This window comes from Rhododendron vialii, chromosome 1a (genome assembly GCF_030253575.1).
Source record: "Rhododendron vialii isolate Sample 1 chromosome 1a, ASM3025357v1".
In the NCBI taxonomy this organism is placed as follows: Eukaryota; Viridiplantae; Streptophyta; class Magnoliopsida; order Ericales; family Ericaceae; genus Rhododendron; species Rhododendron vialii.
This window is the reverse complement of record NC_080557.1, coordinates 11,026,859-11,171,037: the sequence shown is the minus strand read 5'-3', so window position 1 is coordinate 11,171,037 and position 144,179 is coordinate 11,026,859. Positions and strand designations below refer to the sequence as shown.

At 38.5% G+C, this 144,179-nt stretch overlaps 4 protein-coding genes across 7 annotated transcripts; 3 read left to right on the top strand and 1 right to left on the bottom strand.

Moving 5' to 3' along the window:
• Nucleotides 1-5,978: 5,978 nt before the first annotated feature.
• Nucleotides 5,979-10,059, top strand: LOC131301352 (receptor-like protein 32). 3 transcript variants are annotated; one of them, XM_058327581.1, is made up of 3 exons: nt 5,979-6,444; nt 6,895-9,257; nt 9,838-10,059. In XM_058327581.1, the coding sequence occupies exons 1-2, from the start codon at nt 6,026-6,028 to the stop codon at nt 9,242-9,244; spliced, it is 2,769 nt and encodes a 922-aa protein (XP_058183564.1). In that variant the 5' UTR covers nt 5,979-6,025; the 3' UTR covers nt 9,245-9,257; nt 9,838-10,059. The 3 variants fall into 3 exon arrangements, with proteins under 3 accessions (XP_058183564.1, XP_058183574.1, XP_058183555.1); XM_058327591.1 differs by lacking the exon at nt 9,838-10,059 and adding an exon at nt 9,628-9,761; XM_058327572.1 differs by lacking the exon at nt 9,838-10,059 and having other exon boundaries at nt 6,895-9,382.
• A 21,946-nt stretch (nt 10,060-32,005) lies between these two features.
• On the top strand, nt 32,006-53,865 carry LOC131301283 (receptor-like protein 7). The gene is made up of 2 exons (XM_058327481.1): nt 32,006-35,359; nt 53,422-53,865. The coding sequence occupies exon 1, from the start codon at nt 32,140-32,142 to the stop codon at nt 35,335-35,337; it is 3,198 nt and encodes a 1,065-aa protein (XP_058183464.1). The 5' UTR covers nt 32,006-32,139; the 3' UTR covers nt 35,338-35,359; nt 53,422-53,865.
• A 30,391-nt stretch (nt 53,866-84,256) lies between these two features.
• Nucleotides 84,257-89,916, bottom strand: LOC131301287 (amidase 1-like). Of its 2 annotated transcripts, XM_058327490.1 has the most exons (9): nt 89,745-89,916; nt 87,705-87,857; nt 87,438-87,562; nt 87,216-87,341; nt 86,358-86,540; nt 85,991-86,138; nt 85,707-85,875; nt 84,956-85,090; nt 84,257-84,643 (listed from the first exon to the last, which is right to left on the bottom strand). In XM_058327490.1, exons 1-9 carry the CDS (start codon nt 89,855-89,857, stop codon nt 84,491-84,493), a joined length of 1,305 nt encoding a protein of 434 aa, XP_058183473.1. In that variant the 5' UTR covers nt 89,858-89,916; the 3' UTR covers nt 84,257-84,490. The 2 variants fall into 2 exon arrangements, with proteins under 2 accessions (XP_058183473.1, XP_058183480.1); XM_058327497.1 differs by lacking the exon at nt 84,956-85,090 and having other exon boundaries at nt 89,745-89,898.
• A 25,110-nt stretch (nt 89,917-115,026) lies between these two features.
• Nucleotides 115,027-120,078, top strand: LOC131328066 (receptor-like protein 9DC3). The gene is made up of 3 exons (XM_058361205.1): nt 115,027-115,939; nt 116,267-118,019; nt 119,980-120,078. Exons 1-2 carry the CDS (start codon nt 115,027-115,029, stop codon nt 118,003-118,005), a joined length of 2,652 nt encoding a protein of 883 aa, XP_058217188.1. The 3' UTR covers nt 118,006-118,019; nt 119,980-120,078.
• Nucleotides 120,079-144,179: the final 24,101 nt, after the last annotated feature.

Genomic DNA, 144,179 nt, shown 5'->3' with positions numbered 1-144,179 from the left:
TTTTAAAAAAAAAGTGTGAGAAATTCAGATAGATATATTGAAAGGTTCATATAAGCTAAAGGACCCTTCAAACGTAAGAAAAAAATCCACTAGTCGTGATCCTCATTTTCATTTAGGCGGATTTCTTTTCCCGGTAGTGCTAGAAACCACCATCATCTCCTCAACTGATTACTATTCTAGCATCACTTGACAAACATAATACTCCAAAAGAAATATTTCACGGAATTTACCATGAATGCGAATAGTACATTTATCGGTAAGCCTTGTTTTATTGCAATACATCACTTTACAAGTCTACGGGACAGTCCAGTACCTCGTTACAACTCAACCTAAAACATAAAACTATATATTTCATTACCGGTTCAATTTACAATACAACGTCTATAAAGGGTGAGTTTGATCACTAATAGCATTACTACCCATTTTTTTTGGCTGGAATCTCATCCAGAACTACAGGCACTTATTCTGCATTACAACCTTTTCCATCGCCCTATATGCCCTTGGATGACTAAAGTTTGTTTCCCTAAACATCAAATCATAGACACCTCTTTCAATGAGTATGCTTGGGATTTTGCTCGCAAGATATTCTAGGAATTTCAAAGCCATGAGGACTGGGTATCAATGTAAAATGGACTTGAAATATATGGGGTGAAGCTATGTTGGAGATCTGTGGCAGTAGTCATCAAGGGAGTGTTGTGTGACCTTTCAGGTACACGTCATCTCTTTTCATGGTCCTGCAAGGACAATTCAGCTGGGCCAATATATCTATAGAGGTTTCAGGCCTTTTCTCCTTGGGTTAGGGACAACTCTAGCGAGTTGTTTTTTTTTTTCTTTTGTGTCGTCCCCTGGCCCAATGGTAGTTCAACTTTAGGGTCCAAAAAAATCGAAAAGTCTGTAAACATGCACTGATTTCAATGTGGGGCTTATTATAGGTCCTACAAAAATGATCTGATCCGTACATTAAATTTAAAACATTTTTTCAGGAGCTCCCGCAAAAAATTAGCTCAATCTGATATCTAAAAGTACCCGATTTTTAATCATCTAATTTTTTATTCAGTTCCCAACTTAAATGAAAAATTAGATGATTAAATTGAGTATTTATAGATATCGGATTGATCTGATTTTTCATAAGGCCTCTTGAAAAAATATTTTAGATTTAATGGACGGATCAGATAGTTTTTGTAGAACCCGTAGTGGGCCCCACATTGAGATAAGTGCACGATTTGTGTATGTTTTATCCGTGTCAATCGCAAAGTTGAAAAAAAATCAAGCTACTTAAAATTTAACTGGGGACCTGCTGTACGATGCATACATGAGCCCCATCTCGAATTCATAATAGCCGTGCCAAAAATCACTCTGATCCGAGATAGGGTAGGGACACGAACGACACATGATTGATTATCTTGATCGAAGTTTTGTCTCAAATGCATAATAGTCTTTAAAAAATTATGAAGACAAACATGGTTCGTTCATGCCTATATCTATGTCTAATTAGTGTGATTTTACACACTTGCGCAACAAAACAAACAAAATGAACGACTTGACTCACTTTTTTAGATCCAGAAGAGGGCCCATTTGTGCTGCTGCTCAGAAATGACCTAGGTCAACTCACAACAACCTAATTCAATAATTCATTGCTTGACTCTCGGGTCAATTCTGGTCGTTCACAGTTGCCTGCTTGAATCCAATCTCTAACAAAGCCAAAAGGTGAAATTCACAAAACAGAGACGTCCAAAAACATATACATGTGAAGGATTTATACAGGGTCCACAGTCCACCCCAAACAACACGGTTAGCATCTCTCTCTTTCCATGAGGGAAAAAAATATCTCTTTCTTGCCGGACTAATTTGTGGTTTCTATTTTCTTATCTTAGAATTTAAATGCATGATATAGAAATTCAATTGTAAAGACTAAGTCCACCCCAAACAACACGGTATGCATTTCTCTCTTTCCATGCATGAGGGGAAAAAAATATACCTCTTTCTTGTCAGACTAATTTGTGGCCTTAATTTTCTTAGAATATATAGTTTCACAATCCATTTTCCTCAATGAAATGGTGTAACATTTTTTACAATATTGATTATTATGAGAATTATTTTGTTGTATTTAATTGTTTGTTTCCTTAAAAAAATATGTTCTCCAAATACTTGGTGGGCGAAAGTTGACTCGAATACCTAATTGTCAATAAAAAGAACAGTTATCCAACAAGCAATATTAGATGGAGGGGGTACAATTTATATTTGTCTGTTCCGCAAAACACATTGCTATGTGATGCATTAAATTTGGTAAGAAACTAAATTGGAACTTTTTTCCGCACGTTAGTAGATAATACGAAGTTCTTTTAAGGGAAATGATATTGGCACTCCAAAAATTGATGCAGACACTCCAAAAAACAAAGGAAAGTGACTTTGGAGTTACACTGATTTTGGAGTGCCTGCATCAATTTTTGGAGTGCCAATATCATTTCCCTCTTTTAATTTGTAGATAAAATTTGAAATCTTTTTTGCCGAAAGTATATTATTTATTAGTCATAAATTTGCTAGTAATAGACATGGACAATCAATTAGACGTACCCCTCCGGAAAAGAACCAAACATGACATGGACAACCACCATACTTTGGATGTACTGTTGGGAAAGACCCTAAACTAGGCATTATATATTGAGTGCTTTTGGAGCAATATTCCACACTAATAATAACAAACTAGATGTCATTTTGTTTCCTAGTTTATCAATATAATAGTTATGGGTATGCAGTATATTACCAATCAAAACACATGTGGCATACCATAGGTAATTGATTCAAGATCAAAATTATGATCCGAACCGTTAATCTTGTAAAATGTAAGATTAAATTTTAGAATATATTGAGCATTCATTTTGCATGACAACTTAGTTTCCATGTGTTTGTGCGTCTATGAACATCAAATCACACTCATTTTGTAAACTCATATATTTTGTGTGTTCTACTAGATGAATAGTTCAGATTATAGTTTTGGGCTCAAGATATGGGTCAAAAATTGAGAGTTGGGAGGAATACGGAGGAATGTAATGTGGAGGGGAGCTGGTCCCTAATGGAAGTGATGAAAATATCTTTTTCTGTGGCCAAGAATTTTCCACATATTGAATTGACTTGAAAGTCTGAGTCAATGAGGGTTAATGCTAGAGTACTTCATTATAAAGAGCAAAGTATTATTATTTTATTAATATTATTATTAAGAAACATGTTTTTTCGTCACAAATAATATGAGCGAAGAAAAATTATTTGTCGACTAAAGGTTGTCAAGGATCCTCACCTTGTGACAAAATTTATTTTCCGTCACCAATAGTGCCTTTTGAATACTAAATATTTCGTCGCAAAAAATGAATAATTGGTGACAAAATTTTTTCCATCAGCTATTAATGTTTTTTGACAATGAATTTTTTGTCACCAATTATTACTTTTGGCGACGAAGCGACGACAAAATTCATCTCCAAAGGTGATCCATCAGTACTGAAAAAAAATTACGTCGCCAACATATGGAATCAGTGACGAATTTTTTCATCATAATAGACATTTTCATATGAGAAAAAAATCCTAGTTTCTTGGTCTTGCTGCGTTTCGAACCTAGGTCAGTGCAAGCTTCGACCAATTGCCAATATTCTATACATCAACAGGAGTTAGCGGAGTGTTAGGTACACACACTTTTCAGTATATATTTCAAATATATATATATATATATATAGAGGAATTTTCAAGTGAGGGATCCCTCATTTTGTTAAAATGAGAGACTTTCATTTCTCGATCAAATTTTAAAAATCCGAACCGTTCAATGTGTGCAGAACGTAATTTTAAGGGTACCCGTGAGAAATCAACAAAAAAAATAACCGGGAAGGGCGTCATCCAAGCAGTTTTTTTTGAACCGTTCAATGAAAACTGCTCAGATGAAGCTCTTTTCGGTAATTTTTTTTGCTGATTTCTCGCGGGGACCCTTAAAATCACGTTCTGATCACTTTGAGCGGCTCGGATCATCGAAATTCAATCGAAAAGGGGAGTCCCGCATTTTAATAAAATGAGGGATCCCTCACCGGAACCTAACTCATAGACAGTCATGATCCTATGAGGGATCCCTTACGGCCTTACCGTAAGGGACTCCCCTTTCCCGATCAAATTGCGACGATCCAAGCCGCTCAATATGTTTAGAACGTGATTTTAAGGGTACACACGAGAAATCGCCCAAAAAATGATCAGAAAGGGCTTGATCCGAGCAGTTTTTCATAAAAACACTATAAATACATTTTATGCAAAACTGTTCGGATCAAGCCATTTCTAGTCATTTTTTTGGGTGATTTATAAAGGGTACCTTTAAAATGACGTTCTAAACATATTGAGCGGCTTGGATCGTCGCAATTTGATCGGGAAAGGGGAGTCCCTTACGGTAAGGCCGTAAGGGATCCCTCATAGGATCCTGAGTGTGTGTGTGTGTGTGTATGTGTGTCTATATGAGTTCCCTCCTTATAAGGACCTCATAGATCCGATCGGATTTCGATAATCTGAGCTGCTTAATGTGATCAGAACATGATTTTAAAAGTCCACACAAGAAATCGTCAAAAAAAAATGACCGGAAAGGGTTTTATCCGAATAATTTCAAACAGTTTTTTATTGAACGGTTTTAAAAAAAACTGCTCAAATCAAGCCATTTCCGGTCTTTTTTTTTTTGACGATTTCTCATAGGGTACTCTTAAAATCACGTTCTGATCACATTGAACGGCTCGGATCATCGAAATCCGATCGGGAAAGGGGAGAAATGGGGAGGTCCGCATATAAGGTCCTTATTTTAAGGTCCTTACTTAAAGATTGCTATGTGTGTGTGTATATATATATATATATATCCATACATACATACGGGGCGGTTCCGGGGACACCCAAAAAAACACCTAAAAAAACACCTCATAGTTTCCGATCAAATTTTGATGATTCGAGCCGCTCAATGTAATCAGAACGTGATTTTAAGGGTACCCGTGAGAATCAACAAAAAAGATGACCGGGAAGGGCTTGATCCGAACAGTTTTGAACAGTTTTTTATTGAACGGTTCAAATAAAACTGCTCAAATCAAGCCTTTTCCGATTATTTTTTTTGTTAATTTCTCACGGACACCCTTAAAATCACATTCTGCACACATTGAACGGTTCGGATCATAAAAATTTGATCGGGAACTATGAGTTTGAGATTTGGGGTATTTTTTTAAGTATTTTTTTGGATGTCCCTTGAACCGTCCCGATATATATATATATTAGAGTTCCTTTCTCCTAAGAACCACATTAACTTAATAAAATAAGGACCTCCCTTCCTGATAGAATTTCGATGATCCAAGCCGCTCAATGTGTTTAGAACGTGATTTTAAAGATACCCACGAGAAATCAACAAAAAAAATGATCGAAAAGGCTTCATCCGAGCAGTTTTTGTTTATATTTTATCAAACGGTTCAAATAAAAACTGCTCGGATGAAGCCCTTCCCGGTCATTTTTTTTGCTAATTCCTTGCGGGTACTCTTAAAATCACATTCTGAACACATTGAGCGGCTCGGATCATTGAAATTCGAACGGAAAATGGGAGAAATGAAGAGGTCCTTATTTTAACTAAAATAAGGACCTCCTCATTTGAAAATGACTGTATATATATATATATATACACAAAGTAACATATACTTTTAACATTAAAATGTATTCCAAACATCATTTTGAGCCTTTAATAAATAAATTAATAGTATAACATATACGTCATTACGGTAGAACGTAGACAATATATCCATAAAGATAGTTTTTTTTTTTTTCCAGACGGAAATTTGCCTTCTCAGCAGCTCCCTTCAAATGAGTGGTGCGGAAGAGTAATTTCAAGTCTTTTAAGTTAAGTCAACTTTGAAAAACCAATTTCAAGGTTTTTTTTTTTTATTGTTTTTGAAAAAGGAAAACACTTATTCAGAAGTACGTCATTATATAAAGCGATCGATGACTTCAATCTAACAATTCCATAACCAAAAACCAAATGGAGAGGTTGATATGGCTCTTCCATTTTCTCTTCCTTTTCTCCCAGTATCAATCTGCTTTTTCATCCGCTCTCTCTTCATCTCCTTCGTCGAATCATTCATGTTCTCTCGATGAGAGATCTTCACTGCTGCAATTTAAGCAAATGTTTACCGTAAACACTTCTGCTTCTTTCTGGTGTGATAGATATGGTTCTCCTTCATACCCGAAGACACTGTCTTGGAACGAGACTATTGATTCCGATTGTTGCTTGTGGAATGGGGTCACGTGCGATGTGTCCACTGGTCACGTGACCGGGCTCGACCTCAGTTGTAGCCAACTCTATGGCACCATCCATCCGAATACCACTCTTTTCCAACTCTCACACCTCCAGCAACTCAATCTTGCCTTCAATCACTTCAACTTCTCCCCCTTTCCACCCTCTTTTAACCGCTTCACGAGCTTATCCCATCTCAACCTATCCTTTTCCTATCTCTCAGGCTCAATCCCATCGGAAATCGCCCACCTATCCAAACTCGTTTCACTCGATCTCACTTCTTACCATGGTGATATGCTAATTCAACCGCACAATTTCAAAATCCTGCTCATGAACCTGACCCGACTAGAAAACCTAAAGCTTACCGGAGTAGACATTTCTTCGGGTCTACCCAATTCCTTGCTGAATTTGTCTTCTTTAGCAACTCTCGACCTTTCTGGAACCGGACTCAACGGAAAACTACCAGATTCAATTGGCTATCTTGGGTTTTTAAATTACTTGGATCTCTCTTTCAACGAATTGTCCGGGCCTCTACCCGAGTCGCTTGGAAACCTCACGAGAATTACTCTACTAAGTTTATCGGAAAATGATTTGAACGGCCAGGTCCCGTCCACTCTCTCCAATCTTGAGCAACTCACCGAATTCAACATTGCTAGCAACAATCTCGACGGTACAATTCCCGAGTTCTTTTCTAAGCTTATAAAGTTGGAGTCCCTTGACTTGGGCTACAATAAACTACATGGTCCCATCCTGCAGTCAATTGGCTATCCTGTGTTTTTAAAGTACCTGGATCTCTCTGGCAACGAACTCTCTGGGCCTCTTCCCGAGTCGCTTGGAAACCTCACGAGGATTACTGTATTACGTTTATCGCAAAACAATTTGAACGGTCAGGTCCCGTCTACTCTTTCAAATCTTGAGCAACTCACCGATTTCAGTGTTACGTACAACAATCTCGACGGTACGATTCCCGAGTTCTTTTCTAAGCTTATAAAGTTGAAGTATTTAATGCTCAACGTTAATAATTTCAGCGGCCCATTTCCACGTTGGGTGGCCAACCTAACACAACTTTTTATTTTAGACATTTCGGATAATCCACTTACGGGGCCTATTCCTAATTACAACATAAGTGGATTTCGAAACCTACACCTCCTCCGCTTATCCAATTGCTCCCTCAATGGAACACTACCGTCGTGGTTATTTACCATTCCCTCATTGCTAAGGTTACACCTTGGAGATAACCAGTTGACTGGACAAATTCCTGAATTCCGAAGTGATTCACAGTTGGAGTGGATTTACTTGAGCAACAATAAATTGCATGGTCCCATTCCGCAGTCAATCTTAGGTCTTGTGAACTTGCGTCAGCTCTACCTTTCATCGAATAATCTGAGTGGTGTCGTGGAGCTACAGAAATTCAGCTCAAACCTTCAAATGCTTTCTCTTTCGGAAAATAATATCTCAGCTTTGAGCATTGGTAATGGTAGTAATGCCAATGCTACCTTGCCCAATCTTTTTGCGGTTTTTTTGTCCTCTTGCAATATAACCGAGTTCCCGGCGGAATTCTTAAAAAGTGTAGAGAACCTCGAAGACCTAGATCTATCCAACAACAAAATTCATGGAGAGATTCCGAAGTGGGTAGAGGGGAACGCTACCTGGCCCAATCTTTCTTCGGTGGATCTTTCCTTTAACTATCTTCAAGGACCACTCCGAGTTCCGTCATCATCATTAATCCGCCGCTTCCTAATCTCCCATAATAACCTAACCGGGGAAATCCCTTCATCAATTTGCAATTTGAGTTCCCTAGAGATTCTTGTTTTGTCGACTAACAACTTAAATGGTGTTATTCCGGACTGTTTGGGAAATGTCAGCAATTATCTCAAGGTGTTAGATCTACGGTCGAATGGCTTCCATGGGGCTATCCCGACAACATTTGCAAATGGAAGTGAACATTTGAGGAGTCTCAATTTAAATGGAAATCATTTGGAAGGACTAGTGCTGCGATCTTTGGCCAATTGTAAAAGAATGGAAGTTCTAGATCTTGGGAACAACAATCTATATGGTGCATTCCCTCACTGGCTGGAGTCTCTTCCAGAGTTGCAAGTTCTTGTCTTGAAATCAAACAGATTTCATGGTCCTATAGGCAGTTTTGGAACTAAAGCTCCTTTCCCTAAGCTTCGAATTTTCGACATTTCTCAAAATAACTTTACTGGGCTTCTACCGGAACGATATTTCCTCAATTTCAAAGCCATGATGAATGTGAATAAATCGAAAATGTCGTTGGAATACATGGGAGATTTCAATTATCGAGATTCTGTAGAGTTGGTTCAGAAGGGGGTTGTAATTGAACTGGAGTATATCCTCACCGTCTTCACAACAATTGACTTGTCGTACAACAATTTCAGAGGAGAGATTCCAAGTGACATTGGAAAGCTACAAGGACTTCGGTTGCTGAATCTATCTCATAATACTCTTTCCGGTTGTCTTCCATCATTGTTACGAAACATTACAATATTGGAGTCATTAGACCTCTCTTCAAACCAACTCACTGGGAAGATTCCAAGGGAGCTAACGAGTCTGACATTTCTTGCAGTCTTAAACTTTTCGAAGAACCATCTAGTTGGTCCCATACCTCACGGAAACCAGTTTGATACGTTTCAGAATGATTCTTACATTGGAAATTCGGGATTATGCGGATTACCATTGTCAAAGAAATGTGGAGATAATGAGGCACCACCACAGCCGATATCCCCATATGATGATGATGACAACGACTTTGCGAGTGGATTTACTTGGAGGATCGTGCTGATGGGGTATGGATGCGGATTGGTAATAGGAGTGACCATGGGATTTGTTATGTTCTTGACTGGAAGACCTAGATGGTTTACGAGAATAGTTGGAGGCGAGAAACCACGCCGGAAGGTGGTAAGAGTAAGCCAGATTGGTTGGAGAAGAAGTCATCGAAATTAGATGCTGTTTTCTGGTAAGTGCTTTGATGTTATGATGATTGTTTTACTAGACTGCAACGTACATATATTGCTTTTTAAATGTTTGTTTGTAATCTCGTTGCTAAGTTATTGTTATTTCAATATATTAGTTGGGTTCAAATCGTTAACGTGCTAGTTACATGATAAGTAACAGGTTCACGACAAACAAATGAGTTTTCGTTAATCATATCCGAACATTTGGTAATACAAAAAGCGACATATTTTACGTTGATAGGAAATATAGTTGGTTGGTGGTACTCTTTTTCTTTGTTCATGCATGCTATAATCAATTTGACAATATAATTGGTTGGTGGTACTCTTTTTCCTAGCAGTTCATGAGACCATCTTTTTTCTGTTTCTTGCTAGATTATTGGATGACTCGATGCTTAATAAGTTGGAAGTTCTTGGTGTTAAGGGTATGGATTTGTTTCACATATTTTTGGCAGAATTGAGATATATATGTGACCAAACGAACCAGTCCAAACCAACAATGGAGAGACAAAGTTGAAAGTACTGATTCTCTAATGGTGTTTAATGGTACTGTTTAACGTTTTTTCTTTTTCTAAAAATTTTCAGGAACAATAAGTGGGATGGCTACAACCAGTACTTCAATAATGTCTCTCGCCGGGCACACTGTGTTAGAAATTCAGTTAGAAGTTGGAAAGGCCTTTTCTCCTTGGGTTATGGCCAACTCTAGTGAGTTTGTGTTTACTGTACCCTGTTCTGGCCCACAGTTGTAGTTCAACTGGGATTGTGTCTCTGTAATTTTTGTTGAAAAAAAATAAATTGTACATGTAATTTAGGACCTGAACAAATTTGAATCTTAACAAATTTCAACATTGGAGAATGATGAATGAAATATCGCCAGTAGAATTTTCAGTAATCCTACAGAAAAATTGCGTCAACGGTTCAGGTGACCTTGCATGCCATCTTCCGGCTCCACCCAAAAAATGCTATAGGCATCGACCGTCATGCAGGGTTCAGTCCAGGTTTTGCACGGATGATCCGAGCCGTTCATTAATTTTGTAAAATAATGTTTTGAAGATCAATTTGATACTTGTAGATGCATAAATTCAATAGAGCATTTACACGTATCGAATTGAGCTGACTTTTCGTGGGCCTTTCACAAATTTTTTTTAAATCATTGAACGGCTCGGATCACCTTTGGTCGGTGCCCATAGAAGGGTTTGGCTCCACCCATGGCCTTATAAATATTCTGCAAACAATTAGGCATATTAAATGCAACCATCTATTTCTTTCAAATAAATTGATAGGACTTAATTGGCATCAACTAACCGGTAAAGTCCGGAATCGTTCTGAAGATGTTCAAAATGACTTGTATCAAAGTCATTTTCAATTAAAAAATAAATAAATAATCTTTTTCGCCTAGTAAGAATTCGGTGTCCAAAAAAAAAAAAAAAAACTACTTAAATTCTAACTAGGGGACCTGTTGTGATGCATAAATGAGCACCATCTCCAATCCGTAATAGCCGTGCCAAAAATCACTCTGATCCGAGATAGGGTAGCGACACGAACGATACATGATTGATTACCTTGAAGTTTTGTCTGAAATATATTCACAATAGTCTTTAAGTTTTTTCAAGACAAACATGGTTGGTTCATGCCTATACTAGTATCTAATTAGTGCGATTTTATACACTTGTGCGACAAACCAAACAAAATGAACCGCTTGAATAACTTTTTCGGATCAAGAATAGGGTACATTTGTGCGTCGCAATAGTGCAGCTACTAAGAAAAGACCCAGGTCCACTCACAAAAACCTAATTTAGTAATTCATTACTTGACTCTGGTCTATTCTAGTTGTTCACAGCTGCTTGGTTGAGTCCAATTTCCAACAAAGTCAAACGGTATTGGGAAAATAATTCACAAAACAGAGACGTCCAAAGAACAAGAAAAAATTCACAAAACAGAGACATCCAAAAAGCTTGTTCATGTGAATGATGCATGCAGTGTCCACAACTTTTTGACTTACGAGGAAGAGACTAGAAGACAGTAATTATTCATTTTTTCGGGAGCAAGCCACATGGTGCTTCGTACAATTTAAGAAGGAGCAAGCCACATGGTGCTTCGTACGATTTAAGAACCATATGTTTTATGTGGGGTTCATACACTTAATCGTTGACTCCATGAAGTGTGTGGTTGTGAAGCACCAAGTGACGGTGCTTCCGGACTACTGACTAACTTTACCTAGAAGACCATCATTTTCAAATTTCTTGATTTCTGAACCAGCAATGGTAATGCAACATGAATTACTTTTGTTACGAATGATGAATTTTATTTGTCAGAAGAAAATTAAATTGTATCAGAGCATAATTGTCCACTTCTCTAATAACAAACTAACGAATTATCTGTGCCTTTGGCTCTCCAAAAAATTAATTCAAACAACGTCAAATAACACATATTATATATGTATCATGTTGCATAATACAACCACTAATTTAGACTATGTTGATCCATGGATCCGGAAAATACAATTGGGAAATTTGAGAAAAGAAGTTGGAAGGGACACAGTTACACGGCTCTTAAAGGGAGCATACGGTATGCACTTTTGTACCTAGAGGCTGGAGCCACAAAATTGATATTTCACCACAAACAAATTATAATCCAACACCATAAAATTCGAGTTAGACAACAAAAAGTAATAAGTTTTGTGCCATTTTTTTTGAGCTATGCCATTTTTTGAACCACAAAATTTGTTAGTTGGACCACTAAAAACTCATAAATTGGACTACAAAAATTGAAAAATGGACCAAAAACATTTGTATGTAAGACCATAAAAGTTCAGATAAATTCATATGTTGAACCACTAAATTTCATATATTGAAGCACCAAAAGAATTCATACATCGGGCGACAAATATTTATATCATGTTGGAATTCCAAAAATATTTAATGAATATTAAATGTTTTTGTTGGTGAATAGGTTTAAACAAAAAGCTGTGTCTATTCAATTCAAATGAACAAATAGTACCAAACCAAATGGAGCGATTCTTAGGGTCAAGTGAATAAAGACGACTAGTGGAATAGACATAACACAATCAATCGGTCTCTCTCACTATAACCTTTTTTCCTTATTCTCATTTTTGCCAGCTTGAAAAGTCCGAAGGTGTTCTGGTTCTTCATTATGGGTGCATAATACAGTTGGACAAATAGTCAATCGGGACTGGGCTTCATTGTATTAATTCTGGAGGCAAATTCGCTGTTAACTCGATGCATGCACACCAAATTCAGTTGAATAGGTCGGAGCGAATATCGTTTTAAGGAAAGCTTTGACGTGCCTTGAAGCGACCATTTATTTCCTCTATTTTTATCCACTTCCATCAAATATACAGAATTTGCACCAAGATACCATACATCCCATATAATGAGTATATTGAAGCATTTTCCAGTGCATAGAAATCATCAAAAAAACCAAGTAGAGGAAATATTGGGTATGAGGTTAAGTGTATATATCGAATAGAGGAAGTATATGGCCTAATTTTTTCCTGACACTTTAAACTTTTTGGTTGTTTTCTTATAATCGGAAAAGTATAATCGAGAAAGGCCGTCAACCTATGAACTTTTGTACTTTTTAAATTCTTCTCTTCGAGGTGAACAATCATTTGATGTAAAAATTGACCAAAATCTAGTAAAAATTAGTCAGACATAACAACAAAAAATAACATGCTAAAAAGTCAGAAAAAAGTTAGAAGTTAAATTGGAAATCTAAAAGTCCAGCCCAAACACCACGGCATGCATTTCTTTTTCTTGATAGGCACGGCAAGCATTTCTCTCCTTCCATGTGGAAAAAAAAATGTACTTCTATCTTTGTCTGACTTTTGTGGCCTTTACTTTTAGAGAATATAAATGCATGATGTAGAAGTTCAATTGTAAGTTCCACTTTACTCCAAACACCACGGTATGCATTTCTCTCCTTCCATGAAAGAAAAAAAATATACTTATTTATTGTCTGACTTTTGTAAGAAAGTGTAACATTGTCTACCATATTTGCTTATTATGAGATTAATTTTGTTGCATTTAATTGCGTGTTTCCTTAAAAAATTAAGTTCTCGAAGAATCTAGTGAGCGAAAGTTGACCCGAATAGATACCTTAATATCAAAAAAGAAGAAGAGTTATCCAACAAGCAATATTGAAGGGATGGAGTACTATTTAGTGTGTCCGCTTCACAGAAAGCATTTCTATATAAAGTATTTTGTCGAAAAATAAATTGAAACTTTTTTCTACGTTTTTGTAGATAATACTGAGTTCTTTCAATTTGTAGATAAAAATTTTGAAATCTTCTTGCCAAAACACAGTATTTTATGGGGCTATTGACGGGCCCGTACCAAAAACAATAGTCCATTGGGCCTCCAGGTCCAACCCAACTTCTGGAATTTCCCACCAAGGCAAGCACGGTAATTCCTACCGAAATTACCCCTGCCAGACTTCCCCTCCTAAATTTCACAGACCCCGCCTCCCAAATCATCGCCGACTCCACCCGCCTTGAGATCACCTCCGCCGGCGCCGCCATCCCCAACAAGCCACCGCCGCTCGAGCCAAGGCCGTTGAGCTAGAACCACCGTTCATTCACCATTCCAGGTGTCCACACAGACAAGGCCGGCGCCCCGAACACGCCTAGCCCTAGTCTGGTTTTCCTCAAAAACCCTAGCTCTGTTTGCCCCTAACACGCCTCTCGCAACCGTCTCTGGTGCGTGTTCTGCGATTCCGACGTTGTTGAGACCTCCAGCTCTTTCGCATGGTACGTCGGTCTCCGCAAATCCTTCCGTTTTGTTGCTCGAAATCGTAGTGAAAAGTGAAGAATTATTGATTATTGAGAATTTTGATATAAATGCAGTTATTGTGCTTTCTTTGTTGAGACTTAGAATAATTGTGTTTGTTTGGGCTGTTTTTCTGTGCAAGAGACTTGTTGAAGCTCAATTTGGTTCCGGAGTAATGTCAATTTAACATAATTAGAGCAACTCTGGTCGTGTTAGCAGAAGTCTTTTTATGATGGTTTACAGTTCCAAATTTCCATTTATTTCAGTACTTCGAAAAAGTGAAATTTTTGAGTTTGAAAGTTAGTGAAATTCACTAGGTAAAATCTACACCCAGTGAAATTTAGTGGAATTTGAAATTCAGCAAAAATATGTAAATTTTGAAAACCAGTAAAATTTGAAATTAGTGGAATTTAGTGAAATTTGAGAAGTAGTGAATTTCAAGAGTCAAGACTAGGTCATAGGTCATATACATGTAATATTTCAAGAGTCAAGACAGAGTAATATTTTTATTCATCGGTATTAAAGCAGTTGGTGAGCAGGGGATGAAGAAAGCAAAAAAGAAAAAAAGATATTCCCAGAGCTGGACATTGTTTCAAAATTAAATGCCTTATTTGTTTTACTTTTTGAAAAGCATTTTTCAAAAAATATCCCTTACTTCCAATCATTTCTCTCTTTATTTCTCTCCACTTATTACCCTTACTATTCTCATAATTTTTTTTTCAAAAACCAATCCAAACAAAGCATTTAGTGTATGGTCGAGAGAGATTGAAAAAGTACAATTATTATTAAAAATAGTGTTTGAAGTTTGAACACAACTTGTAAATAGATGAGAGAAGAAACTTATCTGTATGTCTTTTGGGCAAAAAAATTCGGTCGACGTCATCTAATTCTGGCAATTGTCTGGCGAAATCACGTTTAATTCTCAGTTGAGTTTCTGGTGGTTTTTCAGTTTTGATTGGTGAGGTGGCAATAATGGCTATAGTTCCAAAAATGGCTTCCCATTGGAGCATGAAGTTGTAAGATCCAGTTCAAAATTACAAGTTGTCTTATTCACGGACGTGCACGATCTCAGCCGTCCGTTTCGGAATTGGACGGTTAGGATTGAATTTAAAAAAAACTATTCACTTGAATAGTTTAACTCTTCCCGCGAATAATTTTTTTTTTTTAAATTCGGCCAGTCCAATATGCTTTGGACACACACGAATTGGCTCAGTAAAAATTTATTCACGGAAAGCTCCATAATAAAGTTTCTCTCTCCTAATTATTATTGATATAGAACCAGATTTCTATATTGTGGGAATTGCTCTAAAAGTGCAGCACCAAGTATAGTCTAGCCCAAGCAGCACGGCCTATAAAATTATACATTTTGCTCCATTTCACAAGGGAAAACGTTGTACCTTCTTTCTTTTCTAACTTTTGTGACCTCAGCTGTTAGTCTACCACTAAGAGCACTAGATTTAATTAATTTTTGGTAAATACAATCAGTATTCTATAAACTATTAGTTACCTTTAGGTCTTTTTCAAACTTTTTCCGTCTTTAATTAACCTTTTTCAACTTTGGTCTACATGTGTATACATTTTTCATTTTTCTCTTCGAGCTAGACATAAGTTGGATGCTACAAGAAGTACTGTATTTTCGTCTCACTCTATAGACCACGTGTTTCATAGTATTCAAATAACTTCTTGGATCAGTGAGGCCAATCGGTCAATGATCGCTTGGCAAAGAATGTAACTATAGATCAAGCGAGTTATGTGCATTTACTTCTTCGTCAGCTGCTTTTTTTGACAGATGTTTTGATGCAAAATATCAGGTCCCTAAGCTGCCCCATACTCTTGTCCTGAACAGCATGTAAATTCTTCCCTTAATGCATATATTTTGGATTGTGGTTTCAAAAAGAAAAGTAAAGACCATACCATGAATCTCTTACATTCAGTATTGCACCACGAAAAATCTAACAGAGTACGTGGCTGATTTCACTCTTTTTACCAGGAAAAAAAAATCGTACGTAAGAAATTTAATTAGATATATTGAAAGGTTCGTATGTATAAGCTAATGGCTCAGGTCTAGGTCCACGAAAAAATAACTCTAGTACAGGCCACTTGATGGACGCTTCAAACATAAGAAAAAATTCACTAGCCGCGATCTTCATTTAAGCGGAAATTTTTTTCCCTAGTGGTGCCAGATACCACCGCTTCACAAGCATAATTATATGCATAAAAGTCTTATTCTAAAAAAAAACAAAAAATGCATGAAAGCTAAACCCATTTTTTACTCAAATTAATCAATATATTTCGTGGAATTTAACCATGAATGAGAACAATACATTTTTCGGTAAGCCTTGTTTATTGCAATACACCTCTTTACACGTCTATTAAACTTCGTTATGATTCCACCTAAAACTAAACCTACTTTATTACCGGTTCAAGTTAGAAGACTACATTAATAAAGGATGAGTTAGATCACTAATATCACTACTGCCGGATTTTGGCTGGAAATCTCATACAGAATTACTGGTTCCTATTCTGCATTCCAAGCTTTTCCATTGTCCTATATGCCCTCAGAAGGCTAAATTTCGCTTCCCTAAGCCTCGCATGATAAAACCTCTCTTGTATTGAGTTTTTAATGCGGAACTCAATGCGGTTTTGCCCGAAAGATATATTCTCAGAATTCCCAAGCCATGAGGGACGGGCATTGAAGTAAGTGGACTTGAAATATATGGGGCAAAGCTGTTAGGGAGATTCTGTGGCAGTAGCAGTCGAGGGGGTGATGATTGAATAAATGTATACTCTAAACCTTTTTCACGACAATGTAATGCTTAACTATAATAACTAATAATTTCAAAGCAAACATTCCAAAAAAGAAAACAATCTTCTATGGATGATTCTAAAGGGTTCAATGAATTGTTTTCACTGTAGCTTTTTATCAAACAGGTAGTGGCTAGTGAGGTATTGGACCCCTGTTCAGAAGCAAACACTTCCTCGTTCTTTCGTTAGTACTCATTTTATAACTAATTGCTACTCCAATTATAGAAAATGTAATGTAATGGGGAATATATACTCGCCCATTTTTGCGCACAAAATCTCTAAAAAATGCCCTAAAAATCCTCTGTGAAACCCTTCAATATCGATACAAGGGTTTCTTGTTACCAGATAGCTTTGAGTAGAATCCACTTGGCTGCCAAAACAACTCAGTATCGATACAGGATGAACGCTGTATCGATACCCAAATTTCATTGGCCCATTGGATTCTGCTTTCCAACTGGGTATCGATACAATCTTTGTATCAATACCGCCTTCAAATACTCAAGTTCTTCAGCTTCCGGCCTCTGACTTGGCTCCCAATGGTCTTGGCTTCCCGACGGGTCTTCGACTCTTCGTTCTCGGGCCCCAGTGACTCCATTCTTGATCATCTTTGAGTCTTGGATGCCTCCGGCTCGCTTTAAGTTTTAAAACCCTGATTCACAGTTGGAGTTCATTTAGTTCGTTCACCAAGAATAAACTGCATGGTCCCATTCCGCAGTCAATCTCAGGTCTTGTGAACTTGCGTCACCTCATCCTTTCATGGAATAATTTGAGTGGTGTCGTGGAGCTAGAGAAATTCTCAAACCTTACATCTCTTGATCTTTCGAAAAATAGTATCTCAGTGAGCATTGGTAATAATGCCAACGCTACCTGGCCCAATCTTGAATTCTTGGGTTTGTCCTCTTGCAATATAACCGAGTTCCCGGAATTCTTAAAAAGCGCAGAGAACCTCCGATTCCTAGATTTAGCCAAAATTCATGGAGAGATTCTGAAGTGGGTAGAGGGGGCTTCCTTGTTTTTTTGGGATCTTTCGTATAACTATCTTCAAGGGCCACTCCTAGTTCCATCATCATCATTAATCAACTTCCTAACAATAAACTAATTAACCAAAGAAATCCCTTCACCAATTTGCAATTTGAGTTCCCTCGCGTATGTTCGTTTGTCTCATAACAATTTAACTGGTGTTATTCCCCACTGTTGGGAAATATCAGCAATGATCTCAACGTGTTAGATCTAGGGACGAATGGCTTTTATGGGGCTATCCCAACAACATTTTCAAATGAAAGTTGAGGAGTCTCAATTTAAATGGAAATAATTTGCAAGGACCAGTGCCGCGATCTTTGGCCAATTGTAAAAGCTTGGAAGTTCTAGATCTTGGGAACAACGATCTATATGGTGCATTCCCTCACTGGCTGGAGTCTCTTCCAGAGTTGCAAGTTCTTGTCTTGAAATCAAACAGATTTCATGGTCCTATAGGCACTTCTGGAAATAAAGTTCCTTTCCCTAAGCTTCTAATTTTCGACATTTCTCAAAATAACTTCACTGGGCTTCTACCGGAACGATATTTCCTCAATTTCAAAGTCATGATGAATGTGGATAAATCGAAAACGTTGTTGCGATATGGGAGATAGTATTGGTTATCGATATTCTGTAGAGGTGGTCCTGAAGGGGTCAACTAAACTTATATATATCCTCACCACCTTCACAACAATCGACTTCTCGTGCAACAATTTGAAAGGAGAGATTCCAAACGACATTGGAAAGCCACAAGGACTTCGGTTGCTGAATCAATCTCAGAATAGTCTTTCCGGTCATCTTCCATCACTATTAGGAAATATTACAATGCTGGAATTGTTAGACCTCTCTTCAAACCAACTCACCGTGGAGATTCCAGGGGAACTCACAAGTCTGACATTTCTTGCGGTCTTAAACCTTTTGAAAAACCATATGGTTGGTCCCATACCTCAAGGAAAACAGTTTAATACATTTGAGAATAACTCTTATGTTGGGAATTTGGGATTGTGTGGACTACCATTGTCAAAGAAATGTGGAGATTATGGGCACGACCACAGCCACCACAACCGATATCCCAAGACGATGATGATGATGCTAGTGGATTTACATGGAGGATCGTGCTGATGGGGTATGGATGCAGATTTGTAATATGAGGGACTATCGGATTTGCTATGTTCTTGACTGGAAAACCGAAATGGTATACGAGAATAGTTGGAGGAGATCGACGCAGGAAGGTCGTAAGGATAAACCAAATTGGTTGGACAATAAGTCAGCAAAGTTAGATGCAATTATCCGGGTAAGTGCTTTAATTTGATGTTTTAATGATTGTTTTACTCGAGTACAATGTAGACATTCTTTTCAAATTAATGCTCATCCGTAATCTCATTGCTGAGTTATTCTTATTTCAACATTTTAGGTGGGTTCAGGGTTCATATCATTTACTTGCTAGTTATGGGATAACAGGTTCACAGCAAACAAATGAGTTTATGCAATCAGAATTATGACTATCGTACCTAAAATCCGAACAATGAGTAATGCTAAAAGTGAATACTTCCACTTACTACAATTCAAACCAACACCACAATTCTTTATCGGTTGAAACCAAACATATCTTCAGTGTTCAAAAATAAAAATTAATTTGACAATAGTTAGTTGGTACGTGGTATACTCTCTGTGTGTAAGGTAGATGGACTATGCTATCCCTGAAGGGGATTCGGAGAGATCAACAAGTTCTCGAAGACTCGAGGTAACCGAAGGTGGAGGAAGAGAACCCAAGGCAATCCAAGAGAGAGAGGGCAGTAGTATAAGTGTGGGATTCGTATCAAATCGTAAGAGGGTGTACACTGGTATGATTAACCACTTAGATGGTTTGGTTGTATTATTTATAGGGGCCAGGGGGGGAGTTTTCTCTGTAGGTACGTGGTTGACGGCTGAGGGACGCATGGAAGCCTTTGAATGGCTACCTATCCAGAGGTATATGTGGGGTATCATATCACTCGTCGACCTCGAGAGTCACATGAATGTCAGGTGGCAAGTGATGTCTGGCCCTTTAGTCTTAGGTTTCAGAGGGTTGGCATGATATGGATTCGGATAAAGCTGAGCTCTTGGTCAGGGTATCTCTCTCCTTCTAAGACCAATCTGAAGGTTAGCTCTTGAAGGGAGCTCAAGCCTTCAGACGATCCCTTGGATTCAAACCTCCATGCCACATTCCACCTTCGGTTCCCGAGTCACCTGATCCCTGCCTCACCTCAAGTGTAAGCTTCCGCCCTCAGGAGTGGTCGTCCTTTAAAGAAGTCCTTGAGGCTGTCCTTTTGGCTATGACGACCTTCACACATGAGGTCTCCTTTATCCCTCAACCCTCAGATTTGGGTCATGTACCCGCACTCTCTTCCCTAGTAGCTTGTGAGACCATCTTTATCTTTTTCTTGCTAGATGATTGGATGACTTGATGCTTAAAATGTTGGAACTTGGAAGTTCTTCTAAATAAGGGCCGGGTATGGATTTGTTTAGCATATGTTTTTGTAGCATTGAGATATGTGACCAAACTTTCCAGACCAAATCAAGTTTAATAAACAATGGACAAAGAGAGTTGAAAGTGATTCTCTGATGGTGTTTAATGTTTTTCTTTTTCTGGAATTTTGCAGGAGGAAACAATAACTGCGGTGGCTAGAACGAGTACTACAATAATATCTTCCCATGTAGAATATAAATGTTTCATAGTCTTCAAATAACATCTCGGAACAGTAAGGCCAATCTGTCACCAATCTTTTTGTAGCTACAGATGAAGAGAGATTTGTCCATTTAATTCATCGTCAGCTAATGTTTTTGACAAATATTACGATGCAAAATATCAGGTCCTTGGGCCCCATACTCTTGTCCCAAATAGCATTTGAATTGTTGTCTTAATGCAAACAGGTTTGCTTGTGGTTTCAAAAAGAAAAACAAAGACCAAAAACAGGTATATATTCCTTATATTCAGTATTGCACCACGGAAAATATAACAGAGCGGCTGATTTCACTCTTACCAAGACAAAATTGCTTAAGAAATTCAGTAAGATACCGAAAAAATAACTTTAGGATCACTTGATGAACTCTTCAAAGGTTAGGAAAAGAAAATGCACTAGTCGTGCTTTTCATTCAGGCGGAATTTTTTTCCTTCTAGTGCTAGAAACCACCACCATCTTCTCAACCGATTACTGTTCTAGCACCACTTGACAAACATAATACTCCAATAAGCCTTAAGCTAAACCGATGTTTAACTCAAACAAAAACATTTCATGGAATTTAACCATTAATCGGAATAGTACATTTTTCAGTAAGCCTTGTTTACTGCAATAGTACAACTCTTTACAAGTCTATCAGAACTCGTTAACTCAACCCGAAACTAAAACAACTTTATTACCAGTTCAAGTTACAAACTACTATGAGTTAGATCACTTATACCATTGTCCTATATGCCCTGTTTACCTAAACATCGAATTATAGACCTCTCTCACAATGAGTTCACTAGGCTTTTGCCCGCCTCCAAGATATTCTCTGAATTTCAAGGCCGTGAAGAATGGGCGTGGAAGTGAAATGGACTTGAAATACTCTAAACCTTCTTCATAACAATCTACTTCTCAGAAGTCAGCCACTACAAATGAATTACGAGAAGTACAAGAAGAAGTACAACTCTGTGATGCCTAACTAAACTTGAAGTCAAGCATACCCAAAAAGAAACTGAACTGAATGAAGGTAAAATGAAGTACCAAAGCCTACCTTAGTATTGTCAACTCTGTGTCGACCTTAACATTGTTGAAACTTGTTTTCGTCTTTCCTGATATATAACTCAGGGTGTCCGAGTCCGTCTACACACACCTCAAGAGTAATCTGTTGGACAAAGTCTTGTATGGACTGGGCTCATAAGAATTGATAACACCTGGGAGATTTCAAACCTATGACCTTAGCAGGAAGCATACCTTAAGTCCACGCCAACCCAAGCGGTTGCTAAACTCATTTTTCGCTACTAATGGCAATTACGAACAACGGAGACTGAGAACTGAAAGAGGAGAGTAAACAAGGAGTGATTGCATCTGCTTCTTCTATGGATGATTCTAAAGGGTTCAATGAATTACTTTTTTTCACTGTGGCTTTTTATCAAACAGGTTGTGACTAGTGAGGTATTGGAGGACCCCTGTTTAGAAACTAACACTTCCTCTCTTCCATTAGTACCCATTTTATAACTGCTGTTCAAATTCTTGAAAATTGTGACATACAACTTATACATTCAAATCTCTACTAGCAGAATATTCGAATAAAGCATATTTATACATTCCAATTTCCAGTGTTACCATTTCCCAAACATTAATGCCTTGTTTGGATCATAATTTGAAAAAAAATTCCCCTACTTTTAATCATTTCTCTCATTTTTCTCCTCTCTCCAATCATTATTCTCATTGCTCTCTCTATCTCTCTCCACTCGTTACCCATATCTCCAATCATTATCCTAATTTCTCTCTCCACTCATTACCCAAAAACCAAACTCAAAATTTTTCAAAACCTCATCCAAACAAGGCAAAAGTCTTCTTCTAAATTAGAATTCCCACTGTTGAGATTCAGTCTTCCTTATTAACACAACACTAAGAAGCTCCTCCTTATTCGTTATCACTCTGAATAAGCTATAGATGCACATGCACTCATCCACCTAATGATATAACCCGAAAACCCTTTTTCATTTATTTTTTACCACTCAGGTTTCCGGGAAAAATACTTTCTCATTTACTTGTACAAATCATGGGATCTAGGGACCTTATTACACTACAGGGGAGTAAGCGCCATCTTAGCCGTGCAAATCTGAATCATTGGTCGGAGAGACGGACAGCTTAGACCGTGAGCTACAGGGTCCAGTTTCCGATATCATGAAACTTGATTTTATGCTTTACCCAGGCAAAGGGAATGTGTAATCTGCAGAATAAACAACCATCTTCCTAGTTTGATCCAAGTCATGTTTTCTAACGTCTCCAGTTATGTATAGTGGTGGTGAAGCAAAACAAAGACTACTCGAGCTCGACTTCTTTTTGGGTCGTTGAAAATTCGTCCATGGTCGTTCGTTATCTGAACAAACCATGCTGGAATGCAGTATGAAACACATTAATTTTCTGGCCTCTTGCTTCATAAGCTTAATTATTCCGTGTGAAAAAAAAAATCAAGCTACTTAAAATTTCAACTGGGGACCTGCTATATACGCATGGGTAGGATATTGCAAGCCCTGCTGCGATGCACAAATGAGCTCCATCTCAAATTCATAATAGCCGTGCAAAAAATCACACTGATCAGACATAGGACTGAGACATGAATGAAACACGCTCCATAATTCGTGTACATACCAACACATGCAGTACTAGTTCTTCAGATTTTTCGGGCCCTGCTCCCCTAATCTCACCCATGAGATAGAACCTAAGTGTATCCCATGAGCGGAGGGAGGGTGTGACCTTAATCTTAGATATCACTAATTAACCTTATTCCGCCTTTTTTTTCATTTGATGTTCGTGTTGAAGCCGATTGCCAAAAAGTAAAAATTTGATAGCTCAAAACATTGAGAGTAGGGGAAAAAGATCGAAAGCAAAGCTAGATCACGACTTAGACTTTTGAGATTGCAACCATAGAAAACAGACAAAAATGAGAAAAATGTTTAACTACCATAAATAATTTAACATTTCTCAACAACTTATTCACTATCGAAAAAAGCCCTTAATAGCCAGGTCTTCATTCGTACACTGAGGTATATATCATCCACTAACTTGGCTATGGATAGCCTCTAAACCCCCGTTGACTAACATACTAACACCCCATTAACCCCCACCAATGTATATCATCGGGAAAAAAAAGAAGAAAAACCCCATATCCTTTGTCCCAATTAGCATGTAAATTCATGTCTCAAAGCAAATACTTTTGCTTGTGGTTTCAAAAAAAAAATTTAAGACCAAACCATGTATCCCTTAAAAAGTTCTAACAGAGTGGTTGATTTCACTCTTTTCTACTCCCTCCGTCCCCTTATTATAGTCCAGTATTCCATTTTGGACTGTTCTTTAATAAGTGTCCATTTGGTAAAGTTAGTGGATAAGAATTGGTACATTGTCTATTTTGTCGCTAAAAGTAGATTTCATTTTGAAAAGTTAGTGAGTAAAAAGTGTAATGATGATGGGTAAGTAAGGAAAGTGGAGGAAAAAGTTGATGTGAAAGGTATAATGATGATGTTTTTTTAATAAGTTGGAGTTACAAAGTAGGACATTTAAAAAGAGACGGAGGGAGTAAAAAAAAAAAAAGCATGGGAAATTCAGAATCGAAAGATTCATATAAGCTATTGAAACGTAAGGTTCATTAAATCTAGAACAACTTGATGGACCCTTCAAACGTAAGAAAAAATTCACTAGTCGTGATCCTCATTTAGGAGGGGGGTTTTCGCCAGTAGTGCTTGAAACCACCATCATCTCCTCAACCGATAACTGTTCTAGCACCACTTGACAAACATAATACTCCAAAAGAAATATTTCATGGAATTTATCAGAATTGAGAATATTACATTTATTGGTAAGCCTTGTTTATTGCAATACACAACTTTACAAGTCTACGAGACAGTCCAGTACCTCGTTACGACTCTACCTAAAACTACTTCATTACCGGTTCAATTTACAATACTACATCTATAAATAATGAGTTTGATCATTAATAGCATTACTATCCAATTTTTTGGTTGGAATCTTATCCAGAACTACAGGCACTTATTCTGCGTTACAACCTTTTCCATCGCCCTATATGCTCTCGGATGACTAAAGTTTGCTTCCCTAAACATCGAATCACAGACATCTCTTTCAATGAGTATGCTTGGGATTTTGGTCGCAAGTTATTCTCGAAATTTCAAAGCCATGAGAACTGGGTATCAAAGTAAATGACCTTTCACGTACAGGTCATCTCTTTTTATGGTCCTGCAAGGACAATTCAGTTGTGCTAATATATTTAGAGGTTTCAAGCCTTTTCTCCTTGGGTTAGGGACAACTCTAGTGATTTGTTTTTTTTTTTTTTTGGTGTCATCCTCTGGCCCAATTGTAGTTCAACTTTTGGGTCCAAAAAAATTCGAAAAGTCTGTAAACATGCACTGATCTCAATGTGGGGCCCATTACATGCAGGTCCCACAAAAATGATCCAATCTGTACAATAAATTTAAAATATTTTTTCAGGAGACCCCTCACAAAATTAGCTCAATTCAATATCAAAAAGTACTCGATTTAATCATCTAATTTTTCATTCAGTTCCGAAACAAAATGAAAAATTAGATGGTTAAATCGAGTATATATAGATATCGGATTGATCTGATTTTTCATAAGGCCTCCTGAAAGAATATTTTAAATTTAATGGACGGATCGGATCGTTTGTGAAAGACCCGTAGTGGGCCCCACATCGAGTTCAGTGCACAATCTGTGCATGTTTTATCTGTGTCCATAGCAAAGTTGAAAAAAAATCAAGCTACTTAAATTCTAACTAGGGGACTTGCTGTATGATGCATACATGAGCCCCATCTCGAATTCGTAATAACCGTGCCAAAAATTACTCTGATCCGAGCTAGATAGGGTAGGGACACGAATGGCACATGATTGATTATCTTGATCGAAGTTTTGTCTCAAATGCATAGTAGTCTTTAAAAAATTCTCAAGACAAGCATGGTTCGTTCATGCCTATATTGATGTCTAATCAGTGTGATTTTACACACTTGCACAACAAACCAAACAAAATGAATGACAGCTTGACTCACTTTTTTCAGATGCAGAATATGGCCATTTATACCACTGCTCAAAAAAGACCCACGTCAACTCACAAAAACCTAATTCAATAATTCATTGCTTGATTCTCGGGTTGATTCTGGTCATTCATAGCTGCCTGCTAGAATCCAATCTCCAACAAAGCCAAATGGTACTGGAAAAAAATTCACAAAATCACAAAACAGAGACGTCCAAAAACGTATACATGTGAAGGATTCATACAGGGTCCACAATCCACCCCAAACAGCATAGTATGCATTTCTCTCTTTCCATGAGGGAAAAAAATATCTCTTTCTTGTCAAACTAATTTGTGTTCTCTATTTTCTTATCTTAGAATATAAATGCGTGATATAGAAGTTCAATTGTAAGACTAAGCCCACCCCAAACAACACGGTATGCATTTCTCTCTTTCCAGGAGGGAAAAAAAATATCTCTTTCTTGTTAGACTAATTTATGGTCTCCTATTTCTTATCTTAGAATATAAATGCATGATATAGAAGTTCAATTGTAAGACTAAGTCCACCCCAAACGACAAGGTTTGCATTTCTCTCTTCCATGAGGGAAAAAAATATCTCTTTCTTGTCATACTAATTTGTGGTCTCTATTTTCTTATCTTAGAATATAAATGCATGATATAGAAGTTCAATTGTAAGACTGAGTCCATCCCAAACAACACGGTATGCATTTCTCTCTTTCCATGCAAGAGGGGAAAAAATATACCTTTTTCTTGTCAGACTAATTTGTGGCCTTAATTTTCTTAGAATATATAGCACAATCCATTTTCCTCAATGAAAAAGTGTAACATTTTCAACAATATTGCGTATTATGAGAATAATTTCATTGTATTTAATTGTTTGTTTCCTTAAAAAAATATATTCTCCGAACACTTGGTGGGCAAAAGCTGATTGGAATACTTAATTGTCAATAAAAAGAAGAGTTATCCAACAAGCAAATTGGACAGAAGGGGTACAATTTATACTTGTTTGCTTCGCAAAACGCATTGCTATGTGATGCATTAAGTTTGGTAAGAAACTAAAGTGGAACTTTTTTCCACACGTTAGTAGATAATACCGAGTTCTTTTAATTTGTAGATAAAATTTGAAATCTTTTTTTGCCAAAAGCACATTATTTATTAGTCATAAATTTGCCAATAATAGACATAGACAATCAATTAGACGTACCCCTCGAGAAAAGAACCAATCATGACATGGACAACCACCATACTTTAGATGTACTGTTGGGAAAGACCCTAAACGTAGAGGGATTATATATTGAGTGCTTTGGAAGCAATGTTCCACGCTAATAATAACAAACTAGAAGTCATTTTGTTTCCTAGTTTATCAATATAATAGTTATGGGTATGCAGTATATTATCAATCACAACACATGTGGCATACCACTAGTAATTGCTTCAAGACCAAAATTATGATCCGAACCGTTAATCTTGTAAAATGTAAGGTTAAACTTTAGAATATATTTGCCGTTCATTTTGCATGACAACTTAATTTCCATGTGTTTGTGCGTCTATAAACATCAAATTAAATCACACTCATATGTGGTAAAGTCATATATTTTTGTGTGTTCTACTAGATGAATAGTTCAGATCATAGTTCAGGGCTCAAGATTAGGTCAAAAATAGAGAGTTTTGAGGAATACGGAGCAATGTAGTGTGGAGGGGAGCTAGTCCTTGATGGAAGTGACGAAAATATCTTTTTCCGTGGCCAAGAATTTTCCACATATTGACTTGACTTGGAAGTTTGAGTCAATGAGTGGTAATGCTAGAGCACTTCGTTATAAAGAGCAAAATATTAATATTTTATTAATATTATTAAGAAACATGTTTTTTCGTCACAAATTATATGAGTGAGGAAAAATTATTTATCGACTAAAGGTTGTCAATGATTTCCACCTAGTGACGAAATCTATTTTTTGTCACCAATAGTGGCTTTTGATGACGAAATATTTCATTGCAAAAAATGAATAATTGGTGACGAAATTTTTTCCCTCCCCTATTAATGCTTTTTGACTACGAAATTTTTTGTCACCAATTAATACCTCTAGCCACGACAAAATTCATCGCCAAAGGTGATCCATCGCTGAAAAAATTTATGTTGCCAATATAAGGAATCGGTGACGAATTTTTTCATCATAATAGACATTTTCATATGGGAAAAAAATCCTAGTTTCTAGCTCTTGCTGCATTTCGAACCCAGGTCAATGCAAGCTTCGACCAATTGCCAATATTGTATATACATTAACGAGGATTAGCAGGGTGTTAGCCACACACACTTTTCAGTATATATTTCAAATAGCTAACATATACGTTTAACATTAAAATGTATTCCAAACGTCATTTTGAACCTTTAATATAACATATACGTCATTATGGTAGAACGTAGACAGTATATCCATATAGATAGGGTTCTGACCAAATAAAAAATGGAGAGACCGAGTTGAAATTGATTCTCTAATGCTTTTTTAATATTTTTCTTTCTTCTGAAATTTTGCAGGAAGAAACAACAAGTGGGATGGTTACAACGAGTACTTCTATAATGTCTTGCCCTATAGGACACATGTTTCATAGTCTTCAAATAACTTATCGGTACAGAGGGAGTTCCTCTAGTTCATACGTGTTCGTGATTGTCCTCGTTACGCGTTCTTCTTTTTCGACACACCTCCCTGCATCAGTTTCTAGAAGGAAAATAAAAGTTAATGGCAACTACTACCAAGATCCTTTTCGTTAATCTAAGATGCAACACAATTTTAAAGAAACAGATTTAATGCTTTCACCATGTTCGGCTTGAAACTTCGACCTACGCTCAGGCTTAGCAGTTCCCATATGACTCCTAATTTCCGGTGGTGACCAAGGTTTGAGTCATATGGGGAGCAAGTTTGGGGTTTCAGGGTTATGAATAACTTCTGAACCCCCCGTTGACTAACATACTAACACCCCGCCAACTTCCACCGATGTATATCATCTGGAAAAAAGAAGAAGAAAGAACCCCATATCCTTGTCCCAGTTAGCATGAAAATTCTTGTCTTAATGCAAATACTTTTGCTTCTGGGATTCAAAAAGAAAAATAAAGACCAAATCATGTATCCCTTAAAAAAAATCTAACAGAGTGGCTGATTTCACTCTTTTTTTTAAAAAGGCATGAGAAATTTAGATAGATATATCGAAAGATTCAATAAGCTAATGGCTAAGTCCTTGAAACGTAAGGTTCATTATATCTAGTACCACTTGATGGACCCTTCAAACGTAAGAAAAAATTCACTAGTTGTGATTTTCATTTAGGAGGATTCTGGTCGTTCATAGCTGCCTGCTTGAATCCAATCAAACGATACTGGGAAAAAAATTTACAAAACAGAGACGTCCAAAAATGTATACATGTGAAGGATTCATATAGGGTCCACAATCCACCCCAAACAACATGGTATGCATCCAAGCCGTCCGATATATTTTTTGACGGCTCGGATTGAAACCCTCTCTCTTCTCTCACTCCAACACTCTCTCTCTCTCGTTTTTCTCTCCAAATCTGGGCCATTCAAACACGGATTGGACATCTCAGATGCGCGAGCAGGCACCACGCGGTACCTGCTCGGCACTGAAGGAACGAGAATACACCCTGCAACTCTGTATTAACCTTCAATCTTCATTGCTACTGAACTCTGTTTCTACTTCCTATGTTTCCTTCCAGTGTATTAATCCAGAAGCGTCTTCTTTACGCATACTCCGTCCTAACAATGGGGGGGGGGGGGGGGGGGGGGGGGGGGGGGGGGGGGGGGGGGGGGGGGGGGGGGGGGGGGGGGAGGGGGGGGGGGGGGGGGGGGGGGGGGGGGGGGGGGGGGGGGGGGGGGGGGGGGGGGAGGGGGGGGGGGGGGGGGGGGGGGGGCGGAAAATTTGGAATTTAATGGAACAAAACTAGTAGAGTAGTACCAATTAATATTTGGTTTGTGAATGGAATCAAAATTCAAGAGAAAAGATAAATATACTGCAGAAGACATGTCTTGAATGGTAAATGTCATAATCTGCACTCTGAAGTAATAGCAACAATGAAAGGGGGCTGCCGAGCAAAAACAAAAACAATGAAACTGGGTTTGGAAAGGCATGATTCTAGAAGACCTTCAAATCTAATTACAACTAAAATTTAAAATGAGAAGTGGTCTGCAATTGCAAAACCTTATCTGGCGAGTCAAGCTGCATTTTTTTCACAACGTAATCAACTGTTTAATTGATAGCCCAAAAAGAAAAAAAAACCTGTAATCATTGAAATCTGAATCATTGAAAACTGTAATCATGAAAAAATGGATGGTGTTACAAATATTTAAAATACAAATGATTGTTACATCCATTAAATCTGTAAAGTTTCACAAACAATAACGCAGACTAATGTTGAAACTTTCTATTAGTAGAGTTGACGAGTTCTTTAATTTGTAGACACAATTTGAAATCTTTTTGCCAAAAGTACATTACATGGACAAAACGAAAGAGCCAAAATGCATAGGGATTATTGAGTGCTTTTGGAGCAATGCCATTTTGTTTCCTAGTTTATCAATTCAAAAGTTATGGGTATACAGTATTTACCAATCACAACACATGTGGAGTACCACATGTTAGGAGCAAAATTATGATCTGAACTATTCATCTTGTTAATTGTAAGGTTAAACTGTAGAAAATATTTACCGTTCATTTTGCATGACAATATTTCCATATGTCTGTGCGTCTATAAAACTCAAGCCACACTAATATTTTTTGTAAACTCATATTTTTGCGTGTTCTACTAGATAAATAGTTTAGATCATAGTTTTGGGCTCGAGATATGATTAAAAATTGGAAGTTTAGAGGAGTACGGAGAGATGGAGTACGGAGGGGAGTTGATCCCCGATGGAATTGGCGAAAATATCTTTTCCCGTGGCCAAGAGTTTTGATCAACATATTGACTTGACTTGGAAGTATGAGACAATGACATAATCCCACCAATGCCATAATCCACGAGTGCATCTATGGTATACAAATTTCTTTTCTTATATATCATCAAATTTTTCTATTTTTGTTGCCCTAGCCCAGGGTTGCCCAAGCCCAAGGGCTTACTGGACTCACCCCTGGGCCGGCCCATAATACTAACTTCTAACACTCCCACCAACTCCCGCTGTTATGTACAATATTGACAAAAAAGAAAGAACTCCGTCCCTTAGCCTAGTCAACAGTTTCGGTCAATTTTTACATTACATCATTAGTTTCGATGAGAGAAATTGAAAAGAATAAAAATATGTACCGAAGTTTTAAAAAATCCATATAAAGCCACAGTCTTTTTTTAGTCATTTTCGTCATCTTAAATGAACTTTTTCCTACTTTAGTTATACTTTTTATGCTTTTCTAATTGTTTTCATTGAGGCGAACAATGTGATGTAAATATTCTACCCAATTCTAACAAAAATTAAGAGAAAATAATTTAGGGAAAATTTCAAAAAAGCCCCTGAACTTTCTGACAACTTGCAAAAAAACACCTGGACTTTCACTATTAACAAAAAAACACCTAAACTTAGCATTCCGTTAGCAATTAAACCCCTGCCGTCCAATTCCGTCAATTTTTAACGGATGGAGCTAACGGAATGTGTTAACTTTTTATTTTTTTACTTTTTACATTCAAAAATTACTTTTAACTCTTTCTTTTTTTATTGGTAAATAAATATGCAATTAAGTTCTTTTTTTTCTTATTATTTATCGAAAATTACTTTAACCCTATTTTTTATTTTCAAAATTTACCCTCCGCCCCCCCCCCCCCCCCCCCCCCCCCCCCCCCCTTTTTTTCTTATTAGAATCGACTCCACACCACCATTAACCCCACAACCAACCGCCAAAGCCTTAGCCACAATTTCAGAAATTCAAAAGTTCTTTTAACCTCCTCTTTGTAACCTTTTCTTTTTTTTTTACTACTTTTACTTCCAAAAATTACTTTTAACTCATTCTTTTTTTTAGTCATAAATAAATATGCAATAAATAGTAAAAATGGGTTAAAGTTATTATTATAAATAGTAAAGATTAGAGTTAAAGTAATTTTTGATAAATAGTAAGAAAAAAAAGAACTTTATTGCATATTTATTTACCAATAAAAAAAGAAAGAATTAAAAGTAATTTTTGAATGTAAAAAGTAAAAAAAAAAAAAAAGTTAACGCCTTCCGTTAGCTCCATCCGTTAAAAATTGACGGAATTGGACGGCAGGGGTTTAATTCCTAATGGAATGCTAAGTTTAGGTGTTTTTTTGTTAAAAGTGAAAGTTCAGGTTTTTTTTACAAGTTGTTAGAAAGTCCAGGGGCTTTTTTGAAATTTTCCCAATAATTTAATGAGTGAGTATTTGCTTATGCAATCAGTACTCCGGCCGTTATAAAGGGCAAGCTAGAGAGTACTCCCATAATCACCCAAAGCCCCTTCTCATCTTTTCTCTTTCTTCTCAACCTGTTAGGCGTATTTCTTTTCATTTTAACAAATGATGGGGGCATTAACTTGGCTATTTCAAATCCTTCTCTGTTTCTCGCAATATCAAGTTGCTTTTTCCTCATCGTCTCTCCGGCCTTCTTTTGCTTCTTCTGCAAACTACCCCTTGTGTGGTCATGATCAGAGGTCTGCGCTGCTGCAATTTAAGCATATGTTTACTATAAACAGCAGCAGTGCTTCTTCTTACTATTGTGATTATTTTGGTATTCCTTCACATCCAAAGACCCTGTCTTGGGATGAGAATGCAAGTGATTGTTGCAATTGGAATGGGGTCACGTGCGATGGGTTGACTGGTCACGTGATTGGGCTTGATCTCAGTTGTAGCCAGCTCTATGGTACGATGCATCCCAATAGTAGCCTTTTCCAACTCTCGCACCTGCAACGGCTTAATTTGGCTTACAATGACTTCAATTTCTCTCGCATTTCATATGCATTTGGCAGCTTTGCAAGTTTGACGCACCTCAACCTATCTTGGTCTGCCTTTTCAGGTTCAATCCCTTCTGAACTCTCCCTCCTGTCCAAACTCATTTCACTTGATCTTTCTTCTTATCCGCTGAAACTTGAACCCCTCCATTTCAAAATTCTCGTAAGAAACTTGACCCAGTTACAAGAACTCGTCCTTAATACGGTAAATATATCTTCTAGTTTACCCGAGTCCTTGACGAATTTGTCTTCTTTAAAAGCTCTAGACCTGTCGAGGACTAAATTGTCAGGGAACTTACCTGATAGCATTTTCCACCTTCCAAACTTGCAGAGGCTCTTGTTACGATACAACTATGATCTTATTGTCAATTTACCAAAATCAACTTGGGGTAGTGGTAGTTCTCTGAAGGAGTTGGATCTTTCTTCAACGAATTTGTCCGGAGAACTACCTGATTCAATTGGCAATCTCAAGTCTTTGAAATCCTTGGATCTCCATCAAACGAGTTTATCTGGAAAACTACCTGATTCAATTGGTTTTCTCAAGTCTTTGAATTACTTGAATCTTGCTTTGTGCAAATTACGGGGTTCCATTCCTAAATCTCTGGGGAACCTTACGCAGATCCGTGAACTAGATTTATCGGGAAATGGTTTTGATGGTGAAGTCCTATCTACTCTCTCAAATCTCAAGCAACTCACTCTGTTAGGACTTTCCTCCATCAACCTCGAAGGCAGAATTCCTCTTTTTGCCGAGTTCACAAAGCTGGAGAATTTATATCTAGCGGATAACAATTTGATTGGTGGATTTCCACTCTGGCTTGCGAGCTTGAAACAACTTAGTAATCTAGTTATATCTAGCAATCAACTCACAGGTCCCATCCCTTTCAATTTAAGTGTTTTTCAAAACCTGTGGGCACTCTTCTCATATAATAACTCTTTTAGTGGGGTAATACCTCCATCGTTGTTTACTCTTCCGTCATTGAGATATTTAGAGTTGAGTTCCAATAATTTAACTGGTCAAATTCCTGAGTTCCAGCATCATTTACCAATGGAATCCATTGACTTGAGTGACAATAAACTTCGTGGCCCTATTCCACAGTCAATTTCAACTCTTGTAAATCTGACCTGGCTATCTCTTGCATCAAATGATCTGAGTGGTGTTGTGGATCTGCATATACTAAAAAATGTTGAGTACCTTTATATTTCCAACACTAATCTTTCGGTGGTCGCTGGAAGCAATGTCAACAATACCCTTCCCAACCTTAGGAGTGTCTATATGTCGTCTTGCAACATTGAGGTGTTCCCTGATTTCTTAAGAGCCTCAGAGAATCTTGAAGAACTTGATCTTTCTACCAATAGAATTCATGGGCAGATTTTGAACTGGGTTGCGTTCATTGGTAAGGCTTCACTGCGGTATTTGAATCTTTCTCACAACTATCTCACACACATAAAGCAATTTTCCTGGGAGGGACTAGATACTCTTGATCTTCGTTTTAATTTGCTTCAAGGACCACTTCCCATTCCACCCCCCTCTATAAGTTTCTTTTTCATCTCAAACAATGGTCTTAGTGGAGAGATTCCTTCATTGATTTGCAATGCGAGTTCTCTTGAGATTCTTGATTTGTCTCACAACAATTTGAGCGGTGCGGTTCCACAATGTTTGTCAAATTTTAGTAGTGTTCTCTCGGTTTTGAATCTGCGCTCCAACGGATTTACAGGAACCCTTCCCTTGGCATTTGCAAAGCTCAACCAATTACGAAGTCTCGATTTGAGTGGAAATCATTTTGAAGGACCACTTCCAAGATCTTTGGTAAATTGTAGAAGCTTGGAAGTTCTAAACGTTGGAAACAACAAGGTTAATGATACATTTCCAAATTGGTTGGGGACTCTTTCTGAGTTACAGGTTCTTGTCGTACGATCCAACCGATTTTATGGTCCCATAAACACTGTAATGAGTGAATTTTCCTTTCCTAAGCTTCGAATTGTTGACCTCTCCTATAATGAGTTCACTGGCCATTTGCCAGTGAGGTACTTCGAAAATTTCCAAGCTATGAAGAACACAACTATGCCGAGCAAACAATACATGAGTGTGGGGGGTAGTTATTATCATGATTCTCTTGTAGTGACAATAAAGGGCCTTGAGATCGAACTGGTGAGAATTTTGACTATCTTCATAACAATCGATCTTTCATCCAACAATTTCAGTGGAGAAATTCCAAATGCCGTTGGAAAGCTCTGTTCCCTCAAAGTGCTTAATTTTTCTCATAACAGTCTTACAGGCCATATTACTGAATCTTTGGGAGACTTGACGAGCCTTGAATCATTAGACATCTCTTCTAACCACCTCACTGGCAAAATTCCAAGCCAACTAACAAATTTGACATTTCTCGCGGTCTTGAACCTTTCGTGCAACCGTCTCCATGGACCCATACCCAATGGTCGACAATTTAACACATTTGAGAATGGTTCATATGCTGGGAACTTAGGATTATGTGGATTTCCATTGTCGAAGGAATGTGGAGATAATCAAACAAAAGTACAGCCACCGGTGTTCCAACATGAGGAAGACGATTCAGATTTGGATGGATTTACTTGGAAAATTGTGGTAATAGGGTACGGGTGTGGAATGACACTGGGACTCTTTCTAGGATCTCTCATGTTCTTACTTGGTAGACCAAGATTCTTTGTCAAACTTGCTGAGAGAAAGTTGCCTAAGAAGGTGATACGATTGAGGAGAACGGTTGCAGACACAATGGCTAGAAGAAACTAGCAAACATCGATTGGATTGTCAGGTATGAGCTGCATGTTAACGCTCTTTCATTTCATGACTTCTCAATCAGGAAATCTGTTGCTATCCCATTCCAATATGTGGATTGAACTTGGTTCATCCATTACGCCTTCATATTGATTCAAGTCCACTAAATATTATTGCTTGCTCGTGAAAAACAAGACTTACAGCAGCTTACAAAGAATAAACCGTACTTGTCAACTTATTTTTCACCTGGTAGGTATTATGTCAATAAGACGTTAGATCATGTTTGATTGCTTTGGTTAAAAATTCCTTACACTTCGATCCTGACATGGATTGCTGCAATTGGTAGAGGAATCTAACCCAATCCCACAAAATTTATGTTTACAAAACTAGGACAAGTGGTATTAGCAATTACCCTCATCATAAGCCGGCCCAATCGAATGGGCTCGTCACATGTCATCAGGGTTAACCGGCATTCATACTTATGTGTTTTTTTCACCCTCGTAAATTCCCGTTGCAGGTACAAGCTAGGAAGGAAGCTTTGTCGCTACATGACATATCGTCGGAATATAGGATGGGAAGATATATGGGCAAGAAAATGACGAGTTTGGGCTGCATTTCATGTTATTATTGGAGAACTTCTTGTAGTATAGTGGGTGTTTGTTTAGGTAGGCTAGTGGTTATTCGTGATTTTGTTTGTGCTCTGATGCTGTTTGTGGTTTGTTTTTTCTTTGCATCATTTTCATCTAGTAATGATTTGGTTTCAAACATTTTCTTTGGGTTGTATTTGTTGAAGTGTGTGGATATTGTTGAATATGTGAAAGTGCATTTGAAATGTATGAAAATGTCTACCTAAAAGCGTGTTGAGACTTTAGAAAGCGTAGTCTTATTGAAGTACATAGACAACTCTCAATATCAACTTGTCTTTCTATAAATTAAGAAAATGAGACCTCATCGACATATGGGGATGAAGGTAGAGATGGTGTTGTAAGGTGGGGTGTGGTTGCTGTGGTGATCAAGGTTCCGTTCCGTGGTTTTTGCTGTATCTTGGCCGCCCTTGTGGTAGTGGTGGCAGCGGCAGTGAGGGTCTTGATCGGCGTTTTTGGGAGGATGGACTTAGGTGCGTGGATCTATTGTTTCTTAAAGGTTTTGCTTTTGTTTTTGTTTACTGTTTTTGTTGGCTTTCTTCCCCTGTGTGGGACTTTCTCTCCCTCCTTTTGGGTGTTTTTGTGGTGGATTTTCTACGTCGTTTTGATGGCTTTTCAAGGTCGGAGCCGAGTCTCGTGTGAGATCTTGAATGTTCGTTTATGAGTTTAGGCATCCTTTGTGGTTGCTTTCCTCCTTCCTTGAGGCGGCCACCTTTTATCGATGTATGATTTCGTATCAATGAAAACACCTTTAAGCTTTGACCAAAAAAAAAAACATACAGGGAGACCTATGGTACTCACCAGTTATTAGGTATGGTTGTGAACTGTATGCACCATGATTTTAAACGGTACGTTGGTTTGAAACTGAATAATCCAGTCTATCAATTAACCAATTACCCATCTCTCTCCCTCTCCCTATCAAGCAATTCAGCAAAAACTGACGTCCTTTCATCTGACTCTCTCTCCCTCCCTCTCGCCTCTCTCCCCCCTGCTTGTTCTGGTTCGACGACCTCATTCTGCCGACGACTCACTCCGACGTCCTTGCTAGTGTGACGGTAAGCCTCTTTCTCTTCGAGTTGATTCCATCTTGTTGCGTTTAATTGACTCCATTCAAAGTGAGGCTATATCGTTGGAGGGGAATATCATCTTCACGAATCGTAGTACTTTCAGATTTTGCACCAAGAGAGAGCTTACGAAAAACTCAAAGGAATTTGATAGCATTGACCAGAGTAGGCATTTGCGTAACTGTTGCTTTCTTCTATTTTGCTCTGTTTTTTCTAGAACGAAATAGAAAGCTACATTTTCGAGTACCATTTGAACTGTGTTTGGGCATTTTTTATACCCCACCACGTGTTTTATAAAAGTCAATGCAGTGTGGCACTTTAGCTCAATTGTGTGTTTAAAGTCTCTACAATTCAATAACGGAATGAAATTTCAAAACACCTTTTTTTTTCTTTTTTTTTTAAAGGCACGATGACACAAAAAATTATGTAAGGTTAACGGTCAAGTCTGAGTTGCTTTCTTCTTTTTTTATACCCTGCCACAAGTTTGATGAGAGGTCGATATGAAAATTCTCAAGTGCAGAGCGATTTATAGTTGTGCTTATGTTGAGGTGTTCCAAACTGTTTTGTTACAATAATTTGTGGGCTATATAGCGAACTAAATTTTCCTAAAATGTGAGGCCCCCAATGGACATGCGTTTTGCTCTTCCCAAGCAAACTAAATGAAATAAGGGAACCAACTACCCAACCTTTTTCTCATGAACTTGGCTATTACGAAACGGTTAAAACATCATTTTTTGAATTCCTTAAGGGTTCAATGAATGGTTTCCACTGTGGCTTTTTATCAAACAGGTAGTGGCTAGTGATGTATTGGACCCCCTGTTTAGAGACAAACACTTCCTCGTTCTTTCGCTGGTACTCATTTTATATCGAATTGCTATTCCAATGATAGAAAACTGTGACCTTCCATTCAAATCTGTACTTGCTGAATATTCGAATAACGCATAGGTATACATAGCAAAACAGAATATTTCATTTTCCGAAACAAATACTTAATACACAACGCAGAAGAACTAGTTGACAACTTAATGAATGATCGACATCCATAGGTGTGACTGTTAAGGTCAAGTGAATAAAGACGACCATTGGAATAGATATAACACAATCAATCGGTCTCTTTGACAAAAACTTTTTCCCTTATTCTAGTTCTTGGCATCTTGAAAAATCTAAAGGTGTTCTGGTTCTTCGTCATCAGTGCATAATACAGTTGGACAAATAGTCAATCGGGACTGGGCTTCATTGTATTTGGTTGGTTTCTCTTAATTTTTACTAGACTTAGAATATATAAAATTTTTAGATCTTATTGTTTGTATTGATGAAAGTTATAATCGGAAAAGTCATAATCTAGAAAGGCTGTCTTCCTATATGTCCTTTCAAACTTTTTCAATTCTTCTCTTCGAGACGAAGAGATCATGTGATGTGAAGATTGACCCAAATCTAGTAAAAAATAAGGCATAACAACAAAAAATACCGTGCCAAAAAGTCAGGAAAAAGTTAGCGCAAGGGGCCCTAAATGCATGATATAGAAAAGTTAAATTGGAAGTCTAAGATCATTCGCATCACGATCTCTACATTTTGGACCAAATTACACCTTAAAAAGTCACTTTATTCATTAGCTACTCACTTTTAAAATATCTACTACATTAGACCCATTGCCAGCGATCAAAGAATGCGTCAAAGGCCCGCTGATCAAAGAAGGCCCCTTGCTGGCATCGATCAAAGAAGGCTCATAGCTGGCGATCAAAGAATTCATCGAAGACCAGTCGATCAAAGAAGGCCCGTTGCAGGCATCGATCAAGGCCATGTTGTCGGTGACATTTTTTTTTTTTGGGTGCATGGGGTGAGATCTGGTAAAGGTAATAGATAAAGTAATAAAATATTATCTACCGAATGAACAGTGACTCACGGGAAGACGCGAGGCACTATAGTAAAACTACAAAATTGTCGAAGTAGCGATGGTAGTAAAGAGTCTGGTGCTGGCAAGTTTTGCATGATTTCCTCACTAGTATAGTTGCAGAGGGAGATGTGGATGCTCTAAGTTCACCCCAAACACCACGATATGCATTTCTTTTGTTCCATATGCATGTGGAAAAAAATATGCTTCAATCTTTTCCGACTTCTGTGGCCTTTGTTTTCTAAGAATATAAATGCATGATGTAGAAGTTTAATGGTAAGTCTAAGTCCACCCCAAACACCACGATTTGCATTTCTCTCCTTCCATTAAGGAAAAAAAGGGTATACTTCTTTATTGACTTTTGTGGCCTTTATTTTCTGAGGATATATAGTCTCACAATACATTTTCCTTAGCAAAAAAGTGTAATATTGTCTACCATATTGCATATTGTGAGACTAATTTTGTTGCATTTAATTGTATCTCCTTAAAAATTAAGTTCTTCATACATCTGGTGGGCGAAAGTTGACTCGAATATGAAAAAAAGAAGAGTTATCAAACCGGCAATATTGGAGGGATGTAGTACTATTTAAGTGTGTCCACTCCGCAAAAAGCGTTTCTATATAATGTATTTTTAATTTGTCAATCTACGCATTAGTGGATAATATATACCGAGTTCTTTTAATTTGTAGATAAAATTTGAAACCTTCTTGTCAAAAATAGCTAGAGTATTTAATAACTATAAATTTGCGTACTAGAGACGGAGGGAGTAATAGACATGGACAACCACTAAAACTTAAAGGTATCAGTCAGGAAAGACCAAACATGACATCACTACAAGAAATCAACCTTTTTGCAAGGAAATTTTTAGCGAGGATGTCTATTTCCTCGCTAAAGGAAGAGTTTTGGTGAGGAAATTATTGTTTCCTCGCTAATGGTGTTTTTTTGCGTGGAAGACATATTTTCCTTGCTATTTACTTGTCGCTAAAGAGTATTTGTGACGAAATTTCAAAATTCCTCGCTAATTGTTGTTGCAAAAAATACAGTATTTTGTCGCCAAAAGCCTGTAGTGACTTTTTGTGGCAAACTTATTGGGACGCTAAAGTTGAAAACCTTTTGCGAGGAATTCGTTTTCTTGAAAAACATTGGTTATTTGCGAGGAAATAAAGAATTCGTCGCTAAAGACTATGGTTATTTTTTGCATAAAATTGTGTTCCTCACAAAAAACCAATTTTTTGTGAGAAAATAATAAATTTGTTGCTATAAGTCTAAACTTCCTTTTTGTGGCTAGGTTAGTCCAAGCAACAATTAAAAGCATAGTTTGAGAGGAATCGGCGTTACTGCAAGAAGAAATTAATATGTCCAAGGAAATTGAAGTCTTATAGTGCACCGCATGATGCCTTCTTTTAGGATCAAAATCGTCTATTTTTTACGTATTATGGACTAAATCACTTTGTACCATGAATGAAGTTAATCGCGTATCGTTAGACACTCGATCAGACTTAAAATTTTAATTTTATAAACAAATTTGCATATTGATGAAGGGGTTTTTTCTAAACTGATTGAGAGCAAAAATTCATGTGAATGATTTAATTGACAAACTCAAGGAAATCAACGGTATCGATCGTCATGATTGTGTTATAGTTATGTGGCTACTGTGCATTCGCCTACAGCACACGACTTAGTTTACTATCAAGAAAGTTAAACGTATAGATTCTAAAGGTCATTGTTGAGTCTATAATTATAATGGACGATCTAAACCATTAGTGTCACGCCCTCGATTTTCAACATAATTAAGTAATACATTTCAATAAAAGAGAAACCTCGCATATCATATACGTTACCCAAATGAGTTTCCCACCTGTTTAATTTACAAACAAGTCCTTAAGTTTAGATAATTACAACTTTAGTCAAAAGAAAATTCAGTAATAATTAGTTACAAAACCACCTTTAACAAAATGAGATCTTCACAAAGATGACGAAATAACCGGTGATGTCAGCTTCCAAAAGTCTTTTACTGTCAAGCACATAATGCATGCAATCTATTGCCCGGCATCAGAACCTGAAAAGAAAGATTTGGTTGAGCTACACTAGCCCAGTAGAAAATTCTAAACTCAAGCTATATGCAATTTGAATGAACCATGCACCGAGAATGAATGAGTACTGACAGATACGCCTATACCACAAATGACTACCAACAAGTTGCGAATTATCGCCTAAGAGTCCTAGACTTCACATCAATGTCACTAGCCGTTTACTTCTTTAACTAGTTACATTATTAAACTCACGTCATCTCACACTTGTCTATAATCAAATCAAAACATCTTATTATTCTCCGTATGATAGTACAATCTTTCTCGTGTCCACATTGATCTTCATTAAATCCCTTAATTGCAAAACCTTTCTTTTCCTTTAATCCGGTATTTCCCATCAAATAATCACTAGGGTCACCTCGGGTCTAGTTCCCTCGAGCGCAGGGTCACCCCGAGTCTTTTCCCTCAATAACAATAATCAGGTGGGGTCACCTTGGGTCTAGTTCCCTCGAGCGCAGGGTCACCCCAAGTCTTTTCCTCCAATAATATGAATCAGTTGGGTCACCTCGGGTCTAGTTCCCTCGAGCGCAGGGTCACCCCGAGTCTTTTCCCTCAATAACGACCACTTGGGTCACCTTTCACACTTTTCACAATCGACATCATTTCATAATCAATTTCATCATCCCTTTAACGGTTATACCACTGAATTTTAATTAATCATTACGTGACTCCACAAATATACATGTTCATGCCTTTTCATTAATTTAGCCATTCACATTTGACATAGCATACTAAGCCCGTACATATAATCCTACCATACTTTATCCGTTAGTTTCTACACTTGAGCCTCATAGAGAGAGTGTCAAAAGGATTAAAAGGCTTGACGAGTCGAGAGGACACGAGTTATTTCCTCATTTCAAACAATTCTTTCTCACATCAATTTTCACTTCAAGCATTCCAAACAATCTACCAATCTACCACGTTGACTACATCTCAAACCGTTCCTAACTGTCATCCATATCAAGACTCGGACTAATTAATTATTACACGCCTATTCCTTTAAGTACACCATAACCTCACGCGTCCTCACCGTACCTCTAAGTACATTTCCCGTACCTTCACACGCCACATATTAACCCATGACTAGACTTTACGATGCCTGATCATCTAGTTTCTATACTTGGAGTCCGTAAAAGCATGTACTAAACGAATCTAAGAAATTTACGAATCGAGAGAGGGAACGGATTGCAACACTACTCATCGAATCCCTAGACATGTTCACTCTAGTCCATTGGATGCCACTCTAAGTGAGAAATGAGTAATACTCATCAAACACTTGGAAGAATACACGAACAAGCTCATTAGAGTCGATGAGAGGCTTTGACATGCAAGTTGAAAGATATAGGAAAGTAGCTGAAAGATACTGCAGCAGCTCAAATAAGCAGGTGAAAGCAGGTGAAACTTCTAGTCTCCTACCGGTAGGCAAGCAAGTCCTACCGGTAGAACTTGAAAACAGAAAGGCTAACATTCCGGTAAAACCTAGACCTACCGGTAGGTGAACAAGTCCTACCGGTAGAAACTCCAATTCACGCAACCTACCGGTAGGCAAGCAAGTCCTACCGGTAGAACTTGGAAACAGAAAGGTCAACACCGGTAGGCAAGCAAGTCCTACCGGTAGAACTTGGAAACAGAAAGGTCAACATTCAAATTCGAGCGTGACCTACCGGTAGGCAAGAAATTCCTACCGGTAGAAGTTCGATACATGCTTGACCTACCGGTAGGTAAGGAATTCCTACCGGTAGAAGTTCGATACGTTGAGCAGCTTTTGAGCTGCTGCTGTACGTTTGAGCTGGTTGACAAAATTTCTCAATCGTTCTACCGGTAGGGTAAAAGCTCCTACCGGTAGGAGGAGTTACTTACAGACGATTTCAACAGATTTCGACAGAAAATTTTTAAGTTTCGATCCAATCTCAACGACAACCAATACCAGCTCGAATAAGGCATAAAAACACTCAAATAGCATATAAAGTGAGGTAGAATTCCCTACCTCGAAGTCGGAGCACGAAACCCAAGAAGTTACAAGCCCTAGCTTTCCGAAAACCTTGTTCCAACCGGAATACAACTTCTCCGAGCTCGAACCGGAGCGATACGGACCACAATACACGAGTAGAAGATGGAATGGAGGTTATTTGTTGTGGGTTTTGAATTTAGAGGTGAGTTTTTGGGTGAGGGAGTGAGAGAGGTAGAGAGAGCCGAGAGAGAGAACGGGAGAGAGAATGGGATGGGGTTTTGGGAATTATTTTCCCCTGGCACACACACACTTATACACACATGCACCTTATCACACTAACACCCACATATTTTAAACTCTTGCACATTGACCCACAATTAAAATAAACTCAATCAATTTCACATTTTATTTTATTATTATTATTATTTTTTTTTTATAAAATGTTCAAATAATATCCGAAAAAATACGGGTCCTTACACCCTACCCTCCTTAAAGAAATTTCGTCCTCGAAATTTGCTAAAACTAATCTAGCCATGCCAAATAACATATCAACACACTCGAACCGTAGCACTATCCATCACGCAACAATTCAATAATCATCGAAGTCCACGTCTAGATTCATATCAAGCAAACCACAACAAACACGCGTATATCTTTCGAACTTCGTACCCCCATTTCCACGTAACCATGCACTAACAACATCAGCTTACCTTTCAACAATGGACTACGCGAGTCTAAGGTACGCATCGGTTTCTTTTCATAGGACACTTGAGCTTCTAATTCAATTTCGGACCTCTCTAACACATGCAATGGATTTATTTCATACCTCCTCAATCTCCGTATACATAATGCATCATATATTTTGAAAAAGTCAGGCGGTAACGTCAAACGGTACACAGTTTCTAAACTTTTCTTTATTATACAAATCCTATACACAATTATCTATCTCACCATGGAGATCTTACCTCCTAAGTATAATCAGATAATCCATTTGACTTCCCGAGACTTCCATCTAGAATGGGCGGTGATCAAGCGCCTCTTCCAAGTGGATTTCACCGGTTGTCGCCTGGGTATCCCAAAACACGCACATAGTGTCCGACACTTAGACTATCCTTCTTACGGTGAACGCTTCCTTTCTGCCAGAACGAGACAAACCCAACGCAACTATGCTTTACGAAATTCATGATTTCCCTTCTTCAAATAACATTGGGTGACGTCGACGGTCAACACAATCCTTTGGTCAGCCCTCCGCAGTTAGCAATCTTTGACGATCTTTACCTTTCTCTTTTCGGTCATTCTCCCTCGAGCTTCCAACTATCGTTGGCGAATCGAATTAATTGTTTTAGCGGGTCCATAACACAAGCCAATCCTTCTAAAGGCCGCACCAAATTTTCACTCTAGGTTGGGTCATTCTATATTACGAGAAGGATTCGATTCGTCATCTCAAATGAAACGAATAAGCTACAAAACTCAAGCAGCATTAATCAAGAATTTGAAGAACAGCAATAGGGCATCTGAAATTTAGAGAGCACTTGGAATCTTTACGGCGGTTCGGCAACAAACTCGAAGTACCTATTTATGCCAACTCACGAAATTTGAAGTGACAGGTCATAACTCTCTTATTGCTTTACAAGTCAGAGGAGTCAACGGATAACATTTTTCAAACGAAAGATTTCGATATTATGAATAAGTTCCAGGTAATGAGACTGATCTCGCGCAAACCAATTGATCCAAAATAGGAAATTTTCCATACTAGAAATGAGTAGAACTTTCAACAATTTGAGACTAAGCATCACAAGATGAATCATGTGCCTCCAGAATCGAGGAACCACGACAGAGTAAAATACCACTGAAAGTAATTTCCACAATTGAATTTGTATTGAACGGTGTCAATGAATAGACATCAATAGATATGTCACCACAAGATTTGACTCCAACAATGGAAATTCGAACCAACCAAATAGGCAAGGGCAAACAAATAGATACAAAGCGGATATGAGTTCAAATCATATGACCTCTTAGTCATGGGACCAAAATGGATGATGGCCCAAGCAAACAATAGTGGGAACAAGGTCTAAATTTTTGATAGTGCTAACGAATTTGTATTTCATACGGTACATAGCCAAAGGTTGGGTTCAATAGATTGATGTTGCAAATTAAATACTCATATGGAACAACGATTACAAGCAAACGACGAAAATGATAATCGCATCAAGGAAATCCAAACTGACCAATGAAAATTTATCTCAAGCAGGGTAATGTCAAAATAAGACCTTGAATAGGGAACGAGGAACATTTGTCAAATTTGATAGCAACAGTGTCATAAGATACTTCGCTACAAGAATGTAAATATGTCCAAGAAAAGCTAGGAAGGGATCGCATGACAATTGACTCAAATACTGAGAATTATAACGGGTCATCCACCCACTGGATTTCACGGAAGAATAAATTACGATACAATTCTAACAATATTCAGCTTGGCCAATGAAAGATGGTAATAGACGAAACAACTCTTCTAAAATCACATTTGAGATGTCACCAATCATCATGGATACAAACAAGCCCTGTCCAAATCAAACCAAATCTCGATATAAGCAATTTAAAGAGGTCAAGGACAACACTTCAATATGGAATGATTAACCTCTAATCTCGGCAAATATGATCTATCGATATTTCTCAACACGCGTGGACTAAGATTTCTTATTTTCTATTCCAAACATGGACAAGAATAGGATTCTCAATGAGTGAAATGCTTCCAAATCAAAAGTATTGTAGAGAATGAGTAGCACAACTAGGAATAAATGATACCTCAAACAAGTGACGCTTCTAAGAGCTAGAGAATAAGGGGGGGGTGGTAGTTTAGCGGCGGAACTGCATCTGTTGCTGTTTCGACGTATGTGTTTCCTGCTGCATCGAGCTCGACTCACCATGTACTCCCAATCCCCGAGGACAATTCCTTGCCATGTGGCCACGTTCGCTGCAAGTATAACAAGATCCCCCACGCCATGGACATTGAGAACGAATATGACCAAACTGACGACATCGATAACACACAGTCTGACACTTGAGAAGAGCTCTTGGAGTCCCGATATAAAGAGGTGGCTTAAAGCCCTGCTGGTCCTGAATAAAGTGATTTAATACTCTAGGTTTCTGCCTTCCTGAACTCTCAACACTCTTAGAAGATGATTTTGTGCTAACGACTCGATGCCTAATTTCTCCCACATTCACACCACCTTGCGCACCTTCCAGTGTCTCGACACCTTTTCCGCACTCAGCAATCTCAGGAAACATCGCTTCATCCCTGGTACATTGACTCACTTCATTCTCCCCGTTTGCACTACAGCCCTGGTGCTCACGATCCCCAGTCTCACCACACCTATCTCCACGTCTCGAAGACATCCTACTATGGAAGCATAAGAAATGAAATCATCAACATTAGCCACCTAATTATGTGCTACAGGTCTCCAACCTTTCCAACCGAAGTCAACAACTTTGTGCCACTCTATGTGATATATATATGCAATGTCACATCGACATACTGACTCTTCATGCAAGCACACATGTGATTTTTGTAAAAAGATGCATCGATTTTTTTTGAACCCATGAGACCAAAAGTCTCCCCACGGTCTCGAGGTGTTCTAAACTTATGCTCTGATACCAAGGTGTCACGCCCTCGATTTTCAACATAATTAAGTAATACATTTCAATAAAAGAGAAACCTCGCATATCATATACGTTACCCAAATGAGTTTCCCACCTGTTTAATTTACAAACAAGTCCTTAAGTTTAGATAATTACAACTTTAGTCAAAAGAAAATTCAGTAATAATTAGTTACAAAACCACCTTTAACAAAATGAGATCTTCACAAAGATGACGAAATAACCGGTGATGTCAGCTTCCAAAAGTCTTTTACTGTCAAGCACATAATGCATGCAATCTATTGCCCGGCATCAGAACCTGAAAAGAAAGATTTGGTTGAGCTACACTAGCCCAGTAGAAAATTCTAAACTCAAGCTATATGCAATTTGAATGAACCATGCACCGAGAATGAATGAGTACTGACAGATACGCCTATACCACAAATGACTACCAACAAGTTGCGAATTATCGCCTAAGAGTCCTAGACTTCACATCAATGTCACTAGCCGTTTACTTCTTTAACTAGTTACATTATTAAACTCACGTCATCTCACACTTGTCTATAATCAAATCAAAACATCTTATTATTCTCCGTATGATAGTACAATCTTTCTCGTGTCCACATTGATCTTCATTAAATCCCTTAATTGCAAAACCTTTCTTTTCCTTTAATCCGGTATTTCCCATCAAATAATCACTAGGGTCACCTCGGGTCTAGTTCCCTTGAGCGCAGGGTCACCCCGAGTCTTTTCCCTCAATAACAATAATCAGGTGGGGTCACCTTGGGTCTAGTTCCCTCGAGCGCAGGGTCACCCCAAGTCTTTTCCTCCAATAATATGAATCAGTTGGGTCACCTCGGGTCTAGTTCCCTCGAGCGCAGGGTCACCCCGAGTCTTTTCCCTCAATAACGACCACTTGGGTCACCTTTCACACTTTTCACAATCGACATCATTTCATAATCAATTTCATCATCCCTTTAACGGTTATACCACTGAATTTTAATTAATCATTACGTGACTCCACAAATATACATGTTCATGCCTTTTCATTAATTTAGCCATTCACATTTGACATAGCATACTAAGCCCGTACATATAATCCTACCATACTTTATCCGTTAGTTTCTACACTTGAGCCTCATAGAGAGAGTGTCAAAAGGATTAAAAGGCTTGACGAGTCGAGAGGACACGAGTTATTTCCTCATTTCAAACAATTCTTTCTCACATCAATTTTCACTTCAAGCATTCCAAACAATCTACCAATCTACCACGTTGACTACATCTCAAACCGTTCCTAACTGTCATCCATATCAAGACTCGGACTAATTAATTATTACACGCCTATTCCTTTAAGTACACCATAACCTCACGCGTCCTCACCGTACCTCTAAGTACATTTCCCGTACCTTCACACGCCACATATTAACCCATGACTAGACTTTACGATGCCTGATCATCTAGTTTCTATACTTGGAGTCCGTAAAAGCATGTACTAAACGAATCTAAGAAATTTACGAATCGAGAGAGGGAACGGATTGCAACACTACTCATCGAATCCCTAGACATGTTCACTCTAGTCCATTGGATGCCACTCTAAGTGAGAAATGAGTAATACTCATCAAACACTTGGAAGAATACACGAACAAGCTCATTAGAGTCGATGAGAGGCTTTGACATGCAAGTTGAAAGATATAGGAAAGCAGCTGAAAGATACTGCAGCAGCTCAAATAAGCAGGTGAAAGCAGGTGAAACTTCTAGTCTCCTACCGGTAGGCAAGCAAGTCCTACCGGTAGAACTTGAAAACAGAAAGGCTAACATTCCGGTAAAACCTAGACCTACCGGTAGGTGAACAAGTCCTACCGGTAGAAACTCCAATTCACGCAACCTACCGGTAGGCAAGCAAGTCCTACCGGTAGAACTTGGAAACAGAAAGGTCAACACCGGTAGGCAAGCAAGTCCTACCGGTAGAACTTGGAAACAGAAAGGTCAACATTCAAATTCGAGCGTGACCTACCGGTAGGCAAGAAATTCCTACCGGTAGAAGTTCGATACATGCTTGACCTACCGGTAGGTAAGGAATTCCTACCGGTAGAAGTTCGATACGTTGAGCAGCTTTTGAGCTGCTGCTGTACGTTTGAGCTGGTTGACAAAATTTCTCAATCGTTCTACCGGTAGGGTAAAAGCTCCTACCGGTAGGAGGAGTTACTTACAGACGATTTCAACAGATTTCGACAGAAAATTTTTAAGTTTCGATCCAATCTCAACGACAACCAATACCAGCTCGAATAAGGCATAAAAACACTCAAATAGCATATAAAGTGAGGTAGAATTCCCTACCTCGAAGTCGGAGCACGAAACCCAAGAAGTTACAAGCCCTAGCTTTCCGAAAACCTTGTTCCAACCGGAATACAACTTCTCCGAGCTCGAACCGGAGCGATACGGACCACAATACACGAGTAGAAGATGGAATGGAGGTTATTTGTTGTGGGTTTTGAATTTAGAGGTGAGTTTTTGGGTGAGGGAGTGAGAGAGGTAGAGAGAGCCGAGAGAGAGAACGGGAGAGAGAATGGGATGGGGTTTTGGGAATTATTTTCCCCTGGCACACACACACTTATACACACATGCACCTTATCACACTAACACCCACATATTTTAAACTCTTGCACATTGACCCACAATTAAAATAAACTCAATCAATTTCACATTTTATTTTATTATTATTATTATTTTTTTTTTATAAAATGTTCAAATAATATCCGAAAAAATACGGGTCCTTACAATTAGAACTTCACATTCTACCAATTCAATAAGTGTCACCCAAATAGAAGATCATCGGATATCAACAACTACTTGATCGGAAGACATTCAATACGCCCGGAGGTATTAAAGTCTTATAATACACCACCCGAACACCACTCGACGTATTTATTCGCGATCAAAACTGTCTATCATTTGTACATTGTACTACTGATCATTCCTTCAGAAAATAAGATTAACGACACATGTAACCACCATATTGGAATAGGTTATTCATGCCAAAAAAGTGATTAGACTCATCTAATTTTTTTTAATTGTATAAAAGTATTTCGACGAGGTAGTTGCGGATATCCGATCAATTTGAACTTTTGCATGGAGATTCAATTTGATGAGACCTGCAAGATGAATGGTTTGGATAATCGAGTAGAGATCCGGATCACTACAAGAAAATGTGGTCTGATTATGCATGTCAATTGTTCCAGAAACACCCGCGAAATTTCATCCCTCTTAAAAGTAGACCCAAATTCATATTTCCCTCCTCCTTTTTTCACTTTCTTTTGAACTACCCTCCCAAATTTCCTCCGCCCAAACGAAAACCCCTTAAGAGTTAAGACGAAAAGCCCCAAATCCTGATTTCTTTCTAACTGTTGTCAATCTCTCACCGGCATCTTCACTGGTTGTCGATCTCTCACCGTCCGTCGCAGGTACACACGATCTCTCTCTCTTTCTCTCTCTCTCTCTCTCTCTAGTCATAATGCGATTTGGAGCACACACATGCACAAAGTACGGTTTATCTCAAGTTCTGGGTTCGATCTCTTTGAACCTGAAGCTCTTCTGTTGCCGCTGTTGCTAGAGTTGTTTGGGAGCACGAGTACGGAGTTTTTGAGCGAAAATCCAGAAGTACTGAATGTCAATCCATCCGTGGTTTATACAAGTCCTCGAAGCCGGTGTATGTCAGTAGACTAAACAGGTAGAAGATCTAAAGCAAAACCCCAAATTGGTTGTTCGAATAAGAGGATAATCTGGTTAGTATTGACAATTTCTCCTGCATGGGCTAAATTACTGGTCTCTCTCTCTCTCTCTCTCTCTCTCTCTCTCTCTCTCTACGTTCGTTTTTTTGAACACATTCCAGGTGTTTGATTAAATGCTGATGTTGCTACTAAGTATATCATATCTGAAGCTCAACAGAAAAATATGGAGAATTTTTTTTGGATTCCTAGATTCTGGTAATTGGTTGTTTGCAGTTCTTATTTTAGAATGTGCCAAGGATATTTTAGAATTTGCCAAGGAATGCTTACCTATTTCCAATCTCTGTAGAACAACGTGCATTTGGAATGTATTATTTCCGGAATCAATTATAATACATCTGATACAGAATTATATTTTTTTGGAAGTGCTTAGTTGTAGTAAACTCACACGTGCAAACCAATGTGGAAAAGAAATGAGGAAACTAAAAGATCTTAATGTGTTCACTAGCCTCACAGTTTGTTGAGCTTCGATGTGTGTCCTTACTATATGTTTTTCAGCATTCTAAACAAGTACTTCAATTGCCTACTAAGTGTTTGATAAAATGTGCCAACTACAATAGCCTTATGGTTTCGTTCATTTTTTGGTGTAATTATTTTTCAGAATCTTCGGCAGAATCGGTCTCTCACTTTAAGCCAATTTCTACCAAAATCTTATGAACTCGAGATACGTAAAAACCATTCTTTTTTAATTGCAAGTCCAATGTTACAGCTGTGAACCCTTCTCTCATAATGGAAAGACAGCTTTGCATTGCTGGGATCCTATAGCTATAATCCTTCCTTTTGCTTTGTTACTTTTATTCCTTTAGTGTTGAGGGTGCATGAGAGAATAGTTGGTTGATTGTCGAACACTTTGTTTTTTTACTTTGTAAACTGTTGTATGATTTTGGGATCATGTTTGAAGCATTTTAGAAAAAAACGGTTTCTTAGAGAAGTTGGGTTCATTGATAGAATTGGTCAGTAGCAAGGAAGGGTAATTTATTTTCGTTGTGTTTAGAACATGTTGCTTCGTGCCTTTAGGCACAAATAATTGACTAGATAGAAGGTAGAGAAGGATAGCCGTTGGAAAGCTCCATTCCCTCAAAGTGCTTAATTTTTCTCATAACAGTCTTACAGGTCATATTCCAGAATCTTTGGGAGACTTAACGAGCCTTGAATCATTAGACATCTCTTCTAACCACCTTAACGGGAGAATTCCAAGCCAATTAATAAGTTTGACATTTCTCGCGGTCTTGAACCTTTCATAGAACTGTCTCCAAGGACGCATACCCCATGGTTCACAATTTAATACATTTTAGAATGGTTCATAGGCTGGGAACTTAGGATTATGTGGGTTTCCATTGTCGAAGGAATGTGAAGATAATAGAACAAAAGTACAACGTACCACTAGTGTTACAACATGAGGAAGATGATTCAGATTTAGATGGATTTACTTGGAAAATTGTGGTGATAGGGTATGGTTGTGGAATAACACTGAGAATCTTTCTAGGATCTCTCATGTTCTTAATTGGTAGACCCAAATTCTTTGTCAAACTTGTTGAAAGAGAAATGCCGAAGAAGGTGATAAGATTGAGGAGAACGGTTGCAAACATAGTAGCTAGAAGAAACTAGCAAACATCGATCGCACTGTCAGGTATGAGCTGTTAATTCTCTTGCATTTCATGACTTCTGACTACTTTTTTTAATCCAATCTATAACTTCGTGGTACTTATAGTATTTTATCTGGTGTTATAACATACACATGGTATAAATTCTGTTGTGAATCTTTTGACAATCCTAAAACATTTACATATGTATATCCTAATAGTTTTAAAAAATTGAACATAATCAGTTACCTCCTCCTCTTTCAGAAACCGAGGTTGAATCGAATGACGCCAAGGTGGGTTCCCCTCAACAGCCATTGTAACCATCTGATCAGTTAGGACGCCAATCGCATCCATCACTCGCTACTCAAGTTGTTGGAACTGCACCTCTGTTCGTGCCTCCTGCTCTACGTCATCTCTTTCATAGACTTCGTTCACAAAAGCCGTACGACCACTACGTCCCCCTCGACCTCCAACACGTCTCGCAGCCATAGTCGAGATCGAAACTTGTGCTTTGATACTAATTGATGCAGGGTGCCGTATGACTACAGAAATGATCGTGCAACAAGGAGATACACAAACAATATAGGTTTAGAGAAAACACTATCTAGAATCTCTTCATTCAATAATAATCAACTACTGTCTTGCACAGAAGGCTTAGAACTTATTAAATAGGTAGAAAACCCTAACCCTAATTGAGCCTAATTCTTGTAGAAAACATAAAATAGGAAGCTAAATAAACTATAATTGAAAAATTGAATACTCTAGAACACTTATTCCTAAAATTAAAACACCCTAACAAAGTTACTAAAACATAAAATACGAAAAACTAAATAATGCTATTTATTAAATTATTTTCAATTCCCATTCTGCATCAAATACACTAAGGTTGGTCAATAAAAAGCCATTACAGAGGAGGAATGAAATTATGTGCCTCTCTTTGAACTTCAATACCTGATATTTGGGAGTTAGAATTCTGATGTCATGACGTCAACTTCAAATTCCCTTTGGAAATCTGTTGTTATCCCATTCCAACATTATGTTGACTGTGCTTGTGAATTTGGTTCATCCATTTTGCCTCCATATTGATTCAAGTCCACTTAATATTATTGCTTGCTCATGAAAAACAAGACTTACAGCACTTTACAAAGAATAAACCGTACTTGTCAACTTATTTTTCACCTGGTAAGTATTATGTGAATAAGACATTATATCATGTTTGATTGCTTTGGGTAAAAATTCATTACTCTTCGATTCTGACATGGATTGCTGCAATTGGTAGAGCCATCGAACCCAATCCCACAAAATTTGTGATTACAAATAACTAGGACAAGTGGTATTAGTAATTCCCCTGATCATACGCCGGCCCAATCGAATGGGCTCGTCACGTGTTAACAGGATCAGTTGGCATTTATTCTTATGTGTTTTTTTCACCATCATAAAATACCATTGCAGGTACAAGCAAGGAAGGAAGCTTTGTTGGTGCAAGAGATAACGTTGGAATAAAGGATGGGAAGATGAGCAAGAAATTTTTGAGTTTGGGCTGCATTTCGTATTATTGTTGGAGAACTTCTTGTAGTATGGTGGGTGTGGGTGTTTTGTTTACCCTTCTAGTCTGATGTCATTTGTGGTTTGTTTTTTTCCATCATTTTCATCTAGTAATGATTTGGTTTCAAAAAATTTCTTTAGGTTGTATTTGTTGAAGTGCGCGGATATTGTGTCATATGTGAAAGCGCATTTGAAATCTATGAAATGTCTACCTAAAAGCATGTTGAGCGTGTTAAGACTTTAGAAAGCCTAGTTTTATTAAAGTAGATAGACAACTCTCAATTTTCCTTTCAATATCAACTTGTCTTTCTATAAATCGAGAAAAGGAGACCTCATCAACATACAGGGATGGAGGTAGCGATGGTGCTATACGGTAGGGTGTGGCTGCTATGGTGATCAAGGTTTCATTCTATGATCTTTGTTGTCTCTCGTCTGCCCTTGTGGTGACAGTGGCAGCGGCAGTGAGGGTCTTGATCAGCGTTTTTGGGCGGTTGGAGTTAGGTTCGTGGATCTATTGTTTTCTTACAGGTTTTGCTTTAGTTTTTGTTTACTATTTTTGTTTGGTTTTCTTTTCCTATGTGGGACTTTCTCTCACTCCTCGTGGGTCTTCTTGTGGTGGGTTTTCTACGTCGTTTTGATGGCTTTTCAAGGTCAGAGCTGAGTCTCTTGTGAGGTCTTCAATGTTCGTTTATGAGTTTAGGCATCCTTTGTGGTTGCTTTCCTCCCTCCTTGGGTCGGCCACTCGTTATTGATGTATGATTTCGTATCAATGGAAGCACCTTAAGCTTTGACCAAAAAGAAATGGGACACACCAGTTATTAGGTTGTGTACTGTATGCACCATGATTTTAAACGATTGGTTTGAACCTAAATAAAACAGTCTATCAATTAACCAATTACCCATCTCTCTCCTCCCTGTCAAGCAATTTTGCAAAAATTGACGTTCACTCCCACGCTCTCGCAGCTCTCCCCCTTGCTTGTTCTGGTTCGACAACCTCATTTCGGCGATGACTCACTCCAACGTCCTAGCTAGTGTGATGGTAAGTCTCTTTCTTTTCGAGTTGATTCCATCTTGTTGCATTTAATCGACTCCATTCAATGTGAGGCTAAATTGTTGGAGGGGAATATCATCTTCACGAATCGCAGTACTTTCAGATTTTGCACCAAGATTGCTGCAATTGGTAGAGCCATCGAACCCAATCCCACAAAATTTGTGATTACAAATAACTAGGGCAAGTGGTATTAGTAATTCCCCTGATCATACGCCGGCCTGTAACACTTCGTCCCACATCGGAAGTCTACATGGGTGATCTTGGGCATATAACAAACCTTGTGGGCTACTACTAGTACCTTGTGCTTAAGCTTTTGGGCCATGTGGTGTGGCTCGTGGATCAAAATCAAGGTATTGGGCCAATGGTCTGCTTGGGGCGTTACAGGTGGTATTAGAGCAATCCATGTATACGACCATGTGGGCCTTGGAGTTTGGTTTGATTTGGTTGTTGGTTTGATTTGTATTGGTGATTATAGTGCTCAACCCCTCGCGAGGGCGCGAGGCTATAAAGTTGGGGAGATTGTAACACTCCGTCCCACATCAGAAGTCTACATGGGTGATCTTGGGCATATAACAAACCTTGTGGGCTACTACTAGTACCTTGTGCTTAAGCTTTTGGGCCATGTGGTGTGACTCGTGGATCAAAATCAAGTTACTGGGCCATAGGACTGCTTGGGGCGTTACAGTGGATATTGTGTCATATGTGAAAGCGCATTTGAAATCTATGAAATGTCTACCTAAAAGCATGTTGAGCGTGTTGAGACTTTAGAAAGGCTAGGTTTATTGAAGTAGATAGACAACTCTCAATTTTCCTCTCAATATCAACTTGTCTTTCTATAAATCGAGAAAAGGAGACCTCATCAACATACAGGGATGGAGGTAGCGATGGTGCTATACGGTAGGATGTGGCTGCTGTGGTGATCAAGGTTTCGTTCTGTGATCTTTGTTGTATCTCGGCTGCCCTTGTGGCGACAGTGGCAACGGCAGTGAGGGTCTTGATCGGCATTTTTGGGCAATTGGAGTTAGGTTCGTGGATCTATTGTTTTCTTACAGGTTTTGCTTTAGTTTTTGTTTACTATTTTTGTTTGGTTTTCTTTTCCTATGTGGGACTTTCTCTCACTCCTCGTGGGTGTTTTTGTGGTGGGTTTTCTACGTCGTTTTGATGGCTTTTCAAGGTCAGAGCCGAGTCTTTTGTGAGGTCTTGAATGTTCGTTTATGAGTTTAGGCATCCTTTGTGGTTGCTTTCCTCCCTCCTTTGGTCAGCCACTTGTTATTGATGTATGATTTTGTATCAATGAAAGCACCTTTAAGCTTTGACCAAAAAGAAATGGTACACACCAGTTATTAGGTTGTGTACTGTATGCACCACGATTTTAAACGATTTGTTTGAAACTAAATAAAATAGTCTATCAATTAACCAATTACCCATTTCTCTCCTTCTCCCGGTCAAGCAATTCTGCAAAAACCGACGTTCTCTCGTCTAGATCTGACTCCCTCTCCCTCCCTCTCGCAGCTCTCCCCCTTGCTTGTTTTGGTTCGACAACCTCATTCTGGCGATGACTCACTCCGGCGTCCTAGCTAGTGTGACGGTAAGTCTCTTTCTTTTCGAGTTGATTCCATCTTGTTGCGTTTAATTGACTCCATTCAATGTGAGGCTAAATTGTTGGAGGGGAATATCATCTTCACGAATCGTAGTTCTTTGAGATTTTGCACCAAGATTACTGCAATTCGTAGAGCCATTGAACGCAATCCCACAAAATTTGTGATTACAAATAACTAGGACAAGTGGTATTAGTAATTCCCCTGATCATACGCCGGCCTGTAACACTCCGTCCCACATCGGAAGTCTACATAGGTGATCTTAGGCATATAACAAATCTTGTGGGCTACTACTAGTACCTTGTGCTTAAGCTTTTGGGCCATGTGGTGTGGCTTGTGGATCAAAATCAAGGTACTGAGCCAGTGGTCTGCTTGGGGCGTTATAGGTGGTATCAGAGCAATCCATGTACATGACCATGTGGGCCTTGGAGTTTGGTTTGATTTGGTTGTTGGTTTGATTTGTATTGGTGATTATAGTGCTCAACCCCTCGCGAGGGTGCGAGGCTATAAAGTTGGGGAGATTGTAACACTCCGTCCCATCAGAAGTCTATATGGGTGATCTTGGGCATATAATAAACCTTGTGGGCTACTACTAGTACCTTGTGCTTAAGCATTTGGGCCATGTGGTGTGACCCGTGGATCAAAATCAAGTTACTGGGCCAGTGGTCTGCTTAGGGCATTACAGTAGATATTGTGTCATATGTGAAAGCACATTTGAAATCTATGAAATGTCTACCTAAAAGCATGTTGAGCGTGTTGAGACTTTAGAAAGCCTAGTTTTATTGAAGTAGATAGACAACTCTCAATTTTCCTCTCAATATCAACTTGTCTTTCTATAAATCGAGAAAAGGAGACCTCATTAACATACAGGGATGGAGGTAGCGATGGTGCTATACGGTAGGGTGTGGCTGCTGTGGTGATCAAGGTTTCGTTCTGTGATCTTTGTTGTATCTCCGCTGCCCTTGTGGCGACAGTGGCAACGGCAGTGAGGGTCTTGATCGGCGTTTTTGGGCGGTTGGATTTAGGTTCGTGGATCTATTGTTTTCTTACAGGTTTTGCTTTAGTTTTTGTTTGCTATTTTTGTTTGCTTTTCTTCTCCTATGTGAGACTTTCTCTCACTCCTCGTGGGTGTTTTTGTGGTGGGTTTTCCACGTCATTTTGATGGCTTTTCAAGGTCAGAGCCGAGTCTTTTGTGAGGTCTTGAATGTTCGTTTATGAGTTTAGGCATCCTTTGTGGTTGCTTTCCTCCCTCCTTGGGGCGGCCACTAGTTATTGATGTATGATTTCGTATCAATGAAAGCACCTTTAAGCTTTGACCAAAAAGAAATGGTACACACCAGTTATTAGGTTGTGTACTGTATGCACCATGATTTTAAACGATTGGTTTGAAACTAAATAAAACAGTCTATCAATTAACCAATTACCCATCTCTCTCCTTCTCCCTGTCAAGCAATTCTGCAAAAATCGACGTTCTCTCGTCTGACTCTCTCTCCCTCCCTCTCGCAGCCCTCCGCCCTGCTTGTTCTAGTTCGACAACCTCATTCCGGCAATGACTCACTTCGACGTCCTAACTAGTGTGACGGTAAGTCTCTTTCTTTTCGAGTTGATTCCATCTTGTTGCGTTTAATTGACTCGATTCAATGTGAGGCTAAATTGTTGGAGGGGAATATAATCTTCACGAATCGTAGTACTTTCAGATTTTGCACCAAGAGAGAGTTTACGTAAAAATCAAAGAAATTTGAGAGTATTCACCAGCGTAGGCATTTGCATAACTGTTGCTTTCTTCTTCTTCTTCTTTTTTAATTTGCTCAGTTTTTTACAACGAAATAGAAAGCTACATTTTTTAGTACCATTTGAACTGTGTTTGTGCATTTTTTATACCCCACCACGTGTTTGATAAGAGATCCATATGAAAATCCTTAAGCGCGGGTTGATCTAGCAGTGCGTATTAATGCAGTATGGCACTATAGCTCAATTGTGTGTTTAAAGTCTCTACATTTCAATAACGGAATGAAATTTCAAAACACCCTTTTTTTTAAAGGCAGGATGACACAAAAAATTATGTAATCTTAACGGTCAAGTCTACGTTGCTTTCTTCTTTTTTTTATACCCCACCACAAGTTTGATGAGAGGGCGATAGGCAAATTCTTAAGTGCAGAGTGATTTATAGTTGTGCTTATGATGAGGTGTTCCAAACTGTATTGTTACTATAATTTGTGGGTTATATAGCGAACTACATTTTCCTTAAATGTGAGGCCCCCAATGGACATGCATTTTGCTCTTCCCAAGCAAACTAAATGAAACATGCGTTTTGCTCCACCCAATGAACTTGGCTATTACGAAACTGTTAAGACATCATTTTTGAAATATTCCCTAAGAACTTGCCAATATACGAGGAAACGAAATCACGAGTAATTATATCAGCATCTTCTATGGATGATTCTAACGGGTTCAATGAATGGTTTCCATTGCGGCTTTTTATCAAACAGGTGGTGGCTAGTGATGTATTGGACCCCCTATTTAGAAACAAACACTTCCTCGTTCTTTCGCTAGTACTCATTTTATATGTCATTGCTATTCCAATGATAGAAAACTGTGACCTTCCATTCAAATCTGTACTTGCTGAATATTCGAATAAAGCATTGGTATACATAGCAAAACAGAATATATATATATATATATATATATATATATATATATATATATTTTCAAAACAAATACTTACATACGCAAAGCAGAAGAACTAGTTGACAACTTAATGAATGATCGACATCCATAGGTGCGACTGTTAGGGTCAAGTGAATAAAGACGACCTATTGGAATAGACATAACACAATCAATCGATCTCTCTCACTAAAACTTTTTCCCTTATTCTAGTTCTTGGCGACTTGAAAAATCCGAAGGTGTTCTGGTTCTTCATCATTGGTGCACAATACAGCTGGACAAATATGTTGGAACATTTCCAAAATATTTAATGAATATTAAATGTAAATATTGGTGAACGGTTTTAATCCAAGAGGCGTGACTATTCAGGTTAAATGAATAGACGTGAATATTGGATTTGAGCACAAAAGGTGTGTCTATTCAGGTTAAATGAATAGACATTACCAGACCAAAAGGTGTGACCATTGGGATGGAATGAATAGACATGACTATTATAAATAGACATGACTATTGCATTTAATAAAAGAGGTGTAACCATTGGCCAACGGTCACGATCTATGCCTATAAAAGGCAAATGGTTCTACCAATTGAAATGATGAAGAGAATCAGAACAATTCTGATTGTTCTTTCTCTCTAGAATTATCTCCTACAATTATACTTAAGAGGCTCGCAAAATCCAAAGGTATTCGGGTCTCTCTTCGTTTGTGCATAACGCAGTTAGACAACAGTTGGAGACTGGGCTTCATTTTATCTCGGAGGCGGCTTCGCTGTAACCCGGTGCACACCGAATTCTCTAGAATTGGTGGGGGCGAATATCGTCTTAAGGACAGCGACATAGTAACGTGACTTGAAGCATCTCTGTTTATCCACTTTCATCGGCTACGGTGATTTTTTGCACCAACATTCTTAAGACGATATTTCTTTCGGAAGATGAAAGTGGATTGATTATGTTATGGATCCTTAAGACGAAGACGGATAGATGCGATTGGAGAATTCAAAAGGAAAATGGTGATGTAATCGAATTATGGCGCTGTGGTTTTTTCCGTAAGTTTCCTCTCATAATATTCTTTATTGCCATTGAGTAAGGTATGTTCTAAATTATCTTTTGATATACCAATGGTGTTTAAAATGTGAACTCAATTTTTCTCGGCCATGATCTGTAGTAATTACTATTGATTTCCATATCATCTGAGTTTCACATTTTGAGTTGTTAATATTTTTTGATATGGGTCGGCACTCTTTAGGATATAAATGGTTAGAATCAGCCGTTGTGTTGGTTAATCAGTTTCCTAAGAGACCTAGTAGGTGGTGTAGCCTAGTTGTTACTTCTAATATTTTTGTGCAGTTAGGTCCAAGGGTTGGAAGTAGTTTCCAAGGGTGGCGGTGACACCGATTCGGTAAAATCGATTTCGGACCGTTATTGGCTTTAACTGCCTTGGTGTCGTTTGGAAGCAGACACTTACTTTCTTAACTGACGTTGTGTCTCTACGGAAGAGTTGTCTAGGAATAACTATTTTTTGCCTATTTAAGGAGTCAAATTCCGTGGGTCCAGAGTTACGCAATATTGGTTTGGTATTTTGTTTCGCTAAGGAAGAAAGCATACAGACCATTTCGTTATCCGGTTTCTTTGGTTTCTCGGTTGTGTTACAATTTTGAAGCGCATTTTTTTTTTTGTCAAGATGCCTTCATACGTCTTTGGGCTCCTTTTCTTCCACCGTTTAACATTGTTTTGGGAGATTCATCTCATCCAAGTCCCGATGATATTCTTTGGTTTAAAGAATGAAAAGAGGTCTTTGCAAGGCGAGGCCTCTTGCATGAGAGTCAACCGGTGATGATTGATATCTCTTCTGATGAAGAGGACTCTTTCGTGGTAAAACGTTTAGTCCAAAACGTTGCGGCCATTCCGGTTAAGGAAATATCGGAACATGGATCTCAGGAAATCGAAAAGGATTCATCTTTGAATGATGATTTTCATAGTCCAAAGGAGATGGTTCCATTGGAAAATATGAAGGATTCCGATGAGTCTACTGCAGCAATGGGAGGTTCGCCTAACGGCATCAACCATGAATTGTCCCCTCCGCCGGCATTTGAAGGAGTGAGCGAGAGTGTTTATACTTCGACTCCTTTGTGTCAATTGCGGACGATGGAAATGGCGCGAAAGAAACATCATGATGGTTTTGGTCACAAAGGGCCAATAATTAGGCGAACGGTGCGTAAGAGCGTTCCTTGCCCTGGATCTTTAAAGAAGGTCAAATTTTCGGTTGATTAGGGTGTTGTAATGTGTGTTATCATATAGATTATGATTTATGTATCCACATGCTAAGTAGATTTTATCTACAGTTCTTTTATTTTTGGAGATGTATGTTGTGTACTCTTGTGCTTAAATGAAGGGTGTTAAGTTGGCATTTACGATTCTTTATTTGGTGTATGGATAATTTTGAGTCCACGATTATCGATTATATTTTTGATTGGGTATGGCTGGAGATAATTTTTAGAATGCCTGTAATCGTGGTCTTAATCTTGATATACCTAATTACCCGCGCGGTAATGTGGACCGGATGGAATTCCTTGGTTTTATTTTACCCTTTATCAGTTGCCTTGTATTTTATTGTTTGATGCAAATAAACTCTCAACAATATATGGTTCTTTTTATTGCTATTAATATTGAAAGGGATTGATTTCATAGAGTTTCAATTTTGGAGGAATTGAAAAGGAAAGGAAAACTGGAGAAAGAAACGTGGGCTTACATGATTGCGTATCATCCATGGGAATATTGTTGCTTTGCATGTAACAAATGGAGTAGTATTTACTAATACAAGAGAACAAGCACATGTGTGTTGAGGTATATTGACTTTATGTGGCTTTGGAAGCGGAAAGTTTGACCGTTGGTGTTGGATATTTGTAACTATCCACACGTAACTATCAGTCATCGTTAGGTAACGGATCAATGCAACTTTTCACTTTGGTGCCATTTCGGAATAGAGGTGTCAGTTAACATTTTATTCTTTATGTAGAGTATCTCTCTTTCAAGTGAGATTTCTTGACACTTGCTTTATAGAACGATCATGTTTATAAATGTTTCTTTTATGAGCATGGGAATAAGGTTTTATGCATGGATAGTTTGAATAGATTTTTTGTAGCCAAAGGTTTTGGGGCCTGACATGGTAATTGTGTCATGGTAGTGTTTCGGTAACACGGAAATGTGTTATGTGGCTCTCAATGAGCAATGTTTGACTGCCTTGATCAAGAACTAGATAATCGTGTTGAGAAAGTACAAGGTTACAGTACTGTTGGACACATGGTCGGTGGTTAACCGAATTGGTGGCTATTTAAATTATCTCGAATGTTTTGCTTTAAGCAAATTGCTAGATATAGAGTATTCTAAAATCCTAGTTTTGGAAGCAATTTCCAAAACTGAACATACCATCATAAATTTGAAAATTTATATGCATGTTATTTGCATAAGGTAATCAAAATGGTGGATGTTGTGAATTCTTTATATGAATGAGTTTGTTTTTATGAGAAAATAAAAACGGACGGGACTCTTCTTTTACCCTTTACCAAAATACACTTTGATATATACATGTAAATGTATTTGTGTGGAGGTTAAGGATTTAACCAGTGGGTGTTACCCAAAAAGTGTGGCTTTTTGTTTTTAAATAAATGGTGTAACCATTGGAGGATAACTAAATTACCACGGGATGTGGTGTTTGGATTAAAATGAAGAGTCATGGTTATTCCAAGAAGTATGAAACGTGGTTTTCATTGGAAGAAATGTTGATAATGTGACTTTCGGTCACATGTTCTCCTGTGTGTATTGGAGATTAAACAAAGATGTGGAGTGGAATGACAAATTCCTATTATCTTTGTTGCATAATTGTTCCAAACAATTATGGCCCACAAGTTAATTAAATCCAAATTAGTTTATTTGGTGGAGTTAGTTTATATGCTTATAATTGGTATCCATTAGTTATGATGGATACAAAGGCGCCTGATATATTTGAAGCATAAATACCATGGATAACTAGTAAGTCTATTTTGTGGGGGGTTTTCTCTCTTGGATTTAAGTAAGGATTTTACAATGAGATGGTGTGACATGGTATTTTGTCATAGATATATTTTGTAGAGATCCGAAAATTTTCCATTTTATTTTAATATTTGTAGTAAAAGAAAATAAAAGAAAAGAAAAGGACGAAAATGGTTTAATTATGAATGTGGGGGTCTTTTGTGTAAGGAGTTGAAAGTTATGGGGTGTTGGTGTAATTTGTGCATGTGTGCACGTGTATACCAGGGAAATGTTTTCTTTTTTTTACTTTCATTTTCCATTTCTTATCTTAGCTCTCTCCCGATCTCTCTCACTCTCTCACCCAACCACCCAAAAATCCATACCAATCAACTCCCAAACCATCTTTAATTTGCATATTCGAGCTTGTATCGTGTTGGACAAAGTTTGGTTCGGAGTATTTTCGCTTGATTTGAATTCCGGAAGCTAGGGTTTGCATAATCTCTTTGATTCCGGTTTGGATACTCGAGGTAGGGAATTCTACCTTTCCTTATATGTTATTGGGTTCTCTTATGTCTTGTTTGAGTATTTCCATGCTTTGTTTGAGCTGATATTGATTGTTGTTTGGTCTGGATCAAAATCTGTTATCTGATGAAAAATCGTCAAATTCTGGATTCCTACCGGTAGGCCCGTCCGTTATACCGGTAGAACGCTGTTGTGTTGCTAGAAAAATTAGCTTCCTACCGGTAGAACTTTTCTCCTACCGGTAGCCTGTCTCAGATTTTTCCTCGTGCAAAAATGGTGGCCTTTCTGTTTTGCATTTGTACCGGTAGGACTTATTCCCTACCGGTAGGATTGTTAATTTTTTTCCCACCTACCGGTAGTATTTTTATCTCTACCGGTAGAACTCTTACCAGCTGAAACTTGCACCCACTGTTTACAATTCCTACCGGTAGCTCCATGTTCCCTACCGGTAGACCACCAGTGAAAAGCAAAACTTCTCCTGTACCGTTCCACTTTTCTTTTCCAAGCCTAAATGCCTTTCCAGGGGCTACAATGATTTGTTTATTATATATGATGATGGCTTGGGTAAATGCATGGTACCATGATCATTGAGACATCCAACTTGGATTTGTCCGAAAATGTAAATTCATTTTTTTTAAATGTTAAGGATGAGCTTCGAATTGCACAATGTTTTACGAACGATACACTTGAACTTGCAAATGACGCGCGAACATTCAGGGCCCATCGACGGGTGGGTGCCTGGCAGGGGATATCAGGGTCCCATAATTAGCCTGGCAGGAGCTAATGCTCAAAATAATCACTCAAGGCCCAACCTTCAAGGTGGGTGCTTGGCAGGGGATATCGGGGTCCCAAAATTAGCCCGGCAGGAGCTTCGGCTCAGACACACAAACGACACAACATGTTGAGACATGATTTGAACGGATATGATTTATGGGTTGAATAAAAGAAAAATTGGAGATTTTGGGACACTTGTTCATGAAAATTGTGCTTCCTCCGTTGTCTTGTGATCTTTTATCATTCGTGCATCCGTTTCGCTCATTTGCATATAGAGTTTGCGTAGACTTTTCTACTGGGCTAGTGTAGCTCAAGCCTTATATTATTTTCAGGTACTAACCCGGGACCATAGCTTGCATTGCTTGGCGTGCTTGGAGTGTGGACATTATTTTTGAAAGCTAACCGAAGGAGTTACTTGTTCATCTTTGTAAACTTATTTTGAAAGATGTATTTGTAACTTAAATTGTAATTCTTTTGACTCGGGATATTGTAACCACTGATTCTCTTTCGAACTTCGCTACTTATGTTAAATCTGGGGCCGTTGAGCCGATGTTGTAATATTTTGGAACCGTGTGAACTTGGAAGTATTTGCTTTGGGAATGAGAATATAGTGATCTTTTGGGTACCGTACGGATATTTGTGAGTATTTTTATTATGTAAATCATTTATAATTATGTTTAAAATCGAGGACGTGACAACTTGGTATCAGAGCATAGGTTTAGAACACCTAGAGACCGTGGGGAGACGTTTTGTCTCATGGGTTCAAAATGTCGCTCCTTCTAACATAACTTGTGCATGCTTGTGTGACTAACATTCATGTGATTACGTGGCATTGCATTTTTCATTATCGTAGAGTGGTGTAGAGCTATTAACCCGTGTTGCGAAGTTGAGGGCTTCAACTCCATAGTTCTAATGTTGTGGTTAATAGTTTCTTTTGTATATCATGTAGTAAGATGCCTCCGAAGACCCGTGTCAGACGAGTTGGGGCTGGAACCCGGGGTGGTCGAGGCCGTGGTCGTGGCCGTGGGGTACCTCTTGAGGACGAGGTTAGTCAGCATGGGGAGAACCCAGGTGGGAACCCGGGGGCTGGGGCTGGTCGAGGTGTAGGTGTACCTCCTGCTCAGAACCAATTCGCTAGGGACCTCGTCGCAGCACTTACAGCTGCAAATCTTTTAAACCAAGCACCTAGAGAGAATGTCGAGGATCGAGCTATGGTGGCGATGCGGGAGTTTAGCCGTAGAAACCCTCCAGTGTTCGATGGGACTAGTAGCGACCCTTTGGTAGCAGACCATTGGCTAGCCCAAATCCGTAAACTTTTCAGAGCTCTTAATATCACAGAAGATAACATTAGGGTAGGTATCGTGGCGGTGCAACTAGTTGGGGAGGCCGGTGAATGGTGGGAATCCGTTCTTGAAAGCAGGAAAGACGCAAGGAGAGCGGCAAGGACCGCGGCTCAAGTAGATGAGCCAGACATTGAGAATTTGACATGGGCTGAATTTGAGGCGTTATTTGAGGAGCAGTATTTTCCAGAAACTAGCCGTGAGCAATTGAGGGACCAATTCGAAAAGTTAGAGCAAGGAAGCATGACCGTGTCGGAGTACGCACAAAAATTCCAATCTTTATCTCGCTTTGCGCCAGAGTTGGTGGCGACGGAAGAGAGGAAATGTAGACGCTTTGAGAAAGGACTGCACAACACCGTAAGGAGGATGGTAATGGTACAACGCAAGACAAAATACGCCGAGGTAGTTGAGTGTGCGAGGAGCATTGAGATACCGAAAGAGGCGCAACGTAATAGAGGGGTTTGGGAACCACGACAACCAACCGTGAACACGAGTTCTTCATCGGGGAGCTTTGGAAGCCAAGGGAGGAAAAGGACAAGGGAACCATCTCAGACACCGCAGGGTAGTTCGTCGAACTTTAGGCCGCCTTCTTCTTTGGGGATCCGGGGTGCTTTGTCTAGACCTTCAACATTGTGCTATAAGTGTAATCAACCTGGACACGTTCGTGCTCAGTGTCCACGCCTCGGGGAAACTTGTTATATTTGTGGTAAAACGGATCATTTCGCAAGGAGTTGTCCTCAGGGGTCGGGAGCGCGCAGTGAGTCAGGTTCTGTGCATCAGCCGGGAACGGGGCGTAATGTGGGCCAGTCGTTTAGGGGTACTCAGAGGCAGCAGCAGCCTTACTTTCGTCAGACTACGTCAGCTCAGAGTTCCGGGGTTGATAAGGGAGCGAGTTCTTCCGCGCCTGCTCAGGGTTCTGGTCAGAGAGGGGGTTTTATGCAGGGTCAGGGTACCCAGGGGCGAGTTTTCAACATCACTTCTGCTATCCCACCTACCACTTCTCAGGTTCCGGAAACTTCTGTTGTGAGGGGTACTTTTCTTTTGTTCAACTCATTTGCTAAAGTACTCTTTGATTCTGGAGCATCGCATTCTTTCATTGCTGCATCATTTGTGTGTACTTTGGAATTGGAATCGGAAACTATTAGTCCTCCTTTGTTTGTCGAAACACCTCTAGGGGGTAGAACACCTCTTGACCGTATTTGTCGAGATTGTGAGTTGGTTATCCGTGATTGTCGTTTCATGTTCGACTTCATCGTTTTAGGAATGTCGGGGTTTGATCTTATCTTGGGAATGGATTGGCTATCCAAATTTCATGCTACCATCGATTGTTTTAAGCGTCGAGTTCGTATTTGTCCACCCGAAGGTCCTTGTTTTGAATTCTTTGGGGAGCGTCGAGAACCATTGGAACCTTATTTATGTGGGCCTCGTGAGCTAGGGTCGGTTTATTCATTGTTGGCGAGTTTGACGTTAGATGAGGATGCCTTCATGCGTGGGGAGTTACCCTTAGTGGTTTGCGACTTTCCGGATGTATTCCCGGAAGAGTTACCTGGTTTACCTCCCGAGCGAGAGATTGAGTTCACCATTGATCTACTTCCCGGTACCGCTCCTATCTCCGTACCTCCGTATCGTTTCGCACCTGCCGAATTGAGAGAGCTAAAGACTCAGTTACAAGAACTGGAGAACCTAGGATTCATTCGTCCAAGTACGTCTCCGTGGGGAGCACCGGCTCTTTTTGCGCAAAAGAAGGATGGTTCACTCCGTTTGTGTATTGACTACCGTAAGCTAAACCGAGTCACCATTAAGAACAAGTATCCCATGCCTAGAATCGATGATTTGTTCGACCAACTTCGGGGTGCCACTTGTTTTTCTAAAATCGACTTGAGGTCCGGTTATCACCAATTGAGGGTTCGTAGAGAGGACATCCCTAAAACCGCTTTCCGCACTCGTTATGGCCATTATGAGTTCGTTGTTATGCCTTTCGGACTAACAAACGCTCCAGCTACATTCATGGACTTGATGAATCGTATTTTTCGTGCTTATCTTGATCGCTTCGTCGTCGTCTTTGTGGATGATATTTTGATCTATTCGCCTACGGAGGAGGAACACCAAGCCCATCTCACCATTGTTCTTGAACTCTTGAGAGAGCACCAGCTATACGCTAAACTTAGTAAGTGTGAGTTTTGGTTATCCGAAGTTAAATTCTTAGGCCACGTGGTTTCGAAGGGTGGAGTGTCTGTTGATCCCGGAAAGATAGAGTCGATTATGAATTGGCAGCGACCAAAGAACGTATTCGAGATTCGAAGCTTCTTGGGTTTGGCTGGGTACTACCGCCGTTTCGTTTTAGACTTCTCTCGTTTAGCGGCACCAATGACTAGATTGACACGTAAGGGGACCCGATTCGTTTGGAGTGACTCGTGTGAGACAGCCTTTGAGGAGTTAAAGAAGCGATTGACTACCGCGCCGGTTTTGATTGTGCCCGACCGTGGAGTTGGCTACTCTGTGTATTGTGACGCGTCTAAGGAAGGGTTGGGATGCGTGTTGATGCAGGCGGGACGAGTGGTAGCGTATGGGTCACGACAGTTGAAAACACATGAGCGGAATTACCCGACACACGATCTAGAACTTGCAGCCGTCGTATTTGCTTTGAAAAGTTGGCGTCATTACTTGTATGGTGAGAAGTTTGAAGTCTTTTCCGATCATAAAAGTTTGAAATACTTATTCTCTCAAAAGGAACTTAACCTTCGTCAACGCCGTTGGATGGAGCATTTGGAGGATTATGACTTCGAATTACAATACCACCCGGGGAAAGCGAACGTTGTGGCTGACGCATTGAGTAGAAAACCGACACATCTAGCGAGCCTAGCGATTCATGAGTGGAAAGCAATGAACGATTTGGGCTCCTATGCCATACACTTTGAGGAAGTTCGGGAAGGGGTCACGTTATGCAACTTGACGGTGCAATCGACTTTATCGACGAGAGTGATTGAGGCCCAGCAACATGATGAGGAAGCGGAGGAACTCCGTACTAGATTCCTTAGTGGAAACGCTCAAGAAGGGTGGATGATTCACGCCGACCGAAGCTTGCGCTATCAAGGAAAGTTGTTCGTACCCATTTCGTGTCGGGAAGAAATCTTACGAGAGTTTCATCATTCTCCGTTAGCCGTTCACCCGGGAGGAACGAAAATGTATCATGATTTGCGTAGACAATTTTGGTGGTCCGGAATGAAGAGGGACGTTGTGATTTTCGTGTCCAAGTGTCTCACGTGCCAACAAGTGAAAGCCGAACATCAACGACCCGCGGGGGAATTGCAACCATTACCAGTGGCCGAGTGGAAGTGGGAGCATGTGACCATGGATTTCGTTACAGGTTTACCGAGATCGCCGAGGGGGCATGATGCTATTTGGGTAGTTGTGGACCGTTTGACTAAAACCGCTCATTTCCTACCCATTCAGGTCACCGATTCCGTTGATGCGCTTAGCCGTTTGTATATTCGAGAGATCATTCGACTTCATGGGATTCCCGTGTCCATCGTGTCCGATCGAGATCCGAGATTTACCGCACGTTTTTGGCAGAGTTTACAAGCTGCTTTGGGCACTAATCTTCTATTTAGTACCGCGTATCATCCTCAAACCGATGGGCAATCCGAGAGAACGATTCAGATTTTGGAAGACATGCTTCGTGCTTGTGTGATGGATTTCCGGGGTAGTTGGGAAGACCACTTGCCATTAGTTGAGTTCGCGTACAACAATAGCTATCAATCTAGTATCGAAATGGCACCGTATGAGGCTTTGTATGGAAGACCGTGTCGATCGCCTGTGTGTTGGACTGAATTGGGAGAGGCTACGCTTGTAGGACCGGACATGATTAAGGAGACCTCCGAGAGCTTGAAAGCAATTCGTCAACGCCTTAAGGAAGCTCAAGAGAGAACGACCGAACAAGTGATGGTGATTCGCCAAAGATTGTTAACCGCACAAAGCCGCCAAAAGAATTATGCCGATCGTCGTCGTCGCCCGTTGTCATTTGAAGAAGGGGATCATGTATTCCTCAAAGTATCGCCGCGTAGAGGTTTGTCTCGTTTCGGGAAAAAGGGAAAACTATCGCCGCGTTACATCGGGCCGTTCGACATTATTGAGAAAATTGGGGAGGTTGCGTATCGTTTAGCCTTGCCACCGAGATTATCGGGCATACATGATGTGTTTCACGTGTCTATGTTGAGGAAATACGAACCGGATCCGTCGCATGTGTTAGAATGGTCCGAACTCGAGTTAGAGGCCGATGCGTCTTATGGGGAAGAACCGGTCCGTATCCTAGATTCGCGCGACCAAGTGTTGAGGGGTAAGACGATACCGTTAGTACGAGTCTTATGGAGAAGTCAGGGTAGCGATGATCAAACTTGGGAACGAGAAGATGAGGTTAGAGAGAAGTATCCGCATTTATTCCCGGAGTAACCCAAAGTGAGTACTTAAGATTGAAGTATTTTGATGATTTAGCATGTTGCATAATATTTGTGATTGAGGTTTTGCGTGCATAGGTGATATGTGTGTTAGCTAGTTTTGGCTTGAAAAAAATTTCGAGGACGAAATTCTTTTAAGGAGGGTAGGATGTAGAGATCCGAAAATTTTCCATTTTATTTTAATATTTGTAGTAAAAGAAAATAAAAGAAAAGAAAAGGACGAAAATGGTTTAATTATGAATGTGGGGGTCTTTTGTGTAAGGAGTTGAAAGTTATGGGGTGTTGGTGTAATTTGTGCATGTGTGCACGTGTATACCAGGGAAATGTTTTCTTTTTTTTACTTTCATTTTCCATTTCTTATCTTAGCTCTCTCCCGATCTCTCTCACTCTCTCACCCAACCACCCAAAAATCCATACCAATCAACTCCCAAACCATCTTTAATTTGCATATTCGAGCTTGTATCGTGTTGGACAAAGTTTGGTTCGGAGTATTTTCGCTTGATTTGAATTCCGGAAGCTAGGGTTTGCATAATCTCTTTGATTCCGGTTTGGATACTCGAGGTAGGGAATTCTACCTTTCCTTATATGTTATTGGGTTCTCTTATGTCTTGTTTGAGTATTTCCATGCTTTGTTTGAGCTGATATTGATTGTTGTTTGGTCTGGATCAAAATCTGTTATCTGATGAAAAATCGTCAAATTCTGGATTCCTACCGGTAGGCCCGTCCGTTATACCGGTAGAACGCTGTTGTGTTGCTAGAAAAATTAGCTTCCTACCGGTAGAACTTTTCTCCTACCGGTAGCCTGTCTCAGATTTTTCCTCGTGCAAAAATGGTGGCCTTTCTGTTTTGCATTTGTACCGGTAGGACTTATTCCCTACCGGTAGGATTGTTAATTTTTTTCCCACCTACCGGTAGTATTTTTATCTCTACCGGTAGAACTCTTACCAGCTGAAACTTGCACCCACTGTTTACAATTCCTACCGGTAGCTCCATGTTCCCTACCGGTAGACCACCAGTGAAAAGCAAAACTTCTCCTGTACCGTTCCACTTTTCTTTTCCAAGCCTAAATGCCTTTCCAGGGGCTACAATGATTTGTTTATTATATATGATGATGGCTTGGGTAAATGCATGGTACCATGATCATTGAGACATCCAACTTGGATTTGTCCGAAAATGTAAATTCATTTTTTTTAAATGTTAAGGATGAGCTTCGAATTGCACAATGTTTTACGAACGATACACTTGAACTTGCAAATGACGCGCGAACATTCAGGGCCCATCGACGGGTGGGTGCCTGGCAGGGGATATCAGGGTCCCATAATTAGCCTGGCAGGAGCTAATGCTCAAAATAATCACTCAAGGCCCAACCTTCAAGGTGGGTGCTTGGCAGGGGATATCGGGGTCCCAAAATTAGCCCGGCAGGAGCTTCGGCTCAGACACACAAACGACACAACATGTTGAGACATGATTTGAACGGATATGATTTATGGGTTGAATAAAAGAAAAATTGGAGATTTTGGGACACTTGTTCATGAAAATTGTGCTTCCTCCGTTGTCTTGTGATCTTTTATCATTCGTGCATCCGTTTCGCTCATTTGCATATAGAGTTTGCGTAGACTTTTCTACTGGGCTAGTGTAGCTCAAGCCTTATATTATTTTCAGGTACTAACCCGGGACCATAGCTTGCATTGCTTGGCGTGCTTGGAGTGTGGACATTATTTTTGAAAGCTAACCGAAGGAGTTACTTGTTCATCTTTGTAAACTTATTTTGAAAGATGTATTTGTAACTTAAATTGTAATTCTTTTGACTCGGGATATTGTAACCACTGATTCTCTTTCGAACTTCGCTACTTATGTTAAATCTGGGGCCGTTGAGCCGATGTTGTAATATTTTGGAACCGTGTGAACTTGGAAGTATTTGCTTTGGGAATGAGAATATAGTGATCTTTTGGGTACCGTACGGATATTTGTGAGTATTTTTATTATGTAAATCATTTATAATTATGTTTAAAATCGAGGACGTGACATATTTCTCAGTAAGTCACTTAAGGAAGAGGGTTGATAAGTTATGACTATGATGGTTGTCCGGACAAGTGAATCATGTCATAAATATAGCTATGGAAAATATTGCTTTCAAGGCAATGGTTTTATTTACTCTTGCAAGGGTGTTGATGTGGCAAACATCAAAAGGGATGGGGTTTTAGCCCAATTAGTTTAATCACTCCTGGTGGAAACTCGACTCAACGCTTGAGCCATACCTCAAGTCTTGAGTTCAATGAGCAAAGTACACCATATGTCGTGATTGTGAGCACTTAATTTTTAAATTGATCCATCCCAAGGTAAAGTGCTTGATACCTGTAATGTTGAAAAACAAGAGGGTGAACTACTTAGTTCTTAATAGGATTTTTGTGTTGTAGTTACAGGAACACTGACAAAATCCTACCTATATGAGTGTGGAGGTGGTGCCGCTTCCTATAGGTCTCGGGGGCTTTTGACTTTAGAGCACTCATGAAACCAAGATATAGACCCAAGGCCAATACATGGGTCGGCTTTTATGAATTACCTAAGGAGAAGAAAATTTGTGTGTGAGACGTGTCCGGTTAGGCAACAAGGATTGCTAGTTCAAAGACAAGTCTACTGTGCTCTTCCGACTAACTTTGATGTGTCTTCACTAAGTGAATGGTTCAAATCGTAAGATACCTTCATTTATGCACAAATTTTCCGAGCTTAAACAAGTTTTATTTTCAATATTTTGAAAATGGTGGGGGATTGTTGGAACATTTCCAAAATATTTAATGAATATTAAATGTAAATATTGGTGAACGGTTTTAATCCAAGAGGCGTGACTATTCAGGTTAAATGAATAGACGTGAATATTGGATTTGAGCACAAAAGGTGTGTCTATTCAAGTTAAATGAATAGACATTACCAGACCAAAAGGTGTGACCATTGGGGTGGAATGAATAGACATGACTATTGCATTTAATAAAAGAGGTGTAACCATTGGCCAACGGTCACGATCTATGCCTATAAAAGGCAAATGGTTCTACCAATTGAAATGATGAAGAGAATCAGAACAATTCTGATTGTTCTTTCTCTCTAGAATTATCTCCTACGATTATACTTAAGAGGCTCGCAAAATCCAAAGGTATTCGGGTCTCTCTTCGTTTGTGCATAACGCAGTTAGACAACAGTTGGAGACTGGGCTTCATTTTATCTTGGAGGCGGCTTCGCTGTAACCCGGTGCACACCGAATTCTCTAGAATTGGTGGGGGCGAATATCGTCTTAAGGACAGCAACATAGTAACGTGACTTGAAGCATCTCTGTTTATCCACTTTCATCGGCTACGGTGATTTTTTGCACCAACAAAATAGTCAATCGGGACTGGGCTTCAATGTATTATGGAGGCGAATTCGCTATTAACTCTATGCATGCAAACCAAATTCAGTTGAATAGGTTGGAGCGAATATCATTGACATGCCTTGAAGCGACCATTTATTTCCTCTATTTTTATCCACTTCCATCAAATATACAGAATTTGCACCAGGATAACATACATTAATTCCATACAATGATCGTATTGACGAGTCTGAGCCACATTTCATATTTTTGTTGTAAACTTCTCGTAGTATAAACTGTAAACTAGAGTGGGTGTTGGCTTAGGTGACTAGCTCGTGGTTGTTTGTGAATTTCTATTGGACTGTTACGGTCAGATGTTGGCTGTGGTTTGCTTTTTTTTTTCCATCCTATTTCGAAGTAATCCTACATTGCTTTGGTCTTCAACAATTTAGCATAATGTATTCCTTTCGTATGCTCTTTCTACAGTTTTGTGGATTTTACTTTTGATAAACAAATTTTGGGGCGGAGATGGAGGGTAATAATAATTCACCATCAGCGATCGGGTTGAGTACAGGGATGGGAGATAGATTCCGGGATTGAGGACAGAGATTGTGATACCCAGCCGTGTCTCGACATTGCCAACCCTAGCTAGTTTTGTTATGTTCGTTTGTTTCATCCTATTCCGTTGAATCCGTTCACCATTTATTGCTAGCATAACTCCATGGGCAATCATAGAGAGCCACTTGTGTACGGTTTCCATGACACAGACGCTTGAGATATATATGGATGATTCAAAAACCGACATTTCACTCCTCGACTCTTTGGCTGCAGGGTCAAGTGACTCGAGCTGAACATGGACCAAGCTCTCTATGACGCTCTATTTGTTTTACAGGGAGACAGAAAAATTTAGGAATGAATTGCATCCATTTTATCTTGCGAAAACCAAATATCTTGACCATTTTGCACTGGCTACCTAAGGCCTTTGGAGAGGAGATCTATGCCGTGAAGAGTGCTCGTCCAAGCCCATGAAGCATTTTAGTGCCCTTCAAGAGCCTTGCCCTTTATGCTTGAGGGTTCAGAAGTAATCTCCAACCTTGCCAAGCAAGAAGAGCCTCATTAAAGTCTCAGAATTACGGAAACTCATACCCCCTTTTAATATCAATACTGATCGACACGCAACATGACAATGTACTCCGATACTTAAATTAGTGGTGGTTTATGGTTTCGCATATGGATTATTAGTGGTATTATGCTACAATGTAAGGATGGTTATGTTGCATCATGATTTGCAATTTTGCATCCAATTCTACAATAGTTTGATTTTTGACGAGTTAATGTCAAAGATGCAAAAAAAAAAAAGAATTTACTAAAAAGGCTTGAATAGTTGAGTTTCTAAAATAAATAAAAAATGGTCCATTTGTGCAAAAGACTCAGGTCAACTCACAAAAAACCTAATTGAATAATTCATTACTTGATTCAAGTTGATTCCGGTCGTTCATAGCGGCCTAGTTGAATCCAATTTCTAACAAACCCAAATTGTACTGGGGAAAAATTCATAATGTCCGAAAAGCTTATACATGTGAATGACGGATTCAATGTCCACAACTTTTGACTTACGAGGAAGGGAATAGAAGACCATCCTTTTCAAGTAGAAAACATGTTCATATATTTAAAAGAAGTAGTATAGATTATGAGACTCAATTTTGCGGTGTTTGTGGTAGGCGATTCCATGAAATTAATTGCGAACCATTGTGGTAGTAAGAAAAATGATTGTGATAGCTAGTAATAGTCCAAAAGTTAAAAAACGACATGGACAAGTCTCCTTTTTCTTTTTTGAACATCAACTTTAGTCTCCATTTACTTTTTTGAACATCAACTTCAGTCTCCTCTTTCCTTTTTGAACATCAACTTTAGTGTAATCAGTTTTTCTAATAATTCCATAAACAAATTCGACTTTTAAAGGGAAGTTTTATGGAACAAATTAAATTTTCGTGTCCTTAGGTAGAAGTGTTGTGAGAGAGATAGAGAGATAAGGAAGAAATGGATAATTGGAAGGTGTGCAGGGATCCGAACCCCCGGTTGCACCCCCTTAGTCCTCCCCTGCCTAAGACACAATATTTTACTAGCACTTTTTATCATATAACCATAGTTATTATAAACTTACGGTATGTGATACATATACTCCAATTTGTATTGTCTTCTTTCGAAAAATTATACATATCTCACCATATATCCTTTTTGTATAGGAATTCTACAATACGATGATGAATCCTACGATATTTTCACTTATCCTCCTTCGGTACGTATTCTAGAATTACTCATCAAGAGAAACCGACTAAAATCCCCCTTAGACCTTGTTACCAAAATTCTTGTTTTCTTTCCAATGGACGGAGAATTGACGGAAAACAGTATCGTAAGCTTGCTGGAATGTGGGTGTGAAAAGTGGAGTTTGGTTCCTTGCCGTATTTCAGGACTTCTTTGGAAACAAACAATGAAGTGGATGAAGTGTGGAAGAAGATTAACAAAATGGACTTTATTAACCCTCGAAGTAGAAGAACAATCAACCGAGATGATTGAGTGAACAATTACAAGTTAATTCTACTCCTAGAAAAGAAAAGATAAAGGCCTGATTGCCGTTATTTGTGTGTCCTTACAATGAGGCCTAAAAAGGCTATTTATAGGAAAACAAATATGCACAGGAAATAACTTCCCAACTTCTTCAATACTCCTCATTCTCCTTTGCTTCCACTTGTCCAAATAACTTCCCACTAACATCAAAGTGTGTAGGAGTATGCCAAGTGTTCTTTTCAACCGCCAAGTGTGTAAGACAATGCCATGTGTCCTTTCAACTTCTAAGTAAATAGAGATACGCCAAGTGTCCTGCACATGTTATTAAAATACAAATGCCAAAAATAATAATAAAATAGGTTGCATTTCCATAATCGTCACCTTTCGGTTGATTATCGACGGGCGGTAAATATATGGTTCAAACAGACCTCTTGCTCTATGGTATGGTGATAGGCTGGGATACATCTTTAGTAGGTCTGCCAATGCCAAAGTTGCCTCTGTTATTTCTGGTGGTGTATACTTGGAGATGGCCAAGAAGTCGTTCTGCTGCGTTGATGGAAGACTCAGTTTGTTGGGTCTATCTCTCCACTTTGTTCTAAATTATCACAGGAAGGGGTCCAATTTGAAACATCTACTGTTTAAACTCTCACGTTCGGCAACCATATATCTACCATCTTTGGAGAGAGAGAAATTATCTCATTTTCCAAACAAATAAGACTTCTAGTGCTCATCTGGTCATGGAGGCGATCAAATCTGACATTAGGGGATTTGTTAGCTCTTGGAGAAGGATTCGAAGATCTGACGCTGTTATTTGAATAGACTGCTATGTCTTGAATGGAATATTTCTCCTTGTGTTTTTGAAGCTTGTTATTTCTTTTTTCAGCTTTGTTGTTTAGGTTGTTGCGAAGTAGCATGATGACATTTCCTACAAATTTTGTCATAGTCATTTACACTTACCGTACAAAAGACTACTACCATCGTATCTCACAGACCAAACCATCTTCAATTAGCACGGCCATGCCTCCGGATTCTGGTAATCATTTCGAGTAGACCTAACCTCTGAAATGACGCAGGGCTTAGAAACCGTTAGATGAGTCGTTTGTTGGAGATTTTTCAAAATAAAATATTGCGGGAGGTTATTTGTGAAAATGTGCGACACCTTTTCACGTGGGGTATGACTTTATGTGAATAGTTATAACACCTATTAACTTAGGATGTGATTATTAGAATGAGGTGTGATTGTTAGGAAGGGATGTGATACATCGGGGTGCCTCCAAGAGGCATGACCCTTCCTAATTAATTATTTTCTTGAAAGGGTGCCTACTAGAAGGCATGATTCTTTTTATTGATTAATTGTCTTCAAAAGACATACCCTTTCTAATGTGTGTTTACTAAAGACACAACCTTTCACGTAAGGGTGCCTATAAGTCTATAAATAGTCTATTTGTTAAGTCATTCGATACAAAAAAAAAAATATCCAGAAACTCTCTCTCTCTTTGACTCGTTGTTTTCTACGCTGTTATTCCGTTATTCTACAGAAACGGAATTAACAGTCCTTGGTTCAATTGATTCTCTTAGGCTCGGTATTCTGTCTGTTCTTCGTTTGTGCGGACACAGGCAGAAGATCATTGATCGGGCTTCGTTTTATCCTCAGAATAGATTCGCTGTAACCCGGTACACACCAATTGGTGGGGGCGAATACTGTTTTCGGAAAGCGACGTCGTAACGTGACTCGAAGCGGTTTCCATCAGATTGTTCAAATAGTAGAAGGTTCCAATTTTTGCACCAACAATTCTTTTAGCGATGATGGAGACCACTGATTGAAAAAGTTGGAGTGAGAGTGCATTTTTTTATGCCACCAACCTCCTCACGTGCCTTTCTCGTGCTCCCAAGACCCTCCAAATTTACCCTCTAATGTTTTAATCTCTCCACCTCAGCGGTTTCCGTGAGCAAAGTGACAGATTGAGATGGTAGGGGTTAATTGAATAACAGAGTCATAGTTCAAGTGTGTAAATGAAGTTAGTTTATTAAAGCTAGTTTGAGTGTCTATTACACATGCATGAGCGAAAGTTTGGGGGTAATTGAAAATTAATTGAAGTCAGACGACTAGGACCTGTGAGAATACATTGACATAAATGAGAAAACTGTTAAGAAAAATATATGATTGGTAATAATTACTCTCTCCGTCCCTTTTTTTAGAGTACCGTATTTTATTCTTTGTAATCCCTTAATAAGTCATCATTTGTAAAATTAGTGGATAAAAGTTTGTATATTTTTCATTTTTTCCCTAAATGTAGATTCTATTTTGAAAATTTATTGAGTAAAATTGTAATAATGATGTCTGCATAGAGGGTAAGTAAGAAAAATGAAGATAAAAGTTGATGTGAAATGTGTAATAATAACGCCACCTTAATAAGTTGGAGTTACGAAGCTGAATACTTAATTAAAAAGGGACGGAGTGAGTACTACTAAACATCATGATTAGTCTTTTTTTAAACCCAATAGGCTAGATAAATTTAGTTTATAAGGTTTGGTTCGATGGAATGAAATTGAGGTTGAGAGAGAATTGGAGAAAATGACATTGGAATATCCATTTCCATTCGTTGTGCTTAGGAATGGCCATTCTAATCTGCAATATAATGGTATGACAATAGTAATTTTTGGTGTGGCAATAGTGAATCTTGTAGTGGCACTAGTAATTTTGGTGTGGCATGCAAAGAAATAGAATTGCAATTCTTTTGTGTTAATTTGTAGTGGAATTACAATTCATTTACTAAGATGAATAGTGATTCTATTTGAAATGATCATTCCATCATTTAATGGTAAACTGAAATGGTAATAAGTATGTCACTGGAATCATCATTTCATTAATTCCAATTTTGATTTCATCGAACCAAACGTACCGTAAGTGTCAAGAAATGGGGCCATAATCAACCTCATGGATTGTTTTGGTAGTCTAAGGCCTAAAATTTACAGGTTTGCTACTTTTTTTTTTGATAAGTGGGTTTGCTACTTATAGGCCTTATATTCAAATCTTCTTAGGTGTTTTCAATTTTTGTAGAGCCAATTCGATCATATAGGTCTTTATCCCAGCTTTAAAATTGGCCTAGACGATGTGAGTGATTCCCCAGGGATGCTAGTATATGGGCTTGGAAACCATGAATTATCAAAGAAACAAAGCCATAATCCACTCTACTTTGGTATTCCAGTTATGGCGATCATCAGCTAAAATGAAATTTTTTATTCACTTCGAAAGTGGTTTGCACTTTGCGAAGTATATCCAACAGACTTAAATAAAAATGCAAAACTACACGCGAGGGTTCAGACTTTTTTTAAAACAATTTGATGTTAGTATTTGTTAGATCATTACTACGATGACCGAAATTATATCTATAAAATTAGTCAAACCCTAGGCCTCACGCTTCAAAGAATGCTACAAAGTCATTGGGCCAAACCCGAAAGTCGAGACCGAGGCGAGTACTATTTTGTTTACTCTTCCGTCATTGGAAGCTATAGACCTGAGCTCCCATCGTTTAACCGGCCAAATTCCTAAGTTCCAGCATGATTTAAACTACATGGCCCCATTCCAAAGTCAATTTCAACTCTTGTAAATCTGACTAGGCTCTTTCTTGCATCAAATGATCTGAGTGGTGTTGTGGATATGCAAACACTCAAAAATGTTGAGTACCTTGATCTTTCCAATCGGTGCTAGGCAACAATACCCTTCCCCACCTTATGGGTTTCTATATGTCATCTTGCAACATCGAGTTTTTCCCTTATTTCTTAAGAACCTCTGAGAATCTTCGAGTGCTAGATCTTTCTGGCAATAGAATTTATGGACAGGTTCCGAATTGGGTTGGGTTAATCGAGAAGGCTTCACTGGAGTATTTGAATCTTTCTCACAAACATAAAGCAACTTCCCTGGGAGGGACTAAAAACACTTGATCTTCGTTCCAATTTACTTCAAGGACCACTTCCCATCCCACCTCCCTTCATACAAATCTTTTTCATCTCAAACAACAATCTTAGTGGACAAATTCCTTCCCTAATTTGCAATGCGAGTTCCCTTTTGATTCTTGATTTGTCTCACAACAAATTGAGCGGTGTTGTTCCACAATGTTTGGAGAATTTTAGTAGTGCACTCTCGGTGTTGAATCTGCGCTCCAATGAATTTATGGGAACCCTTCCGTTGGCATTTTCAAAGCCAAACCAATTACGAAGTCTTGATTTGAGTGGAAATCAACTTGAAGGACCATTGCCAAGATCATTGGCAGATTGTACAAGCTTGGAAGTTCTAAATGTTGGAAACAACAAGATTAACGACACATTTCCATATTGGTTAGAGATTCTTCCTGAGTTGCAAGTTCTTGTCATACGATCCAACTGATTTCATGGTCCCATAAACACTTCGAAGAGTAAATTTCCCTTTCCTAAGCTTCGAATTGTTGACTTGTCCTACAATGAGTTCACTGGCCATTTGCCAGTAAGATATTTCGAATATTTCCAAGCTATGTAGAACAAAACTATGCTGGGGAAAAACTACATGAGTGATGTGAATAGTTATTAATACGACTCTGTCATAGTGACAACAAAGGGGCATGAGAGATAACTACTGAGAATTTTGACTATCTTCACAACAATCGAGTTTTCATCAAACAATTTTCGTGGAGGGATTCCAAATGTCATTGGAAAGCTTAATTCTCTCATAGTGCTTAATTTTTCTCATAATAGCCGCACTGGCCATATTCCATCGTCTTTGGGAGATTTGGAAAGCCTCGAATCGTTAGACATCTCTTCTAACTAGCTCACCCGAAGAATTCCAAGCCAATTAACAAGTTTGAGTTTCTTGCATTCTTGAATCTTTCGTGGAACCGTCTCCATGGACCCATACCCTAGGGTCAACAATTTAATACATTTGAGAATGTTTCATATATGGGGGTTTCCATTGTCGAAGGAATGTGAAGACAATAATCGAACAAAAGTACAGCCGGCGGTGTTAGAACAAGAGGAAGATGATTCAGGTATTGATGCATTTTTTTGGAAAATTGTGGTGATTGGTTATGGGTGTGGAATGACACTTGGACTCTTTCTAGGATCTCTCATGTTCTTAATTGGTGTATCTAAATTCTTTGTAAGACTTGCTGAAAGAGAAATGCCTAAAAAGGTGATAAGATTGAGGAGAATGATTACAGACACAGTGGCAAGAAGAAAGTAACAAACATTGATAGCATTTTCAGATATGATCTCCTAATGCTTACATTTCGCGATTGTTAATGAATTAGCCAGGTTACAACTATTTTGGTTATTATTTATTTTCTTGCAATCTAGCTAGTAGGTATATTAGAAATTGAACTCCTATAGCGTAGTTCATATGGTATTACATTTTGAAGATAGTGTTGATGTCTTTCAACATATTAGACATAATCGCGTGCAACCCAGTAGAGGGTTCGCTCAATACTTCAAATTTTCCACGCTCACAACACTAATACCCAAAATTAAAACTGTGTTAATCCTCTGAGAACCAGTTACACAATTAATTACACATGTTTTTTTTTTTTTGATAAGAATTAATTACACATGTTCAATCGAGTACTTCATCTGGTTACATTTTGAGGCTAGTATTCCTATCTTTCTACATTTAGACATAATCTGCTTTTGAACTTAAGTGAACTAGGAACAATGATTTTCACTGAAAGAGTGTCGTATGAATCACATGTAAACTCTTTCCTTGTAGCTAGTAATTGGGAGGATGATCATGGTAGGCTAGGAAATTGGCATCATGTCATTTTATAGTCATGTAAAAACCTCTAGTAGTAGGTTCTCTTTAGAACGAAAAGGAGAAAAAACAGTCATATCTAAGAAGTTAGCATAAAAAAGCAGTCCAAACCCCTGCTGAATTTTCAATCCCCGAAATGTGATTACGCCTGCATCTTGCCACCGTGCTTGCATGAAAAAAGGAAGTGCTACGATCTCCAAACTGAAGCCACTTCTAATGCGGCTTTTGCTTCCAATACAATTCTTCCTTTTCCCATGCTTTTGCCAAATCATCCTCTGAACTTGCAATCTCCTTCAAGTGAAATTTGCACCCATGTGCTTCCAGTCAATCAATTTCGTCCTTAATGCCATCAATCTCCTTTCTAGAATTCAGATTTCTGGATCCAAGAATTCAAAGCCAACCTGCACTTCTTGATTTTTTTGGCTAATACAGAACAGCCGGGACCCCACAATGTCAACTCTCCACTGAGTCTGCACAATTTGCTTAACTTCATCCCATTCAAACCACCAGGCGTCGAAGCGGAACAGGGTAGCATATTACCTGGTGTTAGGCTTAGTGCACAAAAGTAAAGCCTTATGATCGGATCCCACACATTCCAGATGTTCCACCACAGCCAGGTGATGTTGGGTATTCCAGGAGGAAGAAACCAATATATACTCAGTCCAAATGGGATTCAATGAAATCAGTTCCACTACGGTTATTACCCCAGGTAAACGGATAGCCCCAAAATCCCAAATCCAGCAAACCACAATTGTTGAGTAAAGTTTGGAAATGCCCACAGCTTCCTCAACTACGCTACATACCTCCCCGTTTTTCCTTTGGAAACAAAATATCATTAAAATCTCCCCAAACTACAACTTCAGCATTAAGGTCCTGAATGTAATCGGACAAGTAAAGAAACTGCTGGTGCTGAACGTGCTCTCCTGGACTAAGGTACACATTCAGTAAATGGACTAAGGTACACATTCAGTAAATGCCAAGAGGAATGAGAATCAGTCATATCTGAGAAGGCAAAATTCGGTTGTTTTTTTCTTTGTTTGTTTATCTTTATCAGATACCTCATAAGTTAGCATAAAATATTCAATATGTTTATTATGCTGTTTGAAATTGCTTCCTCCATTTTGCCTTTATGCTGATCGAATTCCTGTTTCAATCATTAGGTACCCATGAGACTCGGTAGTTCAAATAAGAATCGTCTTTTTTATACGCTTATTTTTCCACCTTGTATACGTTGTAGGTGCTATGTCAATAAGATATCGGCATCTGTTTGATTGCTCAGATTAGATATACGATTGGATTTGTCTCCAAAACTTGTATTTCTTTCCAACTACAAATAATATGTGAAAATTTGGAGTATTTCTATAATATTCTGCATCTAGAACGATCTACAAAATTGTGTTATGTGGGTTGTTTCACATCAACCTTTGATCGCGCCTCCACTAGTACTTCCTTGGGCCTTGTAATCAAGTGCAACAATCACCTCTGCATCACATACGATAACGGATATTAGATTTATTGCCCCGTACACAAACACAAAAAAAAAAAGGGAGGCCTAAGTCTATAGAATTATTTGGCTTTTGTATTTGAACTCACATGTTTTTCTTTCTCTCTGATATTTCCGTCGCAGTGAAAGATGGATGAAGCTCTTGTTGCTGTTTGAGAAAATGTCGGAGCAATGTACAATTTGATGATCAGCAAGAAAATGATGAGTTTGGGCTACCTTTCATACCATCGTTGTAAAACTTCTCGTAGGAGAGGCTATAAAGTATAGGGGGTGTTGGTTTAGATGACTAGCTAGTTTGTGGTTTGCTTTTTTTCATCCTTCTTCCAAGTGATAATGCTACTATGCTTTGGTCTTGAACAATTTACCGGAATGGATTCCATTGTGTGCTCTTTCTCAATTTTGTTGATTTTACTTTTTATAAACAGGTTATGGGGTAGGAGTGGAGGGTAAAAACAAATTCTTCATCAGGGATCGAGAAATAGACAGGGATGGTAGGTAGGTTTAAGATCGAAAACATGGGACTGATCTGTTTTAAAAGCCATTTGAAACAGAGAGAATCAAACCCAATTACATTTTGTTTTCAAAATTAGAAGTTTTCCTGGATAGAAGTTGGATTGCTCTGTTTTCAAACCCAGTTAACATCATCGCAAGTGTGCAGGGGAAATCAAAGCCGGCGGAGAGCAATGGAACTGAGGCGGTTAGGGAGAAAATTATGTCCGACTACAGGGCGGGGGCAGACAAGATGGAAGAGCTGTCTTTAGGGAAGGTATGGAGGAGGAGAAACCACTTCCGGCGGTGGAGGCGACTACAGTGGAGGGCCGATGATGATGTTTAGGCTATGGAAATGTGTGAGGTGTTGTCTTGACATGATATTGCACAAGAGAAAATTATATATCTTCTGACCTAATTTATCGTAATCGAATAGTCATATTACTCTGAAACACGAAACAACGAGCTGAGCCAATGCCTTTCTTTCTTTGAAAGAGTACCTGAGTCCAAAAACTCACTCCATTTAACGTCAAATAGAAATGTGCATTATGGTTGAAAGCAAGGTTGAAGTGTTCAGCCCACAATGTAAGGCTTTTAAAACTGGAAATTAAGGCCACAAATTTGACCTCTGAGCTACATTTTAAATTACTGGAAAGGGGAAAAGACTTGTCTTGTGAAATAACGAGCACACCATAATATATTGTTTGTACATTGTTTATAACTATGAAGGATTCCCTGTTCAACTATTAGAGAAAAATACATGATCTTTAGCTGTCAAGAAGAGTCAAGACTAGGTCATATACATGTACGGTCGCGAAATGTAACAATGCAGCAACGCTCTTATTTATTCGAATAAGAAAATATAAGTTTATATTAACAAGTTAAGAACTTCAGTAACTCAGCTCCTGAGCAACGTCAATTTGTTCCTTGAGAGTTCCATAAAGCGTCTCAACAAGATTCAGCAAGAACCCATCTGATCCATGTTTCGCTAACAAGGAAACTGACACGGGAAGATTGTCATACGTTCCTAGTGGTATGCTCACCTGTGAAATAGACCAACTTCAAAAATACTATTTTGGTAATCACAACAGTAAATATTAAGTTCATATGTCACACACATGCACTTTTGTGCCTCTATCAAAAATACTATTTTGGTAATCAAGAAGCTAAATATTGAGTTAATATGCCACATGGACTCTTTTGTATACATGCAGAAATACAATTTTGGTAATCAAGAAGCTAAATAACAAGTTCATGTGCCACACAGACGCACATTTTTGTGTGTGTATGTATGTGTGGGAGGTCCTTATATAACTTATATAAGAGAGAGAGAGAGAGAGAGAGAGAGAGAGAACCTGGCAGAAGCTAGACATTCCAGCAATAGACAACAAGCTAAAAGCTCTGAAACGAAATGTTTCCAATGTAGATGGCTCTGTTTGCAATTTTGGTGGAAGCCCTGGAACTGTGGGGATTGCTAGGATACCGTGGTCCTACACAATTAACAAGAAAGAAGATCATTCATAAGCCCAGAAACTGAAGCAAGACAAAATATTAATTTTCACCACATCCACCGTAAGTCTCGGCTATTTATTCAGTGTATGTACGATACAGCTAAACCTAAATGCGCTTCAAATAAAAGAAATAGCTAAATGACTTTGAAAAATGCAACATCAAATAATAGTTTAGTGTCAAACTTAAAGTAGAAATCAAAATTTAATGTCATTATACAAAAGAACCAACCAAAATATTTATCCTATAAACATGGTGAGCATTGAAAAAGTAAGTCGTTATCAAGTTAGCTTCATCTCTATATTGGGTATGACTTGATATAATGATATATAGGGCACTTCTAAGGTAAGGCAAAAGTCAAAGAGAAAAATTTCGGTACGTTTCTCTTATATCTAGTATGGATTTTGAAGTATCATGCAAATTACAGGTACCCGATGCGTTTTGGGTATGAGTACAATGGGTTTTAGAAGCACTTGTGCTTCATAGATATGCATTATTGAAGCTCAGCAATTTTCGATGGCTCAAAGGATATACAAGAATGGAACTATCACTTTTCAAAAGTTACTTGGCTTTTGAGATAAAGGAGATAGAGAATACCCCTAAGAGAGCAGTGAGAGCAACACGTAGTTCAGTCTTCACCGAGTGGCAGACATCGATATTTTCATCTGTTGACCTCACGGCTGCCCACACTCTTTCCGATATACCAGGACCCAAATCAGGTTTGACTATACTAACCCACTCACCATGATTATTCTTGAATTCGGACCTATAAAGGCAATTGACAGAGGAGTAAACACACGATGAAAAACAGTCTCATTCAAGTCAAAATAAGAAACAAAAAGATCGATCCCAAATAAGATCGACTACTTCATAAGGTTCACCTTTCAAGCAGCCTATAGGCACTTGAGAGAGCAGCCAAGGGCGCAACATTATATTCTTGATCCTCCAGTCTCTCGCCCTTGAAATGCTTCAAAGTCGGAACGTTGTCTTTAACATAGTCCCCAAGGCACACATACTTTAAAATGTGACCTGCATCACCAAATTGGTGATGTAAATCAAACTTAGGAGTGCAGCAAAATGCAATTAATAGTGAAGATGACTAGTCGAACAGTTGTTCATAGCATCCGTGCACAAGTGAGATTTGCTTTAATAATCAAAGCCCATTAGGAAAACAACATGGAACCCATGCCCTTGGCAGCTGGAGTAAACTACAAACGCGGATGATTTGTACACATTTAGCCTACTTACCACCAAATAGCTTCTCCACCGATTTAATAATGACTGAAGTTACTCGTTGACTTGGGATGCTAAGAAGCTGGAAACAATCTTCTGCAATAGTAATGTGAGTAGGTTTCACAGGTTCCACCTCAGGCAACTGCAATAATACCCGTCCGACTCGGTTCAAGATGTCGGCATCCCTAGCAAACCACCCTGAATAACAAGTGCTCAACTATGAATTATGTACTGATTAAAAAAGTACTAGAAGTTACCAATAGCATCTTCATAAGTACTGTAAAACCAATCACACAATAAACAGAATTGCATGGACACAAGAGTGCCACAAAAACTTAACATTGGCATGGCCATGGACACATCAGCCTAGCTATTATAATGATTTTCTAGTACTTCCTGTCCAGATTGGGAGTCATTCTCATTCAAAATAACAATTCATCTAAACTAATGAATTTTTGTGATAAATGGTTGCTGCTTAACAAAGTCGATCACAAGTTGGATTCAATGGTCGGACAAATGGCTATAATGGTAGAGTTTATAATGGATTGAGAATGTTCTTTACACGTTAGTTTACCGTTGTGGGGAAAGTCAGAGAGAAGTTCGCTTCTTGGGTCTAAGGCTCGAAACATATTTGCATTTACCACATCATATTTTCTGCATTTTAGGCATTTTCCACGTTCAGATTTTTGTGTCACTACATAAAACTAATTGCATAACACGAATAGTTGAATGTCTCAGTTCCACTCTTTCCCTTTAGTCAGGAGATCAGGTACTTCCTCCAGCCACAGACTTCTAGGGCTACCTTGTTACGAGTCCCTGCAAGATAAGGCCAAAAAGCTTTCGTGGTATTCAATATTGTGTATGCTTCCTTACCAACAGTGTCGAGACTTTGTGCCAAAGGGATGACCCCAATGGTTGAAACGGCACCATGAGACGGCCGAAACCCTAAAATCCCACAGTACGAAGCCGGAACTCTTACACTTCCTCCAGTATCGGTGCCTGTGACAAAGGAAACCTTTTGGCCCAACTTATGAAGCATAAATAGAAAAAACAACAAGCTTATAATAAAGGCACAAGCACAACCGCACAACTCACCCAAGGAGAAATCTACCAGCATTCCACCAACTGCAACAGCTGATCCACTTGAAGATCCTCCAGGCAACCGATCTGGCGAACAAATATTTGTTGGAGTCCCATAATGCTTGTTTTCTCCATTTATACTGCCCCAAAACATGTATTTCAGTTAAAGTTTTACAATCAGAAGAGAACTCTAAAGATACACATTTCTGTCATCGTAAACCCCTTCCAACAAGAACAAACAGCTTAAGTAGAAGAACAGTGTGTCTAAAGTTTAAACCCAACCTGTATGCCATTTCATCCATGACAGTTCTACCCATACATGTAGCACCTCCACTTAACACGGCCAAAACAGCGGGAGCTGTCGACGTAGCAGCCGGATGAGTCCTTGCCCAATCAGGATTTCCAAACCCAGTAACGTATCCCTCCATGTCAAATCTGCATAGATGTTTTACTCTGATTAAAATGAAATTAAAAAAAAATACGCCCATGAACATGCTAAAATATAAATAAATATTAGAGCCCAATGATTGACCCATCTACCCATCTTTTTATGTATCTACCTGCTTACCCATAAAATGAGCCGTTCATGTACACTTTAACTTTAAGGGTATTTTCTTTGCCCATTTTCTTTGTCCCTAGTACTCCTCTAAAATGATTGGCCTATTCGTTTGGGAAGATATACTGTGTGCAAATAAAACGAAGAGGTACACAATGGCTCTGTTTGATCATTGGCCATATCTGGCGTTGAGTATAACAATTGGTGCAGGGATGATATATTTCACAAAGATGAGATACGATACTGTATTAATAATTCCCTCACTATTAATCTTATGTGATTACTCATTCTTTTATGTATCCTGATTCATAATTTGGCCAATAAAACTGCCCAAAGGGGGACAGTGGCTGTTATTGTTGTACTACGAGTTTAGGCTCACTTGTAAAAAGCAAATGGATCATCTCCGGTCCCTTTGAGGACTAGAAGGTCTTGTCCGGCCCAATTCAATTGATGGGGAAGGTCTTGTCCGGCCCAATTCAATTGATGGGGACCACTCATTTCTTAGACCTTGTCGAGAACATTAGGAACGCCAAAAATGATATTGATCGGAAATGGTTTAATATCTTTTCGAAACACAAATATCTTGAGAAACATGAGATTCGTTCCAGCGTTGCAGTATTGTTTATCTGAAGATAATTTTATTCATAAAACATTACAAACGATATCCAACGTTGTGATTTTTCGCTTGGCTAATGTGCTCGATAAGGTCTAAAATGTAAATGGTCCCAATATTCAAAGTGGGTTCCGAAAGGGCCTGAAAATGGGCTGGATAGAACTGCCCAGTCCTGCAAGGGTAGTGAAGATCCAATTTCTATTTAAAAAATAAATAAAAGCACAAAGACTTTTTTTTTTCTTTCGACTTTGAGCCACAGAAGTTAGAGATAAAATAAACTCATGTGGTCCCTCATGTACGTGAAATGGAACTCGTCACACAATTCTATTTGACAATCCCAAGTATTTATTTTGTAGCCCTCAATTTGCCAATCATTCATGCAAAAAATTAAACATAATCTAATATAGATGAAGGCTTCGTTAAATCATATTAGCTTGAATAGAAATGAACGGTTACACAAATATGGTAAGTTTCGATACATGTCGATGCAATCGACTTGACTTTTTGAACGGAGGAGAAATTTGTCAAGTTTAACGAGATGGATGGATGGGATAAGTCATATTGTACCGTAGGCCTGTCAATAGACCGGATTCGATGCGGATCCGACAAATCCGAATCTGATAAGACTCGAATCCGATCTGAATCCTATAATACTCAAATCCAATAGTGGTAATCCAAATATGAAAAGTTGGATCTGATCCGAAAACTTTTCTACTTCAAAAATTTTAGAAAAAAAAATTTTTTACAATTTTTTTCAAAAAAAAAAAACTTATTTTGAAAAAAAATATTTAAAAATTTAAAATAAAAAATACGATTTTAAAATAAAAATACAACTTCTTAAACATTTTTTTTTCAAAATAAAAAATTTACAGTTTTTTTTTAAATTAAAAAAAATAAAGCTCGGATCGGATTGATAACGGATTTAATCCGATCCGATCCGTATTTGGATTACCGGATTCGGATTATCAGATTGACGTTATCGGATTCGGATCGAATCCGGATTGAATCTTGTCCATTAACAAGCCTATTGTACCGTGGTAGCGCAAAACATGATAAGCACATCTTGTTTTTCCAAGAATTCAGGAGTCGTTATGAGAAGAGGAACTGACTGACTGACTGAGTAGAGTCTCGGAGCTGAGGAAAGGGAACTTACATGTCTTTGACTGCAAAGGTGAGGCCCTTTAAGGGAAGTTCCTGATCAGGTGAAGAGCTTGGTTGTATAATGAATTTCTCCGTGAAAGCTCCATAATCCGATTCGTCCGCCATTCTCTTTTCTTTCTCTCACTCTTAGCACATCCACGATTTATAGTGGGGGGAAGATGGGTTGAATAAAGTCGAACAATCCATGGAGAACCATATAATCCTTCAAAATATCTTACGCTCCTGCTTAATTGCCTCACTGTCTTTGTGCTTTCAATTTTCACTCTCGTAAATTTTAATAGGTTAAGATATGTTTCAAAGATACTTTTACACTTACACTCGCACTCGCGCTCCCACTCATGCACACAAATTATATGACTTAGTGAGAACGAGTAGCCCCACACCCACGGATTAGGATCTTTGCGTGGGACTATTCCAAACTACTGTGGTAGCTGCCAAATTGGGAGTTTCCACCAACTTTTGACAAGCGTAGTATCGTACTAGTATTTCTTTTGAGAGTTGATAGTGCCAAAATCTTTTATTTTTTTTCGGGTCAAAACTCTTTTTGTTCCTTCTAAAATTCAAGTTTTACTTTTGATTGCAAAACTTAATTACCCTCCATTATGCCAATTGGTTTTTGAAAATGCCCCTTCAAAACCAATTGCATTATTTTATCGCTCTTTTTAATTCTCCTACTCAAATGAGAGAGGCGTACAAAGTTTGGCTTAGGTTTCTCTTGGCATTCCTCAACAGATTTATTGAAACAATAGTTGTCAGACGGGTTACTTTGCTTTGTTATAAGGGTTCTTTTTGTTTGGAATCATAATTTTGCTTGTCACGATCATAATTTTACTTGAAAACATGGTGTAGTGGGGGCAAGCGGCTCACGATCATAAATTTTCCCGCAAACCCAACTCACCAGAGTCACTGTTTTCGCGATCATAATTTTATAGTATTTTTTTCAATTTTGCATTTATGGGATTTAAAGGGGCATTTTCATAAAACAAGTGGTGTAATAGAGGGCAATTAAGCCCTACAATGAAAGAGAAACCTTAAGTTTTGGCATTAACAAAAAGGGGTTTTGCAGGAATAGAAAGGGTTTTGACATTATCAATCCCCTTTTTTTTTACACAGAAAGTTTTATCCAGAAATTATACCAAAACACACACACAAGTGTGTAGGCTCCACACACATGAACAGATCAAACCACCAAATAAAATTTAAGGTGGGACAAATTTTTTATTTTTTATTTTTGTGCATTCGCTATTTATTTGTACAAGATTTGGGTCAAATTTTTACGTCTCGATTTGAGAAATCGAAAAAGTATAAAAATTTCAACTAAAGTTGAAAAAACTTTGAGAGGAGGAAAAACAAGGATCAAAATAAAATCATTTGACTCAAACTTGTGAGAATGCAATCAATGGACCTTTGGTTAGTGGACATCTTATTCTTGGTATAATAATGCAAACAAGAGGTCTAATCTAATGGGCCATCATTTGCTTGCTTCCTCGATGGGTCGTCCACTCAATTAAAAGCATGGTCTTCATTCATACATTAAGGTATCACCACTAATTAACTTGGCTAGTGATTGAGATTTCCAAGTCAAGTCAGTCGATCTGTAGCATTAATCCTAAGGTATCACTCATATTTTTGCGTATTCTATTAGATGATTAGTTCAGATCATACTTTTGGAGGGGTGAGGAGGGATGAAGTATGGAGGGGAGCTAATCCGTGATGGAATTGAGGAAAATATCTTTTTCGGTGGCCAAGAGTTTTCAAAAATATCTTTTTTGGTATTGTTAGAGCACGTCTAGAATATTCTGGTTCTAGAGCGATCTACCAAATTGTGTTATTTGGGCCGTTTCGCTTCAACCATGCATAGGTTGCGCCTCCACAAGTACTTCTTTAGGCCTCTACATCACATACGATAGAGTAGACTAGATTTATTGCCTGGTACACAAACACCCAAAAAAAAAAAAGGGAGGCCTAAGCCTACAGAATTATTTGGCTCTTGTATTTGAACTCACATGCTTTGGTCTTGAACAATTTACCGGAATGAATTCCGTTGTGTGCTCTTTCTCAATTTTGTTGATTTTACTTTTCATAAACAGATTCTGGGGTAGTGGTGGAGGGTAAAAACAAATTCTTCATCAGGCATCGAGAAATAGACAGGGATGTTAGGTACTAGGTTGGTTTAAGGATTGAAAACGTGGGATTGCTCTGTTTTAAAACCCATTAACAACAGAGAAAATCAAAACTCATTTAGAATAGCGAGAATCGAACCCATTTAAAAATAGAGAGAACCAAACCCAATTGCATTTTGTTTTCAAAATTAGAAGTTTCCCTGGATAGAAGTGGGGATTGCTCTGTTTTCAAACCCAGTTAACATCGTTGCAAGTGTTTGGGGAAATCGAAGCCGGCAGAGAGCAATGGAACTGAGGCGGTTATTGCGAAACTTATGTTCTACTCCTGGGCGGCGCCGGACAAGATGGAAGATGCTATCTTTAGGGAAGGTAATATGGAGAGGAGAAACCACTTCTAGAGATGGAGGTGGCTACAGTGGAGGCCGACGATGATGTTTAGGTTATGGAAATGGGTGAGCTGTTGTGTTTAGGCTATGAATAACGGTTCAATAGTCTGGTTGTGTAATTGAAGTTTAACAAAAGTTTTGATGTCTATTAGACAATGAGATCAAAGTTTGAGGATTATTTAGGAAGTTTCCCTGTGAGTCACCAAAGTTTGAGGATTATTTAGGTAAATTTTACTTTGAGGTAAAATCCATGCTATCTTAATTAATTCACACTCTGAGCTAGCACCCCACTAACTTGGCTAGTGATTGAGATTTCCGAGTCAAGTCTATCCATCTATTCTTTCACATTGGAAGATAAGTAAAGGTTTGAGTAAACAATATTAATATCAAGAGCCAATTAATTTTTTAGTAACATGTATGAATCAATTTACTCGCACATTAACAGCTTTTTTGGCTACACAGGTGAGAAAAGAAAAGAAAGGGGTGTGGTCTTCTTTATCAGTGAGAAAAGCAAAGAGTGTAGTTTCTCACCTTGTCAAACAAATAACCATGAGAAATCAAACTCTCTTCTTCCCATTCCCACGACCAAACTCTCTCTCTCTCTCTCATCTCTGGCGACTCTCCGGCGCTCTCCAGCAACCAAATCAAAAGTTCAAAACTCAATTTTGATCACAGAAGAAGCTTCGCCTTGACAAGACGAAGACAACGGTGCAAGTACGACGACGATCCGATGAGAGGGTGGATCATACCGGAAGTCGACGACGATCCGTTCATCCTCCTTTTCTCACGGAATCGCGCCACTTTTGGCAAGAAACGAAAATGGGCTTGTAAGGGGTTCTACTTTCCCACCGCTTCTCATCCTCTCCCACCTCTTTGATCATCCAAACGTGCGAGAGAATTTGTTCTCGCTTGATTTCTTTTATTCTCCCCTAAAATCTCGCAATCCAAACAGGCTGTAATTGATCTGCAGATCAAGAACCAATCCCACTGGAAGATATGGTTTGTGTATAATTTTTTTCTCATAATGAGATAGATGCCTTGGAAAACAAACATAGCAATTCAACTACATCCGAACTACTAAAGTTACTGAAATATATATACCCTCTGTTAGCCAAAGTCACTAAAGAGGATGCCAGCTCAGCATAGCATAATTGTTTCTTGTTAATTGATTAGTTAGAGAGGAATCTTGATTAGTTAGAGTGCGTGGGGTTTTCCTTAATTCTGTTTTAGTGAGGCAAGGGCAGTTAGCATATAAGAGCATCCGCAATGGGTGTGTTATATTTGTGTATCAAAATGTTTGTTAAGGTATGTGTTAGGATAAAAAATGGGTCCCGTAAGTGTGTGTTAACTTAAGAGTGTGTTAGTATATATATGAATACCTCAATGGATTAGTTAGGAGTGTGTTAACTCTTTAAAATAATGTCAAAACAATGGCTAACAGTAAGTTTTCAAAAAAGAAATTAATGTGGGCATTTATGTTTTATGGTTGAAATTTGAATTTATAGGGATAGGACCCACTTATTGTTTGTTAACTTCTTTGCTAAACTGGATAACCATGCTAACACACTACTACATTTAGCACACTCTAGCACATTCTAACACACAAGCATTGTGGCACAAAAAATACAATTTTGTTTGTTAAATCTTAACACACACAATTAACACACTAATTAACAAACCCATTGCGGATGCTCTAAGCCCTCTTGTAATCTTCAGATTCAATCAATCAAGTAAGTAAAAAGCTTCGACATTTCTCTCTCTACATTCTTTCATAGGTTTTACATCAGTTTTCAGCTTTTCTATATGGTATCAAAGCCATGCGATCCCGGTAACATGAATGATAGTATGCTCTCTCAAATACATTCTTTTACGGGCTTTTACGGATGCAACGTCATCGGATGGAATCCAACAAATAATTAGTTCAGTCACCAATGTTTTAGTTTCCTGAAACAGTTTGCCTTGATGGATGATGAATGTCTGAAGATAGAGGTTCAAAAATTGGTGGAGGGTAACATTTAGAGATGGAGTTATTACTCTGAACCACAGGAACTATGAGTTCTCTTCTCGAATACAGGTCATACTTCATATATCAAGCACATTGTTTTATTTTCTAAACTTTGTCAGTGCTTTGTGAAGTAGAGAGATGTGATAGAAACCAATTTCACATGTACAAGGTACAAAGCCTTTTCTGCAATCTTTAATTTTTCAAAAGTGATGTAAGTTGTCTTTGGGTTTTGCATTCTTCAGAACCATTTTTCCATTGATTTGGTGTATTGTCATTAAAAGAATAGTTTCCCTTCATCTCTAAATCATTTTGTACGCCCTATATGTCCTATAGAAAATCCACGTGAAGATGTACTTGACCTTTTGAGTTTAGCAAAGGGCTAACTGATAGGGAAAAATTATTCAATGCCCCCAGCCAACCCATGCCATGTGGTGCCCCACGCTCCTTCACCACCACTTATTGATGTGAGATCCATGACTAAGTATATGGACCTCACACCGAGATGTGTGAGGGAAGGGCCCATGTCACTGAATTTTCTCTCATGTGTCACCTCCACATCTTATTGACTATTAGTACACAATCCTTGCTGTTCTTGTATTCAACTCATTGCAATGCTTCAGGTTACACATTTTATATCCTACAATCTCGACTTTTGCGATCTGTTTTCTAGGACTCTAGGATGCTTTCTGGAGTACTGATACAAGGGACTATATATGTACGCTTCTCGGCAACCTATTCTTGTTTTAGGTCATTCTTAGGACCTACATAATTTTGTATCCCTATGTTAAATTTTATCCCTATATTATACTTACCAAATGAATGGATTAGAAAACATTGCCAAAAATTATGAACTCCTAATACAGTAATAATTAGTAATAAAAGTACTGTATCTTATAGACCATGTTACGAGGGAATAGCATGTATCGTTCTTTACGGTCTGTATTTGATAACCATGTCTCTTTTATCTCATGCTTTCATATATCCTCCTTCAAAAACTAATGAAGAATGCCAAGGAGGCTGAGAAAATAAAGAAAAAGATTAATAATGCCGATAGAGATTCTTGAATTGGACATATGTAGATAGAGGCGACAACACCAGTGAAATTGGATGTTGGTTGATCAAGCTTTATATCTACTTCATTATACGACACGACTTGAAACTACTTGTTCCAAGATTCAAAGAGGATGATTTTTGTACATAGCCAAGAAAAAATAAGGAATAAGCAGTTCAATGGATGCTGTGGCCTTGAGATTTATGTGCATTATTCTTACTAGCACATTTACTCATGAACTTGGTTACAAACAAATGTAGAGAATTAGATTCTGGATCAGCTTTGAACTTAATTTTTCATTTTTTCCTCCACAGTGCTTGGCTTACCATTTAACAGATCACCCGTATATGTTGAACGAAGAGCGTCTTAACAAGAGTTCTTGCATTTCGCGCAAGACACCCAGACCCATTGTGTTTTATTGAAGGCTTTAATGGTGCTATGAGCCTACATATCACATTCCATTTTTTCGTATCATATTTTGTAGATTGTTTTTCTTGCCTTTTGGTAGAATACTTTCAATTTGTCGTGTGCAGTAATGTTAATAACATATAGAACACATGGTTGAGTAGTAGATCATTTCTTAATGAGGTGCTTGTTTTTTGAAAGGAAATTTTTCTGGAGATCTTCACATGCGGAAGAATTGCACGGAGAAAATAATTGGAGTGGAAATTGTAAAATTGTAATGCTACTGCATTTTGTTGTTTGGACCAAAAAAATAGAAGAGTTCTGTCATCGAATCTAGGTGTATGGACTCCATGGATGTAAGAAGTGAGGGGCCTAATGATCATTTCAAATATGTACTTTTTTTTTTATTAGCAAAAAAAATTCATTAACTCATGACACAAAGTATAGAAATAATAGGGGCTTGGATATACCGGCTTGACCACCCAAGACCCTCTTCTCCTAACCACACGGAGGAAACTGATTTAGACCCAACAGGTTGAACCCATTTCAAATATGTACTTGTAACTGCCATTTGGATTCGACATGGAATAAAACGCATTCTTGGACCATCTCTTGGTTCTGCTTACGATATGGTCGGCAATAAAACGTATTCTTCTTAAGTTAGACTTCTAAATGTTTTGGTACATGAGTCATTTTAGCTCTGACAATGCAATTTTGATATTGTTTTGTGGAAAGATAGTTCAAATTTTTAGACATGATAAGTTGCAATTGCTTTCTATCACATGTGCCTCCCACGTGCATAGCACGTGCTACTATACTAGTCACCATTAAAAAGGCGGCGAAGGCATCCATGAGGTACACTCCTTGATGGAATTTGTAGAGGACGGAACTTAAATAGAGGAGCTCGACTGAGCCAATGATAAGAATATATAAGATCGCGAGAAGAAAGTTGATTTTCCATATCATGATGAGAATTAGGATCCCACAGATCCTAATGAGGGATCCAATATATATATACATATATATATATATATGTTACACTACGGATCCAATGAGGGATCCCGCACGGTCTTACCATGCAGCTTTACCGTGCGGGACTCTCCTTTCCCGAGTAAATTGCGACGATCTGAGCCGCTCAATGTGTTCAGAACGTGATTTTAAGGGTACTCGCAAGAAATCAGCAAAAAAAATGATCGGAAAGAGCTTGATCCGAGCAGTTTTTTACTGAACCGTTCAATAAAAAACTATTCGGATCAAGCCCTTTCCGATCATTTTTTTTGCTAATTTCTTGAAGGACTCTTAAAATCACGTTTTGATCACTTTGAGTGGCTTGAATTGTTGCAATTCGATCGGAAAAGGGGAGTTCCGCACGGTAAGGCCGTGCGGGATCCCTTATGGGAACCAAACTAATAAGGACCTCTCCATTTCTCTCATTTCCCGTTCAAACTTCGATAATCCGAGTCGCTCAATATGTTCAGAACGTGATTTTAAGAGTACTCGCCAGGAATCAGCAAAAAAAATGATCGGAAAAGGCTTCATCCGAGCAGTTTTTATTTGAACCGTTCGATAAAAAACAAACAAAAACTGCTCGGATAAAGCCTTTCCGGTCATTTTTTTTTCCTGATTTCTCGCGACTACCCTTAAAATCACGTTCTGAACACATTGAACGGCTTGGATCATCGAAATTCTATCGGGAAAGGGAGGTCCTTATTTTATTAAGTTAAGGTGGTCCTTAGGAGAAGGGGACTCTCTCTCTCTCTCTCTCTCTCTCTCTCTATATATATATATATATATATATATATATATATATATATATATATGCGGATGTAAGCGTCATCACAAGCACCACTGCGATCCCTGCATCCAAAAATCCATGCAGTACATAAATCAGCTAACTTTTTTTACATCTATTTGTCGTTGAACTTTTCTGAAAACTTCATAGAATGTTGTCCCTCTGCACACTCTACACCAAGATGAGTGCAGTGATGCCCCACCGCATAGCCTACATTTTGGACACTTTTCCTAATAACTTTTCAAGCGCAGAGTATTCAATCTTACCATAAGCCACTACTACAAAATGATATAAAGGTCACGGTCCAAAAACTAAGAAGATCTCACTTTTTGTAAAAGCGTAATAAAATGTTATTGACTATAGTTTTAATCTCAGCTATATGAAAAAACTGAGATGAAAAGATTTTTTAATCTCAATAATCTAAAAAGTGAGATTGTAACTTAAAGAATATATCTCATTTTCGAAAAACTGAGATTGTATGTAAAAGAATATATCTCGTTTCAGAAAAACTGAGATTGTTACTTAAATATTTTAGATCTCGCTTAGTAAAACTGTGATTGTTTACTTAAAGATCTCATTTCAAAAAAGCGTGATTGTAACTGTAATAACCATTGAAAAAGGAAATTAATGTCATGCCCAAGGCTCGAACACACCCTCACGTGACCAACAACAATTTGCAGGCTACAGAAAGAACGCACAAGAGAATCTGGAATGTCTTAGGATATTAAATATATATATGCTATTTTTGACTGTTGCTTATTGAATCAAAGCACCCACTTACGTTCGTGATTTTCTGCGCAATAATTAAGCGTCCTCATATTACACACAGTACGAATAAGTTCTAAACTTAATCAATTTGTTATATTTTAATAATGGTCGATCTGAATCATTAGAATTTCATGTTTAACTAATTCTAGCATCGTCACCAAAATCGAAGATCATCGGATATCGACAATCTCCTGATTGAACTATGTTAGATGCATCTCAATGCAGTAAAGTATTATATTGCAATACCCGACGCCCGCTTGATCAGTCTTTTTCTTCGATCCAAACTGTCCATCTTTTACATAATATGAAGTAAATCATTCCTGCAAAAATGAAATTAATCAGGTATCGCTACACACTTCATCGGACGGAAAAAATCCATTTTGTTAGTGACAGTGTGACTTGATAAAGAAGCTTTTCTAAACCTGATTGAGACCAATTTTTTTGAGTATGATATAATTAACAAAGAAAACAAAAGCCATGGTTTGGATCATCGTAATCGTGTCACGGTCGAATGACTACTGTATGTTCACATATAACACAAAACTTAGTTTGTTGACAACTACATTGTACATATAGAATATAAAGGTCGTTATGAACTCAAATTTTACAGTGGTCGATCCGAACCGTTAGGATTTCACGTCTCACTAATTCCAACATTGTCAACCAAAATTAGAGATCATCGGATATGAATGGCACGGCACGGTTCTAGCCAGACACGGGCATGGGCACAATACGGCACGACACGGGCACGAAAGGGCACAGAAAAACAAAATAAATAAATAAATAAGCCAAATGGCTTTTTTAATTTTAAAAAAAAGTAAACAATTTCTATTCGGTAAAAAATATTTGTTTTACCTTTAAACATCTAAGATATTTTATTTTAAAAAAAAACAATTCTCAAAAAAATCATGTTTTTAAAAAATAAATTTTTTACTTTTAAAAAATTATCAATTTTTATTCGGTAAAAAATAATTTTTTTTATTTTTGTTAGTGAATAGACTTTGGACCTTTGGTTTGTAAATTTAACATTATAAGTTAACGAATAAAATTAAAAAACTTATCAAAATATTTATGGTGCAAGAATAATTTAATATATATGAAAGAAAACGTGCAAGAGTTGTATATTATTTACCCCAAATCTAACGAGAAATAAGAAAAAAAGTATCAAACAAAAAAAAAGAAAAAAAAATATAGTAGAATTAAGGGGGCAAAAAAACAAAAAAGGGTTGACTGGATAGCCTGGACTAGGACTTGAACCCAGGTCCCTAGGTTCTTTCATACACAAACAAACCAGTATGCTACCAAATAACTTGTGTTATAAATTTGAAAAATTAGTATATAATATGTAGCTCTATTATATAAAAACGAGGCCATCAAGCAGTAGCCACACAATCGCAACGCAATCACGATGATCAATACCATTCAATGCGTTCATTTTGTTGTGCTTAGTGTTTTAATCATGGGATCAAATTTTTTCGTGCGTCGGATTTTGAAAACTCTTTCATCGGCACGCTGATTCATTATTTGATTTTTTTTTTTACGTTCGATCAAGTATATAGTGATAAACATTTTACTTAATTATTGGCATGAATGATCTAATCCCTCCCACATAAAAGTTAGATGGTTTCGATTTTAAAAAATAGCTTAGGCGGCCCTCAAGTAGTGCATTATAGGACTTTAATGCCTCTAGAAGCACCAAATGTGTTCCAATCACGTGGTTTTCGACATCCGATTATCACCTATTCAGGTGAGAATAATAAATTTGATAAGACGTTAAATCGTAACGGTTTAGATCAAACATTCGAAAAAATGAGTTTATAGCTACCATTCAAATCTATACACTAAACTTACTTGGTTCTATACTAAGGTATTCTACTATAGTCTAATATACGGTAGCCACACAAACGCAACACGATTACGATGATCCATACCGTTCATTTTGTTATTCTTGGTGTTTTAATCATTCTCGCAAAGTTTCGGGTCTGTCTGGTTTTGGAAGCCCCTTTGTTGGGACGTAGATTCATTCATAGGAGATTTTTCGTTATGTGCGATCAAGTATATAACGATAACCAATCTACTTCATTTTTTTCACGAATAATATAATCACTCTCACGTAAAAGGTAGACGGTTCCGATATTCAAAAAACGGCTCGGGCGGCCCTTGAGTGATGCATTATTAGACTTTACGAGAAAGTTCCATGATTGAGTGCACATTTCCTTATGGTGCGACTAATGCACATAATCTGATACTAGTATAAATACAATGAGATGAAGCCCTAGCAGGCTACAGCCCACTCTGTCTCTCACTCTCTCACAAGTCGTCTCTGTCTCTCACTCTCTCAAACTCAGCGTCTCTCTCTCACTCTCAACGGCTCTCTGCTCTGACCTCTCACCTATCTCTCACTCTCAACGACTCTCTCTCTCTCTCTCTCTCTCTCCCTAGTCGGTGACTGAGTTTGCCCGACTCAAACGAGCCAAACCCTCCATTACGTTCAGCGATTTGAATCTGAAACTCAACAGGTACCTCTCTCACTTCCCTCTCCAGACGTGAACGGATGTTACAGATCTGATATTTTCGTTTAAGGTTTGGATCGTCAAATACATGTGCATATGATTGGGGTTGATTCCATCTTATAGATCTGATATTTTTTAAAGGTAATAAAAAATATTAGTAGCACAGAATGGAAGCAAATTAGGATTAGAGATGTGGTGGTGGACTTGTGGTTTCTGGTTGTCCCAAAATTAAATAAAAGACAGCTATCATAACCAGGATAATTTTTTGTATTTCGTTCCATATCCATTGGTGCTGCTGTTGTTATCACAGAGAAAGGAAAAGTTCTTTCCATGCCATTTCCCCCTCATAGTATATTTTTGAAGAAAGGGATAGACATACATTTGATAAAAAAAAATGTTGGTTGAAATCCAAAACTAATTTATTTGTGTGTTAGTAAAAACTTATATTTAAGTTTTATTCTCTCTAGTTTTATTTTGTTACTTTCTTATATATAGTAATTAGTACTAATTTTCACTCTCCTAGAAATGGCCAGATCCGATATTTTGTTCTAATTTTCTCTGTTTTGTTTTCAGTTTTTTATAGGAGGTGGATCCTGAAAACATTCATTTTGACAATGAGGGTTTAAACCCTGACTCAGATGATGAAATCAAAAAAAAAAAAAAGATGATGAAATCAAGCCGTGCATTTTGCAGTTTGGAATGAATATCCTTTTTTTTTTTGGTATTGTTCGTCTATTTTTAGAAGTAACGGGTGTCATGGGTCAGTTGTTGATGGTTCGAGCAAGATCAACTGAAAAGCAGTGCACTTTCAGCTGAACCTAGCTTGTGTAAAATTTGGTGTTGTAATGTACTAATGCACATGTCAAAAAAAAAGTACTAATGCATAGTATTATGTTTGCAGTACCAACACAAGCTTCCCAAATAAATTCCAAGACAAGGACTAAACAAAATCCGTATACTGGGATTATTTCTCATTGTTCAACTTGTACACGAATGAGTAAACGAGCAAGCAAGTCTTGGCACGATCGAAAACGTCACGGCATGGCATGACACGATTTAAGAAAACGGGCCGGCACGACACGACGCGATTGAAAACAACACGGCACGACACGATTTAAGAAAATGGCTTTTTGTCTGATATACTGTTAGAAGAAGATTTACGAGTATTGTAGGCTTATATTGTATAAACTACTGGATTGGCCTCCTAGATTTTCTGGTTCAGCTAGTTTATGGAGACATGGTTTGTTGTAAAAGTGGTTCTTTGGTGGTTCTTGTCTGGTGGAATTTGTTATGGGTGGATGTTTAGCTATGGATTTTGTTCAGATGAATAATGTCTGCATTTAGTACGAGACTTTTGCCTTGCCCTTTAAGTGTTTGTTTAAATAACTCATCCAAAACTTTGTATTGCTATCCAGAGATCCTCTGCTTGTTAATTACCTGGAAAGCTTGGAAAATGTGATTAACAGTTGCGGTATGGTCTATATGGAGCTCTAACTTGTGATGGTAGTTTTTCTTGTGTGCTGAGTGTTGAACTCATTTTGAGCTCTTACTATTTTTCTAATTAGGTTTCTTTTTTTTGTTTGGTTTGTTAGCACGTTTTCTTTTCTTATATGTAATTGTAATTCCCTGGTGTTTTATGATAGTCTAGATCGTCGACTGGCCTGGAGTGTAAAGCAAATTTCTTGGTAAATGGAGAAGAATGTGTGATGCTGAACCGGACGAGAAATTTTGGGGTAAGAGAACTACGCTATCAGAATTTACATCGGTCATTCGCTTTTATACTTTTGGTAACTCTTACTTCTAATGCTTTCTTTATGGTCAAAGCCAGTAAAGTCACATAGATGTTCTAATATGTGATAAAATTGGTTCATTATACACAAGGTTGGACTTAGGATCTCTCAAAGTCTTCACATTATAGCAGTTCCAACTCTTTTGAGAGCTTTTCAAATGATTGGTAAGTCTTATTAACCCTCATACTTCACCATGCATAAAACAAGTATTGATCGCTATTGTTTTGACTAATTCTATTAACTACATCCTATATGACTTCTTTAATGCTTGTGATATGATGTGTGCATAAACTGTTCTACCCAAAGTGATTATCTGACGTTGGTGATCTGTTCTTGTATTTGATAGCTTATTTGTGTGTATAACCTTTGCTGTACTCAAATGTGCTTCTTTCGTCATGACATACTTTATCCGGTTCATTGTGGGATTGCTTATGGTCTTAGGAGATCATGGACTTCAATGTGCTGCTTACATATTAAGTACTTAATTAGATTCGTAGGGGGATTGCTTGTGGTCTTAGGAGATCATGGCCTAAGTTTGCTCTGCTCTCTATCCATTTAGTATTTCCTTACACGTTTGGTTTTTCGAATTTCCCTAGTAGATTCCCAGTGGTACTTTCCACTTACTCAGAACTCTGTAATTAGATGTGATAGGTGTAGGACATGAAGTATTTGTGCTTTCATTTCTTTTACTGATATTGAGCTTTTCTATCCTGTAGTCCTGTCGTGGTCAATTGCTCGGCCAAAACAGGCCTTCACGTGTTGGCAAAACACTGCGCCGAGGCCATGGGATTCACTGTTGTTTACTTTTTGCCTGATAGTGAAGAGGATTTTGTATTGTACACCGAGTTTTTGCAATATTTAGGGAAAAAACAAGCGGGCTGAGGTAGCTATATTTGATGAATGGACTGCCTTATTTTTTGTTCCCCCGTAAAATTCTCTCTAAGGTGCTTAATGTCACTGGCCCTGAACATCTTTATGGGGTGGTTCTAAAGTCACCACATCATAACCCTAGTAGTACATCCATTCAGATATTAGCTCGTATCTGCTACTTGAATTCGAAGATGAGGTGACCATCACAAACTAAAGATTTCTTATACTGGTGGAGGACAAAATGAAGGTCTACTACAGGTTTTGGACTTCATGCCACAATTTCTGTTTTGTCCCTTGTAGAAAGCAATCGTTGTGATAATACCTTAAGGCCATTTGGATCATATTTGTTGAGAGTGGAAAAAAGGGATAGATGTATAGTTTGCCGATACATTTTCTTTTTCCTCTACAGATTCTAACATATCTGGGCAGGGATGTAGGAACAAGCCCTGCATTTGTATAAAGAACTTCCCTACACATCTAACCAAAAAATGCCTTTTAATGTGCAAGTGAGATTGCACATTAGAAGTTGGATGTTACTAAACCTGTTATCTATTCTAAGCTAAGCATCATAGATTCTTTCATATTCTGTCTTGTTATATGTTGATAACTTTCTTTTAGTCCTTGTCAGAACATAAACTTCGAAGTTCATTGATCCCTTTCTTATTGTTTGTTATTATTCAGGCAAATGCAGTAGATGCCCTTTTGAAGGGAGCTAGTTGTAAGGATCGTTTGGAGCGAGTGCGCACATGGATGTGTCACCGGGATTAGATTACTTCTTAGGGTAGTTATTTTGTATGTTATTTTTCAGTTTTCATTGTATAGTTTCTACTCTCTTTGTTAGGTTGTGGTTGTACCAAATGTTCCTAATTCAAAATGTACGATCAATTTGTCAGCTAATATATATTTTTGATTTACTTATGTTGTCACAATTTAATTGTAGACGTTGGGTGTTATCTAATTCATAAAAAAAAAATCTATTCAAGAAAGTACCTCTTATGTAGAAGTGAGACTATATATGGGAAAAAATAATCTCGGTTTTATGTAAAAGTGTGGTCTCTTTTTTTTGCAATAACCACGGTTTTAGGTAAAACTAAGATGATAAAATGGTAAAGATTACGGTTTTAGGAAAAAACTGAGATGGTTTTAGGTAAAGCTGAGATGATAAAATGGTAAAGATCACGGTTTTAGGAAAAAACTGAGATGAAAAGAAGTTAAAGATCATGGTTTTAGAAAAAAGCTGAGATGGAAAGAAGTTAAAGATCACGATTTTAGAAAAAAACTGAGATGGAAAGAAGTTAAAGATCACGGTTTTAGGAAAAAACTGGGATGGAAAGAAGTAAAGATCATGGTTTTAATAAGTTTTAATCACGGTCTTACACTGTAGTTAAAAGATATGGACTTTTGGTTACACCTTGATAGACCACGGTTTTGAAACTGAGGTTAAAAGTGAAAGATCACACCAAAAAACTGAGATCTTTAACACTTTTTCTAGTAGTGAGCACATTTCCTATCTTGGTATAGTGTTTCTTAATGCAACCGTGATTGCTCCGAATGCCAACATGAGAAGATAATTGACTTCGGGTATGTAAACTTGTCCTTCGTACTTAGCCGATGTTTGGACCATCTTCACCCTGAGAAAGCGCCCTAGTGCAAGGGATTGCTGGATGATTGAGAAAGCACCCGAAATCATCGCTAGACTTGCTATGATTGCTGCCAACACGACCACCTCAAACATTGGCCAATACACACCATCTACATTAATGCATATATTCAAAATTTTCATTAATCAATTAATAGATTTGAAATTTGAACAGTGGTATATGCATGTGTACCCAGAAAACAACAAATGAGGAAAGAGGCTCGTCATTGTTCCTTCTATAGGCTTGTCCAATGTAGGCTATCATTAGGAATGGATAAGTTATAGGCCATAGCGCACATACTTTAATTATTTGTATAGACCGAACATTGAAATGACCAAGATTCGCAAACATTGCCTCAATTTCTGTATTTTTGCAAATAAGGTGAGTGTAAATTACTCAATACTTTTTATGTATTAACCTACAAACTTCAAGATCTAATTATACTAAAGCTTCATATAGCATGTCAAAAGGCTATATTTTCCTTATATCCCGATCGACCAAACTTCAATTATGCAAAGAATTAGAACACCTAAAAAGAAGAAGCAACAAACAATGGTAAAAGAAAATGAAACCTGTTATGGCAAGCACAACGCCACCAAGGGAAAACCATGCCTCTTTTTTTTTTTTCCTCTTGAAATAGTCAATGATGAACTTTGGATTCAATGCTTTGATTACGGTTGGATCGAACATGATGAAATTGTAGACCCCAATTCCACGAATCATTAGGAACAAGATACAAATTATTGGAGCGAAGTCATAACCGACTTTATCATCAATTCGAAGCCTTGAACACTGGCAAGACTAAGATGGCCACCGATATCCAAACAATCTTCCTTGGAATATTATAAAGAGAATGTAAGTACATGATAAACTCTAACGTTCGTAACAGTATTGGAAAAGCTACATAGAAACGTTGCCTAGCACCTAATACTGGTTAAGTATATATATAGAGAGAGAGAGGGGGGCTGTCACCCTTTCATGCATGTGTCAAGTATATATAGAGAGAGGGATAGAGAAACAGAGAAGTGCACCTTTCTATGGACTCTGTTGCTCCCACTATCCCTTTTCAAGCAAAAATATTACGGGTACTTATCATGTACCAATAAAACTATGCTCACACCATTTGGTGTATACCAAAATAATGTATACTGTGTTGTGTGTAACCTATCTCGGAGTCTTACACAAATGATCGGAGTCAGTCAATTTGTTTAGAGTATATTTTTAAGGATCCTGCAAATAAATGAGCAAGCCTTTATTTATATTCGAATGAGCTGATCTATTATAGGAATCCTTAAAATAATATTCTAAACAACTTGAGCAGATTCGATCATTTGAGTAGGATATGAAAGTGAGTCCCAAACGACACGGTGTACACCAAATGATGTACCCTAATCGAACTCGTCATGTACAGCTATGGGGACAACAAATGTACACCAGATTGTGCGTATACACCTCGAAGTCTCACACAAATGATTGGTGTCGCTCAATTTTTTTAAAATAGTGTTTTTTTAATGAAGTCTGTAAAAAAATCAGTTCCGTAAGATCTCGGGAAAAGCTCAATCAATTTTTATTTCAATTTTGTAATAAGCAATTGAACAAAGAATTGATCAAGACCTTACTCATATCTGTCTGATCAACTAATTTATTTTAAAAAGATTCATATAAGAAAAAATTAGACAACTTGATGAACGGCTCAGATAATTTTTAGGAAACCTTGAAGTGGATCCCAATCCACCCGATGTACATTTGGTGTGCACCTATTGTTCTGATATTTGGATTTCATTTATATATATTAAAAGAGTTTTGAGGCGTAAGGTGCTAGGAAAATGTGAAGAATTTGGTAATCGAAGTTGATGCCTTGGGTATGATTCAACTGATTAGTGAAGCAAAATCATTGTGTGGATGCATTAGCAAATGCTGCACTGATTTTGTTATGTGAGAGATTTTTATATGTACCCTTAAATGCTTAATTGTATTGTAGCTTATTTTATGCGAATTTGATTGGAGTTGTATTATTTGTATACACCGGCCAGTTTATGAACGCTTATAATTACCAAAAGAGAGAGATGCGTTGGGATAGTACTAGTGTTTTTTTTTTTTTTTGAAATTGAAGGGGGAGACGAACCCTATTAGCTGTTGTTACAAATAGACGTTGTATCGTAAAAATATTTTTTATCCTGCATTGAGTTCCTTAAGCACGACATTTGTGTTAAGTGATCACCAATATCGAGCCCATCGATCATAATCCCAATTATTTGATCTGAGGCGTTTAATTTTTTCATCTTATCAAGTAAGTAATTCATGCAAAATTTTAATTTGATCGACATTTGTAGCCATGATCGAAACGAATTTACCTAGTTTTATCCAACTTTATCTTAGGCACAACATAGACTCTAGTAACACGCTAGGGCATTTAAGTGTTTCGAACATCTTGACAAATTTCTAAATTCTTAATTGTTACTTTGGGATTCCGGATCTTCCTTTTTCAGATTTATTGGATTTTATTTTTTCAGAGATAGATATGATTTTTCACAAAAACCCTAAAAAAACAAAATTTAAACAAAATGAGCGGCTCCAATTATCTTTATAGGATCCGAAACGGGTCCAAAATTAATCAGTAAAAGCTGTTTGTACAGCTTTTGCTGTACTCATATCATTTCTGAAAAGCAAATGTCACATGTGCCGATTCTCAGATGCAAAACTTCAAACAGAACGCCTCTCCATTCCATGGAATGCCTTTCAGACTTGTATACAATCCAACGAAGGACTACAGAGAAATGTTTACATGAAAAAGGGAAGGAGAGATTCTGAGACAAGAGGGAGAAACGAAAGGGAAATTGGGGAGTAATTTCTTGTGCGGTGGTCTTTCTATTGTCAGCCGGCTAACAATAAACACACAAAAAAGACAAGGAAAACACTATTCTTGCGTACTTTTTTTTTTTGTTTACAACTTTTAATATACATTCACATAAGTATTATTGTCGGCCTATTGGGCTGATTGGTTTTAGAAATTTCATTTCTCATGAAATCTCTGGTCTCCGTGTGGATTCTGCGTGAATGATCTGTCTTTACAAAATTTTCTCCCATATAATTAGTCTTTAATCGGATTAAACTAAAACGAGGGGCTATTAATGGGATGGAGGGATCGAGTAGTAGACCAGTAGTCTTTGCTTGTTTCAACTTTCAAGTGAGAAACAAGAGAAGCCAAGTTATGTGACTTAAGATGCACCCATGACCTGGTGTCCATAAGAAGTTGTAACTGGAATAGTTATCTCAATATTCTTCAAACAATAAGGCATACTGAATGCAACAATCTATTTACTTATATACTTAAAATAGAAGAATAAATATTTGGGCAGGGACGACACCCCGCAGCCCCACTGAATTTCCGACCTATCGAGCCAAGTAGTAGATTGTCTAAAATTGGCTTGAAAACTTAATTTGACTTGAAACGAGAAAAAATCTAGCCAATTATGAGTCGAGTTTAGAAGTGATACGAGATTATTGAGTTGAGTGCACGGCTGTTCAAATTTGACTTGAAAACTTAACAAAGCTTAAAGACGTGGTTGACCTCAACTTGTTTACAATTATAGTCGATCTAACACTTTTAAGGAGTCGAGCTTGAATAACTCGTTCGTTTTACTGCTCTATTTGAAGATAACAGAAGAAGAAATGTTGTCCTTTTTAAAAAATAAAAAATAAATCGAATGGCCCCGTGAAAAATAAGCTTAATTTGATACGTGTAGATGTTCGATTGATCCAATCTTTTAATCTTTCATTCATATTACAGGATCCAACACCTACAAGTATTGAATTGAACGACTTTTTCCGCAGGGCCTTTGAAAAATTATTAGGGAAAATGACAGCTAAATACGTGTTTTGATAATTCATGCCCGCCAAGGATATACTAAGAAAATTTGTTAATAGTAAAAATGTCCTTGACAAATATTAATTATCAAAACACGTCCCGTGCCATCATTTTCCCAAATTATTTAAAAAAAGGGACAACATGTCTTCTTATGAAAACATAAGGGGGGAGAAAAGTACAACTTCCATTTTGGGTGGGCTTTTGATCTATTTGGGTGGACCCAACCCAGTTGTTTTGGGCCACAACAATTTAGCCCATTTATAAAGTGGTTGTCTAAATAGAAAGTCTGTCCACACAGACATTTCATGTACTGATTTTTTTGGGAGCCCACCACAGATCTCACACAAATGATTCGATCCGTTCATTAAATATAAAACCCTTTTTCAAGGGTCCTCGTGAAAAATCAACTCAATCCAATACTTATAGGTGCTCGATCCAATCATTTAACTTTTCATTATCCTAAAATCTCAATGAAAAGTTAATGATTAGGTTGAGAACTTATAGATATCAGATTGAGCTGATTTTTCACAAGAACTCTTGAAAAAGTGTTTTACATTTAATGAACGGCTCGGATCATTTGTATTGGGCCCGTGGTGGGCCCTATAAAAAAATTTGTGCACAATCTGTGCGCTTTTGTTTATGTGGGTAGCAGCTTCCTTGTCTAAATTGGACCTCACTCGTGAATATTAGGCCCAGCTGTTGATAAACAAGACTGGTAATTACGCAGACAATCTGTGCACGATATGTGCACAGATTTTGTGTTGGGGCCCGCACAAACAATTTGCACCTGTTATTAGATGTAAAATATTTTTTCAAAGGTCTCCGCAAAAAATTAGCTCAATCTGATACCTATAGGTGCTTGATCTAATCATCTAAATTTTTCATTCAAATTTTTGAATAATGAAAAGTTAGATGATTGGATCGAGCACCTATAGATATTGGATTGAGCTAATTTCTTACGGATACCCTTGAAAAAATGTTTTACATTTAATGAACAACCCATATCGTTTGTGTGGGACCCTTGGTTCCCACAACAAAATCTTTGTACAATTTGTGCACAGATTGTCTGTGTGGACAAACTTGTTGGTTGATAAAAGCATAAGGTGGGATAAAAGTACACACCCAACGTTAGTTACTAGGCAGCGTTTGGATCGATGTAGTTTTTCCAATACTATTACGAATGTTAGAGATTATCAAGTACTTAGCGTTATCATTCTCTTTATATTTTAGGGAAGATTGTTTGGATACTGGTTGAAAGGGTGAAGGAGTTCATAAGAGATGACAGTCTTTATTCTTTAGTTGTTCGAAACGTAGTAGAAAAGAACGGTGGAGAAGAGTCAGACAACGAGTCTGCTAACAATGAATATGTGAATATCGAGAGAAAAAAAGTTATTAACAAGAGGCAAATAGAAGCAGCGGAGAGGGAAATTGAAGTCTCGGATAAAACATGGTGTGCGGAAGTTGTTCACTTGTTGAGTGAAAATGAGGTGATTGTAGGAAAAGAATGTAGCGTAGGGAAGAAGGTAGTAATAGACTACAATCCAACTACATACAGAACAATTCCCTTAATCCCTAAAGCTCACAGGTCGTTCCAACCTACAGGAAGCACTAATGAGAAATATCAAAAACATTCTTTGTTTGCCTCAAATTCCTTCTTATGAAATTGTAAGAATAGTCAATCCAATAAGTTTAGGTATACAACAATCCAATCACTTGTGAGGGGTTGTAGTTGTGGTTGTGATTGGGTTGTTGAATTGTTGTGTACCTAAACTTTTTGGATTGACTACATTTACAATTTCAAAAGAAGGAATTTGAGGTAAACAAAGAAGGTTTTAATTTTGATTTTCCTCATCAGCGGTTGCTAAAGGTTGGAATGACCTATGAGCTTTAGGGATTAGGGGAATTGTTCTGTATGTAGTTGGATTGTAGTCAATCACTACCTTCTTCCCTATGCTAGCTCATTTCACTGCAATCACCTCATTCTCACTTGACAAGTGAACAACTCCCGCACACCACGCTTTATCCGACACTTCAATTTTCCTCTCCACAGCTTCTATTTGCCTCTTGTTATTAACTTTCTTTCCCTCGATATTCACACATTCATCATTAGTAGACTCGTTGTTTGACTCTTCTCCACCGTTCTTTTCTTCTACATTTCGAACAACTAAAGGAATAAAGATCACTGTCATCTCTTGTGAACTCCTTCAGCCTTTCAACTAGTATCCAAATGATCTTCCCTAGAATATAAAGGGAATGATAACGCTAAGTACATGATAAACTCTAACGTTTGTAATAGTGTTGGAAAAGCTACATCCAAATGCTTCCTCGTACGTAACGCTGGGTGTGTACTTTTCTCCCACCTTATGCTTTTATTTATCAATAGCCGAGTCAAATCATAGAAATACTTGACAAATCCGCTCTTCTCAGAGCTGGACTTGATCCATTTTGGCATACCGCAATATCAACGAGTACAATGCAAATGTCCCACCAAATTAATAAGATTACAAAAATTGAAAAAATCAGAAGGAGCCCAGGATCTAATTATTTACGTACTGCCATAGCCAAGGTTTCAATTAATTAATATCGTCTATTTGTTTCTCTTTTCTAATCTAAAAGAAAAAAAGAAAAAAGAAAACTGCAAGTACGTACAACACTCGCCAAATTAAATCTAGTACTCCTAAAACTTATGACCACTTCTCTTTTCGCGCCCCCTTTGATGACACCGAAAATGCAGTATAATAATTGTAACGTTTCAAATTTATTGCAAAGGCAATATAATATTTGTAACATTTCAAATTTAATACCGAAAATGGACATTGTGAGTTTGATGAACAAAATATTGTTGTATAATGTGCAACATCAATGATATGTTGACACTTGACATAGAATATCTTTTGTAAATTTAATAGTCTTTTTTGATATAGCTACGGACATATGCAATTTCGTAGCTTAATGAATGGCAAGATGAGTAATAAGGAAGTTGATAAAAATAAATAAATTTTAAACGGTGAAGTTAATGAATGATATTATCATATTTGGGTGTAATTTAATACACTAATCTGGTTTGAAACTCAGTAGTTAAGCTCTACACAGGTGAGTATTAGCCATGCATGTCTCTGTTACCCAGTAGAAGTGCATTTGAGGGCTCGGGATATGAAGGCTATTGACCTTGTCCCACATCGGCTACAAAGCAAAAGTTATCTCAATTTCGACAAACACAGCTTTGTTGCGAAAAAATTCAAAGAAAAAACTGCACGAAGAAAAATATGTATAGTGCAGTTAAGTATATATAGAGAGAGGGATACGGAAACAGATCAGAGAGATAGAGTTAGAGATAGAAATATCGGCTACCACCCTTTCTTCATGTGTTAAGAATATATATAAAGAGAGAGATAGAGAAACAGAGAACTGAGAGAGAGAGAGAGAGAGAGAGAGAGAGAGTAAAGCCCTACTATGGGTACATCATTTGATGTGCACCAAGTGTACTAGGTATCGGATTGATCTGATTTTTTATAAGGCCTCCTAAAAAAATATTTTAAATTTAATGGACGGATTGGATTATTTGTGTAGGACCCGTAATGGGTCCCACATCGAGATCAGTGCACGATCTGTGCATGTTTTATCCGTGTCAATAGCAAAGTTGAAAAAAATCAAGCTACTTAAATTCTAACTGGGGGACCTGCTGTACAATGCATACATGCGCCCCATCTCGAATTCGTAATGGCCGCGCCAAAAATTACTCTGATCCGAGATAGGGTAAGGACACGAACGACACATGACTGATTATCTTGATCAAAGTTTTGTCTCAAATGCATAATAGTCTTTAAAAAATTCTCAAGACAAAAATGGCTCGTTCATGCCTATATCGATATCTAATTAGTGTGATTTTACACACTTGCGCAACAAACCAAACAAAATGAATGACTTGACTCACTTTTTCAGATGCAGAATAGGGCCATTTGTACCGCTGCTCAAAAAAGACCCAGGTCAACTCACAAAAACCTAATTCAATAATTCATTGCTTGACTCTCAAGTCGATTCTGGTTGTTCACAGCTGCTTGCTTGAATCCAATCTCCAACAAAGCCAAACGGTACTAGGAAAAAAATTCACAAAACAGAGGCATCCAAAAACGTATGCATGTGAAGGATTCATACAGGGTCCACAATCCACCCCAAATAACACGGTATTCATTTCTCTCTTTCCATGAGGGGAAAAAATATCTCTTTCTTGTCAGACTAATTTGTGGTCTCTATTTTCTTATCTTAGAATGTAAATGCATAATATAGAAGTTTAATTGTAAGACTAAGTCCACCCCAAACAACACGGTATGCATTTCTCTCTTTCCATGAGGGAGAAAAATATATCTTTCTTGTCAGACTAATTTGTGGTCTCTATTTTCTTATCTTAGAATATAAATGCATGATATAGAAGTTCAATTGTAAGACTAAGTCCACCCCAAACAACACGGTATGCATTTCTCTCTTTCCATGCATGAGAGGAAAAAAATATACCTCTTTCTTGTCAGACTAATTTGTGCCTTAATTTTCTTAGAATATATAGTTTCACAATCCATTTTTCTCAATGAAAAAGTGTAACATTTTCTACAATATTTGTTATTATGAGAATAATTTAGTTGTATTTAATTGGTTGTTTCCTTAAAAAAATATGTTCTCTGAACATCTGGTGGGCAAAAGTTGACTGGAATACCTAATTGTCAATAAAAGAAGAGTTATCCAACAAGCAATATTGGATGGAGGGGGTACAATTTATATTTGTCCGCTCCGCAAAACGCATTGCTATGTGATGTATTAAATTTGGTAAGAAACTAAATTGGAACTTTTTTCCACACGTTAGTAGATAATACCGAGTTCTTTTAATTTGTAGATAAAATTTGAAATCTATTTTGCTGAAAGTACATTATTTATTAGTCCTAAATTTGCCAGTAATAGACATATGGACAATCAATTAGATGTACCCCACCGGAAAAGAACCAAACAAGACATAGACAACCACCATACTTTGGAGAACAATAATGTTTTGCGTCAAATTATGATCGAAACTCAGATAACATTCTGCTAAGGGTTTTTTTTTTAGTACTTATTTCTCGTCTTAAGAGAGACATATCATTCTCTCACAATACATTATTTTTAATTCAAAAAAATAATTTTACTTTTTTTATTACTTTCAACGAGATGAATAAAAAAATCACAAAAATTTGACACAAATTAACAAATGTAAATTTTTGTTGGCAATTAAGGAATGTGAAGAAAATGTATGTGTGGGAGTAAATTTGAACGAGAGGGGAAAAAGGGAGGCCCCACCATCCACGTAGGATATTGGCTGTTAGGTGGGAGTGGGGAGTAAATTTTTGTTTTTGCTGTCATATTTCGAGAAAATCACGACATACCAGTACGCGGTTTCAGGATCTCCTTCCATGTGTCTTTTAATTTTAACCCATATTAAACCCATTTAAATCTATGTAAATATGGGTTGATATAGTTTCAACCCATATCAACCTATTATACAACATGAACGGATTAGGTTAGGTTTAAGTGGACAGATTTGGACGGATTAAAAAATATAGGGTTAGGATTGCTACCCCTACGTTTAACGTTAAATTGTATTCCAAACGTCATTCTGACCCTTTGATATAACATATACGTCATTTGGTAGAACGTAGACAATATATCCATAAGGATAGTTTGTTTTTTTTCCGGACGGAAATTTGTCTTCTTAGCAGCTCCCTTTAATAAATCGAAATTTGTCTTCTCAGCAGCTCCATTTTCCCATTTTTGAAGTCTAAGTTGAGTCATAAACGAGTGGTGCGGGAGAGTAATTTCAAGTTTTTTTAGTCAAGTCAACTTTGAAAAACCAATTTCAAGGTTTTTTTCCTTTTTTTTTTTAAAAGGAAAACCAGTTCAACTTGAGAAACACTTAATCAGAAGTACTAGTTGTACACTGACTCACTTGTACCAGTTTATATAAAGGGATCGATGACTTCAATCTAACAATTCCAAAACCAAAGGCACTCAGCACTTTTCCACTCTCTATCCAAAAACCAAATGGAGAGGTTGATATGGCTCTTCCATTTCCTCTTTCTTTTCTTCCAGTATCAATCTGCTTGTTCATCCCCTCTCTCTTCATCTCCTTCGTCGAATCATTTGTGTTCTCTCAATGAGAGATCTTCACTGCTGCAATTTAAGCAAATGTTTACCATAGACTATGCTTCCTCTTGGTGTGATGTTCATGATTACCCGAAGACACTGTCTTGGAACGAGACTACTGATTCCGATTGTTGCTCATGGGACGGGGTCACGTGCGATGTGTCCACTGGTCACGTGACCGGGCTTGACCTCAGTTGTAGCCACCTCTATGGCACCATTCATCCGAATACCACTCTCTTCCAACTCTCACACCTCCAGCAACTCAATCTCGCCTTCAATCACTTCAACTTCTCCCCCTTTCCACCCTCTTTTAGCCGCTTCATGAGCTTATCCCATCTCAACCTATCCTCTTCCTTTCTGTCAGGCTCTATCCCATCAGAAATCACCCACCTATCCAAACTTGTTTCGCTAGATCTCTCTTCTTCCATTATGTTACTAAGACTTGAACCGCACAATTTCAAAACCCTGCTCATGAACTTGACCCGCCTAGAAAACCTGAAGCTTACCGGAGTAAACATTTCTTCGGGTCTACCCAATTCCTTGATGAATTTGTCTTCTTTAGCAACTCTCGACCTTGCTGGGACCGGAGTCGATGGAAAACTACTCGATTCTACTGGCTATCTTGGGTTTTTAAATTACATGGATCTCTCTTACAACAAACTCTCTGGGCCTCTTCCCGAGTCGCTTGGAAACCTCACGAGGATTACTCATCTAGATTTATCGGGAAACGCTTTGAACGGTCAGGTCCCATCTACTCTCTCAAATCTTGAGCAACTGACCGAGTTGAGCATTGCGGCCAACAATCTCGATGGTACAATCCCCAATTTTTTTTCTAAGCTTACAAAGTTGGAGTATTTACATCTCAACGATAATAATTTCAATGGCCCATTTCCATTTTCCGTGGCCAACCTAACACAACTTGTTGATTTAGACATTTCGTCTAATCCACTTACGGGGCCTAATCCTAATTACAACATAAGTGGACTTCGAATCCTACAAAGCTTCGACTTATTCAATTGCTCTCTCAACGGAACACTACCGTCGTGGTTATTTACTATTCCCTCATTGCAACTTTTAAGCCTTGGATATAACCAGTTGACTGGACAAATTCATGAATTCCTAAGTGATTGAATCTCAGGTCTTGTGAGCATTAACTTAAGCAACAATAAACTGCATGGTCCCATTCCGCTGTCAATATCAGGTCTTGTGAACTTGCGTTTCCTCTACCTTTCGTCGAATAATCTGAGTGGTGTCATGGAGCTACAGAAATCCTCAAACCTTGAAAAACTTGATCTTTCGGAAAATAATATCTCAGCTGTGAGCATTGGTAGTGGTAGTAATGCCAATGCTACCTTGCCCAATCTTTTTTCGGTGTATTTGTCCTCTTGCAATATAACCGAGTTCCCAGAATTCTTAAAAAGCGCAGAGAACCTCGGATCACTAGATCTATCCAACAACAAAATTCATGGAGAGTTCCCGGAATTCTTTAAAATAGCAGAGAACCTCCAATCACTAGATCTATCCAACAACCAAATTCATGGAGAGATTCCGAAGTGGGTAGGGGGGACTTCCTTGGTTTTTTTGGATCTTTCCTATAACTATCTTCAAGGACCATTCCGAGTTCCAGCATCATCATTATCCACCTTCCTAATCTCACACAATAAACTAACAGGAGAAATCCCTTCATCATCAATTTGCAATTCCAGTGCCCTAATGTATCTTGTTTTGTCGAATAACAACTTAAGTGGTGTTATTCCCCACTGTTTGGGAAATGTCAGCAACCTCTTAGTTTTAGATCTACGGTCGAATGGCTTCCATGGGGCTATCCCAACAACATTTGCAAATGGAAGTAGGTTGAGAAGTCTTAGTTTAAATGCAAATCATTTGCGAGGACCAGTGCCGCGATCTTTCGCCAATTGTAAACGCATGGAAGTTCTAGATCTTGGGAACAACGATCTATATGGTGCATTCCCTGACTGGCTGGAGTCTCTTCCAGAGTTGCAAGTTCTTGTCTTGAAATCAAACAGATTTCATGGTCCTATAGGCACTTCTAGAACTGAATCTCCTTTCCCTAAGCTTCGAATTTTCGACATTTCTCATAACAACTTCACTGGGCTTCTACCGGAACGATATTTCCTCAATTTCAAAGCCATAATGAATGTGGATAAATCGAAAATGCCGTTGCGATACATGGGAGATAGTATTGGTCATCATTATTCTGTAGAGTTGGTCCTGAAGGGGGTATCAACTGAATTAACATATATCCTCACAGTCTTCACAACAATCGACTTCTCATACAACAATTTCAAAGGAGAGATTCCAAATGGCATTGGAAAGCTACAAGGACTTCGGTTGCTAAATCTATCTCGGAATGGTCTTTCCGGTCATCTTCCATCATTGCTAGGAAACATTACAATGTTGGAATCGTTAGACCTCTCTTCGAACCAGTTCACCGGGGAGATTCCAGGGGAATTCACAAGTCTGACATTTCTTGCGGTCTTAAACCTTTCGGAAAACCATCTAGTTGGTCTCATACCTCAAGGAAAACAGTTTAATACATTTGAGAATAACTCTTATGTTGGGAATTCGGGATTGTGTGGATTTCCGTTGTCAAAGAAATGTGGAGATAGTGAGGCACGACCACAGCCTCCACAACCGATATCCCAAGATGATAATGATGATGATTTTGCTAGTGGATTTACTTGGAGGATCGTGCTGATGGGGTATGGATGCGGATTTGTAATAGGAGCGACTATGGGATTTGCTATGTTCTTGATTGGAAGACTGAAATGGTATACGAGAATAGTTGGAGGAGATCGGCGCAGGAAGGTGGTAAGGATAAATCAGATTGGTTGGGGAAGAAGTCAGCAAAGTTAGATGCTGTTTTCCGGGTAAGTGCTTTGATGTTTTGATGATTGTTTTACAACGTAGATAGTCTTGTCAAATTAATGCTCATCCGCAATCTCATCGCTGAGTTGGGTTCACGGTTCAAATCATTTACAAATAAGTTTTTGTTTTTTTTCAATCAGAATTATTACTCCTTCTGTCCCCTTATTATAGTCCAATATTCTATTTTGGGCTGTCCCTTAATAAGTGTCCATTTGGTAAAATTAGTGGGTAAAAATTGGTACATTGTCTATTTTGTCTCTAAAAGTAGATTCCATTTTGAAAAGTTAGTAAATAAAAAGTGTAATGATGATGGGTAAGTAGGGAAAGTGGAGAAAAAAGTTGATGTGAAAGGTATAATGATGATATTTTTTTAATAAGTTGGAGTTACGAAATAGGACATTTAAAAAGGGACGGAGGGAGTACTATCGTACCTAAGGGAAATACTACAATATACACCCTTTATATGGGTGTGTATCATATGCACCTCTCAAAATATTATGAATTATAGAGAAAATGTTACGAATCATATTGCTAAAAAGTTACGAATCGTATAAAGATTACAAGATATCCCAAAATGTTATGAATCATAACGAAAATGTTACGAACCGTACTACTGAAAGGTTACGAATTCTAGAACAAAAGTTATGAAAAATACTAAAATGTTATGAATTAATCATAAAATAGGTGCATATGGTACACCCTTTTAAGGGGTATGTATTGTAGACTTTCCCCGTACCTAAAACTGAATACTACAATTCAAACCAACACCACAATTTTTTATCGGTTGAAACCAAACATCTCTTCATTGTTCAAAAATAAAAATTAATTGGACAATAGTTAGTTGGTACTTGGTACTCTGTGTGTAAGATATACTTATTATATCATATGGTTTTTTCTTTCTAATATGTTACATTCGTATATTATAATGATTCTAGCCTAATGCAGTTAAACTATACCAATTTTTTTTTTAGGCTACTTCAACTGTCACGTGCTTATTTTTTATTTATGAAAGAAATTGATAAATGAGAATGTAAAATAACCGGTTTTATATAAAATCAAATCAAAATTTTTAAGATTATAAATAGCTATACATGAATAATTATCAATAATATTCAAAATGAGGTATATACAAAATAAAATTTTTAAATAATTATTCTATGACCACACCCAAATACACACCCACACACACACACTAGAGTGTGCAATGTGAACGGAGCCCAAACATGTGTGTGTGGGTGTGGTTGTAGAATTATTGATTTGTAAAACTTGGACGATCGATCAGAGAGCTCCGGGCCCCAACATGGCTCTGCCCTTGATTCGAGAAGATCAACAATTTCTTGAAGACTTGAGGTAATCGAAAGCGGAGGAGGAGAGAACTCAAGGCAATCAGAGAGAGAGAGAGCCGTTCCGCTTTCTCAAATAAATACTTAAAAAATAAGAACCTATTTTCAAGTTTAAAATTAATGAGCTTACAAAAATAATAAAGGGAGCTCAAGCCTTCATACAATCCCTTGGATTCAAAACAACATGACACATTCCCCCTTCGGTTCCCGAGTCATCTGAGCCCTGCCTCCCAAGTGTAAGCTTCCGACCTCACGAGTGGTCGTCCTTTTGAGAAGCCCTTGAGGCTATCCTTTCCTTTTCGCTATGTCGACCTTCACGGTCTACTTAATCCTTCAGCCTTTAAGAGATTTGGGCCACGTACCCACATTCTCTTTCCTAGTAGTTTGTGAGACCATCTTTTTCTTTTTCCTGCTAGATTATTGGATGACTCAACGCTTAATAAGTTGTAAGTTCTTTGCGTTAATTAAGGGTATGGATTTGTTTAGCAAATGTTTTTGTAGCATTGAGATATGTGACCAAACTTTCCAGACCAAATCAAGTTAATCAACAATGGACACAGAGAGTTGAAAGTGATTCTCTGATGGTGATTAATGTTTTTCTTTTTCTGGAATTTTGCAGGAGGAAATAATAACTGGGGTGGCTTGCTAGAACGAGTACTACAATAATATCATGCCCTGTATAATACATGTTTTATATAGTCTTCAAATAACTTCTCGGTCACTGATCTTTTCGCAAAGAATGCAGCTAAAGATGAAAAGAGATTTGTGCATTTAATTCTTTGTCAGTGTTTACACCATAATTTAGTATTTAGTCTAATATGATCGATTGGGTCAAAATGTTACACGTGTCAACACGTTTTAGACTAATTGATAAAATGCAATATGAAGCCTGTTAAGGAAAATGGACTGATAAGGAAAATTGACTGATCAAACGGTTGATATTCGACTGAACACGTGTCAGAATATTGCATCACATACAGATCGTGAGTAAGGTAGTTAATGCGAGTAGGCAGTTGGAATAATTATAACGTTGGGAACATGTGAGATCATGGAGAAATAACCACCTCGTGCAGATAGTGGAGCAAGAATAGGGAGCATGGAGCCAATTAATTCAAATCGTAGGAGGGAATTCCATATGATTTGAATTTCAAGTCGATGGCAGCCTATAAATACAAGAAAAAAAGATATTTAGAACCCCCCAATCAATCGCCCAAAGGCTTCTACTTTTATCTGTACTTTACATTTCTTGCTCTAGGAGTAGCTTGTAATTTAACCGTCTGTTCGATTGTGTTCTCATAGTCGATTTGACTTCTACACCGAGGAATAATAAAGTCCATTTTGTTGTTCTTCTTTCATCTCCATTCACTTCATTAAGTTTGCTTCCAGAGAAGTCCTGAAATACGGCAAGGAACCAAACTCCACCACCACAAACACCCACATTTCCAGCACACTCAGCAATCCTTAGTCGATTAGTTGACTATCAGTAAAATAGACAAACAATTTTGGCGCTAGAAGGAGGGCCCTTACTAATTTGGAAGTAATGGCACCAGCAACAAGGAAACAAGGCGACAGACCTGCAGAGCCTCAGAATGAAGGCCTGGAAACCCAAAACGACGTGGCGCATCCTAAACAAAGGGTGCCAGAAAATAGCCAAGGAAATGGCTTGAACGCACCGACAGATATACAGATTCTTTCCAGGCAGTTGGCGCAGGTTTTGTCTAACCCAGAAGACGAAGCGGCACAGGAATTGATTACCCTATTGAGAAGGGTAGTTACGCCCCCATCTGTCATAGATGTTGATGCACATGGTGTGGTACATGAACAATTGCAATATGGAGATTTGCCCAGACAGTCACCTCAGCAGGTATATACAAACCCAGCATTTGATTCAAATATGAATGTGCACAGTCGACCGTTTGTAGGATCAACTGCTCTACGATCCACAATCAAGCCAACTAGTTTTTACCAGAATGTCCCATCTATATATGAAGTTGGAAACAGTAGTGGAAATGGTCAGAATCATGGTTTAAATTCTAGTCAAAGTCCTCAGACTGGTTTCACAGGAGTCCATGTCATGAATAATGGTCAACACATATATAGTACTGCACAAACTCTGCCAAATCATGGCAGTTATACATATCATACTATGCCAGTAGGACCGAATAATGGAAATGGTGGTCAGTACGTTCACAATATGCCAAATATTGGCAATGGGAACGGTCAGAATGGCCCTCTTGCACAACCTCACGTACCAAATGTCCTTAGAGCCCCAGATCCCATGAATATTAATAGGGCACAAATATTAGAAGTCATCCAAGATGTGTACGGACCAGGGCTACGCAGGGTAGAAAAAACCCATGTTTAGAAAGCCTTACCCACATTGTGTTGACAATGTTCCTTTGCCAAGAGAATATAAATTGCCTGAGCTTTCACTTTTTAGTGGTACAGAAAATCAGTCAACAATCGAACATGTAGGTCGGTTTTGCCTACAGTTAGGAGAACTCGGCTCTGATGATGTTTTTAAGTTGAAATTATTCCCACATTCATTAACTAAAACAGCATTCACATGGTTCATAAGCCTACCTGCAAATTCTATCCATACGTGGCAAGATATGGAAGAACAATTTCATGCTCAATATTTCAGACATGAACTAGAGGTTTCAATTGCCGACTTGGCTAAGTTAAAACAGAAGCCAAATGAAACGGCAGAACAGTTTTTAACTAGATTTAAGAGATTAAGAAACCAATGTCATTGTAATGTGCCAGAGACCGAGATAGTTCGAATAGCTCAGGATGGTCTCGAGTTTAATTTTAAAAAGCAGTTTAATGGATCTAATTTCAAAGATCTGTTTGAACTTTCTATGAGGGCATCTCAGTTTGAAGCTATTCTACAAGAAGAAGAGCTTTTGAGGAACACGTCTCTAGGAACATATTACCAAGATGTGGAAGGTGATATTGAGATAGATGTAGCACAAGTTGTCAGAAAGACTCCTATAATTTGTGACACTCTGGTTAAAACAGAAAAATCAATGAATATGCCTTCATCTCAACCCAATAGGCGTGGGGGCAAGCAAATTATAGACAATATTCATTTGATTTGGCACAAGCTGACCAAATATTTGATGAATTGTTGAAACAAAAATTTATTACTTTGAGTCCTGGGCATATTATTCCTTCTGATAAAGATAGAAAAGGGAAAGAATATTGTAAATGGCACAATTCATTTAGGCATAATACTAACAACTGTGTCACATTCCGAAATTGTGTGCAGGATTTGATCCAGAAGGGATTGTTGCAGTATGCTAAAGGCGACAAGGATCCAATGGGAATCGAATCCAATCCTTTTCCCAAGATTGAAGTGAACATGGTGACAGTCGGCCTAGCCAAAAGGTTGGGTTCCAATATGACGAAACAAAAGCAAGGAGATGAGGATCAAATGCAGACTGAAGAAGAGTCAGCAAAGTCTCATACCTCTAGATTCCCAAACGATTACCTCTGCATCAGGTGTGGACATGAAGTCCAGTATGGAGAAGCAATTATAGCAGAAAAAGATCAGAGAAGTGCATTCTCCAAGTCCGGACTGAGGTTCAACACAATGGGAGGAAACGACCTTCAAATATACGTTGGAGCCAAACTGATTTATGAAGGCATAGATCCAGGGCTCTTTAATAGAATAGAGTCAGAGCATTGCTATGGGCCAGATGATGGACCATTCTTATTCAGGGGACATCCAGTCGTGCCTGCAAGGCCTGGGGTGCCTTCTTGCCAAGATCTTGAAGCAGCGGGGTACCAATTTCCTAATCAGAGGAGATACCCTAGCCAAAGGGGTGTCGGTTTCAGAAGAGGTACTGGACCACGAGGTAGAGGACCTTATGGACGCAGATGGCACCAACCTAGGATGGTAATGCCACCCAATAATGATCATGAGGATTGGAGTACACTTAGTCACCCAAAGTTTCCAGCAGAGGGTTGGTACACTAAGGTATCCAGTTCACAGAAAAGAAGGCTTCAAAGGAAGTTTGCAGCCAGGGCTTATGGTGACCCATGGGATCATGTGTTCGAACCAAGAGAGAGATTGGAACCATCAAAGGTTTCAAACATGGTATGGACCCGGGAGCAAGGAGAAACCAGTGGCCCAAAGCAGATAATTCTTAAGCATGGGGGGCAAGAAAGTAATGCTACAGATCCTCCCCAGTCGACTGCCCAGCTGAAGGGTAAAAAAGAATTGAAGCAGAGCTTAAAGAAGAAGATGGAGGAATTCCAGAAACTCATGGAAGCAGATGATGATGATCTCTTTGACGAAGGGTCAGAACAGGAAGACCTGATCAAAGATGCTTCACCATCTCCACAGAGATCTGCAACATTTGGAGAAAGCGTGGCCGCAATCCAATTCAGGTCAGTACCTATAAACTACCAGTGTAATATGATTTTAGTTCTGCCAAAGCAGTTCAAGGCAAAACCAAATCAGCCAATGAATTTGGCAGGTGATGTTGAAGATAATACTCAATCGATTGTAAAAATAATGGATAAAGAGAAGCATCCTCAGTCACAGCCCATTAATGTTGAGACGGATGAACACGGAAACAGTGTTGTAGTTCTTAGAACACCTGATGATGCCTCAATAAGGCATTTAAGACCACTGTATATTAAACTGCATATGAATGGCCAACCTATCTCAAAAGTGTTGGTCGACAATGGGGCAGTAGTCAATATTTTACCTTCTAGAATGCTGAAAGTTTTGAACAAAACCAATGATGATCTGATCCCAACAGAAGTTACAGTTGGCAATTTCGCTGGAGGATGTTCTCCTGCTAAAGGAGTCATATCTTTACAACTGCAGATTGGAAGTAGGAGGATGAATGCAACGTTTTTTGTAATCGATTCTTCATCTAATTACAATGCCTTACTAGGCAGAGATTGGATCCATATAAATAGTTGTGTGCCATCTTCTTTGCATCAGGCCTTGATCTTTCTGAAGCAAGAAGAAGCAGCGGGAATGGAGGTCTTTTGGGCAGACCGACATCCATTCAAAGCAGAGACTAACAACGTAGAAGCAGATCTCTACAACGAACATTTGTGGCCAACAAGAATAGAAGACTCAGAAGTCAGATCTAATCAAGTTGGAGTAACTGAGAGCCAATTCCTCAAATACATCAAGGAAGGGTTCCAGGAGCTGAGCAAGGATTTCATCAGGCCTAACATTATATCAAGGCCTGCCAAAATTGATCAACAAGTTTTTAATGTTTAGAAACCTATTGAACACAGGATGTGAAGATTTGGCTACTGTGAAAGCCACTTTTAAGAGGTTATTTTCTTTTCTTGTTGAAAGAAAATTGCAAGCAGATGAGCCTATTTCTTGTAATTGGGCTGAATGTGTTTTTGATGATAGCCCACCAAACATGAAAGTTAGGTTTAGCAGATTTGAAACCAGCACCGGCTAAGCTAGATGATGATGGGGCCCAAGTAAAGGATCCCACAGAAGAAGTCAACTTGGGAACTCCAGAAGATCCTAAGATCACATATGTAAATGCTGCTTTACCTGATGAAATAAAGGAAAAGTTTAAGTACTTGTTGCGTAAGTTTAAAGATTGTTTTGCTTGGAGTTATGATGAAATGCCAGGTTTAGATAGATCTTTAGTTGAGCACAAAATACCTATAAAAGAGAACTATGTACCTTTTAAACAGGCACCTAGGAGAATGAAGGATGACGTCCTTCCTCAAGTCAAAAAAGAAATGGAACGTTTATTTGAGGCAAAGTTTATTTGACCGGTCAAATATGTTGAATGGGTCTCAAATGTTGTCCCAGTATTAAAGAAGAATGGGAAAGTTAGAGTGTGCGTTGATTTTAGAGATCTTAATACCGCATCACCAAAGGATGAATATCCAATGCTTGTTGCTGATTTGCTAGTCGATGCAACAGTAGGGTACCAAATGCTGTCCTTTATGGATGGTAATGCTGGTTATAATCAAATATATATAGCTGAAAAAGATACACATAAAACAGCATTTAGATGTCCTGGATACATAGGGACGTTTGAATGGGTGGTTATGGCTTTCGGATTGAAAAACGCAGGAGCAACCTATCAAAGAGTTATGAATTTGATTTTCCATGATTTTCTACATAAATTCTTGGAAGTTTATATAGATGATGTGGTTGTAAAATCAAATTCAGTTGACGAGCACTTACATCATCTTGAACAGACTCTGGAAAGGATGAGGCGTTACAATTTAAAAATGAATCCTTTGAAATGTGCATTTGGTGTCACGGCAGGAAACTTTTTAGGATTCTTGGTGCATCAAAAAGGGATTGAGATTGATAAAACTAAGGCTGATGCTATTTTGAAAGCACAAGCACCAACCAATAAAGAAGAGCTTCAACAGTTCTTGGGAAAGATTAATTTCCTTCGAAGATTTATTGCCAATCTATCTGGAAAAACGATGGCATTCTCCCCATTATTAAAATTGAAGTCAGAGAAAGATTTCAGATGGGAACAAGAGCATCAGAAAGCTTTTGATACTTTAAAACAATCATTGGTGACGCCTCCTGTTCTGATGCCTCCAATAAATGGAAAACCATTGAAGCTGTACATATCAGCAACGTACCATTCGATTGCAAGTCTGTTAGCTCAGGATAATGAACAAGGCCGAGAGCAATCAATTTACTACCTAAGCAGAAGGTTAAATGATTGTGAAAGTAGGTATTCATGTGTTGAAAAGATTTGTTTGGCATTATATTTTTCAGCAATTAAATTAAGGCATTACCTTTTGCCAGCTAGAGTAATGATCATTTCCCAAACAGATATAATAAAATATATCCTGTCTAGACCCATTTTGAGAGGGAGACAGGGGAAATGGATTTTAGCCCTAATAGAGTATGACTTTGAATACGTGCCTCAAAAGGCAGTAAAAGGACAAGCTTTGGCAGACTTCTTATCTGAGCATCCAAATCTACCTTTGGAAGAGGACACCTTTGAGGTACATCTTTTGGAGCTTAGACCTTGGCAATTGTCTTTTGATGGTTCAAAAACAGACAGTGGAGTTGGGGCAGGTGTTGTTTTGACATCTCCAAAGGGAGAAATGTTTCAGTTTTCTTTCCAACTCGATGAAAGTAGAATTCTAACAAATAATCAAGCAGAGTATGAGGCCTTGATCATAGGCTTGGAAATAGCAAAAGATTTAAGTATACGATATTTGAAAGTTTCTGGGGATTCACAATTGATCATCCGACAAGTTACAGGACATTATAAGTGTAATCACCCCTTATTGAGCCTGCAGCTGGAAAAGGTGCAATGTCTTGCCCAAAACTTTGATGAAATATGCTTTCAGCACATCTTGAGACTTCAGAATAGTGAGGCCAATCAAATGGCTCAAGCAGCTTCCGGAGTTAAGATTCCTAAAGGGGACACGGAGAAAGTAATTAGAATCCAAAAACGATATTTACCCTTCTCATTGGAGAGGGAAAATGTAACGCCCCGACTTTTCGGAAGCAATATAAAATAAAATCTTAAGAAAATTTGCTAAATAAATATAATTTTTCAAAATAAAGCTTAGTTATTACAGTCACAAGATAAATTTACTGATTCAAAATACATAAATTTCAGAGCTGACTCTAGACTTGATACAAATTCAAAGCACACTCGATCTTCGTTCTTGATATTCTTTCCGTGTTGAACTGCAACATCTTTGAATCCTCTCCATTGAATCCTGCGCCCACTAGCAAATTGATCGCCGAAGCAAACGATTTGTCAGGATACAGACGTATCCGTGAGTGATAAATCAACCCAGTAGAATAATCCAACCCAACCACCCCTCTTACTTTACAATTAGCAAGTAAACAAGATAATATTGAATCGAAGAAGTCAAACAAATATTGTCCACATAAACCAGTTCGTTACTATTCATAACTTAATGTGAAATCTAAGATCTCTCCGCGAGATCTTTCCTCCCTAACCGCTAGCCATGCTCGGTCCCATGAGATCACTTCCCTTTGCTGTCGCAGATGCATCTAAGTTATGTACCGAGTATACATCCCAATAACTACAACAAGGGGAAAGCTTATCATGCCTGAATCATAACTAGGGTTCGCTTATCTTATGTACCACTTTCACAAACCACGTCACAATCACCACTGGACACCCGCCAGTATATCAATTCATCACTGGACACCCGCCAGTCTATCAATTTATCACTGGACACCCGCCAGTTTCAATCTCATCACAAATCTCAACATCACGCCTGCAGGCAATCTAGAAATAAAAACTTTACAGTTTATCCATTATCTAGCATCGTCTAGATGAATTCTATTTCGTAATACCACCCAGTGTCTCTAGGGTCCAATCTAGCATTCAAATCAAGTATCAGCACAATATGCAATTAATCAATAATAATTAAAACAATTAATAGATAATGAAATCACGCAACTTTTTATGGATGGGCCGTTGCCCTTAATCTTGTATAGTCACAATGTCAATAATCAAGTAAGAGTGTTAAAATAATTTAAAAGGAAATTTTTCTGGCCTCTTATTAATTAATTCCAAGATAATAGATTAATTAAAACTGATTTAAATACATTAATTAGATAAAAATATTGAAATAATAATCATGACTTAAATAAGAGTCCTATAGGTCCTACGCAACCAGTGGAGTGTCAAAAGTTGGGTTCGAAGAGTCGCGGGATTTAATTAAATAAAGACGTTTAAATAAAGTGGCCGAAAGCGAAGTAAATAGATAATAATTAATTTATAAATTAAAATATGTTACTGTTAACAAGATTTCATCTTCATAATATAGAGAGTCTAAATAAAATTATTCGGGTATTTATAAGAAGGTTATATGGTCGTAAAGAATTTTTGATCGGAAACGCTATAAAAATAACAATAAATAGTAAAGTAAATAAAAAAAATATTAATTTAACAAGATATCATCTTTGAGATGTAAGAAGTCTAGGAAAAATTAGTTTGGGTGTTAAATCGTTGTTTGGAAGGTCGCAAAGATTTTTCGTTTGTAAACTTTGATAGATAACTAATAAATAATTTAATAAATAGATAATTAAATAAAAAAAATATGATCTTAACAAGTTATGATCTTTGAGGTGTGAAAAGTCTAGGAAAAATAGTTCGGGTGTCAAAAATGATATTTGGAAGGTCGCAAAGTTGTTTCGAAACGTTTAAAACCAACTTAATCTACTAGATAAATTAAACTGATATAATTAATACGGTTTATACTAAGTTGATATTATATTGTAAGAAAATAATATCATATCAGTAGTTTTTAATAATATTAATATCATAAAGATTGTAAAATAAATATCATAAGGGTCGTCTTCTTCGTAAATAATTACAAATAAAATGTCGGGCTCCAAAATAATATCAGATTGGTATATACGGCAGGAAACGCGCGCTGAACCATATTTTTTTTTCGTTCGGGACATAGGGTTAAGCATATAAACACTTAATATACTTGGAGAAGAGGTTGGATAGGATTATAGTACCTTGAATTGGATCGAATTGATTTAAAAACGAATCTTGAATTTTTGGGGAAGAAAGCTTCGGGTTCTTTGATCGGGAGACCGTGGGGTCGAATTAGACCACGTTTGGTGATGCTAGGAATAGTAAGAAAAGATTGGAATGGTCGAATTGAGTTTCGGTTGGGTCTTGGTACGAAACCCACTTTTCTCTCTCTTTCTTTCTCTCTCTAAAACTCCATGGATTGAAACTTGGTTTTCTCTGGTTTTTCTCTCTCTCTTTTGGATTGGTTGGCGCGTGGAGAATATTGTGGTGTAAATTTCGTGGGTCAAGGGGGTGGGGTATTTATAGGAGAATTTTGGTGGAAGAAGATAATAGTGAATTTAATGGGGTTGGGTTCATGGGATTTGGAATGGACGAATTTGGCTTGGTTTAAAGGTTAGGGAGGAAGTAGAGATTGAGTAGGAGACGGAGAGACAGAAAGAGTTTGTATTTGTGCATGCATGTAATTTATGTGTAGGAAAAATTTAAAAAGAACACATGTATATATTGCATGTATAATTATATTAAAAAGAAAGAAAGAATTGCACTTAAGGAAAATAATTATAATAATATTATATTTAAAAAAAATTGGGTCAAAAATTCGGGTCGTTACAGAAAAAGAACGATTGGATGTATTTGTAATCGATATTTTCTGATGATTGGATGATTCCAATAAAGAATTACCTTCTAAATCCTAATGAAAAGGTAGAAAGGACTGTCAAGTGCAGGTCCATCAATTATGTTTTACTAGAGCAGGATTTGTATAGAAGAACTTCTGATGGTCTACTATTGTTGTATGTTGACAAGGACCAATCAATAAGAATTATGGGAGAGGTCCATGAAGGGACCTGTGGTGCCCATCAAGCTGGTGATAAAATGAGATGGTTAATTAAAAGACACGGGTATTATTGGCCAAACATCCGAGCTGATTGCATTCAGTATGCTAAAGGTTGCCAGCAATGTCAAAAGCATGGACCAATCCAAAGGATACCTGCTCATCAATTGCAATCGATTGTTAAACCTTGGCCGTTCAGAGGTTGGGCAATCGATATGATAGGGGAAATCCACCCAGCATCTTCGTTACAGCACCAATTTGTTATAGTGGCAACTGATTATTTTACAAAATGGACAGAGGCAATACCTTTGAAAGGTGTTTCACAGAAACAAGTGATTGATTTTATTGAGGAATATCTTTTATGTAGATTTGGAATTCCTGAAACCATTACTATTGATCAGGCGTCTATATTCAATGGTAGAGAAGTTGTCCAGTATGCACAGAAATATGGAATACGGATTTTGAATTCCACTCCATATTATGCCCAAGCTAACGGGCAAGTCGAATCGATTAACAAAATTATAAAGAATACCTTGGCAAAGGTAATCGATGATAACCCAAGAGAGTGGCATGATCTGTTGCCCAGAGTTTTATGGGTATATAGAACATCACAAAGGGAGAGTACTAGGGTAACACCGTTCGAATTAGTTTACGGGCATGCAGCGGTATTGCCAGTCGAAATCAATGTTCAGTCTTTAAGGGTGGCACGTCATTATGACCCAGACTTACAATACGAAGAAGCAATGTTTTTGGATATCGATGGGCTGGAAGGGAAAAGGTTACATGCCCTAAACCAGATTCAAGCCCAAAAGAAAAGAGTTGAAAGGGCTTACAACAAAAGAGTAAAACAAAAATCTTTTGCAGTTGGGGACTTAGTTTGGAAAACAATCCTCCCAATCGATTCAAGAAAGAAGAAAGGGAAATTTGGGAAATGGTCTCCAAATTGGGAAAGTCCTTTCCGTATTGCCCAAATCTTACGAGGGGGTGCATATCATTTGACATCAATCGAGGGGGTTCTTCACGAAAGAACCATTAATGGTAAATATTTGAAACACTACTTTCCGTCTATATGGGAGAGCATGAGTTAAAACTAACTTTTCATTCCAAAGTCAAAGGCTGCCCATGGGTAGGGCAGCATTACAAAAGGCCATTCAAACAAAAGCAAAAGATCCCAAGAAGGATCTAACACAAAGAAACAAAAAAAAAAAGAAGATCCCAAGAAGGATCTGACAAGAACAAAAGGGAACTCAAAGCGAGAACCCAAAAGAACATAACCTACAAAGAAAAAGATCCTAAGTGAGATCTAAAAAAAAACACACCAGGACTCCCCCACAAAAAGAAGGCCTATTCTTTAGGCCATTCTTTCCACTGACCAGATGTGCCAGCCATGGAGGACCTGATGTCAGCAGGATCGATCGGAGGAGGCTTGTAGTCGATGGTGTCCCAGTTGGCCACCACAAGTTTGAGGGCGGACTCCATCTTCTCCAGTCGAAGCGCCATGCCCTCCACTCGATCGTGGATGGCCTGAATCCTCCGTTTGCACTCATTATGATCCTCCATGAGTGTCCAGGAAAGCTCAGTGGTCAGTTGCTTGATATGAGCGGGAGTGATTTGTGTGGAAAGGGGAGTAGAAGAGATATTGGCAGCCATAGTGTAGAAACACAAGTGCTTGAGCTTCTACTCAGTGTTGATATTTATAGACCAAGGAAGGTCTAAAGACGCGGGTCGTGGACAGTTATCCCGAGGTAAATTAAGAGACGTGACAGCTAATGGGGTTAGTGGGCTCTCAATGGCCGTTTCCCAAAGTAAGGCGGCTGAATTACTGCAGCACGGCATCATTTGTTGTACTTAAACCGTCAGTAATTACTGTGCGTATTCCGTAAAAGTGGAAGGGAAGCGTCATCATGATCATGACGTAGTATTGCCATAATTATAGGCGCCCACGATCCGGATATATAGGGATCAAGGGTTTTGATCCTGTGGCATCACGTGGTTAAAGCGAGGTGTTAACCAATTATGTGGAGTTTTTTCCTTAGTTTGGGCATTTATGTGAATTTGGTCTCTATTCAAACATGTGAGTGTATTCCTTGACTCAAATTTTTTATGAAGGTTAAAGGAAAATTGTTCCAAACAAGGAATATGGAAAGGGCCATGAGAGGCCTAACACTCATTCTAATTGCCATTCACAATTTTGGCATACCACCCGCTGATAAGTAAAACAAACAACGAACAAAATCACTTATAGTTTTGTACTGACAAGATTAGTCGATTGACTGTAAAACTAAAGTCAACTAAAGTCACTCATGAAGAAAGGAAGACTTAAAAGCCTCCCATTTAACTACAAGTTCATCACATTTAACTCTGTTTCTCTGCAAATCTTCACGGGCAGCAGAGACATGAACTGAGACTCCTTTGCCTTCCTCTGCTAAGTGTTTGAAGTCTTTGTCAAGTTGGTTCGCCGTTACCAGAAGATTTCTCTTTTCAGTCTGCAGTTGACCCAATCGATATACCAATTCCTTTTCTTCTTGATCAATAGCCATAAGCCTCGACTTCAAAGTCGAAGCATCAGCGTGCATAGTCGATAACTTCACTGTCAAGTTGGAAAGGTTACCAATCAAATCCTGCTTTTGACTTATTTCTTGCTGGTAATATCGGAATAGGCTAATGTTGTCACTCAAGGATGATGCATAGTTTTCCAAGATAATTTGCTCTCTGAGAGGGAAAACATGCCTTTGAGACAGGGACTCAACACAGACACTGAATTCTGTGGACTTCACTGTCATCAATTCCTCAAAAGGAAGCTTTAGGAAGTCAAAGAAGACTTGGATTTCTTTCTGAGTCTCTGCACTAAATTGAAGAAAGAAGAAAGAACTACTGGATTCTGAAACTTCAGTGAGGGATCGAAAGACTTGAGAAGTCGATTCTATCTCTTCCATTAGATGGTCCAAAGAATCACTTGAAGACTTGATATGAGCAGAATCCTCAACACCCACAGGATTTGTTGCAGTCTTGTTTACCGAACGAGGAGATGTGGTTAAGGCAAGAACCTTCGAAATGTTTGCAGGGGTCACACTTGTTGGTAATAGGAATTGGTTCCCAGAGGGATTACCAGAAGGGCTAGAGGCAACATCCTCTGCACCTTGTCCACCTTCTTGAGTAGGACCAATTTGGACAATAGAGGCAATCTGAGCTGGATCCTCTGTTGGTCCCTTCTTTTCCATTTCCTTTTCATTTATTGCTGGTGAAGCCTCTAGAGAAGGCACATTCGCCATCTGAGGAGAAGCTATTTCCTCCCTACCATCACTTTGTTGATTCAGGTCAATCTTCTGAATTTGTTGTGAAGTTGGGGCAACAATAACATCCTTCCCCGTCACAGCTTTGGCTGAGTCTGATGCAGATTGATTTGTTGTAACATCAAGTTGTTGAGTGGCTTGTACACCAAGTTCAGCACCATTTGGCATCAGGGTCGAACCCTCACCAACCTGCATAAAAGGACTGTCATCCTGCAGCAAAGGGTTTTCTTGATACAGCAGTTGCTCTTGCAACCCTGGCAACCAATCGGCTTGATCCAAAGGATCTGATATTGCTGTAGACTCATATTGATCGATTGCCAATTCAGTATCAACTGTCTCTCCTACTGAGAAGGAGGATTTTTAAATTTGTGAGGATTTCGAGGAATTCTCTTCTTCCTCTTCAAAGGCATCTACAATTTTGGTCCCTTTGCCTTTCTGTAAAAGACAGAAAATGAGAAAATGAGAATAGAAAGACTTTAGAAAAGAATGAAATCAATAAGAGTAATGAAAAGATAAGAGTGTACCCTCAAAGCCAACCCTTTGTCACTTGAACTTTGTTTCTTGGTGAGTTTTCTTGTTGGTTGTTTTGTGGGGGTAGATACTTCACTGACCTGTCTTCTAGGTCTACCAGTGGAAGGACTTTTCGAAACCTTTGGCTCGCACCTGATGTGATCTTGGGAGTTCGTGTCTGTGGCCTGGTTTCAGAGTCCTTAATCGATTCAGCTTTCCTTTTCCTGGTATTCCCACTGGGCACAGAGGATATGGGAACTGCTCCTGCATGAGGCACAATGGCCTTGAAGGGTTCATCAGGCAGTCGAGCTATTATCTCTGTTAAGGAAACAATATCACAATGATTAGTAGAAGTATGACTAATTGAATTAAAAACCAATGAATAGCTGTACTTACCAGCCTTATCCTGAAGGAATTTGTATTCAGGGTCAAGCCTGTATAGGCAGTCTGAAAGTGGAGCACTGAAATAAAGGGCCCTCATAGTCGACCACCATTCATTGAAGGCAGGCAGGGTTGCTTTATTGGTCTTGAAATCAACAAACTGGAAGGCTTTCACACGATGTTGAAAGTTGCTGACCATTAGGGATATCATTTGCGAGTCTTTGGCCTTAATGGTTGGCCTACTTGAAGCCATCTCAGCAATGTTTGGGTGAACAAAAGGCATTGGAATGCCTTGTGCAAGACCAAATTGTCTAGCATATTGACATGAAGAGTAATTCTCAAAACCACAATTCCCAAAAGGAGTGTTATTTAGGGCGAAGCCAACTGGGATGAGTCTTGGAAGAAGAACGCTGGCCCAAAATAACCGTTTGGACTGAGTCATTTTCTCTACAAGTTGAGGAGAGGCTGGTGGAATGTCCTCAAAGCATGGCCTTAGTCTTTCAGATGCAAATTCAAATTTATCGAATGGACAGAACACAGGCCAATTCTTTTGGTTATTTTCATAAAAAAAGGTGAAATACCTTTGAAAAGAGGATTCCTCTGTTTGAGTCTGGAAACCTAAAAGATATTCAGCATAACTACGGCATGTTTGCAATGCCTCATCTGATCGAAGAGGATTCTCCAGCTTTAGGTTTTAGTTGAGGAAAGTATGCATATAACCAAGCTTGGAAGATCCAAAAAGGACCACCACAAGAGTCTGCTATCTTTTTATCAACAAAAGTAAAAAGGCCCTTGTACAATGATCCTAGAACAAAGGGGGCAAGGGCCAACCTTTTTACTTGGGCCATACAGACGGCTAAGTTAAGGTATTCTTTGGTAACCCTAAGCCCAGGAACTGCCATAAGAAATCGACAAATCCAAAAAAGGTAAAATGCAACCTTCTCATGAAAGCAGGGTCCAGAAGCTTTGGCTTTGAAGTGAGTCTTAAGCCATTTCGAATAATTAACCCCAGATGATGGGACAATGAATGGGGGATCATATGGATCAGGAGAAAGTAGGGCATTTACCTCACGACCTAAGGAAGGAAGGCCAGTCAAATGAGAAATATCCAAGACTGTCGGAGATAGTAAGTCACAATGTAGAACTAGGGTATTGGATGATTTGGACCAGAAACAAGCTGCAGCAGCCAAGAGTTCAGGATTCATGTCCAAGGGAAATTGTGAGAGCTCAATTGTCTCACGGATTCCCATTGTTTTCCAGTCCTCGAAAAGAAACTTCATCATACGCCTTACCCAATCTACCCATCCCATTTCAACGGTATAAGGCCAAGAACGAAGGTAGGTGTTCTTACCCCAGCCTGACCATTCCAGCGACGGAAGCTGTAGGAGAAGTGGATCACGTTCCCCCATTGGGTAAACTTCTGGAAAGCCATCCGGAAGAACTGATGAAAAAATTGGGCCCAATATACAGTGAGAATTGACGTTATCATCAGGAATCAGGATTTGAGTATTCTGGTTCTGGTCGATCCCATTTCGGTACGACTCGGGGAATCGGAAGGAATCCTCCGTCATTGACTCGGTGGCCGGATCTTCAACTGGGTCACTGACGATCTGTAGTTTGGATTTCGGTGCCATTTGGGTTCAGGAGCTATTTTAGGGTTTGAAAACTGTTTCAAAGTTTTTGTGAGAAGAAGCACAATTCGTGCCCTAAAATTTGAAGTGCTCTGCCTTATATAGGTGGTAAGTTACTAAGAGAAATATTTACCAAAGTTAATATTTAACTCAGGTAAATAGGGGGGCATTGTTTACACCATAATTTAGTATTTAGTCTAATATGATCGATTGGGTCAAAATGTTACACGTGTCAACACGTTTTAGACTAATTGATAAAATGCAATATGAAGCCTGTTAAGGAAAATGGACTGATAAGGAAAATGGACTGATCAAACGGTTGATATTCGACTGAACACGTGTCAGAATATTGCATCACATACAGATCGTGAGTAAGGTAGTTAATGCGAGCAGGCAGTTGGAATAATTACAACGTTGGGAACATGTGAGATCATGGAGAAATAACCACCTCGTGCAGATAGTGGAGCAAGAATAGGGAGCATGGAGCCAATTAATTCAAATCGTAGGAGGGAATTCCATATGATTTGAATTTCAAGTCAATGGCAGCCTATAAATACAAGAAAAGAAGATATTTAGAACCCACCAATCAATCGCCCAAAGGCTTCTACTTTTATCTGTACTTTACATTTCTTGCTCTAGGAGTAGCTTGTAATTTAACCGTCTGTTCGATTGTGTTCTCATAGTCGATTTGACTTCTACACCGAGGAATAATAAAGTCCATTTTGTTGTTCTTCTTTCATCTCCATTCACTTCATTAAGTTTGCTTCCAGAGAAGTCCTGAAATACGGCAAGGAACCAAACTCCACCACCACAAACACCCATATTTCCAGCACACTCAGCAATCCTTAGTCGATTAGTCGACTATCAGTAAAATAGACAAACAGTCAGCTAATGTTTTTGACAGATATTACGATGCAAAATATTGCTAGAGTACATTTTTCAGTAAGCCTTGTTTACTGCAATAGTACACCTCTTTACAAGTTTATCAGAACTCAGTAAACTAAACCCGAAACTAAAACTACTTTATTACCGGTTCAAGTTACAAACTACTATGAGTTAGATCACTTATACCATTGTCCTATATGCCCTGTTTACCTAAACATCGAAATATAGACCTCTCTCACAATGAGTTTACTAGGCTTTTGCCCGCCTCCAAGATATTCTCAGAATTTCAAGGCTGTAAGGAATGGGTGTGGACGTGAAATGGACTTGAAATACTCTAAACCTTCTTCATAACAATCTACTTCTCAGAAATCAGCCACTACAAATGAATTACTCCCTCCGTTCCTTTTTAAATATCCTGCTTCGTAATTCCAACTTATTAAAAAGATATCATCATTACACCTTTCACATCAACTTTTTCCTCCACTTTCCCTACTTACCCATCATCATTACATTTTTACTCACTAACTTTTCAAAATAGACAATCGACTTTTAGGGACAAAATAGACAATACACCAACTTTTACCCCCTTAACTTTACAAAATGGACACTTATTAAAGGACAGCCCAAAATGGAATACTGAACACAAAAAAAGGGACGGAGGGAGTACAAGAAGTACAACTCTGTAATGCCTAACTAAACTTGAAGTCAAGCATACCCAAAAAGAAACAGAATTGAATGAAGGTTAAATGAAGTACCAAAGCCAACCTCAATATTGTCAACTCTGTGTCTACCTGAACATTGTTAAAACTCGTTTTCATTTTTCCTTATATATAACTCAGGGTGTCCGGGTCGTCTACGCACACCTCAAGAGTAATCTGTTGGACAAAGTCTTGTATGGACTGGTCCCATAAGAGTTGATAGCCCCTGGGAGATTTCAAATCTATGACCTTAGCAGGAAGCATACCTTAAGTCCGTGCGCATTGACTACCACGCCAACCCAAGCGGTTTCTAAACTCGATTTTCGCTACTAATGGCAATTACGAACAACGGAGACTGAGAACTAAAAGAGGAGAGTAAACGAGGAGTGATTGCATCTGCTTCTTCTATGGATGATTCTAAAGGGTTCAACGAATTACTTTTTTCCGCTGTGGCTTTTTATCAAACAGGTTGTGACTAGTGAGGTATTGGACCCCTGTTTAGAAACTAACAGTTCCTCTCTTCCGTTAGTATCCATTTTATAACTGCTGTTCAAATTCTTGAAAATTGTGACATACAACTTATACATTCAAATCTCTGCTAGCAGAATATTCGAATAAAGCATATTTATACATTCCAAAACAGAGATTTTTTTCCTAATTTCCATAAGAGATGCGCAAAGTAAAATTGAATGATGCAGCTGCGGAGCGAATCCAAGATCAAGAACAACTTTATGCCAAAAATACCTCATTCGACCGAGATTAAGTGCTTGATTTAAAACTCCAATTATTAGCTAAAAAAATTTAAATTTTTTGAAGGAATAAAAAGTTAATTGGTAGGTCAAGCGCTTACCAGCCATGCTGATCAGAGGAATACACACCCATACACACAAGTGTGTGGGCCCCACACACACTAGAGTGTGTAGTGTGTGTGAAGCCCACACACTTGTGTATGTGGGTGTGCATTTTGGTGTGTAAAAAGGGTGTGGTTGTAGAATTATTGTCATTAGTTCCCGGAACGATTCCAGTTACATAAGAGTGAACAAAATTTCACTCTCGGTCCATTTCAATTTGTTCCTTGAGAAAACATAATCAGAACAGATTGAAAATGATGAAGTAGTTGGCTCTTCGAGGGAGTTCTGTGGTGCCCCCGAGTGGTTTGGGGGCATGGTGATCCCAAGTAATATGGACACCTTTAGATTGAGAGTTCGGTAAAATCTAAACTCTTAGTGTGGGATTTCGGATGGTAATCCGTTGTTGGTTGGTTTTGGATATTTCACCATGGTGGAATTACAGTGGCGGCGTCAGAAATTTGTAGTAGGATCGATGTTCATAAACTATCCTAGTTGGTGTGTTGACCGATAGCAAAACCTCGTATATTAGTATAGATAGTGCAGGGAAAAAAAAACGCAACCTCTATTCTAAAACAATTAACTACGAGGCAAAATGAGAACTTAAAAGGATGCACTATATTATTTAACAAAAATTTGAATCTTTTTAAAGTTGTCGTATTACGTAGTAGACAGTATTCAGGTTGACCTTTTTGAAAATATGTTGTTCGTTTGGATGACATGATAACATTTTCTGTCATAGTCTTAAAGTCGAAGGAATATCATTCAAGTTAACGGGGTTTTGCAATGTAGTTGGAATTTTTTTAAAGCTTTGTCTGTAATTCTACATTAATCTAACAAGACAAAAAACAATAAAGTAGTTATTGTCACAAATGCGAAATTAACACATTTAGACCATTGACAATGAAGATGGATAGAGAACGCAAAGCATAATACTTAGACTACTAGATTCTTCTTTTTCTCTTTTTTTTTTCACTACTATAATTTTTTTTTTCCATTAGGATTGTGAGTTTTGTTTGAGGTAATGTGTTAGGTGTTTAAGTATGAATTACGTGGATTGATGGGTTGTAATTGGATTGTAATTGAGTGTTCAATTATTTTTGAGTTAGATGTTCAAGATTATTAAAATTGGGTGTTCATTGATATTTGAATTGAGTGTTCAAAACAAGACTAGCCCATAATATTTACATGTGTTCTAAGCAAAAAAAAAATTTGGAGGTGTTCATGTGACCATGAATTGCTCCATGTACAGCCACCTATGGGTGGAAATTTAAAATGTTTTGGCTTGATTTCGGCTGTTTCAGAGATGTTTTGCAGCTGTTTGAAGCTTTCTGGAAGGTTTTCGGAGCTGTCTGAAAATTAGTCCGGTTTTAAGTTGGCCCGGGCCATCCGTACAACCATGTGGTTTAGGCCGTCCGTCTGGTTGCCCCTTCTATGGTGGGTTCTTTAGGCCTCCGGCCATCTGGAAGATCATATGTTTCAACGATTCTTTTTGGTTGAAACCGTAGAGTTTTCTAAGAATCATCTGTTTTTGTGTGACATCCGGTTACGTCTATGGAACTCCGTTTTGTATGTGTCTCTTGGTTAAAAGCCCTATGGGTTTCGTGAGATTTGATGAAAGAGAATCTGTATTTGGTGAGAGATTTCAATCGGGTTATTTATTTGGTGAGAGAACTGTATTTTGGGGTTGGTGAGAGTTTCTTTGTAAGGGCTTTGTTTGTTCGTCAATATTGTATATCTTCGGAGCATCGTTCTCTTCACATAGTGAAATAGTCTCTCGATCGTTTTTCCATGGAGTAGGTTTACAACCGTAAGCCAAACTACGTATATCTTGGTCTCTCTTATTCATTTTGTTTGTTTGGTTTGGTTTCTCCATTAGTTTTCTGCATATGCTTGGTTTGGTTATTTTTCCAATATCATGGCCATCAACGATCGTCGGGATGCGGTTCGGTCCTTAGGGGCCCACCGCACAACACTTAGATCAAAACCACATACAAAAATTAAGGTTGATTCGCTAAAATTGAGATGGATTTGGTAAAATTAAGGTGTTTTTTCAATTTTTACTCAGTATAAAATTCGGTTTGCTTACCACGATGTAGGCTGCTCTTACCACAATATATGGCTACACTTACCACGACGTATGATTACAGTTACCACGACATATGGTTACACTTACTCGGGGGCACCACAGAAAAATTCGGTCCGTTATGAATACTCCCTCCGTCCCATAATATTTGTCTGGTCCGCGAAATGAGGACTAAAAAATAATGCATTTCTTTCGAGAAAAAATTTAAATTTTTTTCATATGTTAAAAGAACTCATCGAGATCTAGTAAATTGTTGAATTTTTTTTCAACTTTTCTTACAAAAATAGTATTATTTTTACGTCTCCATTTTGCGGATCGGACAAATATTATGGGACGTCGGGAGTAAATCATTAGTGCAGATTTCTGATGTGCGTCAAAAACAACTGGACGTATCAGTATGTATAATACAATATCGAGATGTTTTGATGCACTTCGCAGGAACATTGGAATTTTTGGATTCCACTACTGTTTTCATATCGGTTACTTGGAAATGGAAAACTTTATGGCTGTCCCAATAGAAAACAAAGCACAATTTTATTCCTTGCCAAGAGTATAGGAAATCTATCTTCCACGTACCGGTACTAATGCTCAGCTACAGAATATTAATTTTGGCATAGTAGATAAAAACAATCGCCGATATCTAGACCTATCCATATGCATCTAAGAAGCACGTGTAAGGGTACTAGTACGATACAACTAAATCTAAAAAAGTAGGGTATGGATCCTGTTGGGCACGACTATAACAAATACTATGTTTTTGTGGGGGCTCCGTTCCGAGTGGTTCATACTTTCTAAATGTGGGCTCGAGATCCGCTCTTAGTTCCTTCCTCTGCCCTGCAAAATGAAGCACGACTAAAGACCACACCGGAGATCCTCCGGGATGGCCCTCCGGTGCAAGAGTCAGTTTACTTGCAGAGAGAAATTAGGAATTAGGAACTAGGGTTTTCTTTGCGCATACCTCTTTCAAGTAGGCATAATGTGATATTTATAGGAAACCTCTTAGCTTGATCTCCAAGATTGCTCCAACGCTCGACACGCGTCAGTCGACGTCGCCCTTACATCACGTTTAGGGTTTTGTAACCATTTACAGGATGAGCTGGCACCTCCACGTGCCCCCATCGTTATCCTCATAACCGTTTGGATGACATCACAATCATCATTATCGCCCTGGTTGCTGTTCCCACACGAGCAAGCTGGAACGACGGCTACGCTCGTCCGGCACCGAGCGTGTTATGTGACCATCAGAGGAGGTTCAACTGGACGCGTTCCCCGCTCGCATTGGTGCTGGAAACTAAGGCGGTTAAGGGGGGTTGTTATCAAAGAGACCCTCGGCTATGGAGGCCCTCGGTGTTCCGAACGATGAGAATAAGATGATTCGGAATTGATCGAGATACTGGATCACGTTCGGAAATGGTACAAGCCATTTTGCTCGGCCTGCTACAATAGCCCCTCAACCCATGCTGAAGCTCTTTGCTTGGTACGGGTTGACTTCGAAATAGGCCGAGCTTTGACCGAGGATCATTTTTCGAAATCGCGACAGATTTATCCGAGCCTCACATAGTGTGACAGCTGTTGAGCATTCAAATAGGTGTGTCAGTTGAACAGACACCTTGGCAGATGAAGAGACGGCTGGCGTGGGAAAGGCTCTGAGTCGCCACGTGTCATATAGTGGTTGGCGAGGGGTTCGGCGGTGAAATGATGGGCGGGAAATTCGAAAAGTCCGCTCCATCTATAAATAACGATGAAGAAGGAGAGAGAAGGCTCTTCTGCACTTTCTCTCTCTAGCGTCTGGAGCTTATCTCTCTACAATCCCGTTCCAGAACTTGATTTAGACTCTGATCTTCATCTTCAAGCCTTATTTCAATAGAAATCTTCAGGTATGTCTTCGATTTTCATCGCCTTTCCTTCTCCTTTTCTTTTTACGCATTCTTTATGGGTTTTTGGGATGATTCTGGGTATTTTTTGTTCTAAGTGAACAGTAGAATACTGGGGAAGGACAATGATGTTCATCCTTGAACTCAACTTGTTCTTCTGAGCCCCAATAGGATGTTCGGGGCTCTCCGAACGACTTCTTCTGCTGGGGATAAATAACCGAACGGATCCCAGTTTGATTATTTGGCCTACCGTAGAGAGACTTTCTAAGAATACCGAGCCCATTATAGGTTAGCTATGACTTGTGAGCCGATAAGACGAGCCGAACTTCCAGATTATTTTCTTTGCCGACGCAGATTTCAACTGCTTATTACCCCTTTCTTCTTCTCTTAGGTCTGGCTCACGAGGTCATCAACATGTCTTCAGACTCGGATTGCTCGGAAACGGAATCTGATCGTCAATTTATTAGGGAATTGCTCGAGCAACGTAAAAGGAGGAACGGCCGCCCGGTCGAATCTGTTTCCACCAGGATGTCGGCAAATTCTCCCGCATCCGATGACTCGAATGCCGAGCGAGTTCACGAGTACGCCGCAGATGATTTTTTGACCGACCCCGAGATCAGCTTCACCGCAGAGACGCAGTCTGAAGTCGATCCTCAGATGCGTCGTGAGGCCGAGTCGAGGTTTCTATCTGGTACTGAGGCTTCGACGTTGGCTCTAAGCGACGTCGACCTCTTTGACAAGGGTCTGTTATGCCCCTATGCCCATTACTTTTGTGGTGATCCCGGGGAGTACGCTGCATTTCGCATAAAGTACAGCATCCCTGATGACGTGCTGATTCATAGAGTCAAGAGCACTGAAATAAAAGACTAGAGGGAGCATCATCCCGAGCATATAACCGTACCCTTGATGGCTATTTGCCAGGCAGGGCTCCGGTTCCCCCTCCACCCCTTCCTTAGGGAAATACTTTGGAGATTTAGTTTGGCACCCCATCAACTTGCGATCAACAGTTACCGAATCATCATGTCGGTAATCGCCTTGATCGAGGGCCAAGATCTCGACTTCAGGCCGACGGACCTCTTTTTCACATATACCATGTTTCGTCATGTTAAGTCTGGCCGTCGGTACCTTACAACTCGACCCAAAAAGAGTCCTCTGATCGAAGGCTTATTCGACACGAATAAATGGGCCGATTTCTATCGTGAAGTTCATGGGAACTATGAGTTTGGCGATGGTCTGCGTCGGTACACGGTTCCGAAAGTTAGGGACACGAGAGGTATTACCGAACCGTTACCTTCTATTTTTGAGAAATATTCATCCAGCTTTTCTTTTGTTGCTAATGCTTTCATTCTTGCTATCTTCCGCTTGCAGAGCTCGGTTCAATATCGAAGGGACTGAACACCAATTCTCGAGAAAAAGCCTGCGACACACTTCTCGCCCAAGCTTGCCGACATGCTCCAACCCTTCTTGACTACAGACCCTCATACAAGGGTGTGCTGAGGAGGAAGGAGAAGAATAAAGAGGCTGAACCGGGAAACAAGAAGACAGGTGCCCCTAAAACTACCGGAGCTTCCAAAAAGAGGGAGGCTTCAAACGTTGAAGGCGTTCGGCAGAAGAGGCAGCAAGGAGTACGCTTGCCTAAGATTGGATTTACCGCCGAGGAGTGGCTCACTCCGCTATTATCCGACGATTTTACCGACCCCTTTGTCGAAGACATGTCGAGGAGAAACATCCCCAGGCCTATCATTCCAACAAAGTCGGCTAACCCAGGTCGTAGCCGAGGCTCTACGGACCAGCAGCATCAGCAAAGAGAAAAAAGACAAAAAATATCTGAGGATGTTCCACCGCCGAACGTCTCTCAATTGGCTCCTTCAAATGTTGCTCGAGCCTCTCTGCCTAAATAGCAACGAAATCTCACTGACCCACACATCGATCTTACTGACCCTACAACCGAGGTCGCGATTCATCGTCAATTCAACCCTTCTTACACGATGTCCAACGGCAGAGTCTTACAGTTGAGTGATTCCGTGAAGGAAGAACCGAACCTTGCCGTGACACTCTTAAGGGGGCTGGCCTTTTCGAGTGTGGGCACGCGCCCCGAAAATTTTCACTTACGCAAAATTTTGGGTGCGGCCCTTCTTGGAAAAGAGCGCGGCGAAACGCCTCGATTCAGAGTCGCCACTCGGGTTTTAGCGGGCTGCACCCAAGGAATCGAACTCGAAAACGTTTGCCACGTTTGTTTGATTTTTTAAAAAGGCGTAGACCGGTCCGTCGT

Coding starts and splice junctions, on each gene's coding strand:
- LOC131301283 (XM_058327481.1), top strand. CDS start 32,140: ATGATGGGGGCATTAACTTGGCTATTTCAAATCCTTCTCTGTTTCTCG.
- LOC131301287 (XM_058327490.1), bottom strand. CDS start 89,857: ATGGCGGACGAATCGGATTATGGAGCTTTCACGGAGAAATTCATTATA. Junction 86,139..86,357: donor GGTGGAGAAGCTATTTGGTG/GTAAGTAGGCTA, acceptor TTGGTGATGCAG/GTCACATTTTAAAGTATGTG. Junction 85,091..85,706: donor CTCTCACTGCTCTCTTAGGG/GTATTCTCTATC, acceptor TTAATTGTGTAG/GACCACGGTATCCTAGCAAT.
- LOC131301352 (XM_058327581.1), top strand. CDS start 6,026: ATGGAGAGGTTGATATGGCTCTTCCATTTTCTCTTCCTTTTCTCCCAG. Junction 6,445..6,894: donor AACTTCTCCCCCTTTCCACC/CTCTTTTAACCG, acceptor GGTCCCGTCCAC/TCTCTCCAATCTTGAGCAAC.
- LOC131328066 (XM_058361205.1), top strand. CDS start 115,027: ATGGAGAGGTTGATATGGCTCTTCCATTTCCTCTTTCTTTTCTTCCAG. Junction 115,940..116,266: donor TGCGGCCAACAATCTCGATG/GTACAATCCCCA, acceptor ATTGAATCTCAG/GTCTTGTGAGCATTAACTTA.